Raw genomic sequence first — 142,075 nt, 5'->3', positions numbered from 1 at the left:
CGTCTGTCTGCGCTCAGAGGCCCCTCCCAACACAGACTTACAATTAGCATATAACAAATAATCAGATGAGGAAAACTACTCAGTGGAACAATGTCGCACTGGGAGGGGCAGCTGCTGTCATGTGGGTTCTGCGGACTCCAATAGATGAAAACTGGGACGTGATTTACCCAGATATGTGACCGTAGTGCAGTGGTTCCCAAACCCTGTCCTCAGGACATCCTAACAGGCCAGGTAGTAAGGATATCCATGCAACACACAGATTGTTTCATAAAAATTAATGTCATTAAGTCACCTGTGCACATACATGGATAGCCTTAAAACCTGGACTGTTATCCTCTTCACTGAATAATATAAAAAATAAAAATGAAAAAAATTGGGACTTTTTTTAAAATGATTATGTAAGTAATAACTATTTAAACCTGATTTAATAAAAGTTAACCAAAAATACAAAATAAAAAAGGTTAAATAGATATTATTTACATAATGTAATAATTATAATAAAAATTAAAAATTTTAGGGAATTTGTAAAAAAAAAGTTTTGTAGTTTAAACAAACAAAAAAAAAAAGTATTATATTAACTTTAATATTTATACATCTCTCTCTCTCTCATATATATTATATATTTTACACACAGTATGGTACCAGGTTTGTTTGCCACTTTAAAATTCCAGCTATTCTTGGCTGAAATCCCAGAACCTCCAGCAACCCCCGAACCCTTTTACATTTATCCCCCTAGAGCATGGGTCTTCAACCTGCGACCCTCCAGCTGCTGTGGAACTACATATCCCAGCATGCCCTGCCTCAGTTTTAGCATACCTTAATAGCAAAACTGTGGCAGGGCATGCTGGGATGTGTAGTTTCACAGCAGCTGGAGGGCCACAGGATGAAGACCCATGCCCTAGAGTCTCTGCAATCTGGCTGGACTGATCCTTCTGTGTCACGTTCCTATATCACAGGGATGGGGAACCTTTGGCCCTCCAGCTGTTAAACTACACATCCCAGCATGCTCTGCACAAATGTTGCTATTAGGACATGCTAAAACTGTGCCAAGATGCACACACCTCAGCGTGTCATGTGACATAGAGCTCAGAGGGGTACCCAAATCCTCTCTGCTCACTACAAGTGCCATGGTACTTTGGATGACTAGGGTAGTCACATGACTTAGAAAATAGGATTTTAATTACCTACTGGTAAATCCTTTTCTCGTAGTCCGTAGAGGATGCTGGGGTCCACATTAGTACCATGGGGTATAGATGGGTCCACTAGGAGCCACTGGCACTTTAAGAGTTTGAGTGTGTTGGCTGGCTCCTCCCTCTATGCCCCTCCTACCAGACTCAGTCTAGAAACTGTGCCCGAGGAGACTGACAACTTTGACAAGGATTTTACACAGATAGTGGCGAGATTCACACCAGCTCACACACAAGGCAAACCAAGCTAACTAGCTTGAAACATCAGCAACGGCTGAACAATATTACTTACCAAGTAACAAAACAGTACTTAGTTCAGTACTGCTTAGTTCTTGGTTAAGTAACCACTGCAGGATCACGAAGCGCTGGGCAGGTGCCCAGCATCCTCTACAGACTACGCGAAAAGGATTTACCGGTAGGTACTTAAAATTCTATTTTCTCTTACGTCCTAGAGGATGCTGGGGTCCACATTAGTACCATGGGGATGTACCATAGCTCCCAGAACAGGAGGGAGAGCGCAGAGGCTCCTGCAGAACTGATTGACCAAACTTCAGGTCCTCAGCGGCCAAAGTATCGAACTTGTAAAATTTTGCAAACGTGTTCGGCCCAGACAAAGTAGCTTCTTGGCAAAGCTGTAAAGCCGAGACAGCCCCGGGGAGCCGCCTAGGAAGAACCCACCTTACAAGTAGAGTAGGCCTTAACAGACGTAGGACACGGTAATTCTGCCGTAGAATACGCATGCTGTATAGTGAACCTGATCCAGTGAGATTAGAAGCAGGACACCCAAGTTTCTTGGGATCATACAGGACAAACAGAGAGTCCGATTTTCTGTGACGAGCCGTCCTCTTCACATAAATTTTCAGAGCCCTTACAACATCCAAGGACTTTGATGAAATTGAGGAGTCAGTAGCAACTGGCACCACAATAGGTTGGTTGATATGAAATACCGAAACAACCTTCGGAAGGAACTGCTGACGTGTCCGGAGCTCAGCTCTATCTTCATGGAAGATCAAGTAGGGGCTCTTACAAGACAAAGCCCCCAACTCTGACACATGTCTAGCAGAAGCTAAGGCCAACAAAGTGACAACCTTCCACGTGAGAAATTTGACCTCAACCTCCGGTAGAGGCTCGAACTAATCCGATTGGAGGAACTGTAACACCATGTTAAGATCCCAGGGCAACATAGGTGGCACAAAGGGAGGCTGGATGTGCAGAACCCCTTTCAGAAAAGTCTGAACCTCAGGGAGGGAAGCGAACCGTTTCTGGAAGAAAATGGATAGGGCCAAAATCTGGACCTTTACGGATCCCAACCTCAGGCCCATATCCACACATGGTTGCAGGAAGAGGAGAAACCGTCCCAGTTGAAACTCCACCGTAGGAAACTTCTTGGACTCACACCAAGATACATATTTTTCCCAAATACGACGGTAATGTTTAGACGTTACTCCTTTCCTAGCCTGTATCAGGGTAGGCATAACCTTGTTCGGAATACACTTCCGAACTAATATATGGCATTCAACCTCCATGCCGTCAAACGTAGCCGAGGTAAGTCTTGATAAGCGAACGGCCCCTGCTGCAGCAGGTCCTCCCGAAGAGGAAGAGGCCACGGCTCTTCTAGCAGTAGATCCGCATACCAAGCCCTTCTTGGCCAGTCCGGAGCAATGAGGATTGCTTGAACTCTTGTTCTCCGTATGAGTTTGAGAACTCTTGGAATGAGTGGAAGTGGAGGAAACGTGTACACCGACTGGAACACCCACGGAGTCACTAGGGCGTCCACCGCCACAGCTCGAGGGTCCCACGCCTGGAACAATACCGCCGAAGCTTCTTGTTGAGAAAAGAGGCCATCATGTCTATTTGAAGTACACCCCAAAGATCTGTTACCTCCGCGAACACCTCCGGATGGAGTCCCCACTCTCCGGGATGGAGATCGTGACTGCTAAGGAAGTCCGCTTCCCAGTTGTCTACTCCCGGAATGAAGATTGCTGACAGCGCCAACGCGTGTTTTTCTGCCCAGAGGATGATTCTTGTTACCTCTGACATTGCAGCTCTGCTCTTCGTTCCGCCCTGTCGGTTTATGTAAGCCACTGTCGTTACATTGTCCGACTGCACTTGAATGGCTCGATTTAGCAGAAGATAGGCCGTTTGGAGAAGACCGTTGTAGACGGCTCTTAGTTCCAGAATGTTTATTGGAAGGCTAGACTCCAGGTTTGACCACCGTCCTTGGAAGGTTTCCCCCTGAGTGACTGCACCCCAGCCCCGGAGACTTGCATCCATGGTTAGAAGGATCCAGTCAATGAATCCCGAACCTGCGGCCCTCCAGAAGGTGAGGTAGTTGCAGCCACCAGAGGAGTGAAATCCTGGCTTTCGGCGACAGACGTGTTCTCTGGTGCATGTGTAGATGAGATCCTGACCACTTGTCCAGGAGATCCAGTTGGAAGGGCCAAGCATGAAACCTTCCGTACTGTAGAGCCTCGTAAGAGGCCACCATCTTCCCCAGAAGGCGAATGCACTGATGAACCAACCCGGGCTAGCTTCAGGATATCCTGGACCATTGTTTGTATAACCAATGCTTTCTCCTCCGGGAGAAACACCCTCTGCACTTCCGTATCGAGGATCATTCCCAGAAAAGACAACCTCCTGGTCGGCTTCAAATGTGATTTTGGAAGATTCAGGATCCAACCGTGTTCCCTGAGCAGATGAGGCGTGAGAACAATGGACTGCAACAACTTCTCCCTGGACGATGCCTTTAGCAGCAGATCGTCCAGATATGGGATTATGCTCACCCCGTCTGCGGAGGAGAACCATCATCTCTGCTATCACCTTGGTGAACGCCCTCGGTGCTGTGGAGAGGCCGAATGGCAGTGCCTGGAATTGATAGTGACTGTCTAACAGTGCAAATCTGAGATAAGCCTGGTGAGGCGGCCAAATCGGAATGTGGAGGGCATACCTTGATATCCAGGGATACCAGAAACTCTCCCTCCTCCAGACCTGAAATCACTGCTCTGAGAGACTCCATTTTGAATTTGAACACCCTCAGGTAAGGGTTCAACGATTTCAAGTTCAAAATTGGTCTGACCGAACCATCCGGTTTCAGTACCACGAAAAGGTTTGAATAATAACCCTTGTTTTGCATATGAGGTGGAACTGGGACAATGACCTGTGACTTTTCCAAATTTAGGATTGCTTCCTGTAGAATAGCCCTGTCTGTCAGCAAAGCTGGCAAGCCTGATTTGAAGAATCGGTGAGGCGGGAGTTCTTGAAACTCCTGTCTGTACCCCTGGGACACAATATCCTGTACCCAGGGATCCAGGCCAGACGATACCCAGACATGTCTGAAACGTCTGAGTCTTGCACCCACCAGCTCGTCCTCCACGCTTTGATGTCCACCGTCATGCTGAAGATTTTGAGGAACCAGAAGCAGGTCTCTGGTCCTGGGCGCCTGCGGGGTGCAGGCTTTTTGGATTTTGCACGACCACCTCTAAAGAAAGTGGTAGGAGGCTTGGACTTTTTTGCCTTAGGGGTCTGAAAGGACTGCGGCACAGCTGAAGATATTCCACTGTGCTACGGAGAGTATGAACAATATCTGTAGGGTTTGCATCTACTTATCTTCGATCCCAGACTACACATACAACAGTCAACTGGATGGTGATGATAGTCAACGTTTATTGGTGGTCATTCCAAGTTGTTCGCTCGCAAGCTGCTTTTAGCAGCATTGCACACGCTAAGCCGCCGCCTACTGGGAGTGAATCTTAGCTTAGCAAAATTGCAAACGAAAGATTCTCAAAATTGCGAATAGAAATTTCTTAGCAGTTTCTGAGTAGCTCGGGACTTACTCTGCCACTGCGATCAGTTCAGTCAGTTTCGTTCCTGGTTTGACGTCACAAACACACCCAGCGTTCGCCCAGACACTCCCCCTTTTCTCCAGCCACTCCCGCGCTTTTCCCATTCTGTTTGTTGATATATACATTGCTTGCATAAAAACATGTTTTTTTTAAAAAAAGAAAAGAAAATGGTTTCTTCGTAGAAGGTGTAGCAGAGGGAAGGAAAGGTGACTTACCTGCGGTTGCCATGGAAATTCACGCATCCAACGCTTCCCCCAAAAAGAGCCAGACCTGTGTAGGGTAGGTTCTCCACACTTCTCCTGGATTCCGCGTCTGCAGACCATTGGCGTAGCCAGAGTCCCCTGTGGGCTGAGACCGACATGGAAGATATCCGTGCAGTCAGCGTACCCAGGTCCTTCATGGATTCCACCATGAACCCCGCAGAATCCTGTATGTTACGTAAAAATGGGATTTTGGTACTTACCAGATAAATCCTTTTCTTTGAATCCACAGGGGACACTGGAGTACTCTTGGGATATGGATGGGGCGTTAGCAGGATAGGCATATTTAAATTAGTAACTCTCCACCCCCTCCATACTCCCAAGGTACCTCAGTGTTTTTTACGTAACCGAACAGGAGCGATAGAGAAGATGAACAATAGAGAAATACATATAACATTATAACCTAATGGACAACAATCAAGTTGACACATAACCTAACTGACAACTAAACAGTTGGCACAATAATCGATATCACCTGAACATTTGAACAAGTCGGTGAGAATGTGTTACCATAAGATCCACTGAACTTACCACAAGCCAGGTAAAACTGCTCTGGGTGTGCGTCCAGTGCCCCTGTGGATTCAAAGAAAAGGATTTATCTGGTAAGTACCAAAATCCTATTTTCTTTTTCATCCACTAGGGGTCACTGGAGTACTCTTGGGACGTACCAAAGTTTCCCTCTTGGGCTGGAAGCTGGAAGCTGTTTGGCACCTGTAACACTAGACGGCCAAAGCTAGATGCTGATGCCGCAAACGTATCAAACTTGTAAAAGCGCACAAATGTGTGCACTGATGACCATGTAGCCGCACGGCAAAGCTGCATCGTAGAGGCCCCACGACCTGCTGCCCATGAAGTTCCCACAGAACGTGTGGAATGAGCTGAAACTGATGTAGGCGGCTGTAGCCCAGCATGAAGGTAAGCCTGACGTATGGTCAGCTTAATCCATCTGGACAAGGTCTGCTTGGAAGCTGGCCAACCCATCTTGACTGCATCATAGAGAACAAACAATGTATCCATCTTACGTACTGTAGACGTTCGGGCTACATAAACGCGTAGTGCGCGTACCACATCCAAAGTAGCTGATAGATCCTGCACTTTCTGATAATACAGGAACTACGATTGGTTGATTGATGTGAAAGGATGATACTACCTTTGGTAGGAAAGTGGGATTCGTCCGAAGTTCCGCTCTGTCATCATGAAACACCAAATACGGTGGCTTGCATGACAAGGCACCTAATTCTGAAACACGCCTTACTGAAGCTAAGGCTAGCAAAAAAATAGTTTTCCAAGTGAGAAACTTAATCTAAATTGCAGTGTAAAAATAAAGCAGCCAGTATTTACCCTGCACAGAAATAAAGTAACCCACCCAAATCTAACTCTTTCTGCACATGTTATATCTGCCTCCCCTGCAGTGCACATGGTTTTGCCCAATTGCTATCAAAAATCCTGCTGCGATCAACTTGGAATTACCCCCAGTGTCAGAGCATTTGTTACAGGAACTGGAGCGGGGCCTGAGGCGGACTGCACAAGCAATAAATGCATTAAACCCTTATAATACAATAGTTTTGGGTACAGGATCCTGACTGTCAAAATCCAGACAGATCACGGTAAGTATTTTAACCCTACCCTTAATCCTAACCCAGCCCTCCCGCAGCCTAACCCTAACTTCCTCCACCCCCACAGCCTGACCCCTACCCCGGTACTTACCTACGGGGTCTGTTAGGATTCCACTGTTGCATCCCTTTGATACAGTTATATTACATTAGTGCACTCTGATGGATGGTTATTGGGGATTAATGTGCTGGTTTGTACTGGTTATTTTAGGTTGACTATCCCTGGGAAAATTACTTGATAGATTTTTTTGGAGAGTACAGGTACAACAATAGGATGCATCACAATAATGAGATTTACGGTAAGAACTTACCTTTGTTAAATCTCTTTCTGCGAGGTACACTGGGCTCCACAAGGATAGACATTGGGGTGTAGAGTAGGATCTTGATCCGAGGCACCAACAGGCTCAAAGCTTTGACTGTTTCCAGAATGCACAGCGCCGCCTCCTCTATAACCCCGCCTCCCTGCACAGGAGCTCAGTTTTTAGTTAACCAGCCCAATGCAGTAGCAGGAAAAGAGACGACAACGGTTAATAGCCACATAGACCACACTCTCACGACATGAGAAGTGTCAGCGGCTAACGCCATACCAACCCAAAGAAGCTAAGTGCGTCAGGGTGGGCGCCTGGTGGAGCCCAGTGTACCTCGCAGAAAGAGGTTTAACAAAGGTAAGTTCCTACCATAAATCTCATTTTCTGCTGCGGGGTACACTGGGCTCCACAAGGAGGGGACGCACTGTAGCGGGCACAAGAACCCGGCGTCCAAAGGAAGCATCCTGGGAAGCGGCAGTATCAAAGGCATAGAATCTTATGAACGTGTTCACAGAGGACCACGTAGCCGCCTTGCACAATTGTTCAAGGGTCGCACCACGGCGGGCCGCCCAAGAAAGTCCAACAGACCGAGTAGAATGGGCCGTAATGTGAGCAGGAGCCGACAGACCAGCCCTCACATAAGCATGTCCAATCACCATTCTAATCCATCTGGCCAACGTTTGCTTGTGAGCAGGCCAGCCCCGTTTGTGAAATCCAAACAGCACAAAGAGAGAATCAGATTTCCTAATAGAAGCAGTTCTCTTCACATAGATACGGAGAGCCCGTACCACATCCAAAGACCTCTCTTTGGGAGACAGATCAGGAGAAACAAGTGCCGGAACCACAATCTCCTGATTAAGGTGGAACGAGGAAACCACCTTAGGTAAATATCCGGGACAAGTCCTAAGAACCGCCCGGTCACGGTGAAATATCAGATATGGGGTACTACAGGACAAGGCACCCAAATCCGACACTCTTCTAGCTGAAGCAATAGCCAGCAGAAACACCACCTTAAGGGAAATCCACCTAAGATCAGCTGAACCAAGAGGTTCAAAAGGAGACTCTTGTAGCGCCTCCAAAACCACCAAGTCCCAAGGAGCCACAGGCAGGACATAGGGAGGTTGGACACGCAACACACCCTGAGTAAAGGTATGCACATCAGGTTAGGTCGCAATCTTTCTCTGAAACCACACCGACAAGGCAGATATTTGAACCTTGAGGGAGGCCAGATGCAGGCCTAAGTCCAGGCCCTGCTGAAGAAAAGCCAACAACTTGGCTATACTAAACTTGGAAGCGTCATAATCGTTACATGCGCACCAAACAAAGTAAGAATGCCAGACCCTATAGTAAATCCGAGCCGAAGCCGGTTTCCGGCCCACAACATAGTTTGAATGACCGCCTCAGAAAACCCTTTAGCCCTTAAGACGGAAGCTTCAAGAGCCACGCCGTCAAAGACAGCTGGGCCAGGTCCTGGTAGACACAGGGGCCCTGAAAGAGGAGGTCTGGGCGTTGTGGAAGTAGAATTGGACACTCTGACGATAAGCCCTGCAGGTCTGAGAACCAGTGCCGTCTTGGCTACACTGGAGCTATGAGAAGCAGATTTCCTTTTTCTTGCTTGAACTTCCGAATTACCCTGGGCAGGAGTGACACCGGAGGGAACACGTACGGCAGCCGAAACCTCCACGGCACCACCAACGCATCCACGAATGCTGCTTGAGGATCCCTTGTCCTTGCTCCGAAGACCGGAACCTTGTGATTGTGTCGCGACGCCATCAGATCCACGTCTGGAAGGCCCCACTTTTCCACTAGTAGTTGAAACACTTCTGGATGGAAGCCCCACTCGCCGGCATGTACGTCCTGACGATTGAGAAAGTCTGCTTCCCAATTCAGGACTCCCGGAATGAATATTGCCGATATGGCCGGTAGATGGCGTTCTACCCAATGTAGAATCCGTGAGTCTTCCTTCATTGCCAGACAGCTTTGAGTGCCGCCTTGATGATTTATGTAAGCCACTGTGGTGGCGTTGTCCGACTGCACTTGAACAGGACGGTTCTGAATTAAATGCTGGGCTAGGTTCAATGCATTGAAGACCGCCCGCAATTCCAGAATGTTGATTGAGAGGAGGGACTCCTCCTTGGTCCACAGACCCTGAAGGGAGTGTTGCTCCAGCACCGCGCCCCAACCTCTTAGACTGGCATCTGTCGTCAAAAGGACCCAGTTGGATATCCAGAAGGGACGGCCCCCGCACAATTGTTGGTCCTGGAGCCACCAGAGCAGCGACAGACGGACTTCTGGAGTCAATGAGATCATTTGAGACCTGATCCGGTGAGACAGGCCGTCCCACTTGGCTAGAATCAGCCTCTGGAGGGGGCGAGAATGGAATGGAGCATACTCCACCATGTCGAATACTGACACCATGAGGCCCAGCACCTGCATCGCCGAATGTATCGACACTTGCGGACGAGAAAGGAAGCAACGAATCCTGTACTGGAGCTTCAGAACTTTCTCCTGACACAAGAACAACCTCTGGTTGTGAGTGTCCAACAGCGCTCCCAGATGCACCATGCTCTGAGCAGGAACCAGGGAGGATTTCTTCGAGTTGATGAGCCACCCGTGGGCTTGTAGAAACCGGACCGTCATATCCATATGACGTAGGAGAAGTTCTAAGGAATTTGCCAGTATTAACAAGTCGTCCAGATACGGCAATATCCTGACCCCTTGATGTACCACTGTCATCACCGCCATGACCTTGGTGAAGACTTGCAGAGCAGTTGTTAAACCAAAAGGTAACGCCCAAAACTGGTAATGGAGGTTGCCAATCGCAAACCTCAGGAATTGCTGATGTGTCGCTGCTATAGGAATATGCAGGTAAGCATCCTGTATATCCAGGGAGACCATGTAGTCCCCAGGTTCCAAGGCCAGAACTATAGAGCGAAGGGTTTCCATACGGAACTTGGAAACCTTCACAAACCTGTTCAATGCCTTGAGGTTGAGAATGGGCCGGGAGGACCCATTCGGTGTCGGGACTAGAAACAGCGGAGAATATTACCCCCAGCCCCTCTGCGCAAGAGGCACCTGTACTACGACTCCTGTATCCAGGAGGGTCTGTACCACCGAAAGTAGAGTGTTTGCCTTTGTCTGGTCCAACGGGACGTCTGTCTGGCAAAATCGATGAGGGGGTCGGTTTTTGAAGGCTATGGCGTAACCTCGAGTGACGACTTCCCGTACCCAGGCATCTGAAGTGGTCTTCAACCATTCCTGGGTATACCCTAGAAGCAGGCCCCCCACCCTGGGATCCCCCAGGGGGAGGCCCGCCCCGTCATGCGGCAGGCTTATCGGCCTTGGAAGCTGGCTGACGGGCCGCCCAAGCTCTTTTGGGCTTTGGCTTACCAGGTTTGGAAGTACGGGCCTGCTTGTTGTACGCCTGACCTTTTGCTTTACCTGAAGGACGAAAGGGGCGAAAAGGAAGTACCTTTAGCCTTCGACACAGAAGGAGCGGTACTTGGCAGACAGGCAGTTTTGGCAGTAGCCAAGTCAGCCACTATCTTATTTAAGTCCTCCCCAAACAGAATATCTCCCTTGAAAGGGAGTACCTCCAGGGTTTTTCTAGAGTCCAGATCCACAGACCAAGATCTCAGCCACAATATCCGGCGAGCCAGGACTGATGTAGTAGAGGCCTTGGCTGCTAGGATACCGGCATCAGAAGCCGCCGCTTTAATATAGCGAGAAGCTGTGACAATATATGACAAGCATTGTCTAGCATGGTCAGAAGAGATTTCAGCTTCTAACTCCAAGGCCCATGCTTCAATAGCCTCTGCAGCCCATGTAGCTGCAATAGTGGGCCTTTGTGCAGCACCCGTGAGGGTGTAAATCGCTTTCAGACAACCCTCCACACGTTTATCCGTAGGCTCTTTTAGAGACGTGACAGGTAGAGCTGAGGAAACCACCATCCTAGCCCCATGCGAGTCTACTGGAGGAGGCGTTTCCCAATTCTTAGACAGCTCTGGTGCGAGGGGATAGCGAGCCAGCATCTTCTTTTGAGGTACAAACTTCGTACCCGGGTTTTCCCAGGGTTCCTGACGTATATCCACTAGGTGGTCAGAGTGAGGTAAAACTTGTTTAATCACCTTCTGACGCTTGAACCTATCTGGTTTCTTAGGAGGGACGGATGGCTCGGGATCATCTGTAATCTGCAGAATCAACTTAATAGCCTCCAAAAGATCAGGAACATCCACATGTGAACTACCCTCCCCATCAGCCGTATCGGAGTCAGAACCTGTGGGGTCAGTGTAAGTGCCGTCTTCATCAGACGAGGTGTCAGCGACAGCAGTGGATTGTGAGGAGACAAGAGCTCGCTTAGAGGACCCCTTGGGCTTAGGCGAGCGATGGTCAGACTTTTTAGTAGTATGGGACTGGTTCAACTTCCTCAATTGAGCAGATAAATTGTCCGCCTATGGCGGGTTAGCTGCAGGGACCACATACGGCTGTACCGGCATAGGGGGTCCCATAGGGGGTGTTAGTTTATTAACTAGCGTATGTAGAAGCGTGGAAAAAGCGGCCCATGGTGGGTCATTATGTACCCCCCATTGCCACAGTCCCACTGGAGGGCAAGGAGCCCCCAGAACTAGAGCCCCCAGCTGCTATAATTTTCCTCATAGGGGTCTGTGGCTTCAGCAACACCTGTAGTGTGTTCAGCCCCAGAACCGTTACCCTCAGAAGCAGACATGATATAACTTGCAGTATCAGGTAACACCGTACAATTATCAGCAGCACAATACCTCTTACCCAAATCCCTGCCCTGGTTTAGAGAGAAAACCTGACCTGCACCCATGCCCTGGTGATCTAGTGGGATCGCCTGTACTGCCACAGTGTCCACCGCCTCCCACTGACCGCGCCGGACCTCCCGAAGCGCGGCCACGCGATCCCGGAGAGCCCCCGTCGTGTGTGCCTGACTGTGAAGAAAACCGGAGCCTCCTGCTGTAGTTACCCGGCAACCAGGGCTCGGGAGTGTACAGCGCCGCTGGGGAGAGCTGGAGCTGCAGCAGTGAATGTCTTCTGACATTTATCACCGCTGCTGCCCTTGTAGTCTTCACTTTTTTCTTCAAAAAAAGCTCTTCTTAGGGCTGCCTGGAGCAGCTCCTCTGTTATGTGCCTGCTTACTGCAGCACCAACTACAAAACCGAGCTCCTGTGCAGGGAGGCGGGGTTATAGAGGAGGCGGCGCTGTGCATTCTGGGAACAGTCAAAGCTTTGAGCCTGTTGGTGCCTCGGATCAAGATCCTACTCTACACCCCAATGTCTATCCTTGCGGAGCCCAGTGTAACCCGCAGCAGAAAATAGGATTTTAATACCTACCGGTAAATCCTTTTATCCTAGTCCGTAGAGGATGCTGGGGACTCCAAAAGGACCATGGGGAATAGACGGGATCCGCAGGAGACATGGGCACACTAAAAAGACTGACTGGGTGTGAACTGGCCCATCCCTCTATGCCCCTCCTCCAGACCTCAGTTATAGGAACTGTGCCCAGGGGAGACGGACATTTCGAGGAAAGGATGTTTGTTAAACTAAGGGCGAGAGACCTACCAGCCCACACCACAAACACACCGTACAACTGGATCAGCAGGACACCAGATAACAGTATGAACTAACAACAGCAACAAGCTGAATATAACTGATACACAAACCTTGTGTAACCGAAAAATAACCAGTATCAATACAACTGCAAGGTACAGTCCGCACTGGGATGGGCGCCCAGCATCCTCTACGGACTAGGAGAAAAGGATTTACTGGTAGGTATTAAAATCCTATTTTCTCTTACGTCCTAGAGGATGCTGGGGACTCCAAAAGGACCATGGGGTCTATACCAAAGCTCCAGACCGGGCGGGAGAGTGTGGACGACTCTGCAGCACCGAGCAAACATGAGGTCCTCCTCAGCCAGGGTATCAAATTTATAGAACTTAGCAAAAGTGTTTGAACCCGACCACGTAGCTGCTCTGCAAAGTTGAAGTGCCAAGACCCCTCGGGCAGCCGCCCAAGAAGAGGCAGCCCAGCCGAAGAATGAGCGTGCTGAATCGTATTACAAATCCAGCGTGCAATAGTCTGCTTGGAAGCAGGATTTCCAATCTTGTTGGAAGCATACAGGACAAACAGAGCCTCCGTTTTCCTAACAAGAGCCGTTCTGGCGACATAAATTTTCAAAGCTCTTACTACATCAAGAGATTTTGGGACTGCCACAGCATCCGTAGCCACAGGTACCACAATAGGTTGATTTATGTGAAATGAAGAAACCACCTTCAGCAGAAATTGTTGACGAATCCTCAATTCCGCTCTATCCACATGAAAAATCAAATATGGGCTCTTGTGAGACAAATCCGAAAATTCGGACACTCGTCTGGCAGACGCCAAAGCCGAAAGCATGACCACTTTCCAAGTGAGAAACTTTACCTCAACCTTACGCAAAGGTTCAAACCAGTGAGACATAAGAAACTGCAAGACCACTTCAAGATCCCACGGTGCCACGGGTGGCACAAATGGAGGATGGATATGCAGCACTCCCTTCACGAAAGTCTGAACCTCAGGAAGGACGGACAATTCTTTTTGAAAGAAAATAGATAAAAGCTGAAATCTGCACTTTGATGGAACCCAATTTCAGGCCTGCACCCACGCCTGCCTGCAAAAAGTGGAGGAAACGACCCAAGTGAAACTCCTCTGCAGGAGCGGCTTTGGTTTCACACCATGACACATACAGTCTCCAAATACGGTGATAATATTTTGCCGTGACCTCCTTCCTAGCCTTAAGGAGAGTGGGGATGACCTCCCTGGGAATACCTTTTCGAGCTAGGATTTGGCGTTCAACCTCCACGCCGTCAAATGCAGCCGCGGCAAGTCCGGAAACACGCAGGGCCCCTGCAGTAACAGGTCCTCTCTTAGAGGAAGCGGCCAAGGATCTTCTACTAGTAATTCCTGAAGATCCGGATATCAGGCCCTCCGTGGCCAATCTGGAACGACGAGTATTGCCTGAACCCTTGTTCGTCTTATGATCCTCAACACCTTTGGAATGAGAGGAAGCGGAGGGAACACATACCAGGGCGTCCACTGCACTGGCTTGGGGGTCCCTCGACCTGGAACAATACTTTGGAAGCTTCTTGTTGAGGCGAGACGCCATCATGTCTATCTGAGGAATTCCTCAACGCTTTGTCACTTCTGCAAATACCTCTTGATGAAGAGCCTACTCTCCTGGATGGAGATCGTGTCTGCTGAGGAAATCTGCTTCCCAGTTGTCCACCCCCGGGAGGAAGACTGCTGACAGAGCGCTCACGTGCTGTACCGCCCAGCGGAGAATTCTTGTGGCCTCCGCCATTGCCGCCCTGCTCCTTGTTCCGCCTTGGCGGTTTACGTACACCACCGCTGTTATGTTGTCCGACTGGATCAGGACAGGGAGACCCTGAAGAAGGTTCTTCGCTTGCAGGAGGCCGTTGTAAATGGCTCTTAACTCGAGAACATTTATGTGGAGACAGGATTCCTGGCTTGACCATTTTCCCTGGAAACTTTTTCCTTGTGTGACTGCGTCCCAGCCTCGGAGACTTGCCTCTGTGGTCAGCAGGACCCAGTCCTGGATTCCGAATCGGCGTCCCTCTAGAAGGTGAGAACCTTGCAGCCACCACAGGAGAGAAAATCTGGTCCTGGAAGATAGACTTATTTTCCGGTGCATGTGCGGGCGAGACCTGGACCATTTGTTCAGCAGATCCCACTGAAACACCCGGGCATGAAACCTGCCAAACGGAATGGCTTCGTAAGCCGCAACCATCTTCCCTAGCACCCGAGTGCATTGATGAATCGACACTCTTGTCGGTCTCAGAAGCTCCTTGACCATGGTCTGTATTTCTAGAGCTTTATCCTCCGGAAGAAACACTCTCTGTAGCTCCGTGTCTAGGATCATGCCCAGGAAGGGTAGCCGAGTTGTCGGGATCAACTGAGACTTTGGCAAATTTAGAATCCAACCATTATGTCGCAGAACCGACAGGGAGAGTCCCACATTTCTTAGCAACTGTTCCTTTGATCTTGCCTTTATCAGGAGATCGTCCAAGTACGGGATAATTGTGACCCCTTGCTTGCGAAGGAGAACCATAATTTCCGCCATCACCTTGGTGAAAACCCTCGGGGCCGTGGAAAGCCCAAACGGCAACGTCTGAAATTGGTAATGACAATCCTGCACCGCAAGTCTTAGGAAGGCCCGATGAGGAGGATATATCGGGACGTGTAAGTAGGCATACTTTATGTCGACTGACGCTATAAAATCCCCCCCTTCTAGGCAGGAGATCACAGTTCGAAGAGATTCCATCTTGAAATTTTTAAAGTATGTATTGAGGGATTTTAGGTTCAGAATCGGTCTGACCGAGCGGTCCAGCTTCGGCACGACAAAGAGGTTCGAATAGAACCCTTCCCCCCGTTGGGACGGGGGAACCGGGACAATGACCCTCTGTTGACAAAGCTTTTGTATCGCAGCCTCTACTACTACCCTTTCTGGAAGAGAAACCGGCAAGGCCGACTTGAAAAAGCGGCAGGGGGGCATCTCCTGAAACTCCAGTTTGTACCCTTGGGACACTATGTCTAAGACCCAAGGATCCAGGGCCGAGTGAAACCAGACCTGACTGAAGAATTGGAGACGGCCTCCCCACCAGCACGGACTCCCGCAGGGGAGCCCCAGCGTCATGCGGTGGACTTGGTAGAGGTGGGGGAGGACTTTTGGTCCTGGGTGCCAGACACGGCAGGTGACCTCTTTTCCCCTTCCTCTACCCCTTTGAAGCGAGGAAGGATGAGCCCTTTCCTTTCTTGTATTTATTAGGCCGAAAGGACTGCGTCTGATAATGGGGCGCCTTTTTCTGTTGAGTGGGAACATAAGGAAGAAAAGACGACTTACCCGCAGTAGCGGTAGACACCAGGTCAGCAAGCCCGTCACCAAACAAGACAATACCTTTAAAAGGAAGAGCTTCCATAGCTTTCTTGGAGTCGGCATCAGCATTCCATTGATGAATCCACAGCGCCCTCCTGGCCGAGACCGCCATGGCATTGGCTCTTGATCCCAAGAGGCCAATATCCCTCGCCGCATCCTTTAGGTAATCTGCAGCGTCCTTGATATAACCAAGAGTCAAAAGAATGTTATCCTTATCAAGGGTATCTATATCAGAAGCTAAATTATCAGCCCACTTAGCAATAGCACTACTCACCCATACAGACGCCACAGCAGGTCCGAGTAATGCACCAGTAGTAACTAAAATGGCCTTCAATGTCGTCTCCTGCTTGCGATCCGCCGGATCTTTGAGGGCAGCCGTGTCAGGAGACGGAAGCGCCACCTTCTTGGACAATCGGGATAGAGCCTTGTTCACAGTGGGAGATGACTCCCATTTCTCCCCGTCGTCAGAGGGGAAAGGATACGCCATAAAAATTCTCTTGGGAATCTGCCACCTTTTGTCCGGCGACTCCCAAGCCTTTTCACAAAGAGCGTTCAGTTCATGAGAGGGGGGAAACTTTACCTCAGGTTTTTTTCCCTTTAAATAAACAAACCCATGTCTCTGGAACAGGGGGCTCTTCAGAAATATGCAGAACATCTTTAATAGCCACAATCATGTACTGAATACTCTTAACTACCTTTGGATGTAAAGTAGCCTCAGTGAAATCGACACTGGAATTAGAGTGTGTCGGTATCTGTCATCTGGGTAAATGAACGTTTTTGTGACCCTGAGGGGGTCTGTACCTGAGACAAAGCGTCCTCTATGGGTTTCCTCCATGTCTGTGTTTGACAATCAGATGTATCCAGCCTCTTAGACAATAAAGCCACATTTGTATTCAGTGTACTCAACATATTCACCCAATCAGCAGTCGGCTGTGCCGACAGAGTCATTCCTAAATCTTTTTCTGCACCCCTTGTAACTTCCTCAGACATGTCGACACACAGTACCGACATACCCACACACACACACCGGCCGAAGAAAAGGGGGACAAACCACAGGGAAGCCTGTAGAGAGAACACAGAGGGAGTATGCCAGCTCACACCCCAGCGCCCATATACTACTAAATAAATAATAAGAATTTACTTACCGATAATTCTATTTCTCGGAGTCCGTAGTGGATGCTGGGGACTCCGTCAGGACCATGGGGAATAGCGGGCTCCGCAGGAGACAGGGCACATCTAAAAAGCTTTTTAGGTCACATGGTGTGTACTGGCTCCTCCCCCTATGACCCTCCTCCAAGCCTCAGTTAGGATACTGTGCCCGGACGAGCGTACACAATAAGGAAGGATCTTGAATCCCGGGTAAGACTCATACCAGCCACACCAATCACACTGTACAACCTGTGATCTGAACCCAGTTAACAGTATGATAACAGCGGAGCCTCTGAAAAGATGGCTCACAACAATAAACAACCCGATTTTTTTGTAACAATAACTATATACAAGTATTGCAGATAATCCGCACTTGGGATGGGCGCCCAGCATCCACTACGGACTACGAGAAATAGATTTATCGGTAAGTAAATTCTTATTTTCTCTGACGTCCTAGTGGATGCTGGGGACTCCGTAAGGACCATGGGGATTATACCAAAGCTCCCAAACGGGCGGGAGAGTGCGGATGACTCTGCAGCACCGAATGAGAGAACTCCAGGTCCTCCTCAGCCAGGGTATCAAATTTGTAGAATTTTACAAACGTGTTTGCCCCTGACCACGTAGCTGCTCGGCAAAGTTATAATACCGAGACCCCTCGGGCAGCCGCCCAGGATGAGGCCACCTTCCTTGTGGAATGGGCATCTACATATTTCGGCTGTGGCAGGCCTGCCACAGAATGTGCAAGCTGAATTGTACTACAAATCTAGCGTGCAATAGACTGCTTAGAAGCAGGAGCACCCAGCTTGTTGGGTGCATACAATATAAACAGCAAGTCAGACTTTCTGACTCCAGCCGTCCTAACTATATATATATATATATATATATATATATATATATATATATATATATATATATATATATATATATATATATATATATTTTTAGGGCCCTGACAACGTCTAGTAACTTGGAGTCCTCCAAGTCCCCAGTAGCCGCAGGCACCACAATAGGTTGTTTCAGGTGACAACGCTGACACCCCTTTAGGAAGAAACTGGAGACGAGTCCCAGTTCTGCCCTGTTCAAATGGAAAATTCTAATATGGGCTTTTGTAAAACAAAACCGCCCATTCTTTTTGACAATCGCCTGGCCGAGGCCAGGACTAACAACATGGTCACTTTCCATGTGAGATATTGGTCAACAGCATGGTCACTTTCCATGTGAGATATTTCAAATCCACAGATTTGAGCGGTTCAAACCAATATGATTTTAAGGAATCCCAACACTATGTTGAGATCTCACGGTGCCCCTAGAGGCACAAAAGAACTGTATATGCAATACACCCTTTACAATCTGGACTTCAGGAACTGAAGTCAATTTTTTCTGGAAGAAAATCTACAGGGCCGAAATTTAAATCTTAATGAACCCCAATTTGAGACTCAAAACACTCCTGTTTTCAGGAAGTGCAGAATCGACCTAGTTGAATTTCCTTCGTGGAGCCTTCCTGGCCTTACCCACGCAACATATTTTCACCACATGTGGTGATGACGTTGTGCGGTCACCTCCTTCCTGGCTTTGACCAAGGTAGGTATGACCTCTTATGGAATGCCTTTTTCCCTTCAGAATCCGGTATTCAACCGCCATGCCGTCAAACGCAGCCGCGGTAATTCTTGGAAAAGACATGGTACTTGCTGAAGCAAGTCCCTTCTTAGCTCCCCAGGCCCTTAGTCCTCTGTGAGCATCTCTTGAAGCTCCGGGTACCAAGTCCCTCTTGGCCCATCCGGAGCCACTAGTATAGTTCATACTCCTCTATGTCTTATAATTCTCAATACCTTGGTTATGAGAAACAGAGGAGGGAACCCGTACACTGACTGGTACACCCACGGTGTTACCAGAACATCCACAGCTATCGCCTGAAGGTCTCATGACCTGGCGGAATACCTGTCCCGTTTTTCGGGCGGGACGCTATCATGTCCACCTTTGGTCTTTGCCAACGGTCCACAATCATGCTGAAAAACTTCCCTATGAAGTTTCCACTCTCCCGGGTGGAGGTCATGCCTGCTGAGGAAGTCTGCTTCCCAGTCGTCCACTCCCGGAAAGAACACTGCTGACAGTGCTATCACATGATTTTCCGCCTAGCGAAAAATCCTTGCAGTTTTGTCACTGCCCTCCTGCTTCTTGTGCCGCCCTTTCTGTTTACGTGGGCGACTGCCGTGATGTTATCCCACTGGATCAATACCGGCTGACCTTGAAGCAGAGGTCTTGCTAAGTTTAGAGCCTTATAAATTTGCTCTAAGCTTATTTATGCAGAGAGAATTCTCCAGACTTAATCACACTTCCCTGGAAATTTTTTCCCTGTGTGACTGTTCTCCAGCCTCTCAGGCTGGCCTCCGTGGTCACCGGCATCCAATCCTGAATGCCAAATCTGCGGCCCTCTAGAAGATGAGCACTCTGTAATCACCACAGGAGAGACACCCTTGTCCTTGGATATAGGGTTATCCGCTGATGCATCTGAGGATGCGATCCGGACCATTTGTCCAGCAGATCCCACCGAAGAGTTCTTGCGGGAAATCTGCCGAATGGAATTGCTTCGTAATAAGCCACCATTTTTACCAGGACTCTTGTGCAATGATGCACTGACACTTTTCCTGGTTTTAGGAGGATCCCGATTAGCTCGGATAACTCCCTGGCTTTCTCCACTGGGAGAAACACGTTTTTCTGGACTGTGTCCAGAATCATCCCTATGAACAGTAGACGTGTCATCGGAAAAAGCTGCGATTTTGGAATATTTAGAATCCACTCGTGCTGACGTAGAACTACTTAAGATAGTGCTACTCCGACCTCCAACTGTTCTCTGGACCTTGCCCTTATCAGGAAAGCGTCCATGTTTCCTTTTAAGAAAAATCATCATTCCGGCCATTACCTTGGTAAAGACCCGGGGCGCCGTGGACAACCCAAACGGCAGCGTCTGAACTGATAGTGACAGTTCTGTACCAGGAACCTGAAGTACCCTTGGTGAGAAGGGCAAATTTGGACCTGTAGGTAAGCGTCCCTGATATCCAGTGACACCATATCGTCCCCTTCTTCCTGGTTCGCTATCACTGCCCTGAGTGACTCCATCTTGATTTGAACGCTTGTATGTAAGTGTTCAAATATTTCAGATCTCACCGAGCCGGTTGGCTTCAGTACCACAATATAGTGTGGAATACTACCCCCTTCCATGTTGTAAGAGGGGTACTTTGATTATCACCTGCTGGGAATACAGCCTGTGAATTGTGTGAGGGGGAGATGTCTCGAATTTCCAATGTACACCTGGGATACTACATGTAGGATCCCGGAGTTCCCTTGCGAGTGAGCCCCCTGCGTACTGAAACTCTTGAGATGACCCCCTACCGCACCTGAGTCCGCTTGTACGGCCCCAGCGTTATGCTGCGGACTTGGCAGAAGCTGTGAGGGGCTTCTGTTCCTGGGAATGGGCTGCTTGCTGCAGTCTTCTTCCCTTTCCTCTACCCCTGGGCAGATATGACTGGCCTTTGCCCGCCTGCCCCTATGGGGACGAAAGGACTGAGACTGAAAAGACTGTGTCCTTTTTTGCCGATATGTGATTCGGGGTAACAAAAAGTGGATTTTTCAGCTGTTGCCATGGCCACCAGGTCCGATGGACCGCCCCTTTATACGGCAATACTTCCACATGCCGTCTGGAATCTGCCTCACCTGACCACTGTCGTGTCTTCGTCTGGCAGATATGTAAATCACATTTACTCTTGATGCCAGAATGCAAATATCCCTCTGCGCATCACGCATATATAGAAATGCATCCTTAAAATGCTCTATAGTCAATAAAATCTTGTCCCTGTCAAGGGTATCAAAATTTTCAGTCAGGAAATCCGACCAAGCCCCCTCAGCGCTGCACATCCAGGCTGAGGCGATTGCTGGTCGTAGTATAACACCAGTATGTGTGTATATACTGTCATGATATTTTTCAGCTTCCTATCAGCTGGCTTCTTGAGGGCGGCCGTATCTAGAGACGGTAACGCCATGTTTTTATAAGCGTGTGAGCGCCTTATCCACCCTAAGGTGTGTTTCCCAACTCGCCCTTACTTCTGGCGGGAAAGGGTATACCGCCCATAACTTTCTATCGGAGGAACCCCACGTATCATCACACACTTCATTTAATTTATCTGATTCAGGCAAAACTACAAGTAGTTTATTCACACCCTACAAAATACCCTTATTTGTGGTACTTGTAGTATCAGAAATATGTAACAGCTCCTTCATTGCCCTTAACATGTAACTCGTGGCCCTAAAGGAAAATTACGTATGTTTCTTCACCGTCGACACTGGGGTCAGTGTCCATGTCTGTGTCTGTCGACCGACTGAGGTAAATGGGCGTTTTTACAAGCCCCTGACGGTGTCTGAGACGCCTGGACCGGTACTAATTTGTCCGCCGGCCATCTCATGTCGTCAACCGTCTTGCAGCGTGTTGACATTATCACGTAATTCCATAAGTAGACCATCCATTCCGGTGTCGACTCCCTAGAGAGTGACATCAACATTACAGGCAATTTGCTCCGCCTCCTCACCAACATTTTCCTCATACATGTCGACACACACGTACCGACATACAGCACACACACAGGGAATGCTCTGATAGAGGACAGGACCCACTAGCCCTTTGGGGAGACAGAGGGAGAGTTTGCCAGCACACACCAAAAGCGCTATAATGTATATAACAACCCTAGAAGGTGTTGTTTCTATATATGCGCTCTTAATATATCATATCGCCAATTTATGCCCCCCTTCTCTTTTAACCCTGTTTCTGTAGTGCAGTGCAGGGGAGAGTGGGAGCCTTCCTCACCAGCGGAGCTGATCAGGAAAATGGCGCTGAGTGCTGAGGAGAATAAGCTCCGCCCCCTTTTCGGCAGGCTTTTCCTCCCGGTTTTTTAATAACTGGCCTGGGTTAAAATACATACATATAGCCTTAATGGCTATATGTGATGTATTTATTTGCCAAATAGGTATTTATATTGCTGCCCAGGGCGCCCCCAGCAGCGCCCTGCACCCTCCGTGACCGTGTCAGTGAGCCGTGTGACAACAATGGCGCACAGCTGCAGTGCTGTGCGCTACCTCTCTGAAGACTGTGAAGTCTTCTGCCGCCTGTTTCCGGACCTCCGTTCCGCCGTCTTTCTTCAGCGTCTGTAAGGGGGATCGGCGGCGCGGCTCCGGGACGAACCCCAGGCTGACCTGTGTTCCGACTCCCTCTGGAGCTCAGTGTCCAGTAGCCTAAGACTTCAATCCTCCTGCACGCAGGTGAGTTGCCAGTCTCTCCCCTAAGTCCCTCGTTGCAGTGATCCTGTCGCCAGCAGGAATCACTGATTAGAAACCTAAAAAAAACCTTTACTAAATAGCTCCTTAAGAGAGCCATCCAGTTTGCACCCTTCTCGGACGGGCACAAAAACCTAACTGAGGCTTGGAGGAGGGTCATAGGGGGAGGAGCCAGTACACACCATGTGACCTAAAAAGCTTTTTAGATGTGCCCTGTCTCCTGCGGAGCCCGCTATTCCCCATGGTCCTGACGGAGTCCCCAGCATCCACTAGGACGTTAGAGAAAATATATGTTGCTGGCGCTGTAAACTATAACATATAAAGCACCAAAATGCCTGTGCCCCCCCCCCTTTTTTTTCTCCCTTGTTACTTGTAAGGAGCTTGGAGGTCCGGGCCAGCGTCTTTGCAGCGGCTGTGGGAGATAAAATGGTGCTGGTGAGCTGTGCGGCTAAGCCCCGCCCCTTACCGGCGCGCTGTAGTCCCGCTCAAATTTGAAATGATTTATACTGGCGGGGGTATCGTATGCGGTACCCGGGCACCGAATATGCCTCTTGCCAGTGAAAAAGACCCTCAGTAACTGCTGCCCGGGGCGCTCCCCCCCAGCGCCATGCACCCTGTGAGTGCCGTTGGTGTGTGGGAGCATGGAGCGCAGCGCGACCGCCGCGCTGTACCTCTGTTACTGAAGTCTTTTGCCGTCACTGAAGTCTTCTGTTCTTCTAATACTCACCCGGCTTCTTTCTTCTGGCTTCTGTGAGGGGGGTGACGGCGCGGCTCCGGGAACAAGCAGCTAGGCGCACCAAGTGATCGAACCCTCTGGAGCTAATGGTTTCCAGTAGCCTAAGAAGCAGAGCCCTTGAACTAAGAAGAAATAGGTCTGACTTCTCTCACCTCAGTCCCACGATGCAGAGAGCCTGTAGCCAGCAGGTCTTCCTGAAAATAAAAAACCTAACAAAATTCTTTCCAGAGAAACTCAGGAGAGCTCCCCTAGTGTGTGTCCAGTCTCTCCTGGGCACAGAATCTAACTGAGGTCTGGGGGAGGGGCCTAGAGGGAGGAGCCAGTTCACACCCAGTCAAAGTCTTTTTAGTGTGCCCATGTCTCCTGCGGATCCAGTCTATACCCCATGGTCCTTTTGGAGTCCCCAGCATCCTCTAGGACGTAAGAGAAAAGTGTATTATACAATGGCGCTGGGCACTCTAATCGTAGGTCTCTAATGCGCAGTGGTACCTCCCTGGGTTCACAAAGAGCCATTACGTCATCTTACAATCATTTCCTGAACGTTATCTTAACAAATAAACAAAACAAAGACTCGTAATACACAAGTACTATTCTTTACTCTGCGTCACATTTCCAAATACCTCATTCAGCTTCACGATCCCTCAATAAAAACAACAGGAATACACATTGTACATTGCAGAGCGAAAAAGCGATTTGCAATAAAACTCGCAGGCAAACTTTGGTTGGTTTAGAGTTTTAGGCAACGGCTTTCCAAAAAAAAAAAAAAAAAAAAAACCGCATCATTAATTTTTTGTTTTTTAAAGAAGAAATTGATCCAATTGCGGTTTTATCCAAACTGGAAAATAAACTTAAACTAAGAGTTATCTGGGGTGAAACAAAGATGCATTTGGAGAAAAAAGGGGGGGGAGGGGGGGGGGGAAGTTACAGTTAAAAATAATGCAGAACGGTTTTTGTATTACAGGTTAAATCTTTGCAAATTAAAGACCACACTAGAACATCTGGAGGGTAACGTGGGAATCCGTCCAGCTCACAACCCAGATACTGTAATGGTAAATTAGCTGAGAATTCATTCCTGCAGGTTCTAGTTTAGTTTTCTTGCCACATTGGGCTTTTAGTAAAATTAGCCCTTTAACATGCTACAGCCGCTACAGAGGCCAATTCACATTAGGACGGTCATTCAAAGAGTGCCCCCTAGTGGAACTTGAAGACATGTACAGCATGTGTTTTGGCCCCTTTAAATCAATGGAAAAAAAAAACAAAAAACAGAAAACCCCTGAGCACTATGGGAGACTGCAAATGTCTTACAAGCCAAGACAGGACACAGAGAGGGATATTAGGCGTTCAGCGTCCGTGGGGTAAGCAGCATTGTGTGTCTAGTAGTTCCACACCGACGTACACATTCGCATTCCTGACAGACATAAATAGAGGTGCACTGCATAGATCTGGCCCGTCACTGCTCCACCTCCTTCCTGATTTCCGCTATGTACGGGTGATCAGCGCCGTGCGCTATTTCCATTATAGTGATGGCCTGGTAGGGACAGATAGACAGACACGGTAAGTTATAGACAGGTCACGTTTCTATGGCTGCAGAACAATCGCAATAAAAAAAACAAAACCTTTACCAGCTGCCAGATCTGTGGCCGCAAAGGGCCCTTTTTGTCACCCTAGCCCTTTTTACGGTTTATCCCACCCCCCGCAATTTTAGATCCTCGGAAGGGTCTCTGTAACGTTAATCTGGGCCTGCGAACAAGTGTGCGCAGCGGGAAGAGTTAAACATCGCTTCATCGTCCATCATGCTGTCCTATTAGGACCACCCCCTTATTACAGCTCACCCTGGCTTTTCTATTAAACTACGGTCTCTGAAAAGGAGAAGGTGCGGGAGCATAGAGTCATTTTGTAAAGAGACTGAGCACCCCCCATCCACCCTCCAACACAGGAGCGGATCCTGCAACCGTGTCCTGTCCGAAACCCTTATCCCATCTACATAATTTAATCATATTTCACAAGAGGGTTTAGGGTGTAATCTACATGGAGCCACCTCCTTCATAGTGAGATCCTACAGGAGCTGGTAATTACCCCCTGTACAGGATCACCCCCGTATACGCCGTATGTGGACGCTGTCACTAAGGATATTGTGCGTTACTTTGAAATGAGCAGTAAATGGGTCACGTACCTTTTTCAGGGCCTTTATCCCAGACGTATTCTTTTCCAGGCCCATGTAAAGCCGCCCAAGCTTCAGCCACATGGAGGCCACATTCAGAGAGTACAGCGGGTAGTGCTTACTGGGAGACAGGACAGAGAAATCAGCACAAGACGTGTGGGTGTCGCCCATAGTAACCAATCAGATCTTAGCTCTCACTAATCTAGTACATGCTACTAAATGACAATTAGAATACTAGAATCTGATTGGCCGCTCCGGCCACATTTTGTAAATAGATTTTATTGGTTTTCCAACAGAAATGAGGATATTCAATCACAGTACCAAACAAAATAGAATAAGAACAAGTATGCAACAAGATTGCATAGAGGATCGAGACCCAAATATACATCGTTGTACAATATATCTGAAGCAAGGGGGATAATTATTGATATATCCCGCAAACCTATCAGAAAACAAACGATAGAATAATACAAGAGCATAATAACAATCAAAGTGGTACAGTGTAGCAATAATTGAAAACAAATAAGAGGGGGGAAAGACAAACAAGAAAAATATAACATATAAGGGAAGAGGGGTAGGGGAGGGGGAAGGGGACAAGAAAATGTCATCGGAAATCAGGGGTTCGTAACCGATTTAGATAGAACATCTATAATAGGTATACAGGAGAACCATAGTCAAGTATCGGCAGAAAGTCTCCTAAGCAAATTCCAGAAAGTATTTTTAAATAATTTGAGAATATGATTTTGTGACTATGTCGAGAGTGTTAATAAAAAATTCCCATTTATGGTAAAATTTCTCCGCACCATCATTAATGTCAGGAATAGTAGCCCTTCTCTCATAATACAATATATGTAACAATTTTTGTTTGACTTCCGATAGTGAGGGAGTAGAAGGACGAATCCAATGAATGAGAATACTTTTTTTGGCAATCGTAATAATTAATGTTAGTAATTGGAGTTTAAATTTCTTATTGGATCCTAAGTCCCAGGCCTTGAAATTGCGGGCCACATTTTGATAAAAATCCCCCTTATGAGTTGCACTGGGCGTCCTGGCAGCAGCTCACGGAGGGGACTTGAGCAGTAATCCACCATAAAGTCCTCAGGAGGACGCGTATCAAGCCTGGGAGAGAGATAAAGTACCAGCCAATCAGCTCCTAGCTGCCATGTTACAGGCTGCGTTTGAAAATTGACAAGAGCTGGTTGGTTGGTACTTTAATTATGTCACGCCAAGGTTTGATACATCTCCCCCTTAGAGAGGGGACATTGGGGGTCATTCCGAGTTGATTGCACAGCTGCTAAAAACAGCTAGCGTGCAAGCACATAGTCGCCGCCTATGGGGGAGTGTATTTTCGCTTTGCAAGTGTGCGAACGCCTGTGCAGCCGAGCGCTGCAAAATCATTTTGTGCAGTTTCTGAGTAGATCTGTACTTACTCAGCCCTTGCAATTACTTCAGTATTTTTTGGTGCCGGAATTGACGTCACACACCCGCCATCCAAACGCCCGGACACGCCTGCGTTTTCCCTACCATTCCCAGAAAACGGTCAGTTGACACCCATAAACACCTTCTTCCTGTCAATCTCCTTGCGATCGGCTGTGCGAATGGATTCTTCGTTAAATCCATCGCTCTGCAATGATCCGCATTGTACCCGTACGACGCGCGTGCACATTGCAGTGCATGCGCAGTAGAGACCTGATCGCAGCGCAGCGAAAATCGGCATCGTGCGATCAACTCGGAATGACCCCCATTATTCTATATTCCTCATGGGGCAATAATGGAGCAAACTCTACTGTAGGTGCCGTCATCTCTGCCCCCAAATATTACTAACATAAAAACAGAAAATGTAATGGTAGTATAGTCAAATAATGAGGCGATCCCTCCCGCTCATCTTTAGTTGTGGTTTTCCCCCCGTAATAGGAATGTTCCACTCCGGCCGTTCCCAGGTCCCACTGTAGCAGCAGTCTGACGCCACAGGGGCGAGAGTCACATCCCCGCCATGCAGTTTCGCTAACCGTTACGGTACAGTAATATCGCGGCTCTACGGCTGCAAAAGAAAATCTGCGCCACCTGCGGAGGAGAGTTTCCGGGCTGAAGGCCAATGGTTGCCCATCACAGACCTCACCCCACTCACCTCAAGTCTCACGGTTCCCCGTCCGTTACCCATTCCACTGACCCACCCAAATCCTGGGATTTACACTTTCTAAATTAAATTCCTCTTTGGATACGGTTATCCAAAGTCTTGCTAAATTATGAATGACATGTATCAGTATTATATTATAATCTCACTAATCGTTACACACAAGATGGCAGCAGCCACAGAATCGGAACACTTACCTGTATGGTTTGATGATTTTCTCCCCGTACTTTAAGGCTCCGTCCCAGTCCTGCATGTAGAGGCAGACCCCCATGGCCTGGTACATCATGTGTAACATATAAACGTTGCTCTCGGTGAACACCGTCCCCATCTTATCCATACTGAGCTCGCATATTTCCAGGAGCTCGCTAGGCGGTGGCACAGTTAAGGCGAAATACACATTGCCCGACAGAGGCTGAAACATGATGGGTGTCAATAGAACGAAACACACGCCCTGAGGGGACTAAAATGGATCAGATCTTTTTGGAGGACCCGCACCTGACCATTGGGTGCGGTGACTGGACCAGGAAATAGTCAGTTTGGTTCTTGGCCCACCAGGTGCAAAAAAACGTCAAAACGAAATGCAAAAGCAGCAGTGTGTTTCTGAGTCGCTGCAGCAAATTCCAGGGACATCAGTAGAGATTTGTTCCCGGTGGCCAGGCTTCGTGTCTTACATGGTATAGCATTGCCTTGGGGGTAGATTTACTGACCAAACATCGGCTGCGTTGACCGATAGTATTGGTTCCTGTAGCCGTTTTAATACTAGGTCAGGCTGGTTCAGCATTGATTACTGTTGTCATTTAAAACTACTGGTCAATAGTTTAAATGACTCACGAAGATTGTTGTTTGTATGTGGTACGGAAATTAGATTGTAAGCTTCACTGGGGCAGGGACTAACGTCATTTCATAAACATGCACTGTACAGCGCTGCAGAATAGGTTAGTATCAACATAACCAATATATAAGGTCCTGCTTAAAACCCTTAATATCTTAAAGGGTAATTCCATTAATTGCAGTTTTACCCCAATTAAATGAATTGTGCAATGTAACACACATCCTGGAAAAATGGGGTATGTGAAATGGGTCTTCTGCCTGTAATCTCTCGTTGAAAACTCAAATACCCTCTGATATCACTTGACAGATAGGTTGTGAATAAATGACCGTCCTTAGATACTAAAGCATGGTGTTAGATACTAACAGTTTGTTTCCATCATTACGCATGATACCATTAGATAGTTGGTAAATAAAAAAAATAAAAAATTCTGAGCAATGAGTTTTCAGCAGACAATTTCAGGGAGAATTACCACGTCCAGCAACAGGTGCTTTTCCAGGATGTTCTCATACACAGCACAGTGGTTCGAATTATAAAATGCCGGATCTCAAAGGCGTGATTCAGAGGTAGACTCGATGCTGATGTTTGCAGAGTTGAGACATTCTTTTCGTACTGTGCACACGAGAAAGTCACATTGCGCACGTTAGACTAATAATTAGAGACTGAGGTCGCAATGAGGAAAGTGATTGACAGTTAGTGTGTGTTTATAGGAGGTACCGGGGAGGAGGGGGTGGTCAAACGCAAGCATGTCACGATCTTTGGCCCTGATGTATATTCCCATCACCGTCATTCAGCCGGCTCTGCAGATCACCAAGCTATTATCAGTGCAACATAGAGAAAGGATATTTTTGAAGTGTTTTGCTCTCCGGAACTCCTCTACCACGTTCCGGGCGTACCTGACCATGTCTCGTATGGCCTGCGGACTGGGCGGATCCCCGACTTTCCTGATCTCCAATTTGGCTCCGTCCTGCAGGGCAACGGGAGGAGAAAGTCAGTAATTATCCAACTCATTTCTGTAGTTATTCTCAGGCTCAGAACGGAGAGTCTGGTTATATCACCGCTCGCTGTTCATTCACGCACAAGTCACAGACATGGAACCAACGTTTCAGATAAACGTTACATCATCAATCATTGTAATTCTTCCTACATAATAGGAACATCTTGAAAACGTATCTGAAACCATTCTCTAGAATAGATTCTTTTTCCAGGACTGGGTCACAGGTCCATTTGTCTGTGATACAAACGGCCACTCACGCCTCACCATCACCCCCGTATAAGCGGTCACTTTCCGCACAGTAACAGGGAGCCGCTCCAGTGCATAGTCCGCACCAACAGCAGGGAACGTTCCCCTCTATGGTTGGCACCGGGCTGCCAATTTCATAAATAGGGCAAGTGTAACAAAGCTGCTGTCTGCCACAAACCCCTCTTACGGCTTCTACTCTTGTACAGGAGAAGCAGAGAGTAGGTCTGATGGAGTCCTGCAGGTTGGGAAAGCCGCAGGCGCTCATGGACCGGAGGTGGGGGCTTAGTCCCTCTGTCCGTAGACAGCAGATAGTCCTTTTCTACACCTGCTGCACTATGGCGGACCCCCAGGTTTCATTTAAAAAGAAGATGTGTCTCTCTGGGAATGCGGAAGTGCGTTATGCAGATGCAGTGTGCGCTGCACGAATACGAGACAATACCATGGAATAACAGATGTGACATATAACACAGTCTGTATCGCCTGTATCTCCTGCTGTATCCGACCGGCAAATCCCTCTGCGTCAGACGAGTGAAACCATGGACAGCGCAAGTACAATGCAAGGAGAAAAAAATAAGAATTTACTTACCGATAATTCTATTTCTCGTAGTCCGTAGTGGATGCTGGGGACTCCGTCAGGACCATGGGGATAGCGGCTCCGCAGGAGACAGGGCACAAAAGTAAAAGCTTTAGGATCAGGTGGTGTGCACTGGCTCCTCCCCCTATGACCCTCCTCCAAGCCTCAGTTAGGATACTGTGCCCGGACGAGCGTACACAATAAGGAAGGATTTTGAATCCCGGGTAAGACTCATACCAGCCACACCAATCACACCGTACAACTTGTGATCTGAACCCAGTTAACAGCATGATAACAGCGGAGCCTCTGAAAAGATGGCTCACAACAATAATAACCCGATTTTTGTAACAATAACTATGTACAAGTATTGCAGACAATCCGCACTTGGGATGGGCGCCCAGCATCCACTACGGACTACGAGAAATAGAATTATCGGTAAGTAAATTCTTATTTTCTCTGACTTCCTAAGTGGATGCTGGGGACTCCGTCAGGACCATGGGGATTATACCAAAGCTCCCAAACGGGCGGGAGAGTGCGGATGACTCTGCAGCACCGAATGAGAGAACTCCAGGTCCTCCTCAGCCAGGGTGTGCCCCTGACCAAGTAGCTGCTCGGCAAAGTTGTAAAGCCGAGACCCCTCGGGCAGCCGCCCAAGATGAGCCCACCTTCCTTGTGGAATGGGCATTTACATATTTTGGCTGTGGCAGGCCTGCCACAGAATGTGCAAGCTGAATTGTACTACACATCCAACTAGCAATCGTCTGCTTAGAAGCAAGAGCACCCAGTTTTTTGGGTGCCTACAGGATAACAGCAAGTCAGTTTTCCTGACTCCAGCCATCCTGGAACCTATATTTTCAGGGCCCTGACAACATCCAGCAACTTGGAGTCCTCCAAGTCCCTAGTAGCCGCAGGTACCACAATAAGCTGGTTCAGGTGAAACGCTGACACCACCTTAGGGAGAAACTGGGGACGAGTCCGCAGCTCTGCCCTGTCCGAATGGACAATCAGATATGGGCTTTGTGAGACAAAGCCGCCAATTCTGACACTCGCCTGGCCGAGGCCAGGGCCAACAGCATGGTCACTTTCCATGTGAGATATTTCAAATCCACAGATTTGAGCGGTTTAAACCAATGTGATTTGAGGAATCCCAGAACTACGTTGAGATCCCACAGTGCCACTGGAGGCACAAAAGGGGGTTGTATATGCAGTACTCCCTTGACAAACTTCTGGACTTCAGGAACTGAAGCCAATCTTTTCTGGAAGAAAATTGACAGGGCCGAAATTTGAACCCTAATGGACCCCAATTTGAGGCCCATAGACACTCCTGTTTGCAGGAAATGCAGGAATCGACCGAGTTGAAATTTCTTCGTGGGGCCTTCCTGGCCTCACACCACGCAACATATTTTCGCCACATGTGGTGATAATGTTGTGCGGTCACCTCCTTCCTGGCTTTGACCAGGGTAGGAATGACCTCTTCCGGAATGCCTTTTTCCCTTAGGATCCGGCGTTCCACCGCCATGCCGTCAAACGCAGCCGCGGTAAGTCTTGGAACAGACATGGTACTTGCTGAAGCAAGTCCCTTCTTAGCGGCAGAGGCCATGAGTCCTCTGTGAGCATTTCTTGAAGTTCCGGGTACCAAGTCCTTCTTGGCCAATCCGGAGCCACGAGTATAGTTCTTACTCCTCTACGTCTTATAATTCTCAGTACCTTGGGTATGAGAAGCAGAGGAGGGAACACATACACCGACTGGTACACCCACGGTGTTACCAGAACGTCCACAGCTATTGCCTGAGGGTCTCTTGACCTGGCGCAATACCTGTCCAGTTTTTTGTTCAGGCGGGACGCCATCATGTCCACCTTTGGTCTTTCCCAACGGTTCACAATCATGTGGAAGACTTCCCGATGAAGTCCCCACTCTCCCGGGTGGAGGTCGTGCCTGCTGAGGAAGTCTGCTTCCCAGTTGTCCACTCCCGGAATGAACACTGCTGACAGTGTTATCACATGATTTTCCGCCCAGCGAAGAATCCTTGCAGTTTCTGCCATTGCCCTCCTGCTTCTTGTGCCGCCCTGTCTGTTTACGTGGGCGACTGCCGTGATGTTGTCCCACTGGATCAATACCGGCTGACCTTGAAGCAGAGGTCTTGCTAAGCTTAGAGCATTGTAAATTGCCCTTAGCTCCAGTATATTTATGTGGAGAGAAGTCTCCAGACTATATCACACTCCCTGGAAATTTTTTCCCTGTGTGACTGCTCCCCAGCCTCTCAGGCTGGCATCCGTGGTCACCAGGACCCAGTCCTGAATGCCGAATCTGCGGCCCTTTAATAGATGAGCACTCTGCAGCCACCGCAGAAGAAACACCCTTGTCCTTGGAGACAGGGTTATCCGCTGATGCATCTGAAGATGCGATCCGGACCATTTTTCCAGCAGATCCCACTGAAAAGTTCTTGCGTGAAATCTACCGAATGGAATCGCTTCGTAAGAAGCCACCATTTTTCCCAGGACCCTTGTGCAATGATGCACTGACACTTTTCCTGGTTTTAGGAGGTTCCTGACTAGCTCGGATAACTCCCTGGCTTTCTTCTCCGGGAGAAACACCCTTTTCTGGACTGTGTCCAGAATCATCCCTAGGAACAGCAGACGTGTCGTCGGAAACAGCTGCGATTTTGGAATATTTAGAATCCACCCGTGCTGTCGTAGAACTACTTGAGATAGTGCTACTCCGACCTCCAACTGTTCTCTGGACCTTGCCCTTATCAGGAGATCGTCCATTTTCTTTGAAGAAGAATCATCATTTCGGTCATTACCTTGGTAAAGACCCGGGGTGCCGTGGACAATCCAAACGGCAGCGTCTGAAACTGATAGTGACAGTTCTGTACCACGAACCTGAGGTACCCTTGGTGAGAAGGGCAAATTGGGACATGGAGGTAAGCATCCCTGATGTCCAGGGACACCATATAGTCCCCTTCTTCCTGGTTCGCTATCACTGCTCTGAGTGACTCCATCTTGATTTGAACCTTTGTATGTAAGTGTTCAAATATTTCAGATTTAGAATAGGTCTCACTGAGCCGTCTGGCTTCAGTACCACAATATAGTGTGGAATAATACCCCTTTCCTTGTTGTAGGAGGGGTACTTTGATTATCACCTGCTGGGAATACAGCTTGTGAATTGTTTCCAATACTGCCTCCCTGTCGGAGGGAGACGTTGGTAAAGCAGACTTCAGGAACCTGCGAGGGGGAGACGTCTCGAATTTCCAATCTGTACCCCTGGGATACTACTTGTAGGCTCCAGGGGTCCACTTGCGAGTGAGCCCACTGCGTGCTGAAACTCTTGAGACGACCCCCCACCGCACCTGAGTCCGCTTGTACGGCCCCAGCGTCATGCTGAGGACTTGATAGAAGCGGTGGAGGGCTTCTGTTCCTGGGAATGGGCTGCCTGCTGCAGTCTTCTTCCCTTTCCTCTATCCCTAGGCAGATATGACTGGCCTTTTGCCCGCTTGCCCTTATGGGGACGAAAGGACTGAGGCTGAAAAGACGGTGTCTTTTTCTGCTGAGATGTGACTTGGGGTAAAAAAGGTGGATTTTCCAGCTGTTGCCGTGGCCACCAGGTCCGATGGACCGACCCCAAATAACTCCTCCCCTTTATACGGCAATACTTCCATGTGCCGTTTGGAATCTGCATCACCTGACCACTGTCGTGTCCATAAACATCTTCTGGCAGATATGGACATCGCACTTACTCTTGATGCCAGAGTGCAAATATCCCTCTGTGCATCTCGCATATATAGAAATGCATCCTTTAAATGCTCTATAGTCAATAAAATACTGTCCCTGTCAAGGGTATCAATATTTTCAGTCAGGGAATCCGACCAAGCCACCCCAGCGCTGCACATCCAGGCTGAGGCGATCGCTGGTCGCAGTATAACACCAGTATGTGTGTATATACTTTTTAGGATATTTTCCAGCCTCCTATCAGCTGGCTCCTTGAGGGCGGCCGTATCTGGAGACGGTAACGCCACTTGTGATAAGCGTGTGAGCGCCTTCATTTAATTTATCTGATTCAGGAAAAACTACAGGTAGTTTTTTCACACCCCACATAATACCCTTTTTTGTGGTACTTGTAGTATCAGAAATATGTAACACCTCCTTCATTGCCCTTAACATGTAACGTGTGGCCCTAAAGGAAAATACGTTTGTTTCTTCACCGTCGACACTGGAGTCAGTGTCCGTGTCTGTGTCGACCGACTGAGGTAAATGGGCGTTTTAAAGCCCCTGACGGTGTTTGAGACGCCTGGACAGGTACTAATTTGTTTGCCGGCCGTCTCATGTCGTCAACCGACCTTGCAGCGTGTTGACATTATCACGTAATTCCCTAAATAAGCCATCCATTCCGGTGTCGACTCCCTAGAGAGTGACATCACCATTACAGGCAATTGCTCCGCCTCCTCACCAACATCGTCCTCATACATGTCGACACACACGTACCGACACACAGCACACACACAGGGAATGCTCTGATAGAGGACAGGACCCCACTAGCCCTTTGGGGAGACAGAGGGAGAGTTTGCCAGCACACACCAAAACGCTATAATTATACAGGGACAACCTTATATAAGTGTTTTCCCTTATAGCATCTTAATATATAATAATATCGCCACATAAAATGCCCCCCCTCTCTGTTTTAACCCTGTTTCTGTAGTGCAGTGCAGGGGAGAGCCTGGGAGCCTTCCTAGCAGCGGAGCTGTGTAGGAAAATGGCGCTGTGTGCTGAGGAGAATAGGCCCCGCCCCCTTTTCGGCGGGCTTCTTCTCCCGTTTTTCTGACAACCTGGCAGGGGTTAAATACATCCATATAGCCCCAGAGGCTATATGTGATGTATTTTTAGCCAGCATAGGTACTTTCATTGCTGCCCAGGGCGCCCCCCCCAGCGCCCTGCACCCTCAGTGACCGTTGGTGTGAAGTGTGCTGAGAGCAATGGCGCACAGCTGCAGTGCTGTGCGCTACCTCATGAAGACTGAGAAGTCTTCAGCCGCCGATTTCTGGACCTCTTCTCTCTTCAGCATCTGCAAGGGGGTCGGCGGCGCGGCTCCGGTGACCCATCCAGGCTGTACCTGTGATCGTCCCTCTGGAGCTAGTGTCCAGTAGCCTAAGAAGCCAATCCATCCTGCACGCAGGTGAGTTCACTTCTTCTCCCCTAAGTCCCTCGATGCAGTGAGCCTGTTGCCAGCAGGACTCACTGAAAATAAAAAACCTAATAAAACTTTTACTCTAAGCAGCTCTTTAGGAGAGCCACCTAGATTGCACCCTTCTCGGCCGGGCACAAAAACCTAACTGAGGCTTGGAGGAGGGTCATAGGGGGAGGAGCCAGTGCACACCACCTGATCCTAAAGCTTTTACTTTTGTGCCCTGTCTCCTGCGGAGCCGCTATCCCCATGGTCCTGACGGAGTCCCCAGCATCCACTTAGGACGTCAGAGAAACAATTGTGTAATATATGGGGAGAGATAAAGTTAGGGAAAGTCTAAAAATCACCCGACGCTTAAAGAGAGATAAGGTTCCATGTACTAAGAGTTAGTACTGATTGTGCGATCACCACCCACCAATGATCGGAGGCCCCTAGAATTGTGAGGCCCTGGGCAGCTGCCTCATCTTCCTCTATATCTGCCTTACCACATAGGCCAGAATCTCCCAAACTCCGTCGGAATAGTCAGGTTTTAAGGATATCATGTTTGAGCACAGGTGACTTAATTAGTACTTCATTCACTTTGATTTAACCATCTGGACTCTGGCATGAATATCCTTAAAACCTGGCCTATAATGGCGGCGTCTGAAAACCACTGATAGACTTTAGTTATAATTTACCCCATAATACGGACAATACACTCTCAGCATCACGCACACGGCAGGGAGACAGTGCATCCCTATCAGCATCACGCACACGGGAGAGACAGAGTCCATCACTCTCAGCATCACGCACACGGGAGAGACACAGTCCATCACTCTCAGCATCACGCACACGGGAGAGACACAGTCCATCACTCTCAGCATCACGCACACGGCAGGGAGACAGTGCATCCCTATCAGCATCACGCACACGGGAGAGACACAGTCCATCACTCTCGGCATCACGCACACGGAAGAGACACAGTCCATCACTCTCAGCATCATGCACACGGGAGAGACACAGTCCATCACTCTCAGCATCACGCACACAGAAGAGACACAGTCCATCACTCTCAGCATCACGCACACGGGAGAGACACAGTCCATCACTCTCAGCATCACGCACACGGAAGAGACACAGTCCATCACTCTCAGCATCACGCACACGGGAGAGACACAGTCCATCACTCTCGGCATCACGCACACGGAAGAGACACAGTCCATCACTCTCAGCATCACGCACACGGGAGAGACACAGTCCATCACTCTCAGCATCACGCACACAGAAGAGACACAGTCCATCACTCTCAGCATCACGCACACAGAAGAGACACAGTCCATCACTCTCGGCATCACGCACACAGAGGAGACACAGTCCATCACTCTCTGCATCACGCACACAGAAGAGACACAGTCCATCACTCTCGGTATCTCGCACACAGAAGAGACACAGTCCATCACTCTCAGCATCACGCACACAGAAGAGACACAGTCCATCACTCTCGGCATCACGCACACAGAAGAGACACAGTCCATCACTGTCGGCATCACGCACACAGAGGAGACACAGTCCATCACTCTCAGCATCACGCACATAGAAGAGACACAGTCCATCACTCTCGGCATGACGCACACGGGAGAGACACAGTCCATCACTCTCAGCATCACGCACACGGAAGAGACACAGTCCATCACTCTCAGCATCACGCACACAGAGGAGACACAGTCTATCACTCTCAGCATCACGCACACAGAAGAGACACAGTCCATCACTCTCAGCATCACGCACACGGGAGAGACACAGTCCATCACTCTCAGCATCACGCACACGGAAGAGACACAGTCCATCACTCTCAGCATCACGCACACAGCAGGGAGACAGTGCATCCCTATCAGCATCACGCACACGGGAGAGACACAGTCCATCACTCTCAGCATCACGCACACAGAAGAGACACAGTCCATCACTCTCGGCATCACGCACACAGAGGAGACACAGTCCATCACTCTCGGCATCACGCACACAGAAGAGAGACAGTCCATCACTGTCGGCATCACGCACACAGAGGAGACACAGTCCATCACTCTCAGCATCACGCACATAGAAGAGACACAGTCCATCACTCTCGGCATGACGCACACAGGAGAGACACAGTCCATCACTGTCGGCATCACGCACACAGAAGAGACACAGTCCATCACTCTCGGCATCACGCACACAGAAGAGAGACAGTCCATCACTCTCGGCATCACGCACACAGAAGAGACACAGTCCATCACTCTCGGCATCACGCACACAGAAGAGACACAGTCCATCACTCTCGGCATCACGCACACAGAAGAGACGCAGTCCATCACTCTCAGCATCACGCACACAGAAGAGACACAGTCCATCACTCTCGGCATCACGCACACAGAAGAGACACAGTCCATCACTCTCGGCATCACGCACACAGGAGAGACACAGTCCATCACTCTCGGCATCACGCACACAGAGGAGACACAGTCCATCACTCTCAGCATCACGCACACAGGAGAGACACAGTCCATCACTCTCAGCATCACGCACATAGAAGAGACACAGTCCATCACTGTCGGCATGACGCACACAGAAGAGACACAGTCCATCACTCTCAGCATCACGCACACAGGAGAGACACAGTCCATCACTCTCGGCATCACGCACACAGGAGAGACACAGTCCATCACTCTCGGCATCACGCACACAGAAGAGAGACAGTCCATCACTCTCTGCATCACGCACACAGAGGAGACACAGTCCATCACTCTCAGCATCACGCACACAGCAGAGACACAGTCCATCACTGTCTGCATCACGCACACAGAAGAGACACAGTCCATCACTCTCAGCATCACGCACACAGAAGAGACACAGTCCATCACTCTCGGCATCACGCACACAGGAGAGAGACAGTCCATCACTCTCGGCATCACGCACACAGAAGAGAGACAGTCCATCACTCTCGGCATCACGCACACAGAAGAGAGACAGTCCATCACTCTCGGCATCACGCACACAGCAGAGACACAGTCCATCACTCTCTGCATCACGCACACAGAAGAGACACAGTCCATCACTGTCTGCATCACGCACACAGAAGAGACACAGGCCCTCATTCCGAGTTGTTCGCTCGTTATTTGTCTTCGCATCGCAGCGATTTTCCGCAAACTGCGCATGCGCAATGTTCGCACCGCGGCTGCGCCAAGTAAATTTGCTAAAAAGTTTGGTATTTTACTCACGGCTTTACGAAGATATTTCTTCGTTCTGGTGATCGGAGTGTGATTGACAGGAAGTGGGTGTTTCTGGGCGGAAACTGGCCGTTTTATGGGAGTGTGTGAAAAAAACGCTGGCGTTTTCGGAAGAAAAAAACGCGGGAGTGGCTGGAGAAACGGGGGAGTGTCTGGGCGTACGCTGGGTGTGTTTGTGACGTCAAACCAGGAACGAAACTGACTGAACTGATCGCAGTGGCAGAGTAAGTCTCGAGCTACTCGGAAACTGCAAAGAAATTTCTGATCGCTATTCTATTCGCAATTTTGCGAATCTTTCGTTCGCTATTCTGCAAAGCTAAGATTCACTCCCAGTAGGCGGCGGCTTAGCGTGTGCAATGCTGCTAAAAGCAGCTAGCGAGCGAACAACTCGGAATGAGGGCCACAGTCCATCACTCTCGGCATCACGCACACAGAAGAGACAGTCCATCACTCTCGGCATCAGACACACAGAAGAGACACAGTCCATCACTCTCGGCATCACGCACACAGGAGAGACACAGTCCATCCCTCTCAGCATCACGCACACAGAAGAGACACAGTCCATCCCTCTCGGTATCTCGCACACAGAGGAGACACAGTCCATCACTCTCGGCATGACGCACACAGAAGAGACACAGTCCATCACTCTCGGCATCACACACACAGGAGAGACACAGTCCATCACTCTCAGCATCACGCACACGGAAGAGACACAGTCCATCACTCTCAGCATCACGCACACAGAAGAGACACAGTCCATCCCTCTAGGTATCTCGCACACAGAGGAGACACAGTCCATCACTCTCGGCATGACGCACACAGAAGAGACACAGTCCATCACTCTCGGCATGACGCACACAGAAGAGACACAGTCCATCACTCTCGGTATCTCGCACACAGAAGAGACACAGTCCATCACTCTCGGCATCACGCACACAGAAGAGACACAGTCCATCCCTCTCGGTATCTCGCACACAGAAGAGACACAGTCCATCACTCTCGGCATCACGCACACAGAAGAGACAGTCCATCACTCTCGGCATCACGCACACAGAAGAGACACAGTCCATCACTCTCGGCATGACGCACACAGAAGAGACACAGTCCATCACTCTCGGTATCTCGCACACAGAAGAGACACAGTCCATCACTCTCGGCATCACGCACACAGAAGAGACACAGTCCATCCCTCTCGGTATCTCGCACACAGAAGAGACACAGTCCATCACTCTCGGCATCACGCACACAGAAGAGACAGTCCATCACTCTCGGCATCAGACACACAGAAGAGACACAGTCCATCACTCTCGCCATCACACACACAGGAGAGACACAGTCCATCACTCTCGGCATCACGCACACAGGAGAGACACAGTCCATCACTCTCGGCATCACGCACACAGAAGAGACACAGTCCATCACTCTCGGCATCACACACACAGGAGAGACACAGTCCATCACTCTCAGCATCACGCACACGGAAGAGACACAGTCCATCACTCTCAGCATCACGCACACAGAAGAGACACAGTCCATCCCTCTCGGTATCTCGCACACAGAGGAGACACAGTCCATCACTCTCGGCATGACGCACACAGAAGAGACACAGTCCATCACTCTCAGCATCACGCACACAGAAGAGACAGTCCATCACTCTCTGCATCATGCACACGGAAGAGACACAGTCCATCACTCTCAGCATCACGCACACAGGAGAGACACAGTCCATCACTCTCGGCATCACGCACACAGAAGAGAGACAATCCATCACTCTCGGCATGACGCACACAAAAGAGACACAGTCCATCACTCTCAGCATCACGCACACAGAAGAGACAGTCCATCACTCTCGGCATGACGCACACAGAAGAGACAGTCCATCACTCTCGGCATGACGCACACAGAAGAGACACAGTCCATCACTCTCAGCATCACGCACACAGAAGAGACACAGTCCATCCCTCTCGGTATCTCGCACACAGAGGAGACACAGTCCATCACTCTCAGCATCACGCACACAGAAGAGACACAGTCCATCACTCTCGGCATCACGCACACAGAAGAGACACAGTCCATCACTCTCAGCATCACGCACACAGGAGAGACACAGTCCATCACTCTCTGCATCACGCACACGGAAAAGACACAGTCCATCACTCTCAGCATCACGCACGCGGAAGAGACACAGTCCATCACTCTCAGCATCACGCACACAGAAGAGACACAGTCCATCACTCTCGGTATCTCGCACACAGAGGAGACACAGTCCATCACTCTCAGCATCACGCACACGGAAGAGACACAGTCCATCACTCTCAGCATCACGCACACAGAAGAGACACAGTCCATCACGCAGACACCATATATAAAACACAAGCTGGGGGGGTAGAATTAATTTAATAAAATCACACAATATTCCACTCACCTGTTTTTCCATGCTTCCTTCATTGGCCGAACATTCATTTCTGATTGGTCGAGCAATCAGAGGAGGAAAAAATAATAATAATAAAACCCGGGATTGACTATTTTTGTTGTTGTAAAGTAGCTCTTCAGAGAAAACTAAAAAGCCCTTCACTACAGCCTGGCCACTGCGCTCCATAAATTGGCCGACGTGTGTCAATTTCCCTCATGGTGTACAGCTGTTCCAGAATGTCTCACAATTATCGCTGCACACAATGTCCCCAATCTAAAATGTGTGAATCGGGGATTCCAGACATAGGATGGTTCAAGTTCGTAAAGTGGCCGCAGAGTACCCGAAATTAATTGTATCATTCCTTACATCTAATTTCTGCCCACGCTTGATATGGAACATCTATCTGATTTGGGTTGATCTACGGGTGTACACAATGGCCCTTCCGAGTTGTTCGCTCGCTAGCTGCTTTTAGCAGCATTGCACACGCTAAGCCGCCGCCCTCTGGGAGTGTATCTTTGCTTAGCAGAATTGCGAACGAAAGATTAGCAGAATTGCGAATATAAAATTCTTAGCAGTTTCTGAGTAGCTCGAGACTTACTCCTACACTGCGATCAGCTCAGTCAGTTTCGTTCCTGGTTTGACGTCACAAACACGCCCTGCGTTCGGACAGCCACTCCCCCGTTTCTCCAGACACTCCCGCGTTTTATCCTGGCACGCCTACGTTTTTCCGCACACTCCTAGAAAACGGTCAGTTTCCGCCCAGAAACACCCACTTCCTGTCAATCACACTACGATCACTTCAACGATGAAAATTCTTCGTTCGGACGTGAGTAAATCTACTAAATTTTGTGCTAAATCACTTAGCGCATGCGCACTGCGTACCATGCGCATTTTCGTCTTAATCTCTCAGTTGCGAAAATCGGCATCGAGCGAACAACTCGGAATGACCACCTATATGCACCTCTGGAAATTGGGGTTCAGACAGGTGCGGCGGCATTGTGTGTACAAGGTACATGACGTACCGACATGGCGGTTCTACCTTTTGCTTTGTGGCGCACTCCTTGCAGTCACAGCTGAAAAAATACGCATCTTTGAGTCGGTCATTCCGATCTTCTGCAGGATACAGTAAGTCAATGTAGCTGGTAAATACCTAAAGAGAAAGAATAAACATAACCCATTAGCAGGATTCAAAGTTCACCGTCTGCTACGGAGGCCGCCATGTTGTGGGAGGAGCCAGTATTGATGAGAATGCAGCCTAGCCTTGCGGCCAATCACGGAGGTCGCTGGTACCTGGGGAATTAAAGGCCTCATCCTCACAAATATTGGCATTCCATTGTGCCCTATAATGCTTATTCTGCATTGTTGTATAAGCCTTAGCGATATATCAATAACGTTATACAACCCGGCTGTAATTAATTAATTAGTTTCCCTATTCTGAGTGTTTTGTAACTCTAATAGGACGTAGCGCCATGACATTTAGCGTGTATACTATCAATGGCACAGGGAGAATAATTTGTTTAAAAATCTGCCAGCAGGGGAAAATATAGCGCCGTACACCGTGAAATGCAGAGAAACGTGAAACTAAAAACTTAAGGTTTATTTTTCCTTTTTGTAAAAACTGAAAAAGAAACTGAACTAAACTCAGGCCCCAAAGGACAGAGGACTCGCTCCGACAGCCCCAAATCCACTCGCAGTGGCGGAGGAGATTGTGGATGACCAATTTATGCTAATTTTCTGCCCACTTAAGTGCCGTGCGCAATTTCTTGTTTTCGGAATTAAAATCTCAGGTCAGTTTCTTTTTCAGTTATTTACAAAAGAGGAAAATTTAAAATTTAAAATGTATATTTCAGATATCTTAGTTATTGGTACCCGTTCATGCATTTTACCCTGTTTCACCCTACTGGCCAATTTTAGAGCTAAATATTCCTTCTCACATGATCTTTCTCCCCGTGCCTAGAATCGTATACTTACTAAATGTTGTGGCGTTCGCCTGTTCGTTAGCACAGAAGACCGTTCAGAATATGAAAACTTTAATTAATGCTACACATTATTTATTTTTTTAATTACACCTTAGGGTGTACACAGCAATGCAGAACAAGTATTGCAAGCGCAACAGAATACACTGGCAATATACAAGTAACATTATATAGTATAGCAGATGATAGTTGGACACTGTAGATGAAGCTTTGAGCCACTAGGGGGCCCCCCAGGATAAGGTAACGTTACACTGCGGCAGCTGCTGGGCCCCATCACTCAGTGTAATGAATTCCTGGAACCCCGGGCGTGCATACATTTATATAAGAGGTCTATTTGATTAAACGTTTATAGCCCTTTCGGGGATCTTATCAAGATTCCGAGCAGTAACCAGACTTCCACAAAGACGGGAGATGAGGGGATCGGTGCCAAAATACATCTTGGTATCAACGCAGTCATGTGTCTCCTGATAATCTGACGACTGGTTGCGGCTTTGTGCGATACCATGCCCCCCCCCTAGCCGGGGCTCACGGCTCCCATGTAACACGCCAGCTTACTTCCTCCGGGCTATACTGCGCCCTATAGGTCATGTCTTTATATAGCCAGAACTCCTGAAGGCGCTTTCTCAGACTCCGGAATACCACAAGGATGAGCTCAGCACTGGATGGCACATTGCACATATTTCTGGGCACAGGCGCCGATGTTTCTACACGTGCCGGAGCCCGCAGCGCCACTGATACCCCATGAGCCAGGGTATTTGGGATGGGGTCTAATGCCAGTAACATATTGCTAGAGTAATTGTTATTTACTGTCTTGCCTCACAGTACCGGCTGTCACTCCTGCGTCACAGCGCAATTAAGCACACCGGGACAGTTACTCCCTCGTTTCTGGCAGGAGCTGGTGGGTAACACACAGGGGATACGGCCCTTAGGTCAACCTTACGTAGGTCGACACTCAATAGGTTGACAACTATTGGCCAACATGCATTAGGTCGACACCTGGGAAAGGTCGCACATGAAAAGATCGACACGAGTTTTTCAAAAAAAATTTTTCTCATTTTTTAAAACTTTTTCTTACTTTATGATCCAGGTGGACTACAACTGGGAATAGTATCCTGAAACATGGCGAGCGAAGCGAGGGTACACTAAAAAACAACAACTCACGTCGACCTTTTCAGGGTGTCGACCTACTGCCTGTTGACCAATAGTGGTCCACCTAACGAGTGTCGACCTTAATAGGGTCGATCCAACAAACCCATTCCACAGACAGTATCAGCCCTGCAGAAGGTGCTCCGGGGCTGCCCAGTGCTGATGCAGCCAACAAAATAACGGCCTTGTGCGCCAAAGAGGGCAAAATAACATAAAAGAAGATTGTGGGGCAAATGTACCAAGCCCTGGAGAGAGATAAAGTAGCAGCCAATCAGCTCCCAACTGCCACGCCACAGGCTGTGTTTGAAAAATGACGGTTAGGAGCTGATTGTTTGGTACTTTCTCTCTCTCCAAGCCTTAGTACATAGACCCCACCTGTGTAACACAACAGGCAGAGGCACATTGCGCAGAACGCTCTTATAAAAGGAAACATTACGTCTAGGAGGCAAAGTCATAACTAACATGATCACACAGACAAATACAGACAGCGGCAACCTGCGCAGCCACAGGTCTACACGGCTACATTGTCACCTCGTCTCCAGCGTTTATCTCCTGCACGGCCCGCACTTCGGCGACGGTGCCCTTGTACGTCACAATCACGTTAGGACAGCAGCTGTGGTTCATTAGTGCAACGCTGCAACAGACAAGGATCCGGGTTAGTCCGTCAGTCACCAACCGGCTGGTGAGACCGAAACGGTGAAATGCAACAAGTCTCCCAATTAACCCTTCATTTACCTGGTCTACAAATACAGGAGATCGGCACATGTCGCCTAAGCCGTATGCATTATAACGTGGAACGTAATGATACAACAAAGGCACAGATGCTTCTATGGATAAGATCCTGTAACCCCCCCCCTCCACATTGCCATTGTCTAAATGCCATATACAGCAGAGGTCACCAAGGAATAATGTGGGGAATATAATACGCACAGTAATGCTCAGACATCTGAAAGTAAAAGCATCTGAGAGAGGCAGGAAAGAATTATGCTGCTTGTCCGCAGATTACATCTAATCCTCCCATCTCCGCCCGTAACCTAGCACAGCGCCATATGTCCTACTAAACAACGCCACAGTAAGGCATGGTGCACAGTGCAACGGTCTGCTATAACCCGTAGCAACCACAAACTTTTGCATAGGTGTGCAAACATGTTTCCAAACAGCTGTAAGTGAGCTGCCCTGGACCAGACTTCATTCCCCTAAATACGTATAACATTAATAAGGGGACACTTTCCATAAGGTGTTCTAACAGTGGTGGGGAGAAAACTCAGGAATATAGGGGAATATATACAATAGGGTATATGTAATAAGACGCGAGATTTAGCTGTGCAATTCCACCACCGCCAGTAAGATTTACAGCAGCTTCTGCGTGAACTAAGACGTTTCTGAAAACTGCCAACAATGGCAAAAATATGCTGTAACCCACAGCAACCAAAGGGGAGACTTAGCAACCTTCCAAAGTGGGACAAGTGGAATTGTTGCCCATAGCAACCACAGTGTATAACATTATGAGCTACAATCTCCTCCTTAGTTTCCTAGTGTTCTAGTAGAACAGCATTGCGGCAATCAGACATCAGTTTAATTCCTAACACAAAGGTGCACGTGGCTGGACGGAGCGTCTCTTGCAGAGGATTCTGGGGGAACACAATTGCACCCTGACACTTGTATGCATGTAAAATAATTTTAATTGAACTTTTTAGGGTCTAACTTTCTCGACCGGAAAATGCCTGAAAACAGGTTTGAATGAAAACGCAGCACAGCCACCAATTACACGGGGTACAGGGGCAAAGTAACCTACTCCGGGAAGATGGCTGATCCTATGTGCGACAGCTCCTCGTCTTCAATGGTAAAGCCGTTACAGTTCACCTAGGGGGATAGAAAGAGAGATTAGCAGCGATCAATGTATTCCATAATCCTCCTGTTACTCTAATATTGCAGATTACAGGAATACTTTTCTCTTTTCTATAAAATGTGCAGTTTTAATGAAAAAAAAATGCATCAGATGTTAGATATTTACTTTTTAACAAAAAAAAATCATTATTTTACTTATACGGAACACACAGTAGCTGTAAGGTGGCAGTGAAGTGTCCGGCTGCGGTACATGTCGTTCACAGACGTATCGCTGGTACACCCTGGCAGGCGGACCAGTAACAGTCGTTCAATAGATCAGATCAGCCAGTGTGTACGCACCTTAAGCATATGCGAATATATATATATGACCCTTTGAAGAAGTCAGTTGTGACGAAACGCGTTGGACTCCCTGTAGTGACTCCCTTGCCTATTTTTAAAAGCTAAGTCAGAATTCCTTACCTTTTACAAAGACCTTTTATGTTTATATGCTTTTATCAATATTTTGAAGTACGTTTTATGTTGTGATCCGCTTTTATGTGATATTAAAGCTCGTTTGTATTATTATATATTTTTTGGCTTTTAAATCTATTTTTAACTATTGCATTTTAAACAACACTAGTCGCCGGTACCCTTATCCCCCCATTTTTATCCTTTCCCAGCAGTACTGTACCAGGATTGCATTCTTAAGGGTCGGCAGACACCTTTTAACAAGGTTATGTGTGTTTTTTAGCAATTTTATTTTTCATGTTTTACTGAGAACCTACCTCACAAGTGGCGCTGTGTCATTCCTTTCTACACACACATATATATATATATATATATATATATATATATATATATATATATATATATATATACACACATATATACACACACACATATATATATATATATATATATATATATATATATATCTATCTCTCTCTGAGGATATTCACTCCCCCATACCTAGAGCTGCCTGACGCTAACACTGATCTGGATGGCTGTAGTGTGGTATACCCTTACACTCTATTAACACTTTTCACACACTAATTTCTTTAACACTATTTCTTATTTTAATTACATCTGATTTTTGTATCACTTTATAGCTTCGGCTTCCTTACACTAATTTATTAACACTATAGTTTTTTCACTGGTATGCTGCCTTGGGCTTTCTGGCTTATGCTGATTTTTGGGGTGGCACACCCTGCACCTAGATATAGTGCTAGGGACCCCCAATATATACAGCGAGACCTTGACGCGGCTTGGGGGTTTATACATACATTTGCGCAGATATATGTAACAGAGATCTCTGAATTCTAAGATATTGTGTGGGATTTAAATCTGGTTACTGTTATCATTCAGGGTGCTGGGGGAAACAAAATGCCTTTTTTTCTTGCTTAGAAATACCCCTCCCTTTCAAGCACCTGAATGACATCACTAAGATAATTGAGCATCTGCCACTATATATGTCTGTGTCTGCATTGTATAAGCACCTGAATGATATCACTAAGATAATTGAGCATCTGCCACTATATGTGACTACTGCCGGGGACCCTGCTTGGACATCGCAAGGAGATAACACTTGCTTGATAAGCTTCTGGTTGCGTTTAGTCTTTTCCCTGGGTTCAGTATGAAATACCGGCGGCCGGGATGCAGCTTGCTGCCGTCGCCATGCTGCGGGCATGGCAGCTCAATTCGCTCGCCACAGGATATATTCTCCCTCCATGGGTGTCGTGGAGACCCACAGAGGGAGAATAGCCTGTGGTGCCGGTATTCCGGCGGCGGCATTTCACCGCTAGTCGGGATTCCGGCGTCTGTATGGTTACCTCCGGGATCCCGACTAGCGGTACTGTAACCGCTTCTTTTTCCCCATACGGCTCCCGTACTCCATCCTGGTCACTCTCTCCAGCTTGGCCAGGAGTGTTTGCCTGACACTCTTCCTGCTGCTGCTGTAGGCCCAGGGTTTGTTTCCTACGGTATCTAGATTATAGGTTGACAGTAAAAAGGTAGGGTCAGTAGGTCGACACCAAATGATCGACATGAGATTTTTGTTTTTTTCACATGTTCATTTTTTCCAGCTTTTTCATACTTTTCCATCCACATGGACCAAGATCGGGAATAGTAGCCTGTGCCGAGCAGAGAGAGGCACCGTGAGGCTAATTCAGGCCTGATCGATGCTGTGCATGTTCGGCATGGCAGACAGCCGACGGCTGTCGTAGCCCAGCGGCGATCGCCTCTGCCTGATTGACGGGCAGAGGCAGTCGCTGGGCGGACCGGAGGCATTAAGTCGCCATTTAGGGGGCACACCTGCGTTGCCAGGACTGTTGGGAGGTCACACAGCCACCGCGAACCGGGCAGCAACAGGGCAGCAACAGGAGCTGCGCTGGCTGGGAGCTACTCCTACAGTACAAAAGCATCGCCGCTGTGCAATGCTTTTGTACATGTACGATGGGGTAGGGACTGACACGCGGGGCGGACTAGGCCTGTGCTGTGCGTCCCCCCGCATGTCAGGGAAGCGGATTGTAAATGTGCTAAATTTAGCACATCTATGACCAGGTCTGAATCACCCCCCTTGCCCAAAGTATGGCGAGCAAAGAGAGCCATGCAAGGGGACGCAGTGCGCTAATTGGGGTTTCACGTGCTGAAAGGTAAAATATAACACCAAAAAAAACCATCAAAAACTCCTGTCAACTTTTTAATGTGTCGACTATTTCCTTGTCTACCTTTTGACCATGTTGGCCATTTGGTGTCGACCCACTGAACCATAACCGTTTTTTGTACCCTGCTGGCCACGGAGTGACTAAACCACCCTCTCTGCTCCACTATTACCAGGAGCTGGGGCACATACCCAAAATCCGGTACAATCCCGATAAATCTGGCACATGGAGCATCCCTACCGTTAGCCTCACCCTGTCACTGGCAGAAAACATGCTCTGCAAGGTTCCACATACACCCAATACTGATGTGAGCGGCAGTAAACGGGTGCTTTGGAGTGGAGTACGGTAAGTGGCCATGATCCCTTTTGCTTACTGGATTTGTGGTTTTGCGTATCTTTCACAGTTACCAAGTTATTCAACCTACCCCCCAAATCTGCCACCAACAATCATTCCAAGGTCAAAGTCACTTAGATTACATTTCTTCCCCCATTCTGGTGTTTGTTCTGAACAACAACAACTGAACCCCTTGACCATGCCTGTAAGCTTTCATGCATTTGAGTTGCTACCACGTGACTGGCTGTGCATTACAGAGTGACCTGTGAGGGCACAGGTGGTAAAATTAATGGCATTTTTAAACAATAATCAGATTATTCGTTTTTTTATAAAAAAAAAAACCTTCCCAATGAGTGTAAATTTGAACCTTGTACAGGGGCCGTTACCTGTGCAAAGAGAACTTCCAGAGCTGCGTTGTCACAATAGTGCATACTCTTGGAGTAGAAGTGATGCAAGGCAGCGATATCGTTCTGGATCAGCTCTTTCTTTTCATTGTCAAGCTTGTCAAGGTCTGTGGAGATAGAAGCGGATACATTATGTGTCACGTGTGGCAATGACCAGACAACATGTACACGGAATAAAAGGACGCCTTCTCGGGACCTGCGGTGGAGTCATAGGAGCAGATTTCAGGACAGGAGACACGACGGACAAGGGGGAACCTATCTGTACTGAACACGTTTACCTAAGGACGTAGACTATGCACCAGCAGCATCGTGAACGGATACACTGGTGAGACGCGAGTGCAGAACACTGGCTACTGCGTCACCGGAGACGGACAGACAAGGCAATACTGGGGTAATATTAGTAAATACACCCTAATATGTCTCTCAACATCGCTGAGCAGCTTCCTCAGCTGTTAATAAGTCTCCGAAATCCTTACTCTAACAATACCACAGATCAGGCCAGGCCTCCAGGCCTCACATACTCCAAACAGGTCATGTTCTGTTGATGTCTTTGGTCACCCAGACTGAAATCCTGAAAACATGACCTGTTGAGGGTAACTGAGGGATGAGGTTGAGAACCACTGCTATAGGTTACGGGAGAGGTCAGTGATGTGGTAAACGCTGACCTATGAACAGCCTGCGGTTAGCCAGGTATATCCGGCCTGGTGGATAATAAAACGGTTAATTATGTAGAAGTCATTATGGAGAATATTGTCCCTTTAAAGACTACGACTAATAAATCAAATCAAATTACTACTAACTAGGATGAAGACCTAGAGGTAAATTTACTAAGATGGGACTTCTATTTAAGATGGGATGTTGCCCATAGCAACCAATCAGATTCTAATTCTCATTTATCTATCACCTTCTAGAAGATAATACCTGGAATCTGGTTGGTTGCTATGGACAAATCCCATCTTAAATAGAACTCCCATCTTAGTAAATTTACCCCAAAGAGTCCAGCTGGTGCTAAATGCGCACGGTATAAGATTTTTACTTTGAGTACCCAACAAGTGTCCCGGCATTGACATATAGGGGTCAAATCAATTTGTGCAACACAGTCGTGCCCGCGAGTAAGTGTGACGTACGGTACCGCCAGACTCGTGAATTTTTGTTTACAGTCCCATAGTGCTGCAATACACAAATCCAGGGCAAGGCTAGGCAGCGAGGGGTGTGAACTGCGGTGCTGCTGGCGGCCTTTCTATGCCGTTACACCAGCAAATCGCCTCCCCGCACTCCTAATTGAATTAACCCCTCAAAGTCTATAACGTACTTCTCAGAAGTGTAAAATACCTTAATTATAACTTCTATATCTCTATAATGATCCATGGTACTCAGCCACAGCGCAGGAGTGGGAGAAGGCGCCTAGTTCCGCAACTGCACAGACCGGAACGCTGTCCGTACTACCGGGGGCTGTGCGAGAGAACTATGGCTGAATTTCATCAATTGAGTCATGAATCAGACGTCACACACACACATAGTCCCTCGCAAAAAAAGATATTATATTATATAATCTTACGAGATTCAAACTCCTTCACCGTCAGCATTCTCTCCGACGGGGTTCTTTCCGTCTGCGTTTTCTAGGATGTAAAGAGACCCTCATTAATTGACACCGTAAGTACGAGGCGGAGCGCGCAGGCAGAGACTACCGGTTCTAATTACAATGCAGTGTGGTGGTCGCTTGCAAAAAAAAAAAAGTTACTGGGATTTTTTTTATTTCTTCTTCTTTTAAAACCATATTGCCATGAGGTTGTATTCCGAACGTGGCCCATCTGTATGATCAGAAAAATAGCAGGGTTTATTTAAATATGTCATTTACATTCGTTTCTCGTGCATCCAAATAAGGCAGGCTTGCAAGTGGCACTTTGAGGTAAGTGAATCCGCTCGCTGTTGACGGAGTAGAAACGTGCGGCTCAGCTGTTGGCCTGGGGCCACTACTTTGTAATCTTGGCCATTAAATATGGGTTTGCAGGTGGCCCAGCAGCTGAGGTTAAGAGGACTGGATTTTGCATATTAAGCTTTCAAAAAGTATATAGTGTTTATCTATTCCTGCAAGCTCGCCATTGCCGACGCATGCCAGCCAGTTCTGGGCTATGAAAGATCATTTGTTTGTGCAGCAATAGACGTTCCCTTTATGATCTCACAGAACGCTCAGGGCGGGCCGGCTACACCGGCCGTATCCCTTTACTGTCGTCAAAAGATTTGAAAATAAAAAAATAAAAAATCATCAGACTTCGACACTATCCTGCAGAGCCTCAGAAACCCGTTCTAACTCTTCAGGGGTTAATCTGCATGTAAAAGATGACCTTGAAAGCAATATGCCCGGACTTCTACCACATGTCTCCCAACAGCGGTGATTTAGGTGGGACAGTACAGATTTCAGGGCTTTCCTGACGCCATGTCGGCACACTTGTAACGGTCGGCACCCGAGTGTGGCCACACCTTCGTTATGATGTTGCCGCTCCCCGTTGTGAGGTATGTAGAAAATCTAAACGATAAATGTATGACAATTTGGCGAGGTTATCTGCAGGCCCCTTACGTCTGTAATACCCCTCAGACCAGGGACAATGAGCACGGGTTGAAGCCAGGGTTTTCTGTACTTGCCTCCAGGAGACACCCGGGCGTTACCCTTCACACCGCGGACCCGGCTCTTCTGGCTTACAGTGGACACTTGGAGAGGATCTCCAAGCGCTACTGTTCCCGCCGATTAATTTCTTTTAGGCATGACCCGGGTCATCAAGACGTACACAAGCCGGGACACTGAGCCGGGTTGCAAGTCCCAGGAATAACCCTGGTCGGTTGCAGAGTTGCGGACCCGGGACCGTCATCACAGGTCAGACCCTTTCAGACTTAAGCAGGACCTGGGTCCATACAAGTGCGCCAGAAACCCCCCCCCCCGGCTTCTTGGATTATGGGCCTAATTCACACCTGATCGGTGCTGTGTGATCGGCTGTGCACTGCACGTGCGCCGTATAGGGGGTGCGGTCTGGGCAACGCAGTCGTGCCAGGACTGCACGGGGGGCGGGCTGCGGCAGCTGCGTGACGTCACACGCAGCCGCTGCAACCAGCACAGCGACGGGTAGCTCCCTGCCAGCGCGCAATGCTTTTGTACTTGTGCAGGGGGGGGGGGGGGGGGGGGGTCAGGCTTGACATGCGGGGCGGGCTAGCCCTGTGCTGGGCGTCCCCCCGCATGTCTGTGTGACTGATCGTAGATGTGCTCGACAACTCAGCAATCATCCCTACCCCACAAGCTCGCTGCCTAGGTGTCATTCCTGGCTCTGAACTGTCCTTTGTTCCCCACATTCAATCTGTCTCTAAATCATGTCACATTCATCTAAGAAACATATCCAAAGTACAACCTTATCTTACACAAGACACTGCAAACACTCTAATCCACGCTCTCATCATCTCCCGCATTGATTATTGCAATAGTCTCCTAACCGGTCTTCCCAAACATAGGCTCTCACCACTACAATCCATTCTGAATACAGCTGCGAGGCTAATCTTCCTCGCTAGACGTTCATCGTCTGCAGATCCGCTCTGTCAGTCCCTCCATTGGTTACCTGTATTCTACCGTATTCAATATAAAATACTTTTACTGACACACAAGGCCATTACCCTAATTCCACCAACGTACATCACTTCTCTCATCTCATAATATCTCCCAACCCGACCTCTCCGCTCTGCACAAGATCTACGTCTCTCATCCACACTCATTACTCGCTCCCACTCACGATTGCAGGACTTTCATCGGGCTGCACCCACTTTGTGGAATCCCCTCCCACGCACAATAAGACTTTCCTCTAGTCTCCAAACCTTCAAGCGTTCCCTGAAAACTCACCTCTTCAGGCAGCTTATCACATTCCAGAACCGCTCACTCATCCTTCATAAGCTTTCCTATCCAATTATATCCCTACTGTACAGTCCACACATATCCTCACATAGGGTTCATCATTGCTGTAATGTGATATTATGCAGCCCACCTAGAACCTCTGCAATCCAATGGACAGATATGCAATAGATAGTGCTTTTCCTTGTGTATCAATGCCTATTTCCCTATAGATTGTAAGCTTACGAGCAGGGCCTTCCTACCTCTATGACTGTCTGTTATTACCCAGTTTAGTTTTATCATTGTGTCCAATTGTAAAGAGCAACGGAATTTGCTGCGCTATATAAGAAACTGTTAATAAATAAATAAATGTGATAAATTTAGCACATCTACGATCAGGTCTGAATTAGGCCCTATGTCTGGAAGAGGTATAGGAGAGCCTTGTGCAGTAGTCAGGTCTCACTTGGCGATCACCCTTGCACCAGTCACTAGAGAAGCGTATAACCATTTATAAACATGATAGACTTTTAAAAGCCAAGAGGGTTTGGTATTAAATATTATCACCCCTTAAATCCGGCACCTAAAGCCGCTAATTATATTAGTTAATGAGAAGCAATTTAGCAGCACACTGGGAAAGAAGAAGCTACAGACGGAGGAGAGAACGCCGCTTCCCGCTACAGCAACACAACTGCAGCTATACTATACATTTGGGCAAATGTGTGTGTACTTGTGCAACAGGTATGGCTGTTACCGGGCGTTACTTCCTCTGCAATCTGCAGCACACTGCAGAGCAATCTCATGCCACAGTGCCAAGACATCTACAAGGCGGAACATCATGCTAACGTAATGGCCAGCACAGGACGTGGGCGCACGGCCACCCACGTGTTCCATCCGTATACAGCTAAACAGAATCCGGCACCATGCCATAAAAAGATAAATCATTGTCTCGCATCACAGCAAACACCGGCTTCCTCCCCGGCCTCACCTGTTTGGCCAGTATCCGCGCCGTGAGTCTTACAGTCTCCGAGGGGTTCCAGTTCTGTCCAGAAGAGCACATTGCGGAGCATTCCAGCTTGTGCATCGGCCAGTCTCCTTTCTGCATGGTCAGAAAAACACGGCACAGCCATTAAAACAAGGATGCAGTTATCTTCTCTGCAGACAAAGGTCAAGTGAAATACGTTTCCTTTACAAATAAGGTCTGACACAAAAGGATGAGCTCCTACAACCCGCTGTAAGGGAGAACGTTTACCCTAAGATCCGAATCTAACTGCTGATTGGCTGAACGTTTACCCTAAGATCCGAATCTAACTGCTGATTGGCTGAACGTTTACCCTAAGATCCGAATCCAACTGCTGATTGGCTGAACGTTTACCCTAAGATCCAAATCCAACTGCTGTTTGGCTGCTAGTTCATTTTAAAACGACGCAACAACCCAACCCTTCACGGTGACGCTTTCATGTTACTTTACATGTAATCTGCTCATTTAAGGCTGTGAGACATGGGGGGGGTCATTCCAAGTTGATCGCTAGCTGCCGTTGTTCGCAGCGATCAGGCTACAAAACAGCATTTCTGCGCATGCACCGCAATGCGCACGCACGACGTACGGATACAAAAGGCCTTTGTGGTTTTGCACAGGTTCTAGCGACGTTTTCATTCGCACTAGCGGCCGCTAGAAGATTGACAGGAAGGGGGCGTTACTGGGTGTCAACTGACCGTTTTCAGGGAGTGTTTGGAAAAACGCAGGCGCGCCAGGGAAAATGCAGGCGTGGCTGGGCGTTCACTGGGCGGGTGTGTGACGTCAAAATCAGTCCCTTCAACATTAGAATAATCACACACGAAGAGCAAGTTCAGGCCTGGTCTTGTTTTGCACAAAATGTTTTTGCAAGCGCTCTGCTGCACGGGCGTTCGCACTTCTGCCAAGTGAAAATACACTCCCAAATGGGCGGTGACTATGCATTTGCACGGCTGCTAAAAGTAGCTAGCGAGCGATCAACTCGGAATGACCCCCCATGGACCACAGCAAAAACTTCAACTTTATCTAGTAATGTGTTCTTGCACAAAGAATCCCTCGTACATCTTCCATTTTTAATTTTAAATCTACAAGTTTAGAAGAACTTTGGAGAAGGTTTTAGCCAGGGAGGGAAAAAAAATTAAATACCCAATTTATGGCTGAATTAGATTTCCCCCTGTAGGCATTGCTAATTAAAACTTATCCTCAGGCAGGATCACGCAGAGTTGAAGACAAAGTGACCAGCTTCTGAAATTTCATATATGATTCATCGCTTCACTTTTACTCTAAACTAAAACAAAAAATTAATAAAAATACTATATCAGGCTAGATGTGAACGCTTCAATTAGCGTGGCTTATATTAGTGCATTAGAATGTCACTTGTGTCACCTCAGGGTGTAATGCATTCCAAAGAACAAGGCTTATGTCATGGGGTACCCTTACAGGCACTGCAGAAGCGAGCAATGGTGACTTACAGGAGTAAGAAACAAAACAGCACTCAATGAGTCTGCACTCACAAGTGGGAGGCAGACTGGGTCTGAGTCGCTGGCAGGGAAGAGGGAGACGGGGAACAAGGCATACTGGTAACAGTGCTAGTAAGAGACGGTGAGGGAGAATACAGTCCAAGAGGGAGGGCGGGGGTAAAGAGGAAGGTGAACGGGGGGAGAGAGGGTAGGTGAGTGATCATGGGAGCAGAGTAGTGAGTGATAATCAGGGCAGATAGACTTTAGTGAAGAGGTGAGTGTTTAAGGATCATTGGAAGATGTGGAGGCCTGCAGAAAGTCTGATAAGTAGAGGGGCAGCACGGGAGTAATCCTGGATGCAGGTGACCAGGGCTCAGGTGGGGTGACAGTCAGTGGAGGAGCAGAGGGGACAGGAGGTAGCATAGCCAGGAATGAGGACAGGGATGGAGGGGAGAATGGAGCCCCCCCAGGCTTTATAAGTGGGGGTGTGGAGTTTATACTGTACTCTGTGGTGGAAGGAGAACCAGTAAGGCAGTCTGCAGAGGGGGCAGGATGACACACAATAGTTGGGTTACAATGAATTCAGTTTTAGACATACAGAACTTGAGAAAGCAATGGGACAGCCAGGAGGACATGACGGAGAGACATGAGTGAGAATGGAAGAAGAGATGTCTGGGGAGGAGAGGTAAGTGTGGGTGCCATCAGTGCGTATGTGGTTATTGGTGGACAAATTAACCAATGCGATCTCCAAGGTGGTAAGTGCACATGGAAAATGCCCAAAAGAATATACTCTTGGTAACACTGACAAGGAGAGGTGTGGTCAGAGGAAGAGACAGAAGGAACTTTTGAGAGGTAGGAGGTCAATCAAGAAAGAGCATCGTCACAGAGACGGGAGGGACTAGAGGGTTTTAAGGAGGAGAACATGGTCCACAGTAACAAAGGCCACAGAGAGGTCCAGGAGGACGAACAGAGAGAAATTACCCTTAGATTTGGCTGTAAGTAGATAATTAGTCACCCTGGTAAGAGTAGTTTCTGTGGATGGAGGCAGAGGAAACCAGATTCAAGTGGACCAATAAGGGAATAGGGTGAGAGTAAATTGGGGAGGTGCTCTAAGATTTGAGACAGAGTCAAGGAGAGTGATAGGTAGTTGGAGAGAGAACATGGGTCTATTGAAAGTGTTTTTGATGATGCATGCTTGGAGGAGGGGATGGTACAGAATGAGTGGGATAGGTTGAACTAGAGGACACGGTGTGAGCAGGCATTGGAAGAGAGGGAGTGGAGGTGGTGGATCAAGAGAGCATGTATGTGGGGGGAGGTGAGAGAGGGTCTCCAACTTCATCCCTTGTGGCAAAGGAGAAGGAGGACAGGCAGTTAGAGATGGGTGAAGGTGGGCAGGAGGGGACTGATGGGGTAGGGTCATTTGATGTATAGCATAGTGAAATTGGTGGCACAGTCAATAACACAGGGGAGAAGTGTGTTGAAGGTAGCAAAGAGGCTGGGAGGAAATTAAAGACTGGATGGAAATGAGAGACGTGAAGTAAGCGATACGGCAGATGGAGGATATGATAAATCTGAAATGGAAGAGAGCAGTGTGAGTCCAATTCCTCACCATGCAAATGCATTTTTACAGGTAGGGTGTGACTTTGGGTTAGGGTTAAGCTGGGTGGGGATCCGGTCTCTACAGGTAGGTTGACAGTAACTAGGTCGACCACTATTGGTCGACAGTAACTAGGTCGACAGGGTCTCTAGGTCAGAAAAAAAATAGGATTTTGGTTACCTACCGGTAAATTCTTTTCTCGTAGTCCGTAGAGGATGCTCGGGTCCATATTAGTACCATGGGTTATAGACGGGTCCACCAGGAGCCATTGGCACTTTAAGAGTTTAATAGTGTGGGCTGGCTCCTCCCTCTATGCCCCTCCTACCAGACTCAGTCTAGAAACTGTGCCCGAGGAGACAACATACTTCGAGAGAAGGAATTACACAGATAGTGGCGAGATTCATACCAGCTCACACAAACATGAAAATCCGGCCAACATGCCGGAACAACTCAGCAACAGCTGAAAAAGTAAATAATGCAGAACTTACCTAGGAACCAGGTAACACTGAACCATAAGCCAATGCAGGAAAACGAAGCGCTGGGCGGGCGCCCAGCATCCTCTACGGACTACGAGAAAAGGATTTACCGGTAGGTAACAAAAATCCTATTTTCTCTTACGTCCTGGAGGATGCTGGGGTCCATATTAGTACCATGGGGATGTACCAAAGCTCCCAGCACGGGAGGGAGAGCGCAGAGGCTCCTGCAACACTGCCTGACCAAACTTGAGGTCATCAGAGGCCAAAGTATCGAACTTGTAAAACTTGGCAAACGTGTTCGACCCAGACCAAGTAGCTGCTCGGCAGAGTTGTATCGCCGAGATACCCCGGGCAGCCGCCCAGGAAGAGCCCACTTTACGAGTAGAGTGGGCCTTGAGCGATTTCGGACACGGCAGTACTGCCGTGGAATAAGCATGCTGGATAGTGAACCTGATCAAGCGTGAAATCGACTGCTTAGAAGCAGGACATCCAAGTTTCTTGGGATCATAGAGGACAAACAGAGAGTCACTTTTCCTATGACGAGCCGTCCTCTTCACGTAGATCTTCAAAGTCCTCACAACATCCAAAGCCTTTGAAGTAATTGAGGAGTCAGTAGCCACTAGCACCACAATAGGCTGGTTGATATGGAAAGCTGATACAACCTTAGGCAGGAACTGTGGACGAGTCTTAAGTTCCATCCTATCTTCACGGAAGATCAGATAGGGGTTTTTCCAAGATAAAGCCCCCAATTCCGACACACGTCGGGCAGAAGCCAAGGCCAACAAGGTGACCGCCTTCTACGTGAGAAACTTGAGATCAGCCTCCTGTAGAGGCTCAAACCAAGCAGATTGTAGGAACTGCAACACCACATCCAGATCCCAAGGCGCCGTAGGTGCCACAAAGGGAGGCTGGAAGTGCAGAACCCCTTTCAAAAACGTCTGAACTTCAGGAAGAACAGCCAAAGATGGACAAAGCAGAGATCTGAACCTTGATAGAGCCCGGTCTCAGTCCCATATCCACCCCTGCTTGCAGGAAAAGGAGAAAACGTCCAAGTTGAAACTCCACCGCCGGAAACTTCTTGGCCTCACACCAAGAAACATATTTCTTCCAAATGCTATGGTAATGCTTAGAAGTTACCCCCTTCCTGGCCTGTATCAGGGTAGGAATGACCTCACTCGGGATACCCTTCCGAGCTAAGATTTGGCGTTCAACCGATATGCCGTCAAACGTAGCCGCGGTAAGTCTTGATAAGCGAACGGCCCCTGCAGAAGCAGATCCTCTCAAAGAGGTAAAGGCCGTGGATCTTCCAGCAGAAGATCCAGCAGATCCGCGTACCAAGCCCTCCTTGGCCAGTCCAGAGCAATGAGGATTGCCAGAACCTTTGTTCTTCTGACGAGCTGAAGAACCTTTGGTATCAGAGGAAGAGGAGGGAACACATACACCGACCTGAACACCCACGGTGTCACCAGTGCGTCCACCGCCCCTGCCTGTGGGTCTCTTGACTTGGAACAGTACCTCCGTAGCTTCTTGTTGAGGCGAGAGGCCATCATGTCTATGTGAGGAACCCCCAACCAACCGGTTACCTCCTCGAACACCTCCGGGTGGAGGCCCCACTCCCCTGGATGGAGATCGTGTCTGCTGAGGAAGTCTGCTTCCCAGTTGTCTACGCCCGGAATGAAGATTGCCGACATCACCACCGCGTGCCTTTCTGCCCAGGTGAGGATCTTTGACACCACTGCCATGGCAGCCCTGCTCTTCGTTCCGCCTTGTCGATTTATGTAGGCCACTGTGGTTACATTGTCCGACTGCACCTGAACAGCCCGATGTTGTAGAAGGTGTGCTGCCTGCAGAAGGGCGTTGTACACTGCCCTGAGCTCCAGGATGTTTAATCGGGAGGAGAGACTCTTGGTCCGACCAACTTCCCTGAAAGGTTTTCCCCAGAGCGACTGCTCCCCAACCTCTTAGACTTGCATCTGTGGTTACAAGGATCCAGTCTTGAATTTCGAACCTTCGCCCTTCCAGAAGGTGTGAAAGTTGCAGCCACCAGAGGAGTGAAATCCTGACTTTCGGAGACAGGCATATCCTCTTGTGCATGTGTAGGCGAGAGCCTGACCACTGGTCCAAGAGATCCAGTTGAAAAGGTCGAGCATGAAACCTGCCGTACTGCAGAGCCTCGTAGGCGGCAACCATCTTCCCCAGAAGACGTATGCATTGATGAACCGATACCCGGGTAGGTCGTAGGACATCCCGGGCCATAGTTCGAATCACCAACGCTTTCTCCACCGGGAGAAACACCCGCTGCACTTCCGTGTCGAGGATCATTCCCAGGAAAGACAGCCGCCTCGTCGGCTCCAGGTGAGACTTTGGAAGATTTAGGATCCAACCGTGTTTCCTGAGCAGCTGTGTCGTGAGCACGATGGATCGCAACAGCCTCTCCCTGGACGACACCTTGATCAGGAGATCGTCCAGATATGGAACTATGTTCACCCCCTGTTTGCAGAGGAGAACCATCATCTCCGCCATCACCTTGGTGAAGATCCTTGGTGCTGTGGAGAGGCCCTCCACACACTTCCTGCATTCCTCGTCCGCAAACCAGTTGCGCAGCCAGAGACCCCTGCGAGCCGAAACAGACATGGAGGAGATCCCCGCAGCCATGGAACCCAGGTCCTTCATGGAATCCACCAGGAACCCTGCAGAATCCCGAATATTACGTAAAAACAAATCAACGTCACCTTTGTCCAGCGTAGTCGATTCCTCCTGCAGAGTGATCGACCACCTGGCAATAGCTTTAGCAATCCAAGTACAGGCTATAGTAGGCTGCAACATAGCCCCCGAAGCCGTGTAAATGGATTTCAGTGTAGCATGTACCTTGCGATCTGCCGGGTCCTTCAACGCAGTAGACCCCGGGACCGGTAATACCACCTGTTTGGACAGACTGGAGACAGAGGCGTCTACGATCGGTGGAGACTCCCATCTCTTCCTATCTTCCTCTGGAAAGGGAAAAACCACCAAGACCCTCTTGGGAATCTGGAATTTATTTTCCGGAGTTTCCCATGCCTTTGCAAAGATGGCATTCAGTTCTTTGGATGCCGGGAAAATGAGGGGGATCTTCTTATGATCTGTGAAGAAGGCCTCCTCCACCTGTTCCGGAGTTGTGCCCGAAATGTGTAAAACATCCCTAACAGCCTCATTCATCAACTGCACCCCCTTGGCAAGTGATGCTGTCCCCCTTGACACATCCCCATCACTGTCTCCATCAGTTGGTGTCCGTGTTATCCTGCATAATTGCAAATGCACGTTTGTGAGAAAGTACCGCAGGGTACCCCGAGGAGGCAGTATCAGACCATACAACCATAGAAGACAGGAGGACCTGAGTGGTATGCTCAGTCCTAGAAACTCTATCAGAAATCTGAGAAATAGTCCCCCTCAGAGAGACTAACCATTCTGGCTCTCTAGCTGGGATCTGTGCTAAAACAGTGCAGTCCTGATTACATGGAATGGAGTCTTCCTGGGAAGACATATCCTCTGCAGCATATGAAAGTGACCCTGGACATGATGCACACACACTTAAAACACCCCACAGACACACAGGGTATTATGAAGACAGAGTTCCCCCCCCCAAGAATGGCAGAGAGACACAGAGATTGGAGCCATCCCACACACCGCGCTATCAAAGGTATAGGGAGACCCTAACCAGCGCTGGCTGCGTCCCTTAATAGGTGACACAGCCTGTATACAGCCTCCCCCCCCCCCTTCTACAACCCCCTTGGTACCGTACAGACAGCTGGAGATTGCTCTGGGAGGGACCTGGTTCCACTTGTAGTGAGTGCAGGCAGGAGGAAAATGGCGCTGAACGCTGCTTGGTCCGCTCTGAGAAGCTCCGCCCCCTCAATGGCGCTGTCTTCCCGCTCACCAACAGATTGTACCGGCCGGAGGAGTTGCGCTGGCCTGGATCCGCGGGTGAAACCACGCTCCTTCACCCTAAGGCCGCCTTCTTCACACTGTCCCCCCCTCCCCCCCCAAGGGGGGACAGTGACTCACTCGCCCCCTCTTCAGCTCCCAAGGGAGTGGCGGCCGGCTGCCGTGGTGAGCGTTCCCCTGTGGCGGGGCGCAACAGACCCCTCTGAAGCCAGTGTTCAGTCAGCGGGAGCAGTGGCTCAAGACCCCGCAGGGCGGACACTGCTCCCCCCCCCCTCAGTCCCTCGCTGCAGGGAGGCTATCGCCAGCAGCCTCCCTGTGAAAACAAAAAAACTCTGAAAATAAAAATATAACTTTTTTCTAAAGAAGCTCGGTAGAGCTCCCCTAGCTGTGACCGGCTCCTCCGGGCACATTTTCTAAACTGAGTCTGGTAGGAGGGGCATAGAGGGAGGAGCCAGCCCACACTATTAAACTCTTAAAGTGCCAATGGCTCCTGGTGGACCAGTCTATACCCCATGGTACTAATATGGACCCCAGCATGCTCTAGGACGTAAGAGAAATAGTGTTAAAGAAATTAGTGTGTGAAAAAAGTGTTAATAGAATGTAAAGGTATGCCACACTTAGACATATTGTAGTAAGGAGACATTATCATGTGGCTCCTTGCTGGTTAATCATAGACCCAGATTGGGGTAATGGAGGTGTGAGGTGTGGTGCCTCTGGACTGGCTGAGCTGGATGGCTTTAGTGTGGTATACCTTTACATTCTATTAACACTTTTCACACACTAATTTCTTTAATACTGTTTCTCCATTTTAATTACATCTAATTTTTGTATCACCTTCTTTATAGATTCGGCTTCCTAACACTAATTTATTAACACTATAGTTTTTTCACCGGTATGCTGCCCTGGGCTTTGTGGCTTATGCCGGTGTTTTTGGGTGCCCCACCCTGCACCTAGATATAGCGCTAGGGACCCCAAATATACAGAGATGCCTTGATGCGGCTTTGGGGCTTATTCATACATTTGCGCAAATATATGTAACCAAGATCTCTGAATTCTAATATTGTGTGGGATTTACATCTGGTTACGGTTATCATTCAGGGTGTTGGGGGTTACCAAATGCCTTTTTCTCTTACGTCCTAGAGGATGCTGGGGACTCCGTAAGGACCATGGGGTATAGACGGCTCCGCAGGAGACATGGGCACTGTAAAGCTTTAGAATGGGTGTGCACTGGCTCCTCCCTCTATGCCCCTCCTCCAGACCTCAGTTAGATCTTGTGCCCAGTGGAGACAGGATGCACTGCAGGGGAGCTCTCCTGAGTTTCTCTGAAAAGCTTTTGTTAGGTTTATTATTTTCAGGGAGCACTGCTGGCAACAGGCTCCCTGCATCGTGGGACTGAGGAGAGAGAATCAGACCTACTTAAATGATAGGCTCTGCTTCTTAGGTTACTGGACACCATTAGCTCCAGAGGGAGTCGGAACACAGGTCTCACCCTGGGGTTCGTCCCAGAGCCGCGCCGCCGTCCTCCTCACAGAGCCGGAAGATAGAAGCCGGGCGAGTATAAGAAGAAAGAAGACTTCAAAGGCGGCAGAAGACTTCAGATCTTCATGAGGTAACGCGCAGTGGTAACGCTGCGCGCCATTGCTCCTAGCTCACACAGACAGGCACCACAGTAAGGGTGCAGGGCGCAGGGGGGGGCGCCCTGGGCAGCATTAATTTACCTCACATAACACTGGCAAAGTACTTATATACACTATAAAGGCTATATATTTCCGAATCCCCCGCCAGTATAAAGATTTAGAGCGGGAACGAAGCCCGCCGTCGGGGGGCGGAGCTTGTTTCCTCCAGCACTAACCAGCGCCATTTTTTCTCCTCAGCATACAGAGAAGCGGCCCCGGACTCTCCCCTGCTGTTAGTTAACAGAGAGGGTCAAAATGAGGGGGGGGGGGGCACATTTATTTGGCGCAAATATGTGGTGTTTTACACTTGTAATAAAAAGCGCTGAAAGACTGGGATTTTTGTCTCAGTATACAGTGGCGCTGGGTGTGTGCTGGCATACTCTCTGTCTCTCCTAAGGGCCTTATGGTGGGTCAGTCCCCATTATATTAGGTATCCCTGTGTGTGTGTGTGTGTGTGTGTGTGTGTGTGTGTGTGTGGGGATGTCAATACGTCTGTGTCGACATGTCTGAGGTGGAAGGCTCATCTAGGGAGGAGGCTGAGCAGATGATTGTGGTGTCTCCGTCGGCACCGCCGACACCTGAATGGATGAATATGTGGAATGTTTTAAATGCTAATGTGACTTTATTACAAAGTTTGGACAAAGCTGAGTCCAAGGATTAAAGCAGGGAGTCAATCCATAGCTTTTACTGTGTCACAGGGCCCTACGGGGTCGCAGAAACGTCCCTTTTCACAGGTAGTAGACACCAATACCGACACGGAGTCTGATTCCAGTGTCGACGGTGATGATGCGAAGTTGCACCCAAGGGTGGCCAAGTGTATTCAATATAGGATTGTAGCAATTAAAGATGTTTTGCATATCACTGAGGACCTCTCTGTCTCTGACACAAAGGTCGGTAGGTTTAAGGAAAAGAATCCTGAGGTAACTTTTCCCCCATCTCGCGAGCTGATCGCCCTGTTTGGAAAAGCTTGGGAGACTCCAGATAAGAAACTGCAGATTCCCAAGAAAATATTAGGGCGTAACCTTTCCACTCCCAGGACAGGTTACGGTGGGATTACTCAACCACGGTGGACAAGGCATTTACGCGCTTGTCGAAAAAGGGGGGCGCTACCATCCCCTGATACGGCAGCCCTTAAGAGTCCTGCTGGTTGCAGACAGGAAACTACCTTAAAATCAATTTATACATACCGGTGCCCTACTAAGGCCGGCAGTAGCGTTGGCATGGGTGGGTAGCGCAGTTGCAGCGTGGGCAGATAACTTGTCATCTGACATTGACACCCTAGATAAAGATACCACTTTGGTGACGTTGGGTCACATTAAAGACGCAGCATAATATATGAGAGAAGCTGCGAGTGATATTGGGCTGTTGGGTTCAAGAGCCAATGCCATGGAGATTTCTGTTAGAGGGTCCCTGTGGACCTGCCAAGGGACCGATATGCGGTTTCAAAAAAGACTTTGCCTTACAAAGGTGAAGTTTTATTTGGGGAGGGCCTCGCGGATCTGATAACCACAGCGACCACGGGTAAATCTACTCTTTTGCCTTATGTTCCCCCACAGGAAAAGAAAACACGGCAATATCATATGCAGTCCCTTCGGTCGCATAAGTTCAGAAAGGGTCGGGGCTCTTCCTTCCTCACCAGAGGTGGAAGTAGAGGGAAAAGAACACCAGCTACGGCTATTTCCCAGGGACAAAAGTCCACCCCGTCCTCTACTAAATCCACTACATGACGTGGGGGCTCCGTTGAGGGAGTCCGCGCCGGTGGGGGCACGTCTTCGACTCTTCAGACAAGTCTGGGTTCAGTCGGACTTGGATCCTTGGGCGGTAGAAATTGTATCCCAGGGATGCAAATTAGAATTCGAAGATGTGCCTCCTCGCCGATTTTTCAAATCAGTCTTGCCAGTTTACTCCTCATAGAGGGAAACAGTGGCAGCTGCCATACAGAAACTGTATCATCAGTATGTGATTATCAAGGTTCCCCTTCTACAGGGGAAGGGGTTTTATTCAAGCTTTTTTTGTGGTCCCGAAACCGGATGGCTCGGTCAGGCCCATTCTGAATCTAAAATCCCTGAACCTATATCTGAAAAGGTTCAAATTCGAGATGGAATCTCTCCGGGCAGTGATCTTCAGCCTGGAAGGGGAGGTTTTATGGTGTCACTTGACATAAAGGATGCATACCTTCATGTCCCCATTTATCCTCCTCATCAGGCGTACCTGAGATTCGCTGTACAGGATTGTTATTCCCACGTCCGACAAGTTAATGGCGGACATGATGGTGCTCCTGCGTAAGCAAGGCGTCACATTTATCCCATACTTACGATCTCCTGGTAAAGGCGAGTTCAAGGGGAAAATTGTTACAAAGCGTATCTCTCTCCCTGAGAATACTACAACAACACGGCGGGATCCTAAATCTACCAACGTCACAGTTGGTTCCAACACGACTGCCGTTTTTGGACATGATTCTGGACACATAAAAAAACAAAAAAAACAAAACAAAAACAAAAGGGTTTTCTCCCAGAGGAAAAAGCCCAAGTACTCTGGAACATGGTCAGAGACAACAGGAGTGTCAATTCATCAATGCACTCATTTATTAGGAAGGATGGTGGCGGCCTACGAGGCCATTCCACACGGACCTTTCGGTGGGACCTTCTGGACAAGTGGTCAGGGTCCCACCGGCACATACATCGGAGCCCGGTTCCCCCGGGCCAGGGTCTCTCTCTCTCTCTCCCCTATGGTGGCTCCAGAGTGCTCACCTTCTAGAGGGTCGCAGGTTCAGCATTCAAGATTGGGTTCTTGCGACCACGGACGCGAGCCTCCAAGGATGGGGAGCAGTCACACAGGGAAACAATGTTCAGAAAATATGGTCAGGCCAAGAGGCTTACCTACACATCAGTGTGCTGAAATTGAGGGCCATTTCCAACAGCCTCAAACAAGCGAAGAATTTTCTTCGCAATCCTGCCTGTTCTGATCCAGTCAGACAACGTCGTGGCAGTGACGCAGGTGAACCGCCAGGGCGGGACAAAAAGCAGAGCAGAAATGGCAGAAGCCACCAGGATTCTTCGCTGGGCGAAAAATCATGTAAGCGCTCTGTCAGAGGCCTTCATTACAGAGGACACAATCTCCATCTAGGAGAGTGGGGACTTCATCAGGAAGTCTTTACAGTGGTGATAAATCGTTGAGAACTTCCTCATATAGACATGAGGGCATCACGCCTCAACAGGAAGATGCGGACGTATTGTTCCAGGTCGAGGGACCCTCAGGCAGCGGCGGTGGACGCCCTGGTGACACCGTGGGTGTTCAGTCGGTCTATGTGCTCCCTCCACTTCCTCTCATCTCAAAAATATTGAGAATCATATGACAAACAAGAGTGCAGACGATACTCATTGTTCCAGATTGGCCTCGAAGGGTCTGGTATGCAGATCTTCAGGGACTGCTCTCAGAAGATCTGTGGCCCCTTCCTCACAGGGAGAACCTGCTGCTACAGGGGCCGTATGTGTTCCAAAACTTACAGCGGTTACGTTTGACGGCATGGCGGTTGAACACCAAATCCTAGCTGAAAAGGGTATTTCAGAGGAGGTCGTTCCTACTCTTATTAAAAGCTAGAAAAGATGTTACGGCGAAGCACTATCACCGTCTCTGGAGAAAATGTGTGTCTTGGTGTGAAGCCAAGGATGTTCCCACTGAGGATTTCCAACTAGGACGTTTTCTCCATTTTCTACAGACAGGAGTGGATATGGGCCTAAAGTTAGGCTCAATTAAGGTGCAGATTTCTACCTTATCCATATTCTTTCAGAAGGAATTGGCTTCTCTCACAGAAGTCCAGACTTTGGTAAAAAGAGCGTTACACATCCAACCTCTTTTTGTGCCCCCAGTGGCACCATGGGACCTTAACGTGGTGTTAAGTTTCCTTAAGTCACAATGGTTTGAACCGCTTCAAACAGTTAAATTCTCACTTGGAAAGTGGTCATGTTATTGGCCTTGGCATCTGCGAGGTGGGTGTCCGAGTTGGCGGCCTTGTCTCTTTTCCATGCGGATCGAGCAGAGTTGAGGACTCGTCCTCAAGGTCTGCCTAAAGTGGTTTCGTTATTGCATGTAAACCAACCTATTGTGGTGCCTGTGGCTACGGGTGACTAGGAGAATTCCAGGCCCCTTATTGTAGTCAGGGCCTTAAAGTTTTATTTAGCCAGAACAGCTACGGTTAGGAAAACAGGTGCACTGTTTGTCCTGTAGGCAGCCAACAAGGTTGGCGCTCCTGCTTCTAAGCAGACTATTGCTAGCTGGTTCGGTAACACGATTCAGGAGGTTCATTTTACGGCGGATTTGCCGGTACCAAATTCAGTAAAGGCCCATTCCACTAGGAAGGTGGGCTCTTCTTGGGCGGATGCCCGAGGCATCTCGGCATTACAATTTTGCGGAGCAGCTACTTGGTCGGGTTCAAACACTTTTGAAAAATTCTATAAGTTTGATACCCTGGCTGATGAGGACCTCGTGTTTGCTCAGTCGGTGCTGCAGAGTCATCCGCACTCTCCCGCCCATTTGGGAGCTTTGGTATAAACCCCATGGTCCTTACGGAGTCCCCAGCATCCTCTAGGACGTAAGAGAAAATAAGATTTTAACCCTACCGGTAAATCTTTTTCTCCTAGTCCGTAGAGGATGCTGGGCGCCCGTCCCAGTGCGGAAACTCTGCAAGACTTGTATATAATTATTGCATACTTAAGGGTTAAGTTACAGTTGAGATCGGCCTCTGGCTGATGCTGTTCTATTCATACTGTTAACTGGTTATTGTATACCACGTTGTACGGTGTGTATGGTGTGGGCTGGTATGTATCTCGCCCTTAGATAACAAAATCCTTTTCCTCGTATTGTCAGTCTCTTCTGGGCACAGTCCTAACTGAGGTCTGGAGGAGGGGCATAGAGGGAGGAGCCAGTGCACACCCATTCTAAAGCTTTACAGTGCCCATGTCTCCTGCGGTGTCGTCTATACCCCATGGTCCTTACGGAGTCCCCAGCATCCTCTACAAACTAGGAGAAAAAGATTTACCGGTAGGTTTAAAGTCTTTTTTTTTCTTGCTTAGAAATACCCCTCCCTTTCAAGCACCTGAATGATATCACTCAGCTAATTGAGCATCTGCCACACTATATAAGGGTCTCTAGGTAGAAAGGTCAAAAGGTCATCCTAAGTTTTTCACTTTTTATTTTTTTTGAACTTTTTCATACTTAACGATCCACGCGGACTACGATTGGGAATAGTAACCTGTGCCGAGCGCAGCGAGGCACCTTGCCCGAAACATGGCGAGCGAAGCGAGCCATGCGAGGGGACACGGCGCACTAATTGGGGTTCCCCATCACTGTACGGAGAAAACGACACCAAAAACAAAACAAAACAAAACAGGATTTTAATACCTGCCGGTAAATCCTTTTCTCCTAGTCCATAGAGGATGCTGGGGTCCACTTCATGACCATGGGGTATAGACGGTTCCGCAGTAGCCATGGGCACTCTTAAGACTTTTCAATGGGTGTGAACTGGCTCCTCCCTCTATGCCCCTCCTCCAGACCTCAGTTAAAAGGGACTGTGCCCAGGGAGACGGACATTTCGAGGAAAGGATTTACATTAAACTAGTGGTGAGATACATACCAGCTCACACCTCAACCATGCCGCACAACATGGCATTCAACATAAGACACACGCCAACAGGCATGAACCAATTACAACATGCTGAAACTAATATAACACAACTTGTGTAACTCGAATAACAAAAACTGCAGGTAAAGTACGCACTGGGTCGGGTGCCCAGCATCCTCTACGGACTAGGAGAAAAGGATTTACCGGTAGGTATTAAAATCCTGTTTTCTCATACATCCTAGAGGATGCTGGGGTCCACTTCATGACCATGGGGTTTATACCAAAGCTCAAGTACGGGCGGGAGAGTGCGGATGACCCTGCAGCACCGATTGATAGAACTTGAGGTCTTCCTCGGCCAAGGTGTCAAACTTGTAGAATTTTGCAAATGTGTTTGACCCCGACCAAGTAGCTGCTCGGCAAAGTTGCAATGCCAAGACCCCCCGGGGCAGCCGCCCAGGATGAGCCCACCTTCCTAGTGGAATGGGCCTTCACTGACGTCGGTAACGGCAATCCAGCCGTAGTATGAGCATGCTGAATCGCACTTCTGATCCAACACGCAATACTCTGCTTGGAAGCAGGACACCCAATCTCGTTGGGAGCATACAGGACAAACAAAGACTCTGTTTTCCGTATTCGAGCTGTTCTAGTGACATAAATTTTCAAAGCCCTAACCACATCTAGGGACTTTGACTCAGTGAACGTGTCAGTAACTACTGGCACCACAATAGGTTGGTTTATGTGGAAAGATGAAACCACCTTCGGAAGAAAATGTTGACGAGTCCTCAACTCTGCCCTGTCTTCATGGAAGACAAGGCCCCCAATTCAGACACCAGCCGCGCGGATGCCAATGCCAAAAGCATCACCACTTTCCAAGTGAGAAACTTCAACTCTATCTCTTGTAGAGGCTCAAACCAATCTGATTGAAGGAACTGCAACACCACGTTAAGGACCCACGGTGCCACTGGAGGCACAAATGGAGGCTGGATGTGCAGAACCCCTTTCACGAAGGTCTGAACCTCTGGAAGAGAGGCCTATTGTTTTTGGAAGAACACTGACAAGGCCAAAATCTGGACCTTGATTGACCCCAATCGGAGGCCCGCCCCCACACCAGCCTGCAGAAAATGGAGAAAACGTCCCAACTCAAACTCTTCCGTAGGAGCCTTCTTGGATTCACACCAAGACATATATTTTCTCCAAATACGGTGGTAATGTTTCGACGTTACACCTTTCCTTGCCTGAATAAGGGTGGGGAGGACTTCCTTGGGAATACCCTTACGGGCTAGGATCCGGTGCTCAACAGCCATGCCGTCAAACGTAGCCGCGGTAAGTCTTGATACACGCACGGCCTCTGCTGCAGCAGGTCCTCGCGAAGAGGAAGAGGCCGAGGATCTTCTATGAGCAACTCCTGAAGATCTGGGTACCAAGCCCTCCTTGGCCAGTCTGGGGCAATGAAGATTGCTCGAACTCTTGTTCTTCTTATGATTCTGAGCACTTTTGTGATCAGCGTAAGTGGAGGGAAGACATACACCGACCGGAACATCCACTGGGCCACCAGCGCATCCACTGCTATTGCTTGAGGGTCTCTCCACCTGGAACAATATTTCTGAAGCTTCTTGTTGAGACAAGATGCCATCATGTCTACTTGAGGAACTCCCCAAAGACTTGTCACCTCTGTGAAGACTTCTTGGTGTAGGCCCCACTCTCCTGGATGGAGATCGTGTCTGCTGAGGAAGTCTGCTTCCCAGTTGTCTACTCCCAGAATGAAAATTGCCGACAGAGCCTTTACATGTCTTTCTGCCCAGAGGAGGATCTTTGTCACCTCTGCCATTGCCCCTCTGCTTTTTGTTCCGCCCTGCCTGTTTATGTACGCGACTGCTGTTACATTGTCCGACTGGATCTGCACGGGATGATGTTGAAGAAGATGTACCGCTTGTTGAAGGCCGTTGTAAATGGCTCTCAATTCCAGCAAGTTTATGTGAAGGCAGGCTTCCTGACTTGACCATTTTCCCTGGAAGCTTTCTCCCTGAGTGACAGCTCCCCAGCCTCGGAGACTTGCATCCGTGATTACCAGGAGCCAGTCCTGAATCCCGAACCTGCGTCCCTCTAGTAGGCGAGAACTGTGTAGCCACCACAGGAGCGAAATCCTGGCTTTTGACGACAGGATTATCTTCCGGTGCATGTGAAGGTGGGATCCCGACCACTTGTCCAACACGTCCCACTGGAATACTCTGGCATGGAACCTGCCAAACTGTATGGCCTCGTAGGCCGCCACCATCTTCCCCAACAACTGAATGCACTGATGGATCGACACACTTGATGGTTTCAATATTTGTTTTACCATTTTCTGGATTTCCAGAGCCTTTTCCACCGGAAGAAAAACTCTCTGAACTTCTGTGTCCAGAATCATCCCGAGAAAAGACAATCTTGTCGTCGGTTCCAACTGTGACTTTGGATAATTTATGATCCGTGTTGTTGAAGTATCGATAGGGAGAGTGTGATGTTTTGTAACAACTGCTCCCTGGATCTCGCCTTTATCAGGAGATCGTCTAGATAAGGAATTACATTGACTCCTTTTTGACGCAGGAGAACCATCATCTCCGCCATCACCTTGGTGAATACCCTCGGCGCCGTGGAGAGACCAAAAGGTAACGTTTGGAATTGGTAATAGCAATACTGAACCGCAAATCTTCGATAAGCCTGTGAGGAGGATAAATGGGAACATGCAGGTAAGCATCCTTTATGTCTACAGACACCATGTAGTCCCCCATCCTCCAGACTGGAAATCACTGCCCTCAGTGATTCCATTTTGAACTTGAATCATTTCAGGTAGAGATTCAGATTTTTTAGGTTTAGGATCGGTCTGACCGAGCCGTCCGGCTTCGGAACTACAAAAAGGCTTGAATAAATCCCCTCCCCTTGTTGTGACAAAGGTACCAGGACTATGACCTGATCCTGACATAATTTTGGATTGCCGCTGTTACTGCTTCCCTTTCCAGAAGAGAAGCTGACAAAGTCGATTTGAAAAATCGGCATGGGGGAAAGTCTTGAAACTCCAGCTTGTACCCCTGGGATACTATTTGCAACACCCAGGGATCCAGGCCAGACAGAATTCAACCTCGGCTGAACAGTTTGAGACGTGCCCCCACCCAAGCGGCCTCCCGCAAGGGAGCCCCAGCGTCATGCTGAAGATTTGGCAGAAGTAGGGGTAGACTTCTGCTCCTGGGAACCTGAAGCTGCTGTGGACTTTTCCCTTTCCCCTTCCTGCAAAGAAGGGGGAATCTCTTGCTTTTTTGTATTTATTGGGCCGAAAGGACTGCATATGTGGGTGATAGGTCTTTTTTGCCGGTGCAGGTGCAGAGGGCAAAAATGACGAGTTACCTGCGGTAGCTGCCGAGACTAACGCATCCAGTCCATCACCAAATAAGGGCTCACCTTTATATGGGAGAGCCTCCATATTTCTTTTGGAATCTGCATCCGTGTTCCATTGGCGAATCCACAACGCCCGCCGAGCCGATACTGCCATGGTAGCGGCTTGTGAACTCAAGAGTCCAATATCTTTAATCGCTTCTAGCATGTATGCGGCAGCGTCTTTGATATTCCCTAACTTAAGGAGTATCTCTTTATCAACTGTGTCCATTTCTGATGATACGCTTTCTGACTATTTTTCAGTAGCGCGACTCACCCACGCGCAAGCATTAGTGGGCCTGAGCAACATAAATGGATTTCAATGTAGTTTCTATCTTTCGGTCTGCCGGCTCTTTTAGTGAAGCCGTGCCAGGTGCAGGGAGAATTACCTTCTTTGTCAACCTGGACAGTGCACTGTCTAACACAGGGGGTGATTCCCATTTTTTCCTGTCCTCCACCGGGAAAGGATAAGCTATCTGAATTCTCTTGGGAATACGAAATTTATTTTCGGGATTCACCCACATCCCTTCAAAGAGAGTATTTAGCTCGTGGGAAGGAGGGAAAGTGACCTTGGATTTCTTTTCTTTATAGAAATAAGCGTTCTCTTGAGGTACAGGAGTGGCTTCTGTGGCTTCCAGAACTTCCCTTATAGCCACAATCATATATTGTATATTTTTTGCCAATTTATGATCTATTTCTCTGGAGTCACTACTGTCGACACAAGAATCTGTGTCCGTGTCAGTATCAGTATTCACAATATTCGCAAACAGTCTCTTATGTGACCCAGAGGGGTCGCCTGCGGATGGAAGAACAGGGCCCTGAAAAATCACATCCTACACAGATTTTCTCCAGCACTCAGCATGAGATTCAGACTTATCTAATCTCCTATTGATATGATGCATACTATCACGTATTTCTTTCACCCATGCAGGCTCTTGGTGTGCCGGCAGCACCACCACATTACAACTCTGTGTCCCTAAAATGCCTTCCTCCGGGGAGGAACTCCCTGCCTCAGACATGTCACACATGTGTACAACACACTCTCACAGACACACTGGGACTTATAGGGGACAGACCCACAGTAAAATCTGTCAGAGGGACACAGTTTAGGAGCAGCCAGTTCACAGCCCAGCGCCAAAGAAAAAATCCCCGTGCCGCATACTTTGTACAGAGACAAAATCCCTGTGTCGCGTACTCCGTACACAGAAACCTTTAAGCGCTATTATATTATGAACAATATGATTAAGCACCCAGGCCCCCCCTTTGTCACCCTGATACTTGTTCAGAAGTGGAGGAGGACCAGCGTTTTCGCTGCAGTCTGTGAATGAGAGAAAATGGCGTTGAACAGTGTGCTGGCTGCCTGAGGAGGAAGCTCCGCCCCTGCAATGGCGCGTTTCTTCTCAGAGATTTTTCACATAATATTTATACTGGCGGGGGTAGGGCTGTGCCTTGGCATCTTATGCCCCCTTTTATCCAGTTTACAAGGTTATTTGCTGCCCAGGGCGCCCCCCCTACCCCCAGCGCCCTGCACCCTGCAGTGCCTGTGTATGTGTGGGCAGCAATGGCGCGCTGCACTCCCGCCAGCCACGCGGTACTTTATTTGATTGAAGATCTGTCTTCTTACACTCACCTGTCTTCTGACTTCTGGCTCTGTGAGGGGGGTGACGGCGTGCTGTGGGAGTGAGCATCTAGACACGGCTAGCGTTCAGTACCCTTCAGGAGCTAATGGTGTCCTGTCAGCCAGAAGCAGAGCCACGAAACTCTTCAGGAAGTTGGTTCCTACTTCTGCCCCCTCAGTCCCACGAAGCAGGGAGTCTGATGCCAGCAGATCTCCCTGAAAATAAAAAACCTAACATAAGTCTTTTCAGAGAAACTCAGTAGAGCTCCTCAGTGTGCATCCAGTCTGCCTGGGCACATTTCTAAAACTGAGGTCTGGAGGAGGGGCATAGAGGGAGGAGCCAGTTCACACCCATTGAAAAGTCTTAAGAGTGCCCATGGCTCCTGCGGAACCATCTATACCCCATGGTCATGAAGTGGAGCCCAGCATCCTCTAGGACGTATGAGAAATTAAAACCTCATGTTGACCTTTTGACCTGTCAACCAATAGTGGTCGACCTAGACACTGTCGACCCTATGAACCACACCCATGGAGTGGGGAAGGAAAGGGGTCGATTATGTGAGACCACAAGAGAAAGATGTCACTAGACACATGGGATGAGGGGAGGGAGGTCAGCGAAGCAAAAGTGGGGTTGCCATGTGGCATCGTTATCTAGGGACGCGAGTCCAAGGGGAAGGTGGAGGACAGACAACCATAGGTGGACAGGGTGGAAGAGTGAAATAGAATGGACCTAAAAGGAAGAGAGAGATGGTTCAGAGGGTAGTATCCAGAAGAAGATGCAAGAAAGATAAGGACCCCAGTCCACCATCTTGGAGTCGCCTGGACATCCGATGTGGGATGCGGTAACCAGGTTCCAGTGAGAGGAAGGCAGTTGAAGGAGTTGGAGATAAAGTGATCATGTATGGGGCTAGAAAAGGGAGGCAGGTAAGGGCTCGGAGTACCAAGTCTATGACCCGGGTGGAGGACCACAATATGAGGATTAATGGTATGTACTATAGGAGGAAGAAAGGGAATGAGGGGGAAATGTATGTATGTGGAGAGAACGGCGGATGAACCAGCGGCGCAGTGATGGTGGAGGAGTGAGAGGTAAGTGACATCACAAGAACAACCACATAAAATCACAGTAGACACATAAGAGAATGTCAATGTGCCAAAACAACTAATTAACAAATGTAACAACATATTTTTGCATAGCGACATTATTGTACTCTACAACTGTGATCGCTGGTACAACTTCTGTTAGTAGTGCTTATGCTTTCCGTAAGTTATCTGCATCATTCCACCATACCTTCCCTCTCACTCACTACTTCTTCTCTCCAGTCGCCTTCTTCCCGGTCTCTCTCCATTCCCTCTGTGCTCTGTTCTCAACTGCATCAGTCTATCATACGTATCTCACTCATGCCTCTACGCCATCTCACTACCTCTGTGCCTCTCACTACTGCTGCTACGCCATCTTACTACCTCTGTACATCACACTACTGCCTCTACGCCATCTTACTACCTCTGTGCCTCTCACTACTGCTGCTACGCCATCTTACTACCTCTGTGCATCATACTACTGCCTCTATGCCATCTCACTCATGCCTCTACTCCATCTCACTACCTCTGTGCCTCTCACTACTGCTGCTACGCCATCTTACTACCTCTGTGCATCACACTACTGCCTCTACGCCATCTCACTACCTCTGTGCATCTCACTCATGCCTCTACGCCATCTCACTACCTCTGTGCATCACACTCATGCTGCTACGCCATCTTACTACCTCTGTGCATCACACTCATGCTGCTACGCCATCTTACTACCTCTGTGCATCACACTCATGCTGCTACGCCATCTTACTACCTCTGTGCATCACACTACTACCTCTATGCCATCTCACTACCTCTGTGCATCACACTACTGCAGCTACGCCATCTTACTACCTCTGTGCCTCTCACTACTGCTGCTACGCCATCTTACTACCTCCGTGCATCACACTACTGCCTCTACTCCATCTCACTACCTCTGTGCATCTCACTCATGCCTCTACTCCATCTCACTACCTCTGTGCCTCTCACTACTGCTGCTACGCCATCTTACTACCTCTGTGCATCACACTACTGCCGCTACGCCATCTCACTACCTCTGTGCCTCTCACTACTGCTGCTACGCCATCTTACTACCTCCGTGCATCACACTACTGCCTCTACTCCATCTCACTACCTCTGTGCATCTCACTCATGCCTCTACTCCATCTCACTACCTCTGTGCCTCTCACTACTGCTGCTACGCCATCTTACTACCTCTGTGCATCACACTACTGCCTCTACGCCATCTCACTACCTCTGTGCATCTCACTCATGCCTCTATGCCATCTCACTACCTCTGTGCCTCTCACTACTGCTGCTACGCCATCTTACTACCTCTGTGCATCACACTACTGCCTCTATGCCATCTCACTACCTCTGTGCATCACACGACTGCCTCTACACCATCTCACTACATATGTGCATCACACTACTGCTGCTACGCCATCTTACTACCTCTGTGCCTCTCACTACTGCTGCTACGCCATCTTACTACCTCTGTGCATCACACTACTGCCTCTATGCCATCTCACTACCTCCGTGCCTCTCAATACTGCCGCTACGCCATCTCACTACCTCTGTGCATCACACTACTGCCGCTACGTCATCTCACTACCTCTGTGCATCACACTACTGACTCTACGTCATCTCACTACCTCTGTGCATCACACTACTGCCTCTACACCATCTCACTACATCCATGCATCACACTACTGCCGCTACACCATCTCACTACATGTGCATCACACTACTGCTGCTATGCCACCTTACTACCTCTGTGCATCACACTACTGCCGCTACGCCATCTTACTACCTCTGTGCATCAAACTACTGCCTCTACACCATCTCACTACATATGTGCATCACACTACTGCCGCTATGCCATCTCACTACCTCTGTGCATCAAACTACTGCCTCTATAGTGTTCACTTTAGGCTGTTTTAGAAGGGCGCCGCGCCCTGCCCGTTTTTTAGCAGGCAAAACCCGCCCTGCCCCTTTTGCGGCGCCCTGCTAGAACAGCCGCCCGCTTCCTGCCCTCATGGCGTGTATAGATACCGTGCACATGCGCGCGGCATCCATTCACGCATTGGGAGAGAGCTGGGGCAAGCCCAGCACCGGCGGAGGTGCTGGGCACGCCCTCAACAGTGACGTCGCCGGCCACAGACGCTCTCTATAGTAACGTCTGTGGGCCGCACCCCCCCCTAAAATGACGTCGGCGTAGCCGCGCCCCGTTTCGGGCACGCGCACGGCTTCGCCACGCGCGCGCAAATGTGCCCCGGAGTCCGGCGCCCTGCCCCTTTTCACTCCTAGAGTGAACACTAGCCTCTACACCATCTTACTACCTCTGTGCATCACACTACTGCCGCTATGCCATCTTACTACATATGTGCATCACACTACTGCCTCTACACCATCTTACTACCTCTGTGCATCACACTACTGCCGCTATGCCATCTTACTACCTCTGTGCATCACACTACTGCCGCTATGCCATCTTACTACCTCTGTGCATCACACTACTGCCGCTATGCCATCTTACTACCTCTGTGCATCACACTACTGCCGCTACACCATCTCACTACCTCCGTGCATCACACTACTGACTCTATTACATCCGTGCATCACTTTACTGCCAGTACGCCATCTCACTACATCTGTGCATCACACTACTGCCGCTATGCCATCTTACTACCTCTGTGCATCACACTACTGCCGCTATGCCATCTTACTACCTCTGTGCATCACACTACTGCCGCTATGCCATCTTACTACCTCTGTGCATCACACTACTGCCGCTACACCATCTCACTACCTCCGTGCATCACACTACTGACTCTATTACATCCGTGCATCACTTTACTGCCAGTACGCCATCTCACTACATCTGTGCATCACACTACTGCCGCTACGCCATCTCACTACATATGTGCATCACACTACTGCCGCTACACCATCTCACTACCTCTGTGCATCACACTACTGCCTCTACACCATCTCACTACATATGTGCATCACACTACTACCTCTACACCATCTTACTACATCTGTGCATCACACTACTGCCGCTATGCCATCTCACTACATATGTGCATCACACTACTGCCGCTACACCATCTCGCTACCTCTGTGCATCACACTACTGCCTCTACACCATCTCACTACATATGTGCATCACACTACTACCTCTACACCATCTTACTACATCTGTGCATCACACTACTGCCGCTACACCATCTCACTACCTCCGTGCATCACACTACTGCCGCTACACCATCTCACTACCTCCGTGCATCACACTACTGCCGCTACACCATCTCACTACCTCCGTGCATCACACTACTGACTCTATTACATCCGTGCATCACACTACTGCCAGTACGCCATCTCACTACATCTGTGCATCACACTACTGCCGCTACGCCATCTCACTACTGCCGCTACACCATCTCACTACCTCTGTGCATCACACTACTGCCGCTACGCCATTTTACTACCTCTGTGCATCACACTACTGCCTCTACACCATCTCACTACATATGTGCATCACACTACTGCCGCTACGCCATCTTATTACCTCTGTGCATCACACTACTGACGTTACGCCATCTTACTATCTCTGTGCATCACACTACTGCCTCTACACCATCTCACTACATCCGTGCATCACACTATTGACTCTACTACATCCGCCCATCACACTACTGCCGCTACGCCCTCTTACTACCTCTGTGCATCACACTACTGCTGCTACGCCATCTTACTACCTCTGTGCATCTCACTACATCCATGCATCACACTACTGCCGCTATACCATCTCACTACATATGTGCATCACACTACTGCCGCTACGCCCTCTTACTACCTCTGTGCATCACACTACTGCTGCTACTCAATCTTACTACCTCTGTGCATCACACTACTGCCGCTACGCTATTTTATTACCTCTGTGCATCACACTACTGCCGCTACACCATCTCACTACATCCGTGCATCACACTACTGCCGCTATGCCATCTTATTACCTCTGTGCATCACACTACTGCCACTACACCATCTCACTACATCCGTGCATCACACTACTGCCGCTACGCCATCTTATTACCTCTGTGCATCTCACTACTGCCTCTACGTCATCTTACTACCTCTGTGCATCACACTACTGCCTCTACACCATCTCACTACCTCTGTGCATCACACTACTGCCTCCACACCATCTCACTACCTCTGTGCATCACACTACTGCCGCTACGTCATCTTACTACCTCTGTGCATCACACTACTGCCGCTACATACACCATCTTACTACCTCTGTACATCACACTACTGCCTCTACACCATCTCACTACACATGTGCATCACACTACTGCCGCTACGTCATCTTACTACCTCTGTGCATCACACTACTGCCTCTACACCATCTCACTACATCCATGCATCACACTATTGACTCTACACCATCTCACTACATATGTGCATCACACTACTGACTCTACGCCATCCATGCATCACACTACTGCCGCTACGCCATCTTACTACCTGTGCATCACACTACTGCCGCTACGCCATCTTATTACCTCTGTGCATCACACTACTGCCTCTACACCATCTCACTACATATGTGCATCACACTACTGCCTCTACACCATCTCACAACATATGTGCATCACACTACTGCCGCTACACCATCTTACTACCTCTGTGCATCACACTACTGCCGCCACATACACCATCTTACTACCTCTGTGCATCACACTACTGCCTCTACACCATCTCACTACACATGTGCATCACACTACTGCCGCTACGTCATCTATCTGTGCATCACACTACTGCCGCTACGCCATCTTTTAACCTCTGTGCATCACACTACTGCCTCTACACCATCTCACTACATATGTGCATCACACTACTGCCGCTACACCATCTTACTACATATGTGCATCACACTACTGCCGCTACGCCATCTTACTACCTCTGTGCATCACACTACTGCCGCTACATACACCATCTTACTACCTCTGTGCATCACACTACTGCCTCTACACCATCTCACTACACATGTGCATCACACTACTGCCGCTACGTCATCTTACTACCTCTGTGCATCACACTACTGCCTCTACACCATCTCACTAGATCCATGCATCACACTATTGACTCTACACCATCTCACTACATATGTGCATCACACTACTGACTCTACGCCATCCATGCATCACACTACTGCCGCTACGCCATCTTACTACCTGTGCATCACACTACTGCCGCTACGCCATCTTATTACCTCTGTGCATCACACTACTGCCTCTACACCATCTCACTACATATGTGCATCACACTACTGCCTCTACACCATCTCACAACATATGTGCATCACACTACTGCCGCTACACCATCTTACTACCTCTGTGCATCACACTACTGCCGCCACATACACCATCTTACTACCTCTGTGCATCACACTACTGCCTCTACACCATCTCACTACACATGTGCATCACACTACTGCCGCTACGTCATCTTACCATCTGTGCATCACACTACTGCCGCTACGCCATCTTTTAACCTCTGTGCATCACACTACTGCCTCTACACCATCTCACTACATATGTGCATCACACTACTGCCGCTACACCATCTTACTACATATGTGCATCACACTACTGCCGCTACGCCATCTTACTACCTCTGTGCATCACACTACTGCCGCTACATACACCATCTTACTACCTCTGTGCATCACACTACTGCCTCTACACCATCTCACAACATATGTGCATCACACTACTGCCGCTACACCATCTTACTACCTCTGTGCATCACACTACTGCCGCTACATACACCATCTTACTACCTCTGTGCATCACACTACTGCCGCTACATACACCATCTCACTACATATGTGCATCACACTACTGCCTCTACACCATCTCACAACATATGTGCATCACACTACTGCCGCTACACCATCTTACTACCTCTGTGCATCACACTACTGCCGCTACATACACCATCTTACTACCTCTGTGCATCACACTACTGCCTCTACACCATCTCACTACACATGTGCATCACACTACTGCCGCTACGCCATCTTTTAACCTCTGTGCATCACACTACTGCCTCTACACCATCTCACTACCTCCGTGCATCACACTACTGCCGCTACGCCATATTACTACCTCTGTGCATCACACTACAGCCGCTACGTCATCTTACTACCTCTGTGCATCACACTATTGCCTCTACACCATCTCACTACATCCATGCATCACACTACTGACTCTACACCATCTCACTACATATGTGCATCACACTACTGCCTCTACACCATCTCACTACCTCTGTGCATCACACTACTGCCTCTACACCATCTCACTACATATGTGCGTCACACTACTGCCTCTACACCATCTCACTACATATGTGCGTCACACTACTGCCTCTACACCATCTCACTACATATGTGCGTCACACTACTGCCTGTACACCATCTCACTAGATCCATGCATCACACTATTGACTCTACACCATCTCACTACATATGTGCATCACACTACTGACTCTACGCCATCCATGCATCACACTACTGCCGCTACGCCATCTTACTACCTGTGCATCACTCTACTGCCGCTTCGCCATCTTATTACCTCTGTGCATCACACTACTGCCTCTACACCATCTCACAACATATGTGCATCACACTACTGCCGCTACACCATCTTACTACCTCTGTGCATCACACTACTGCCGCTACATACACCATCTTACTACCTCTGTGCATCACACTACTGCCTCTACACCATCTCACTACACATGTGCATCACACTACTGCCGCTACGCCATCTTTTAACCTCTGTGCATCACACTACTGCCTCTACACTATCTCACTACATATGTGCGTCACACTACTGCCTCTACACCATCTCACTACATATGTGCGTCACACTACTGCCTCTACACCATCTCACTACATATGTGCGTCACACTACTGCCTCTACACCATCTCACTACATATGTGCGTCACACTACTGCCTCTACACCATCTCACTAGATCCATGCATCACACTACTGCCTCTACACATCTCACTACATATGTGCATCACACTACTGCCTCTACACCATCCATGCATCACACTACTGCCGCTACGCCATCTTACTACCTCTGTGCATCACACTACTGCCTCTACACCATCTCACTACCTCTGTGCATCACACTACTGCCGCTACATACACCATCTTACTACCTCTGTGCATCACACTACTGCCTCTACACCATCTCACTGCATCCGTGCATCACACTACTGCCGCTACGCCATCTTACTACCTCTGTGCATCACACTACTGCCGCTACGCCATCTTATTACCTCTGTGCATCTCACCACTGTCTCTACGTCATCTTACTACCTCCGTGCATCTCACTACTGACTCTATGCCATGAAGTCTCACCTGACAGTCCACGTTGCAGTAGAAGGCCAGTTTGCATTTGCCACATTTCGAGAGACCTTCTTTCCTTAAGAGAAGAAAATAAGGACAACTAATGATGGGATATAAGCATATGGATAAATTAAGCTGTCCGGCATGTGTGGGCTACATGTAAAAGCAGCCAGTACGTACCCTGCACGGAAACATAATAAATATATTTGCCCCCCTGCAGTCCAACATGGTTTGCTCAGTGTCTATAATATCTACAGTTTTACCTTTTAATGCACATGTATTTCTGTATACAAGTTCTCATAGCACGAGCTTGTTATGTGCAAGATCTCAGTATTATCAGTAGCTGTACTATGGCCAAAGGACGCACACGATAACGCTGCACGGTCTGGTTTATGTCTGACATCTCTGTGTAGCACGTACAAACCATCTCACGTCAGTATAAAGATTACAGGTTCCCAGGACAGGAAATTCCGCTGGTTTCAGTTGCAGAACAGATCAAGTGCATTACGCTGAAGCCCTAAAGGGCCTGCATTATAATAGGGGTCCACACCCGTCGATCAGGGGTACCAGTGAACTCCATGGTAGCAAATATAGATTTACAGACCATTACAACAAAAAACATAACACCCATGAGTACAAGGAGAAAGTACAAAAAGGGGTTCAGCTGCCAGAATAAGGAGCGGATACGGAGGCCTATACCGCTACACACTGCCATATCCTTGGAAGAGATTAGGTCTCACTTATTAAGCTGCCGCGGAAATCACAGAGTAATCACAGAATGAGGAAACCCGCAAGGCTCCTTGGTAGCACGGCCTCAGCAGACAATGGATTCCATCTTCAGACACGTTTTTATAATTTTATTAACGGTCGGATAAGTTATGCAATATATATGTACTCGGAATATATATCAGAGTAAATGCACGCCGCCTCTAATGCAGGCTCCGGGACTGGCGCAGTGTCGTCTGCAAATTGCATTCACTAAGAAAGTTTGAGCTGTCTGTATATGCAAAGCTGCAACTAACGCGCGATGCGCTCAGATCAGCAGCACGCAGAGCCGGCTTATGGCAGCTGCACGTCGCATGCACTTACCCCCATATTTTATACACAATCCCGCATAAACAAAACTTAAAGAAACTGCAATATTGTGGACATCCCGACCCGCACTGCCAGATTCACAGGAGGCAACAGAAATGTATCCTCCGATACCAGACCCGGGCGGCTCTCCGCCATAACGCCATCTACAGAAGCGCGACTTTACAGTTATACATCAGAGTGAAACCGCTCTTCGGAGAGTGAGGAGGGTAAAATCGCTCTCTGAACAAAATTGCAAATTAAAACTTATTTTCAGGATATGGGATGTGATGAAACCAGACAGTCCCTGGAGATCCGTCAGCTAAGGCTTAAAGGGAGACATTCGTTATCCAGCTGTCGGGATCCCGGCGCTCTGCATACTGACGCCGGGATACCGACACCTATTTTCCCTCTTGGGGTGTCCATGGCACCCCTGGAGGGAGAATAAACAGCGTGGCACGCGTAGCGCTACCATGCCCACAGCGAGCCCGCAAGGGGCTCTTTTGCGTTTGCCCCACTGCCGGCATGCGGGCGGTCAGGATCCCGGCGCCGGTATACCACCCCTTGTTTCATATTCTGCAGCGAGTCCCTTTGCGGTGGAGAATATGGAGAATATACCACCATTCGCTGTGAGAAACTCGCCCTGCCCCTGATCCCTTCCCTATATCCTCAGCCGCCCTCGTGCCCGCCCTCGCTGACTGCTAATACTCCCACGATTCGCCGTGTCAGCACAGACAAGTGCAAATTAATTGAATGTTGTAGAATAGGAGCTTAAGTATCATGTCGCTAATTGTTCCCTGGCTTATCACTCACAGGCCGGTTTATAAAAATAAAGCATGGTATGCGAGGCAGCTAAGTGACAACAGGTGTCAGTCCTAAATAGGAGATCAGCCACATGGGTGCAAACAGCTGAAACATCCCCCATAACACAGGGACTATCCCAGTCCTCCTGCAACTGCTCCCAAGCAGACAATGCTACAGCGTACTGCGAGCGTCGACGCAACACCGATCGCCTACAGAGGCGGCAATCCGGCCGGACCTACCTGCACGCGCTAGGTGACACCTAACCGCACGCTACGGCGTACAACGTCATAGGCAGCCTCGTGTTACTGTCCCTGCAGTTATCCCAGCTTTTACTTACAGTACAATACTCTTACATAACATAGTTACAGTACTGTGGGAATATTGCTTCATTGCATGGATAGCACTAACCCCAGGACTGTAAGTGTGCCTTGGGCACCGAGGTCGGGAATGCCTGGTGTAGGGTTGCCCTTATTTGGGCAAGAGTTAACCCCCTTCCCCATTTGTCAAACACCAGAGTACAGTAAAAGCCGTTGCGGCGGGATGGAGTTAATGTAAGCAGCTGTCTCCACCCGTGAAGCCGCTCTCCTATTTAGGACTGAGGCACCAGTTGTCACTTGTCTGCAGAACTGACTTCACATAACAGGTCTTCTTTTAATAAACCGGCCGGGGAGAGATAAACCAGGGAACCATCAGCAGCGCGACCCTCGGCCCCTTACCGTGCGCTAATGTTCACGTGTCTGTCCTTACATGGCCCGTTATTGTCCAACCAACTGCGGTGTTCTACAGTAAAACAGACTAAGGGGGACATTTACTAAGCAGTGATAAGAGCGGAGAATTGAGCCAGTGGAAAAGTTGCCCATGGCAACCAATCTATAATTTGCAAACTATAAAATTATACAGAACTGCTGATTGGTTAACTTCTCCGCTCTTATCACCGCTTAGTAAATGTCCCCCAAAGTCTTATCTGTCCGTGTATCTGCAATAACATATAAGTGAAAGGGCCGTAGGGGGTCATTCCGAGTTGATCGGCCGCTGCCGTTTTTTTGCAGCGTAGCAATCCGGTCACTGCATGCGGCGTATGCACCGCAATGCGCAGGCGCGTCGTACGGGTACAAAGCGGATCGTTGCTGGGCGATGGATTTAATGAATAAACCATTCGCACAGCCGATCGCAAGGATATTGACAGGAAGAAGGCGTTTGTGGGTGGCAACTGACCGTTTTCTGGGAGTGATTGGAAAAACGCAGGCGTGACCGAGCGTTTGCAGGGCGGGTGTTGGACGTCAATTCTGGGACCAAAAAGGCTGAAGTGATCGCAGCGGCTGAGTAAGTTCAGAGCTACTCAGAAACTGCACAAAATGTTTTTACAGAGCTCGGCTGCACAGGCGTTCGCACACTTGCAAAGCGAAAATACACTCCCCCGTGGGCGGCGACTATGCGTTTGCACGGCTGCAAAAAGTAGCTAGCGAGCGATCAATTTGGAATTACACCCATAAAACGGTTCTTGCAAATGAATGTTTCCATAGTCACCACAGGCACATCACCACCTACCAGCACACGCTTTGTACGCAGTAAAATAGCACATGGCTTTGTCATGTTATATTTAGTGGTTTGCAGTGCTGCATTTAATTCCACTCGGAGGGCCCATGCCCACGTGGATTTCCCCCCCCCCACAGTAAGAGAACAGGCCTGGAGATGAATCCTCTTATCACTTGAATTTCCGCTGGTTTGTGAGACAACGGTGGGAAAATTAGAGCTTACAATGCGCTAAATGCCTGTGTACGGTCTTGTCTGGACCCAATGTACAGTAAAGGCAGAACTATCACCTTTAGCCGATGTTCTGCCCCCGGCCGGGGTTCTTCTTATAGACTGCCCCAAAGTGTCAGCTCTTCTCTCCGCGAGTAACAATAAGAGATGACAAAATAGGATTTTAATTACCTACCGGTAAATCCTTTTCTCGTAGTCCGTAGAGAAAGCTGGGGTCCATATTAGTACCATGGGGTATAGACGAGTCCACCAGGAGCCATTGGCATTTTAAGAGTTTAACAGTGTGGGCTGGCTCCTACCTCTATGCCCCTCCTACCAGACTCAGTCTAGAAACTGTGCCCGAGGAGACAGTATACTTCGAGAGAACGAATTACACAGATAGTGGCGAGTTTCGTACCAGCTCACACACAAGGCAAATCCGGCCAAGAGGCCGGAGGACTCAGCAACAGCTGAAACAGTACTGAAACAGGAACGAGCACAGAACTTACCTAGGAACCAGGTAGTACTGAACCAATACAACCACTGAAGGATAAAGAAGCACTGGGCGGGCGCCCAGCATCATCTACGGACTACGAGAAAAGGATTTACCGGTAGGTAATTAAAATCCTATTTTCTCTTACGTCCTAGAGGATGCTGGGGTCCATATTAGTACCATGGGGATGTACCAAAGCTCGCAGAACGGGAGGGAGAGCGCGGAGGCTCCTGCAGAACTGTTTGACCAAACTTGAGGTCATCAGAGGCCAAAGTATCGAACTTGTAGAACTTATCAAACATGTTCGAACCAGACCAAGTAGCTGCTCGGCAAAGCTGTAAGGCCAAGACACCCCAGGCAGCCTCCCAGGAAGAACCCACTTTACGAGTAGAGTGGGCCTTAACCGATTTTGGACACGGCAATCCTGCCGTAGAATAGGCATGCTGGATGGTGAATCTGATCCAGCAAGAAATCGATTGCTTAGAAGCAGGACACCAAATTTTCTTGGGATCATAGAGGACAAACAGAGAGTCAGATTTCCTGAGACGAGCAGTCCTCTTCACATAAATCTTGAAAGTCCTCACAACATCCAAGGCCTTTGAAGCAATTGATGAGTCAGTAGCCACTGGCACCACAATAGGTTAGTTGATATGAAAAGCCAACACAATCTTAGGAAGGAACTATGGACGAGTCCTGAGTTCTGCCCTATCTTCATGGAAGACCAGATAGGGACTTTACAGGACAAAGCCCCCAACTCCGACACACGTCGAGCAGAAGCCAAGGCCAACAAAGTTACCGCCTTCCATGTGAGAAACTTGATTTCAGCCTCCTGTAGAGGCTCAAACCAATCCGATTGCAGGAACTGCAACACCACATCCAGATCCCATGGTGCCGTTGGCGCCACAAAAGGGGTCTGGATGTGCAGAACCCCTTTCAAAAAGGTCTGAACCTCAGGGAGGACAGCCAATTGTTTCTGGAAGAAAATGGATAAGGCTGAAATCTGGACCTTGATGGAGCCCAATCTCAGGCCCAAATCCACACCTGCTTGCAGGAAAAGGAGAAACTGTCCAAGTTGAAACTCCACCACAGGAAACTTCTTGGATTCACACCAAGACACATACTTTTCCAAATTCGATGGTAATGTTTAGACATTACCCCCTTCCTAGCCTGTACCAGGGTAGGAATAACCTCGCTCCGAATACCCTTCCGAGCTAAGATCTGGCGCTCAACCACCATGCCATCAAACGTAGCCGTGGTATGTCTTGATAAGCGAACGGCCCCTGTAGTAGAAAATCCTCCCGAAGAGGCAGAGGCCTAGGATGTTCCAGCAGGAGATCCAGTAGATCCGCGTACTAAGCCCTCCTTGGCCAGTCCAGAGCAAGAAGGATTGCCAGAACCTTCGATCTTTTTACAAGCTGTAGAACTCTTGGAATGAGAGGAAGTGGAGGGAACACATACACTGACGGGAACACCCATGGTGTTACCAGTGCGTCCACTGCTTGTGGGTCTCTTGACCTAGAACAGTACCTCCGCAGCTTCTAGTTGAGGCGGGAGGCCATCATGTCTATGTGCGGAACCCCCCACCAACCGGTTACCTCCTCGAACACCTCCGGGTGGAGGCCCCACTCTCCTGGATGGAGATCGTGTCTGCTGAGGAAGATAGATAGATAGATAGATAGATAGATAGATAGATAGATAGATAGATAGCTAGCCGACATCGCTACAGTGTGCCTTTCTGCCCAGAGGAGGATTCTTGTCACCTCTGACATTGCTCTTCGTTCCGCCTTGTCGGTTTATGTAGGCCACTGTGGTCACGTTGTCCGACTGCACCTGAACAGCCCGATCCTGTAGAAGGTGTGCCGCTTGAAGAAGGCCGTTGTATACGGCTCTTAGCTCCAGGATGTTTATCGGAAGAAGGGATTCCTGACTTGACCACCTTCCTTGGAAGGTTTCCCCTTGAGCGACTGCTCCCCAACCTCTTAGACTTGCATCTGTGGTTAGAAGGATCCAGTCCTGAACTCCGAATCTTTGGCCCTCCAGAAGGTGAGGTAGTTGCAGCCACCAGAGGAGCAAAATCCTTACACTCGGCGACAGACGTATCGTCTGGTGCATATGTAGGAGAGATCCCGACCACTGGTCCAAGAAATCCAGTTGAAAGGACCGAGCATGAAACCTTCCGTACTGCAGAGCCTCGTAGGAGGCAACCATCTTCCCCAGAAGGTGGATGCACTGATGAACCCATACCCGGGTCGGTTTCAAGACATCCTGGACCATTGTTTGAATCACCAACGCTTTCTCCACCGGTAGAAACACCCTCTGCACCTCCGTGTTGAGGATCATCCCCAGGAAAGACAGCCTCCTTGTCGGCTCCAGATGAGACTTTGGAAGGTTCAGGATCCAACCGTGCTCCTTGAGCAGATGCGTCGTAAGAGCAATGGATCTTAACAACTTCTCCCTGGACGATGACTTGATCAGCAGGTCGTTCAGATATGGAATTATGTTCACCCCCTGCTTGCGGAAGAGAACCATCATCTCTGCCATCACCTTGGTGAAAATCCTCGGTGCTGTGAGAGACCGAACGGCAGTGCCTGAAACTGTCGTGATCGTCTAACAGTGCAAACCTGAGGTAAGCCTGATGCGGCGACCAAATGGGAATGTGGAGGTATGAATCCTTGATGTCCAGGGACACCAGGAACTCCCACTCTGTCAGTCCTGAGATAACCGCTCGCAGAGACTACATTTTGAATTTGAAGTCCCCGATATAAGGGTTCAATGATTTCAAGTTCAGAATTGGCCTGACCGAACCATCCGGCTTCGGTACCACAAAACGGTTCGAATAGTAACCTTTGTTCAACTGATGAGGTGGAACTGGAACAATGACCTCCGACAATACCAATTTTCAGATCGCATCCAGTAAAATAGCTCTGTCTGCCGGCAAGCTTGATTTGAAGAATCGGTGAGGTGGGAGAGTGTGAAACTCCAGCCTGTACCCCCGGGACACGATATCCTGTATCCAGGCCGGACGACACCCAGACGTGGCTGAAATGCCGGAGTCTCGCTCCCACCTGACCTACTTCCAGGCTGTGCGGTCCACTGTCATGCTGAGGACTTTGAGGCACCAGAAGCAGGCTTTTGGTCCTGGGAACCTGCGGGAGCAGGCTTTTTGGATTTGGCACGACCACCTCTAAAGAAGGTGTGAGAGGCCTTGTTCTTTCTAGTCCTAGTGGGCCGAAAGGACTGTGACGTGTTGGGAGAAAAAATAAGAATTTACTTACCGATAATTCTATTTCTCGGAGTCCGTAGTGGATGCTGGGGTTCCTGAAAGGACCATGGGGAATAGCGGCTCCGCAGGAGACAGGGCACAAAAAGTAAAGCTTTCCGATCAGGTGGTGTGCACTGGCTCCTCCCCCTATGACCCTCCTCCAAGCCTCAGTTAGGTACTGTGCCCGGACGAGCGTACACAATAAGGGAGGAATTTTGAATCCCGGGTAAGACTCATACCAGCCACACCAATCACACCGTACAACTTGTGATCAAACCCAGTTAACAGTATGATAACAGAGGAGCCTCTGAAAGATGGCTTCCTAAACAATAACCCGAATTAGTTAACAATAACTATGTACAATTATTGCAGATAATCCGCACTTGGGATGGGCGCCCAGCATCCACTACGGACTCCGAGAAATAGAATTATCGGTAAGTAAATTCTTATTTTCTCTATCGTCCTAGTGGATGCTGGGGTTCCTGAAAGGACCATGGGGATTATACCAAAGCTCCCAAACGGGCGGGAGAGTGCGGATGACTCTGCAGCACCGAATGAGAGAACTCCAGGTCCTCCTTAGCCAGAGTATCAAATTTGTAAAATTTTACAAACGTGTTCTCCCCTGACCACGTAGCTGCTCGGCAAAGTTGTAATGCCGAGACCCCTCGGGCAGCCGCCCAAGATGAGCCCACCTTCCTTGTGGAGTGGGCCTTTACAGATTTAGGCTGTGGCAGGCCTGCCACAGAATGTGCAAGTTGGATTGTGCTACAGATCCAACGAGCAATCGTCTGCTTAGACGCAGGAGCACCCATCTTGTTGGGTGCATACAATATAAACAACGAGTCAGATTTTCTGACTCCAGCTGTCCTTGCAATATATATTTTTAATGCTCTGACAACGTCCAGTAACTTGGAGTCCTCCAAGTCACTTGTAGCCGCAGGCACTACAATAGGCTGGTTCAGATGAAATGCTGACACCACCTTAGGGAGAAAATGCGGACGAGTCCGCAGTTCTGCCCTGTCCGAATGGAAAATCAGATATGGGCTTTTGTAAGATAAAGCTGCCAGTTCTGACACTCTCCTGGCCGAAGCCAGGGCTAGTAACATGGTCACTTTCCATGTGAGATATTTTAAATCCACCTTTTTTAGTGGTTCAAACCAATGAGATTTTAGAAATTCCAAAACCACATTGAGATCCCACGGTGCCACTGGAGGCACCACAGGAGGCTGTATATGCAGCACTCCCTTAACAAAAGTCTGGACTTCAGGAACTGAAGCCAATTCTTTTTGAAAGAAAATCGACAGGGCCGAAATTTGAACCTTAATAGATCCCAATTTGAGACCCATAGACAATCCTGATTGCAGGAAATGTAGGAATCGACCCAGTTGAAATTCCTCCGTCGGAGCACTCCGATCCTCGCACCACGCAACATATCTTCGCCAAATGCGGTGATAGTGTTGCACGGTTACTTCCTTCCTTGCTTTAATCAAAGTAGGAATGACTTCTTCCGGCATGCCTTTTTCCTTTAGGATCCGGCGTTCAACCGCCATGCCGTCAAACGCAGCCGCGGTAAGTCTTGAAACAGACAGGGACCCTGCTGAAGCAAGTCCCTCCTTAGAGGTAGAGGCCACGGATCTTCCGTGATCATCTCTTGAAGTTCCGGGTACCAAGTCCTTCTTGGCCAATCCGGAACCACTAGTATCGTTCTTACGCCTCTTTGCCGTATAATTCTCAATACTTTTGGTATGAGAGGCAGAGGAGGAAACACATACACCGACTGGTACACCCAAGGCGTTACCAGCGCGTCCACAGCTATTGCCTGCGGATCTCTTGACCTGGCGCAATACCTGTCCAGTTTTTTGTTGAGGCGAGACGCCATCATGTCCACCATTGGTCTTTCCCAACGGGTTACCAGCATGTGGAAGACTTCCGGATGAAGTCCCCACTCTCCCGGGTGAAGGTCGTGTCTGCTGAGGAAGTCTGCTTCCCAGTTGTCCACTCCCGGGATGAACACTGCTGACAGTGCTATCACATGATTCTCTGCCCAGCGAAGAATCCTTGCAGCTTCTGCCATTGCACTCCTGCTTCTTGTGCCGCCCTGTCTGTTCACATGGGCGACTGCCGTGATGTTGTCCGACTGGATCAACACCGGTTTTCCTTGAAGCAGAGGTTCTGCCTGGCTTAGAGCATTGTAGATTGCTCTTAGTTCCAGAATGTTTATGTGAAGAGACGTTTCCAGGCTCGTCCACACTCCCTGGAAGTTTCTTCCTTGTGTGACTGCTCCCCAGCCTCTCAGGCTGGCGTCCGTGGTCACCAGGATCCAATCCTGTATGCCGAATCTGCGGCCCTCCAATAGATGAGCACTCTGCTACCACCACAGAAGAGATACCCTTGTCCTTGGAGACAGGGTTATCCGCTGGTGCATCTGAAGATGCGACCATGACCATTTGTCCAACAGATCCCTCTGGAAAATTCGTGCATGGAATCTGCCGAATGGAATTGCTTCGTAAGAAGCCACCATTTTTCCCAGGACTCTTGTGCATTGATGTACAGACACCTTTCCTGGTTTTAGGAGGTTCCTGACAAGCTCGGATAACTCCTTGGCTTTTTCCTCCGGGAGAAAAACCTTTTTCTGAACCGTGTCCAGAATCATCCCTAGGAACAGCAGACGAGTTGTCGGCATTAACTGGGATTTTGGAATATTCAGAATCCAGCCGTGCTGTTTTAGCACTTCTTGAGACAGTGCTAATCCCCTCTCTAGCGGTTCTCTGGACCTTGCCCTTATTAGGAGATCGTCCAAGTATGGGATAATTAATACGCCTTTTCTTCGAAGAAGAATCATCATCTCGGCCATTACCTTTGTAAAGACCCGAGGTGCCGTGGACAATCCGAACGGCAGCGTCTGAAACTGATAGTGACAGTTTTGTACAACGAACCTGAGGTACCCCTGGTGTGAGGGGTAAATTGGAACGTGGAGGTACGCATCCTTGATGTCCAAGGACACCATAAAGTCCCCTTCTTCCAGGTTCGCTATCACTGCTCTGAGTGACTCCATTTTGAACTTGAACTTCTTTATGTACAGGTTCAAGGACTTCAGATTTAGAATAGGTCTTACCGAGCCGTCCGGCTTCGGTACCACAAATAGAGTGGAATAATACCCCTTTCCCTGTTGTAGAAGAGGTACCTTGACTATCACCTGCTGAGAGTACAGCTTGTGAATGGCTTCCAAAACCGTCTCCCTTTCGGAGGGGGACGTTGGTAAAGCAGACTTCAGGAAACGGCGAGGCGGATCTGTCTCTAGTTCCAACCTGTACCCCTGAGATATTATCTGCAGGATCCAGGGATCTACCTGCGAGTGAGCCCACTGCGCGCTGAAATTCTTGAGACGACCGCCCACCGCCCCCGAGTCCGCTTGAGAAGCCCCAGCGTCATGCTGAGGCTTTTGTAGAAGCGGGGGAGGGCTTCTGTTCCTGGGAAGGAGCTGCCTGTTGGTGTCTCTTCCCCCTTCCTCTGCCTCGTGGCAGATATGAATATCCCTTTGCTCTCTTGTTTTTAAAGGAACGAAAGGGCTGCGGTTGAAAAGTCGGTGTCTTTTTCTGTTGGGGAGTAGCTTGAGGTAAAAAGGTGGATTTCCCGGCTGTAGCCGTGGCCACCAAATCTGATAGACCGACTCCAAATAACTCCTCCCCTTTATACGGCAAAACTTCCATATGCCGTTTTGAGTCCGCATCGCCTGACCACTGTCGCGTCCATAAACTTCTTCTGGCCGAAATGGACATAGCACTTACCCGTGATGCCAGAGTGCAGATATCCCTCTGTGCATCACGCATATAAAGAAATGCATCCTTTATTTGCTCTAAAGACAGTAAAACATTGTCCCTATCCAGGGTATCAATATTTTCAATCAGGGACTCTGACCAAGCTACTCCAGCACTGCACATCCAGGCTGTCGCTATAGCTGGTCGTAGTATAACACCTGTATGTGTGTATATACTTTTTTGGATATTTTCCATCCTCCTATCTGCTGGATCTTTAAGTGCGGCCGTCTCAGGAGAGGGTAACGCCACTTGTTTAGATAAGCGTGTGAGCGCCTTGTCCACCCTAGGAGGTGTTTCCCAGCGCGCCCTAACCTCTGACGGGAAAGGGTATAAAGCTAATAACTTCTTTGAAATTAGCATCTTTTTATCGGGGGCAACCCACGCTTCCTCACATACATCATTTAGTTCTTCTGATTCAGGAAAAACTATAGGTAGTTTTTTCACACCCCACATAATACCCTGTTTAGTGGTACCTGTAGTATCAGCTAAATGTAACGCCTCCTTCATTGCCAAAATCATATAACGTGTGGCCCTACTGGAAAATACGGTTGATTCGTCACCCTCGCCACTGGAATCAGTGCCTGTGTCTGGGTCGACCGACTGAGGCAAAGGGCGTTTTACAGCCCCTGACGGTGTTTGAGGCGCCTGGACAGGCACTAACTGATTGTCCGGCCGTCTCATGTCGTCAAACGACTGCTTTAGCGTGTTGACACTATCCCGTAATTCCATAAATAAAGGCATCCATTCTGGTGTCGACCCCCTAGGAGGTGACATCCCCATATTTGGCAATTGCTCCGCCTCCACACCAATATCGTCCTCATACATGTCGACACACACGTACCGACACACAGCAGACACACAGGGAATGCTCTTAACGAAGACAGGACCCCACTAGCCCTTTGGGGAGACAGAGGGAGAGTTTGCCAGCACACACCAAAAGCGCTATATATGACAGGGATAGCCTTATAATAAGTGCTCCCTGTATAGCTGCTTTTATAATATAATTTTTGCCACTATTTTGACCCCCTCTCTTGTTTTACCCTGTTTCTGTAGTGCAGTGCAGGGGAGAGACCTGGGAGCCGTCCTGACCAGCGGAGTTGTGTAAGGAAAATGGCGCTGTGTGCTGAGGAGATAGGCCCCGCCCCTTTTCCGGCGGGCTCGTCTCCCGCTCTTTAGTGTATTCTGGCAGGGGTTAAATATCTCCATATAGCCCCCGGAGGCTATATGTGAGGTATTTTTTAGCCAAATAGGTTTTCATTTGCCTCCCAGGGCGCTCCCCTCCCAGCGCCCTGCACCCTCAGTGACTGCCGTGTGAAGTGTGCTGAGAGGAAAATGGCGCACAGCTGCAGTGCTGTGCGCTACCTTTAGAAGACTGAGGAGTCTTCTGCCGCCGATTCTGGACCTCTTCATGTTTCAGCATCTGCAAGGGGGCCGGCGGCGAGGCTCCGGTGACCATCCAGGCTGTACCTGTGATCGTCCCTCTGGAGCTGATGTCCAGTAGCCAAGAAGCCAATCCATCCTGCACGCAGGTGAGTTCACTTCTTCTCCCCTAAGTCCCTCGTTGCAGTGATCCTGTTGCCAGCAGGACTCACTGTAAAATAAAAAACCTAAGCTAAACTTTCTCTAAGCAGCTCTTTAGGAGAGCCACCTAGATTGCACCCTTCTCGGCTGGGCACAAAAATCTAACTGAGGCTTGGAGGAGGGTCATAGGGGGAGGAGCCAGTGCACACCACCTGATCGGAAAGCTTTACTTTTTGTGCCCTGTCTCCTGCGGAGCCGCTATTCCCCATGGTCCTTTCAGGAACCCCAGCATCCACTAGGACGATAGAGAAAGGCTTCTTCATAGCCGGTGCAGCTGAGAGAAAAGGAGACTTACCCGCGGTAGCTGTGGCAATCCACGCATCCAGCGCCTCCCCAAACAGTGCCTGACCTGTATAGGGTAGGCTCTCCACACTCTTCCTGGATTCCCGCGTCCGCAGACCATTGGCGCAGCCAAAGAGCCCTGCAAGCCGAGACGGACATGGAGGAGATCTCCGCAGCCATGGAACCCAGATCCTTCATGGATTCCACCAGAAACCCTGCAGAATCCTGTACGTTACGTAAAAACAAATCAACGTCACCTTTATCCATCGTAGTCAAGTCCTCCTGCAGAATGATTGACCACTTTTCTATAGCTTTTGAAATCCATGCACAGGCAATAGTAGGCCGCAGTATCGCCCCTGAAGCCGTGTATATGGATTTGAGCGTAGCATCCACCTTGCGATCCGCCGGGTCTTTCAACGCGGTAGATCCCGGGATAGGCAAAACCACTTGTTTTGACAGCCTGGAAACAGAGGCGTCAGCTATAGGCGGGGACTCCCTTTTTTTTCTATCGTCCTCCGGGAAGGGAAAAGCAACCACAACCCTTTTAGGGATCTGGAATTTTTTCTCCGGGTTTTCCCAGGCCTTTTCAAAAATGGCATTTAATTCCTTAGAAGCGGGGAAGGTGAGAGGGGCTTTTACTGTCTGTGAAAAAAGCCTCCTCAACCTGCTCAGGACCTGTGTCAGTAATGTGTAACACATCCCGCATGGCCTCAATCATCAACTGCACCCCCTTAGCAAGTGATGCCGTCCCCCTTGACACATCCCCATAACCGTCTGCTGTGTCAGAATCGGTATCCGTGTCATCCTGCGTAATTTGGGCAAGAGCACGTTTGTGAGAATGTACCGCAGTGGGCCCCAAGGGAGCAGTATCAGACCATACTGCCATAGAGGATCGCAATACCCGAGCTGCATGCTCAGTCCTTGCAACCCTTTCAGAAATCGCCCCCCTAAGAGAGGCTAACCACTCCGGTTCCATAGCTGGGATCTGCGCTACAACAGTGCAATCCTGATTACATGGGATGGGATCTTCCTGAGAAGATAAATCCTCTGCAGCAAATGAGTCTCTAGACATGGTTGCTTGCACACCCCACATACACACAGGGGAGGGCAGACAGAGTTCCCCCCTAAGAATGGCAGAGAGACACAGAGATTGGAGCCAACCCACACACAGCGCTATTACAGGTATAGGGAGACCCTTAACCAGCGCTGACTGTGTCCCTTAATAGATGACACAGTCTATACACAGCCTCCCCTCCCTTCTACTACCCCCTGGTACCGTATAGATAGCTGGAGTTGCTCTGGAGGAACTTGCTCTTCCACTGGCAGCGTGTCTGCAGGCAGGAAAATGGCGCTGAACGCTGCTGAGTCCGCTCTGAGGAGAAGCTCCGCCCCCTTAATGGCGCTGTCTTCCCGCTCTTCCAAGATTATACTGGCCTAAAAATTTTGTGCTGGCTGAGATCAGAGGACCCCGACAGACTTTCTGGTCAGTGTAGGGTTAAGGCGCCGGCTCAGGGCGCCCCTCACAGCGCCGCACCATGTACCACTGAGCCCCCAGAGCGCAGTCAGTACTGCGCTCCCTACCCTGTAGCCACCATCTTCACATCGGCTCCCGCTTGCCAGGGAGCCGATGACTCACTCGCCACACTTCAGCTCTGCAAGGGAGTGGCGGCATGCTGCCGGGGTGAGCGTTCCTCTGTGGCGGAGAGCGATCTATCCCCTCTGGAGCTCTGTGTCCAGTCAGCGGAGACAGTGGCTCAAGACCCCGCAGGGCGGACACTGCTCCCCCCTCAGTCCCACGATGCAGGGAGGCTGTTGCCAGCAGCCTCCCTGTAAAATAATAAACTCTAAAAAAAAAAAACTTTTACTAGAGAATCTCTGTAGAGCTCCCCTAGCTGTGACCGGCTCCTCCGGGCACATTTTCTAAACTGAGTCTGGTAGGAGAAGCATAGAGGGAGGAGCCAGCCCACACTGTTAAACTCTTAAAGTGCCAATGGCTCCTGGTGGACCCGTCTATACCCCATGGTACTAATATGGACCCCAGCATCCTCTAGGACGTAAGAGAAACAGAGATTACACAAGAGGCGGCCCACCGGGACTGCACCTGTGGCCTCTAGCTCGGACTGATTCTGTGACAGCTGCGGCCGCAGGTGAAGCTTAGACGCTATAAGAGCAGCGGTCGTCCACATCATATGACCTCCCACGCACAAGGCACGGAGATCACGTCTACAATCAGAGTAGACAGTGGAAGCGCAAAGCCGCTCCATGGGGTCTCCCTCCTACCTGTGCGGGAAAGAGACGTTACCGGGGTTCCCGACTACACCAAAGGAAGGAATTATTAGTCAGGGTGGTATAAGCTAGTGGTTTCCAAACTCAGCCGAAACAGTTCATGTTTTCCAGGTCACCTGTGGATATTTATAATGTGACACTTGGTAAAACACGTGGCCCTGCTGGGCGGTCAGGAAAACATGGGCTGTCAGGGGTCCCAAGAAACACTAGTACTCTATAAGCTATTATATGGTCCCTGGTGCACCAGTGGGTTGGCTGAGTGACATGTGAGGGGGGTGGGGGGGAGTTTTGGACTATTTGTTGGTCTGAGGGAAAGTGGGACATTTTGGATTAATTGGGAGCATTTTAATGCCAAATGGCACGTGGTCAAAGTCTGGCCCAAATGAGGGCCTGAGAAACATGGGAGTACAGAGTGAGATCTTGGGAAAATGTGGGGAGAATGAGAGTGGCGGAGGGGTCTGTGTGGGTAAATAGTCATTTTCCAGCATCCCCAACTGACAGGCAGCACCTCAGCAGGTGGCGCTGGGACCCGGCATCCCCCACTGACAGGCAGCACCTCAGCAGGTGGCGCTGGGACCCGGCATCCCCCACTGACAGGCAGCACCTCAGCAGGTGGCGCTGGGACCCGGCATCCCCCACTGACAGGCAGCACCTCAGCAGGTGGCGCTGGGACCCAGCATCCCCCACTGACAGGCAGCACCTCAGCAGGTGGCGCTGGGACCCGGCATCCCCCACTGACAGGCAGCACCTCAGCAGGTGGCGCTGGGACCCGGCATCCCCCACTGACAGGCAGCACCTCAGCAGGTGGCGCTGGGACCCGGCATCCCCCACTGACAGGCAGCACCTCAGCAGGTGGCGCTGGGACCCGGCATCCCCCACTGACAGGCAGCACCTCAGCAGGTGGCGCTGGGACCCGGCATCCCCCACTGACAGGCAGCACCTCAGCAGGTGGCACCAGGACCCAGCATCCCCCACTGATAGGCAGCACCTTAGCAGGACAGGTGGCAGCGGGACCCAGCATCCCCCACTGATAGGCAGCACCTCAGCAGGACAGGTGGCACCGGGACCCAGCATCCCCCACTGACAGCCAGCACCTCAGCAGGTGGCACCGGGACCCAACATCCCCCACTGATGGGCAGCACCTTAGCAGGTGGCACCAGGACTCAGCATCCCCCACTGACAGGCAGCACCTCAGCAGGACAGGTGGCACTGGGACCCAGCATCCCCCACTAATAGGCAGCACCTCAGCACGACAGGTGGCACCGGGACCCAGCATCCCCCACTGACAGGCAGCACCTCAGCAGGTGGCGCTGGGACCCAGCATCCACACCTGATAGGCAGAACATCTGCAGGTGGCACCAGGACCCAGCATCCCCCACTGATAGGCAGCACCTCAGCAGGACAGGTGGCACCAGGACCCAGCATCTCCCACTGACAGGCAGCACCTTAGCAGGTGGCACTGGGACCCAGCATCCCCCACTGACAGGCAGCACCTTCGCAGGTTGCACCAGGACCCAGCATCCCCCACTGATAGGCAGCACCTCAGCAGGACAGGTGGCACCGGGACCCAGCATCCCCAACTGACAGGGAGCACCGGGACCTGGCGTCCACCACCGTCTGACAGGCAGCACCAGAGCGGGCGGCGCTGGGACCCGGCGTCTCCACAGTGGCAGGCAGCACCTCAGCGGGCGCACGTGTCGGAGCTGGGCAGCCGCCGTAAGTGCTGTAGTACGCGGGCACTCGGCCTGCGGGACACTGGTGGCGGCGGCGCTCGGAGCAGGCCCCGGCTTGGGCCGGGCTGGGACTCGGTACCTGGAGAAGCAGTGGTCGCAGTGGTTGCCGCGCTCGTTGACCGTCAGGACGCAGGTGTAGGCCGGGCAGGAGAAGAGCAGCTCCCCCAGCTGAAAGGGGCGCACAGCCCGCATGCCTCGTCCCTTCCCCAGGCTGACGAAGCGCTCGATGCCCTCGGGCGGTCCCATGGTGCCGGAGCGGGGAGCTGGGTGCGGGTGCTGGAGAGGCCGCTGCCTGTGAGCTGCTATTACTGTCTCCCCGGGATAGAAGGGGGAGGGGGGGGGAAGACAGCAGCTGGGCGCCCACGGGAGCCGCACGGTCCTAGCGCCGGGACCAGCCCCAGTCACCTGCTCACTCACTGTCACCGGCCACTCACACTCACTGCCGGGACCAGCCCCAGTCACCTGCTCACTCACTGTCACTGGCCACTCACACTCACTGCCGGGACCAGTCCCAGTCACCTGCTCACTCACTGTCACCGGCCACTCACACTCACTGCCGGGACCAGCCCCAGTCACCTGCTCACTCACTGTCACCGGCCACTCACACTGACTGCCAGGACCAGCCCGTCACCTGCTCACTCACTGTCACCTGCTCACCCTCACTCACTGTCACCGGCCACTCACACTCACTGCCGTCCACCACTCACACAGACTCACTGTCACCTGCTCACCCTCACTCACTATCACCGTACCAGCGGCCACTCACACTCACTGTCACCGTGCCAGCGGCTTCTCACACTCACTGACACCTGCTTACCCACACTCTCTGTCACCGTGCCAGTGGCCACTCACACTCACTGCGGGGGCAGAACTCAATCACCTGCTCATCCTCACTCACTGTCACCGTGTCAGTGGCCACTCACTCTTACTGCAGAGGCAGCACTTAGTGACCACTCACTCTCACTGCGGGGGCAGCGCTCACTGTGGAGGCAGCACTTATTGACCACTCACTGCGGAAGCAGCACTTAGTGACCACTCACTCTCACTGCGAAGGCATCACTTAGTGTTAACTCACTCTCACTGCAGAGGCAGCACTTATTGACCACTCACTGCGGAAGCAGTACTTAGTGACCACTCACTCTCACTGCGGAGGCAGCACTCAGTGACCGCTCACTCACTCTCACTGCGGGGGCTGCACTCAGCGGCTGCTCACTCACTCTCACTGTGGGGTCTGCACTCAGCGGCTGCTCACTCACTGTCGCTGCGGAGCTGCACTCACTGGCCGCTCACACTCACTGCAGCGCCAGCACTCAGTGGCCACTAAGTCTCTCACTGCAGGGGAGGTACTCAGTGGCCACTCACTCACTGTGAGGTCAGTACTCGGTGGCCACTTATTTACTATGCAGGCAGTGCTGAGTGGGTGCTCACTGTGAGGTCTGTACTCAGTGAGCACTCACTGTGAGGCCGGCCAGCATGTGAAGATGCTCTAATAGGCATTCAATGACAAAATGAAAATGTACAGTATAACACATGGGGGTCAATGTAATGAGCCACGAGGTGCAACAGTGAAAAGGCCACAACGCCAGCGGGACTCCCCCCTTACAGTCCTGACTGACAGTTGTGCCCAGCCATACGGGGCTCCAAATAAGAAGCCCCAAGTTCAGCGCTACCAAAAGTCTAGCATACAGCCACACGTACTCGCAGGGCAAGCCACCTCACCGCTCATCTAGTAGCGGGAGAAAGGAGTGTGGTTATCGCTGAGTCCCCGGCGTGCCCGCGCTCTCTTCCGGTCATCATTACCCTGTTATAGATGAGTATCGCGCACCTGGGCGCTATATAAGTTTGGTGTGCCATCTTTTTCCTATAGAAAGATATTTGTAGCCCCATTGAGTAGCTGGTATAAGAGGGGCACTGGCAGACCGCTCACCTCCCTGCGATGCCCCCCCCTGCCCTGGCCAGCATATGGGTACACTGCACCTGATGCAGAAGAGGTTGGGGGTGCTATCGCTACATGGAGGCAGCAGCGAGACAGTAGCTGTAATATGGTAATGCGGCAGGAGGCAGCGCCGGATCACCAGCTGCACCATTGGCCGGCTGAGTTTCCTATGGGGTCGCGCAGCCCCTAAACACTAATACTAAGTGCCCAGTACACTGTGGCCCAAATGTATACAGCCTTAACAAGAGATAAAGTGGAGACTGATAGAGAGATAAAGTACCAGCCAATCAGCTCCTAACTGTCATGTTACAGGCTGTGTTTGAAAAATGGCAGGAAGCTGATTGGCTGGTACTTTATCTCTCTTTATCCGTCTCCGCTTTATCTCCTGTTAAGGCTTAATACATTTGGGCCTATAAGCGATCTAAGATGCAAACGTGGGAAAAGTACACGATCTAGGACACGACGATTAATAATAAAAAATATTTGATTATTCCGAATATCAGGCTCGCCCTAATTTTCAAGCATATTCTTACACCCACATTCCTCACAACATTGAAGGCATGGGAAGCGGGACCCGGCACAAGCTTGAAGAGGGGGTGGGGCTTTGAGGAAAGGGGGCGGGGCATCAAGGCGGTTACGGTATGTATGGTCGACCATGTTATGGTCGACAGTCATTAGGTCGACATTGACATGGTCGACACATGAATGGTCGACACATGAAAAGGTCGACATGAGTTTTTTTACTTTTTTTGGTGTCGTTTTTTGCGTAAAGTGACTGGAAACCCCAATTAATGCACCGCGTCCCCTCGCATGGCTCGCTTCGCTCGCCATGCTTCGGGCATGGGGCCTTCGCTCCACTACCGCTTCGCTCGGCACAGATTACCGTTCCAATCGTAGTCCACGTGGATCGTAAAGTATGGAAAAGTTCCCCAAAAGAAAAAAAAGTAAAAAAAGTCAAGTCGACCTTTTCATGTATCGACCTTTCATGTGTCGACCATTTGCATGTGTCGACCATGTGTCCATGTCAATGTCGACCAATAGTGGTCGACCTAATGACTGTCGACCATGTGAACGGATACCCATCAAGGCACCCCAGTCACGTCATTTAGGGGCTTGCCCAGCCCTATTCTCCCCTTGCAGTGTGAATTACCCTCTGCTATGCAGAGCAGTAGTGTGTGCTCCCATACTTACTATACATCGGCTGGATTACAGTCAGTAATAGTTATTAATGCTATGTATGCCGTGCTTAGTATTGATTGCTGGTGCCATTTGCAATCCATTGAACGAAGTTGCAGAACCTCCCCCACCTCTAGTTTAGCCACGCTGCCTCTGCAGTGACCCCTCCTGTTGCTGGGGCTTCTCTATGTGGGGTCTCTCCCCCTCCTTAGCCATAATATGGGGCTCTTGCTTCTCCATAGCTGGCATAATGCCCCCTTCTTGGGTAATTCTACCCACTTTGTGCCTTATTTGTGTGATATTTCCCTGCGCACAACATATTTCATGGTGACCTCCCCTCTCTTCAACAATTTAGAGAACCAGAGATGTATTACCCTGGAGAAGGCATAAGGAAGTGATAAACCAGTGATATGTGCAAGGTGATAAATGCACCAGCCAATCAGCTCCAATATGTAAATTGTGTCTTTTAATCAGTTTGTTATTGGTTTTATGTTAATAAATTGTGTTTTTATCAACATCACTGGTACCGTGCGCCTACTTGGTGATTTTGTTTTAGTTGTTCCAATATGTAAATTAACAGTTAGGAGCTCATTGGCTGGTGCGTTTATCACCTTGCACTTATCACTGGTTTATCACTTCCTTATGCTGTCACCAGGCTTAATACATCTGGTTCCCGGGGCCCCAGCTAAGATATCTCTCATGGTGTCAATGTATTTCTCTAACGTCCTAAGTGGATGCTGGGAACTCCGTAAGGACCATGGGGAATAGCGGCTCCGCAGGAGACTGGGCACAACTAAAGAAAGCTTTAGGACTACCTGGTGTGCACTGGCTCCTCCCTCTATGACCCTCCTCCAGACCTCAGTTAGAATTTTGTGCCCGGCCGAGCTGGATGCACACTAGGGGCTCTCCTGAGCTCTTAGAAAGAAAGTAATATTTAGTTTTTTTATTTTCAGTGAGATCTGCTGGCAACAGACTCACTGCTATGAGGGACCTAGGGGAGAGAAGCGAACCTACCTGCTTGCAGCTAGCTTGGGCTTCTAGGCTACTGGACACCATTAGCTCCAGAGGGATCGAACACAGGCCCAGCCTCGGTCGTCCGGTCCCGGATCCGCGCCGCCGTCCCCCTAGCAGAGCCAGAAGCAAGAAGACGTTCCTGGAAATCGGCGGCAGAAGACTTCGGTCTTCATTAAGGTAGCGCACAGCACTGCAGCTGTGCGCCATTGCTCCCCAGGCACACCACATACTCCGTTCACTGGTGGGTGCAGGGCGCTGGGGGGCGCCCTGGGCTGCAATATAAGTACCTTACTTGGCAAATTAACACATAATATAGCCTTTAAGACTATATATGTGTAAAATCCCCTGCCATAACTGTATAAAAAAAAGCGGGAGAAGCCCGCCGGAAAAGGGGCGGGGCTATCTCCCTCAGCACACTGGCGCCATTTTCCCTCACAGCTCCGCTGGAAGGATCGCTCCCCAGGCTCTCCCCTGCAGTTCCAGACTACATAGGGTAAAAAAGAGAGGGGGGGCACTAAATTTAGGCGCAATCTGTGATATATAAGCAGCTATAAGGGGTAAAATCACTGTGTAGTGTGTATCCCTGTTTTATATAGCGCTCTGGTGTGTGCTGGCATACTCTCTCTCTGTCTCCCCAAAGGGCTTTGTGGGGTCCTGTCCTCAGTCAGAGCATTCCTTGTGTGTGTGCGGTGTGTCGGTACGGCTGTGTCGACATGTTTGATGAGGAGGCTTATGTGGAGGCGGAGCAGGTGCCGATAAATGTGATGTCACCCCCTGCGGGGTCGACACCTGAGTGGATGGATATGTGGAAGGAATTACGCAACAGTGTCAACTCCTTACATAAAAGGTTTGACGACATATCAGATGTGGGACAGCCGGCTTCTCAGCCCGTGCCTGCCCAGACGTCTCAAAAGCCATCAGGGGCTCTAAAACGCCCGCTACCTCAGATGGCAGACACAGATGTCGACACAGATACTGACTCCAGTGTCGACGATGATGAGACTAGTGTACATTCCAATAGAGCCACACGTTACATGATTACGGCAATGAAAAATGTGTTGCACATTTCTGATATTACCCCAGGTACCACAAAAAAAAGGGTATTATGTTTGGGGAGAAAAAACTACCAGTGGTTTTTCCCCCTTCTGATGAATTAAATGAAGTGTGTGAAGAAGCGTGGGCTTCCCCCGATAAGAAACTAGTAGTTTCAAAAAAGTTACTAATGGCGTACCCTTTCCCGCCAGAGGATAGGTCACGTTGGGAGACATCCCCTAGGATAGATAAAGCGCTCACACGCCTGTCAAAGAAGGTGGCACTACCGTCTCCGGACACGGCCGCCCTAAAGGAGCCTGCTGATAGGAAGCAGGAGGCTATCCTGAAGTCTGTTTATACACACTCAGGTATTATACTGAGACCAGCTATTGCTTCAGCATGGATGTGCAGTGCTGCAGCTGCGTGGTCAGATTCCCTGTCAGAAAATATTGATACCTTAGATAGGGACACTATATTGCTAACCATAGAGCATATTAAAGACGCAGTCTTATACATAAGAGATGCACAGAGGGATATTTGCCGGCTGGCATCTAAAATAAGTGCAATGTCCATTTCTGCCAGGAGGGGTTTATGGACTCGGCAGTGGACAGGGGATGCAGATTCTAAAAGGCACATGGAAGTTTTGCCTTACAAGGGTGAGGAGTTGTTTGGGGATGGTCTCTCGGACCTCGTTTCCACAGCGACAGCTGGGAAGTCAGCATTTTTACCCCATGTTCCCTCATAGCAAAAGAAAGCACCGTATTATCAGGTACAGTCCTTTCGGCCCCAGAAAGGCAAGCAGGTTAGAGGCGCGTCCTTTCTGCCCAGAGGCAGAGGTAGAGGGAAAAAGCTGCAACATACAGCCAGTTCCCAGGAACAAAAGTCCTCCCCCGCTTCCTCTAAGTCCACCGCATGACGCTGGGGCTCCACAGGCGGAGCCAGGTACGGTGGGGGCCCGTCTCAAGAACTTCAGCAACCAGTGGGCTCGCTCACGGGTGGATCCCTGGATTCTACAGGTAGTATCTCAGGGGTACAAGCTGGAATTCGAGACGTCTCCCCCTCGCCGTTTCCTCAAATCTGCCTTGCCAACAGCTCCCCCGGACAGGGAGGCAGTGCTGGAGGCAATTCACAAGCTGTATTCGCAGCAGGTGATAGTCAAGGTACCCCTCCTTCAACAAAGAAGGGGTTACTATTCCACAATGTTTGTGGTACCGAAACCGGACGGTTCGGTGAGACCCATTTTAAATTTGAAATCCTTGAACACCTATATAAAAAGGTTCAAGTTCAAGATGGAATCGCTCAGGGCGGTTATTTCAAGCCTTGAGGAAGGGGATTACATGGTATCACTGGACATCAAGGATGCTTAATTACATGTCCCCATTTACCTTCCTCACCAGGAGTACCTCAGATTTGTGGTACAGGACTGTCATTACCAATTCCAGACGTTGCCGTTTGGTCTGTCCACGGCACCGAGGGTATTTACCAAGGTAATGGCCGAAATGATGATACTCCTTCGAAAAAAGGGAGTTTTAATTATCCCATACTTGGACGATCTCCTTATAAAGGCGAGGTCCAGAGAGCAGTTGTTGGTCGGGGTAGCACTATCTCGGGAGGTGCTACAACAGCACGGTTGGATTCTGAATATTCCAAAGTCACAGCTGGTTCCTACGACACGTCTACTGTTTCTGGGGATGGTTCTGGACACAGACCAGAAAAAAGTGTTTCTCCCGGAGGAGAAAGCCAAGGAGCTGTCATCTCTAGTCAGAGATCTCCTGAAACCAAAACAGGTCTCGGTGCATCACTGCACGCGAGTCCTGGGAAAAATGGTAGCTTCCTACGAAGCAATTCCATTCGGCAGGTTCCATGCAAGAATTTTTCAGTGGGATCTGTTGGACAAGTGGTCCGGAACCCATCTTCAGATGCATCGGCTGATAACCCTGTCTCCAAGGACCAGGGTGTCTCTGCTGTGGTGGCTGCAGAGTGCTCATCTTCTAGAGGGCCGCAGATTCGGCATACAGGACTGGGTCCTGGTGACCACGGATGCCAGCCTTCGAGGCTGGGGGACAGTCACACAGGGAAGAAACTTCCAAGGGCTATGGTCAAGCCAGGAGATTTCCCTACACATAAATATTCTGGAACTAAGGGCCATCTACAATGCCCTAAGTCAGGCAAGACCCCTGCTTCAAAACCAGCCGGTACTGATCCAGTCAGACAACATCGCGGCGGTCGCCCATGTAAACCGACAGGGCGGCACGAGAAGCAGGACGGCGATGGCAGAAGCCACAAGGATTCTCCGATGGGCGGAAAATCACGTGTTAGCACTGTCAGCAGTGTTCATTCCGGGAGTGGACAACTGGGAAGCAGACTTCCTCAGCAGGCACGACCTCCACCCGGGAGAGTGGGGACTTCATCCAGAAGTCTTTCAGCTGATTGTAAATCGCTGGGAACGGCCACAGGTGGACATGATGGCGTCCCGCCTCAACAAAAAGCTAGAAAGATATTGCGCCAGGTTAAGAGACCCTCAGGCAATAGCTGTGGACGCTCTAGTGACACCGTGGGTGTACCAGTCGGTTTATGTGTTCCCTCCTCTTCCTCTCATACCCAAGGTACCGAGGATAATAAGACGAAGAGGAGTAAGAACTATACTCATTGTTCCGGATTGGCCAAGAAGAGCTTGGTACCCAGAACTTCAAGAAATGATCTCAGAGGACCCATGGCCTCTGCCGCTCAGACAGGACCTGCTGCAGCAGGGGCCCTGTCTGTTCCAAGACTTACCGCGGCTGCGTTTGACGGCATGGCGGTTGAACGCCGGATCCTGAAGGAAAAGGGCATTCCGGAGGAAGTCATCCCTACGCTGATTAAAGCTAGGAAAGAAGTGACCGCAAACCATTTGTCACCGCATATGGCGAAAATATGTTGCGTGGTGTGAGGCCAGGAAGGCCCCAACGGAGGAATTTTAGCTGGGCCGTTTTCTGCACTTCCTACAGTCAGGGGTGACTATGGGCCTAAAATTGGGTTCCATTAAGGTCCAGATTTCGGCTCTATCGATTTTCTTCCAGAAAGAACTGGCTTCACTACCTGAAGTTCAGACATTTGTTAAGGGAGTGCTGCATATTCAGCCACCTTTTGTGCCCCCAGTGGCACCTTGGGATCTCAACGTGGTGTTGAATTTCCTAAAGTCACATTGGTTTGAACCACTTAAAACCGTGGATTTAAAATATCTCACGTGGAAAGTGGTCATGCTGTTGGCCTTGGCTTCGGCCAGGCGTGTGTCAGAATTGGCGGCTTTATCATGTAAAAGCCCTTATCTGATTTTCCATATGGATAGGGCGGAATTGAGGACTCGTCCCCAATTTCTCCCAAAGGTGGTTTCAGCTTTTCATTTGAACCAGCCTATTGTGGTGCCTGCGGCTACTCGTGACTTGGAGGATTCCAAGTTGCTGGATGTAGTCCGGGCCCTAAAAATCTATGTTTCCAGGACAGCTGGAGTCAGAAAGACTGACTCGCTATTTATCCTGCATGCACCCAACAAGTTGGGTGCGCCTGCTTCAAAGCAGACTATTGCTCGCTGGATCTGTAGCACGATTCAACTTACACATTCTGCGGCTGGACTGCCGCATCCTAAATCTGTAAAAGCCCATTCCACGAGGAAGGTGGGCTCTTCTTGGGCGGCTGCCCGAGGGGTCTCGGCTTTACAACTTTGCCGAGCAGCTACTTGGTCGGGGTCAAACACATTTGCTAAATTCTACAAGTTTGATACCCTGGCTGAGGAGGACCTAGAGTTCGCTCATTCGGTGCTGCAGAGTCATCCGCACTCTCCCGCCCGTTTGGGAGCTTTGGTATAATCCCCATGGTCCTTACGGAGTTCCCAGCATCCACTTAGGACGTTAGAGAAAATAAGATTTTACTCACCGGTAAATCTATTTCTCGTAGTCCGTAGTGGATGCTGGGCGCCCGTCCCAAGTGCGGATTGTCTGCAATACTTGTATATAGTTATTGGTTAACTAAAGGGTTATTGTTGAGCCATCTGTTGAGAGGCTCAGTTATATTTCATACTGTTAACTGGGTATAGTATCACGAGTTATACGGTGTGATTGGTGTGGCTGGTATGAGTCTTACCCGGGATTCCAAATCCTTTCCTTATTGTGTCAGCTCTTCCGGGCACAGTATCCTAACTGAGGTCTGGAGGAGGGTCATAGAGGGAGGAGCCAGTGCACACCAGGTAGTCCTAAAGCTTTCTTTCGTTGTGCCCAGTCTCCTGCAGAGCCGCTATTCCCCATGGTCCTTACGGAGTTCCCAGCATCCACTACGGACTACGAGAAATAGCTTTACCGGTGAGTAAAATCTTATTTTTTTTCTCCCCCTGACACCAGGTGGTACAGAGCTTAATTTTGCCCCAGACGTGATACACATTGGGAGTAATTCAGACCTGATCGCTAGGCTGCGTTTTCGTACAGCCTGCGATCAAGTCTAAACTGCGCAGGTGCGTCGCACAGGTACAAAGCGGATCGCCGCTCAGTGATAGCTTTGTGCAAAGAATCCATTCGCACGGGCGATAGCAAAGGAGATTGACAGGAAGAAGGCGTTTGTGGGTGGCAACTGACCGTTTTCAGGGAGTGGTTGTAAAAACGCAGGCGTGTCCATTTACATGGAGGGTCCCGGACAGGCTGAAGTGATCGCAGCGGCTGAGTAATTCCTGGGCTGCGCAGAGACTGCACAAGATCTGTTTGTACGGCTGCTACACATGCGATCACACACTTGTACAGCTAAAATACACTCCCCCTGTAGGCGGCGACTATCTGATCGCAGGGCTGCAAAAATCGCCTGCTAGCGATCAGGTCTAAATTAGGCCCATAGTTCCATGCTCCCTGATAGGACAGACAACTCGTGTGTCCCTCCTCACAGAAGCTGACAGCACTTTGAAGGAGATGGTTATCAAAGGTTCACTATGGGTGGGTTCTTGCCAATGATGTAATACGATAGTACCATTGATGGCGGACCTTTCCCTTCTCACTGATGGGAATTACCACAGCTCTGTAGCCCCACCCTCTTTCTTTGACAGGACAAATCAGACAGCTGTATCCCTACACCACTCAAACACAGACCTGTATCACTCCGCCGCACTGTCTGTGACAGGTCAAATCACACAGACCTGTATCACTCCATCCACCATTCTCTGACAGGATAAATCACACAGACCTGTATCACTCCATCCACCATTCTCTGACAGGATAAATCACACAGACCTGTATCACTCCATCCACCATTCTCTGACAGGATAAATCACACAGACCTGTATCACTCCATCCACCATTCCCTGATAGGATAAATCACACAGACCTGTATCACTCCATCCACCATTCCCTGATAGGATAAATCACACAGACCTGTATCACTCCATCCACCATTCTCTGACAGCATAAATCACTCAGACCTGTATCACTCCATCCACCATTCTCTGACAGGATAAATCACACAGACCTGTATCACTCCATCCACCATTCTCTGACAGGATAAATCACACAGACCTGTATCACTCCATCCACCATTCTCTGACAGGATAAATCACACAGCAGTGGGCCTGAAACTTATTTGTATGTAAACCTCATAGTATCAGTACAAATACCTCCCAACTGTCCCAATTTTCGCGGGACAGTCCTGTTTTTTTGGGGCTGTCCCACCCAGGGGTCGCAGTGTCCTGTGGTGGGGGGCAGTTAGGAGGCATGTGCACAGCGTCTATTCACAGGATAGAGGGACGGGGCATGCCGGCAGCTGGCCATCCCCCCACTGTGGGGTAAATGGAAGGCGTGGCAGGTGGTCACGGCATTCCTGTGAAGCCATGCCCCCTTTTTACAGAAGCCACGCCCCTCTTTCGGGCGGGCGAGGCTTAGCCGTGCAGAAGAGTCCAGCTTCTCCCCAGCTATAAGTTGGGAGGTATGCAAATACAATGTTTGGGGGTCTGTGCACGTACAGAACGCGTACTGCGATTTCTCTTATGTCCTACAGGATGCTGGGGTCCATTTTAGTACCATGGGGTATAAACGGTTCCGCAGGAGCCTTCGGCACTTTAAGACTTTTCAACAGTGTGAACTGGCTCCTCCCTCTATGGCCCTCCTCCAGACCTCAGTTTAGAAAATGTGCCCGGGAGACTGGATGCACACCAGTGGAGCTCTACAGAGTTCTGCTGGAAAATACTTTGTTAGGTTTTTTATTTTACAGCGAGAACTGCTGGCAACAGCTTCCCTGCTTCATGGGACTTAGGGGGAGAAGTAGGAACTAACTTCTCAGTTAGTTTAATGGCTCTGCTTCCACTGACAGGACACCATTAGCTCCTGAAGGGTACTGACCACAGCTCAAGCCTGGCTGCTGCTCACTCCCACAGCACTGCCGCCACCCCCTAAAAGAGCCAGAAGTCAGAGGGCTGGTGAGTATTTACCAGAGACCTGCAGAGAGGGGCCCTCCGGTCATCACGGCGGCATAAAGGTACCAAGCACGCGACGCTGCGCAGCAACATGTCTCTCAGCACAATTTGCCAGTGAGAGTAAGGATATATCATGTCCCTCAGAGCGCGCCCCCCCGCCGCGCTCTGAGGGACATGATAAATCCTTACTCTCACTGGCAAATTGTACATACATGTGAGCCGATGATGTACACTACCCCCGCCAGTATAAATATTACTGTGGCTGAACCGCGCCATTATAGGGGGCGGAGCTTCACCTCAGAATTGCTAGTAACACTCATTTGGCACCATTTTCTCCTCACAGAGACGCCGAAGCGCTGATCCTGCAGGCTGCTTCTCCTAACACATCGCTGATACAAGTACCATGGTGTTGTAGAAGGGGAGGGGAGCACATAATTCTTGAAGTCTGAGGGCTTCACATTGGATAAAAAGCTCTGTTTTGGTATATATGTATATTCATTGTATGTAATACATATAGGGCGCGTGGTGTGGACTGGCAATTCCCTCTGGGTCCCTCTGACAGACCTTGGTGTAGGTCTGTCCCCATTAGCTCCTGTGTGTGTGAGTGGTGTGACTGAACACGCGTGTAACATGTCTAGAGAAAGCTCTTCCCCAGAGGAACCCATTTTGGAGGCACAAGAGTGTTCTGAGCCTGTGTGGGTAAGAAAGCTGCAGAGTAATATGGCTAAACTAGCAAGAAAATTCTCTGAGTCTGAGGAACAGACAAAGCATTGGAGGCAGCCTGTGGAAGATGCTCTATTTGCTGATTGTTCCACATCATCCACTCGGGACCCCTCCAGTTCCCAGAAAAGGTCCCTGGCCCAAGTTATGCAAAGGGACACTGACACAGATTCTGACACTGATGTCGACACTGGGGATTTACGGGGGGGGGGGGGGGGGGGGGGGTAGATCCCAAACTGGCTAAGAGCATTCGATGTATGATAGTCGCTATAAAAGAGGTGTTAGAATTTCCTGACACAACACCTCCACCTGAGGAAAAAGATTATTTTAAATTAAATAAAAAACAGGTGGCGACTTTTCCTCCGTCTAAGGACTTACATACATTTCTCTGACGTCCTAGTGGATGCTGGGTACTCCGTAAGGACCATGGGGAATAGACGGGCTCCGTAGGAGATTGGGCACTCTTTAAAGAAAGATTAGGTACTACATCTGGTGTGCACTGGCTCCTCCCTCTATGCCCCTCCTCCAGACCTCAGTTAGAATCTGTGCCCGGCCTGAGCTGGATGCACTTAGTGGGCTCTCCTGAGTTCACTAAAAAGAAAGTATTTGTTAGGTTTTTTATTTTCAGTGAGATCTGCTGGCAACAGACTCACTGCTACGTGGGACTGAGGGGAGAGAAGCGAACCTACCTGCTTGCAGCTAGCTTGTGCTTCTAAGGCTACTGGACACCATTAGCTCCAGAGGGATCGAACACAGGGCCCGACCTCGATCGTCCGTTCCCGGAGCTGCGCCGCCGTCCTCCTTGCAGAGCCAGAAGACGGAAGATACAGGAGAAAATCGGCGGCTGAAGACTCCGGTCTTCAATAAGGTAGCGCACAGCACTGCAGCTGTGCGCCATTGCTCCCACAGCACACCACACGCTCCGGTCACTGGTGAGTGCAGGGCGCTGGGGGGGGGGGGCGCCCTGGGCTGCAATTAGTATACCTTAAGTGGCAAAATGCACATAATACAGTTCTAAACTGTATATGTGCCTAATCCCCCGCCATAATTATTATTAAAAAAGCTATCTTCCTCAGCACAGCCAGCGCCATTTTCTCTTCACAGCTCCGCTGGAAGGACACTCCCCAGGCTCTCCCCTGCAGTATACACTACTGAAAGGGTAAAAAAGAGAGGGGGGGCACATAAATTTAGGCGCAAATTGTGATAATAAGCAGCTATTGGGGGAAAATTCACTTTGTACTAGTGTAAATCCCTCTGTTATATAGCGCTCTGGTGTGTGCTGGCATACTCTCTCTCTGTCTCCCCAAAGGACTTTGTGGGGTCCTGTCCTCAGTCAGAGCATTCCCTGTGTGTGTGTGCGGTGTGTCGGTACGGCTGTGTCAACATGTTTGATGAGGACGCTTACGTGGAGGCGGAGCAGGAGCCGATAAGTGTGATGTCGCCCCCTGCGGGGCCGACACCAGAGTGGATGGATATGTGGAAGGTATTAACCGACAGTGTCAACTCCTTGCATAAAAGGTTCGATGACGTAACAGCTTTGGGACAGCCGGCATCTCAGCCCGCGCCTGCCCAAGCGTCTCAGAGGCCATCAGGGGCTCAAAAACGCCCGCTACCTCAGATGGCAGACACAGATGTCGACACGGAGTCTGACTCCAGTGTCGACGAGGATGAGACAAATGTACAATCCACAAGGGCCATCCGATGCATGTTTACGGCAATGAAAAATGTGTTGCACATTTCTGACATTAACCCGGTTACCACAAAAAAGGGTATTATGTTTGGGGAGAAAAAGCAGCCAGTGACTTTTCCCCCATCTGATGAGTTAAATGAATTGTGTGAAGAAGCGTGGTGTTCCCCAGATAAGAAATTAGTGATTTCTAAGCGGTTACTAATGGCGTACCCTTTCCCGCCAATGGATAGGTTACGCTGGGAGACATCCCCTAGGGTGGACAAGGCGCTCACACGCTTATCAAAAAAGGTGGCACTGCCGTCTCAGGATACGGCCGCCTTAAAGGAGCCTGTAGATAGAAAGCAGGAGGCTATCCTGAAGTCTGTGTATACACACTCAGGTACTATACTGCGACCTGCTATTGCTTCAGCATGGATGTGTAGTGCTGCAGCAGCATGGTCTGATTCCCTGTCAGATAACATTGATTCCCTTGACAGGGATACTATTTTGCTAACCATAGAGCATATTAAAGACGTAGTCTTATATATGAGGGATGCACAGAGGGACATTTGCCGGCTGGCATCTAGAATTAATGCAATGTCCATTTCTGCCAGGAGGGTATTATGGACTCGGCAGTGGACAGGTGATGCTGATTCTAAAAGGCACATGGAAGTTTTGCCTTATAAGGGTGAGGAATTGTTTGGGGACGGTCTCTCGGACCTCGTGTCCACAGCAACAGCTGGGAAGTCGACCTTTTTACCTCAGGTTCCCTCACAGCCTAAGAAAGCACCGTATTATCAAGTACAGTCCTTTCGGCCCCAGAAAGGCAAGCGGGTCAGAGGCGCGTCCTTTCTGCCCAGAGGCAGGGGTAGAGGGAAAAAGCTGCACCAGTCAGCCAGTTCCCAGGAACAAAAATCCTCCCCTGCTTCCACTAAGTCCACCGCATGACGCTGGGGCTCCACAGGTGGAGCCAGGTGCGGTGGGGGCCCGTCTCCGGAACTTCAGCGACCAGTTGGTTCGCTCACAGGTGGATCTCTGGGTTCTACAAGTGGTATCTCAGGGATACAAGCTGGAATTCGAGACGTCTCCTCCTCGCCGTTACCTCAAATCAGCCTTGCCAGCTACTCCCAAGGAAAGGGAGGTACTACTGGCGGCAATTCACAAGCTGTACCTCCAGCAGGTGATAATCAAAGTTCCCCTCCTTCAACAGGGACGGGGTTACTATTCCACAATGTTTGTGGTACCGAAACCAGACGGTTCGGTGAGATCCATTCTAAATTTAAAATCCTTGAACACTTATATAAGGAAGTTCAAGTTCAAAATGGAATTGCTAAGGGCGGTTATTGCAAGCCTGGAAGAGGGGGATTTTATGGTATCACTGGACATCAAGGATGCTTACCTACATGTCCCCATTTACCCACCTCACCAGGAGTATCTCCGATTTGTGGTACAGGACTGCCATTACCAATTCTAGACGTTGCCGTTTGGTCTGTCCACGGCACCGAGGGTATTTACCAAGGTAATGGCCGAAATGATGATACTCCTTCGAAAGAAGGGAGTTATAATTATCCCGTACTTGGACGATCTCCTTATAAAGGCGAGGTCCATGGAGCAGTTGTTGGTCGGAGTAGCACTATCTCAGGAAGTGCTACAACAGCACGGCTGGATTCTGAATATCCCAAAGTCGCAGCTGGTTCCTGCGACGCGTCTGCTGTTCTTGGGTATGATTCTGGACACAGAACAGAAGAAGGTGTTTCTCCCGGTTGAGAAGGCGAAGGAGTTGTCATCTCTGGTCAGAGACCTCCTGAAACCAAAACAGGTGTCGGTGCATCACTGCACGCGAGTCCTGGGGAAGATGGTAGCTTTTTACGAAGCAATTCCCTTCGGCAGGTTCCATGCAAGGATCTTTCAGTGGGATCTGTTAGACAAGTGGTCCGGATCGCATCTTCAGATGCATCGGTTGATCACCCTGTTCCCGAGGGCAGGGTGTCTCTGCTGTGGTGGCTGCAGAGTGCTCATCTTCTCGAGGGCCGCAGATTCGGCATTCGGGACTGGGTCCTGGTGACCACGGATGCAAGCCTCCGAGGTTGGGGGGCAGTCACTCAGGGAAGAAACTTCCAAGGACAATGGTCGAGTCAGGAGACTTCCCTACACATAAATATTCTGGAACTAAGGGCCATTTACAATGCCCTAAGTCAAGCAAAACCCCTGCTTCAAAACCAGCCGGTGCTGATCCAGTCAGACAACATCACGGCGGTCGCCCATGTAAACAGACAGGGCGGCACAAGAAGCAGGATGGCAATGGCAGAAGCCACAAAGATTCTCCGATGGGCGGAGAATCACGTGATAGCACTGTCAGCAGTGTTTATTCCGGGAGTGGACAACTGGGAAGCAGACTTCCTCAGCAGGCACGACCTCCACCCGGGAGAGTGGGGACTTCATCCAGAAGTCTTCCAGGTGGACATGATGGCGTCCCGCCTCAACAAAAAGCTAAAAAGATATTGCGCCAGGTCAAGGGACCCTCAGGCGATAGCTGTGGACGCTCTAGTGACACCGTGGGTGTACCAGTCGGTTTATGTGTTCCCTCCTCTTCCTCTCATACCAAAGGTACTGAGGATAATAAGAAAGAGAGGAGTAAGAACTATACTCATCGTTCCGATTGGCCAAGAAGAACTTGGTACCCGGAACTACAAGAAATGATCTCAGAGGACCCTTGGCCTCTGCCGCTCCGACAGGACCTGCTACAGCAGGGGCCCTGTCTGTTCCAAGACTTACCGCGGCTGCGTTTGACGGCATGGCGGTTGAACGCCGGATCCTGATGGAAAAGGGCATTCCGGTGGAAGTCATTCCTACGCTGATAAAAGCTAGGAAGGATGTGACAGCAAAACATTATCACCGCATATGGCGAAAATATGTTGCTTGGTGTGAGGCTATGAAGGCCCCAGCTGGGTCGATTTCTGCACTTCCTACAGTCAGGAGTGACTATGGGCCTAAAATTGGGATCCATTAAAGTCCAGATTTCGTCCCTGTCTATTTTCTTTCAAAAAGAACTGGCTTCACTGCCTGAAGTTCAGACGTTTGTTAAGGGAGTGCTGCATTTTCAGCCCCCTTTTGTGCCTCCAGTGGCACCTTGGGATCTCAACGTAGTGTTGGATTTCCTAAAATCACATTGGTTTGAGCCACTTCAGACAGTGGAGTTGAAGTATCTCACGTGGAAAGTGGTCATGCTTTTGGCCTTGGCTTCGGCTAGGCGTGTGTCAGAATTGGCGGCTTTGTCATGTAAAAGCCCTTGGGGGTCATTCCGAGTTGTTCGCTCGGTAAAATTCTTCGCATCGCAGCGATTTTCCGCTTAATGCGCATGCGCAATGTCCGCACTGCGACTGCACCAAGTAAATTTGCTATGCACTTAGGAATTTTACTCACGGCTTTTTCTTCGTTCTGGCGATCGTAATGTGATTGACAGGAAATGGGTGTTACTGGGCGGAAACAGGCCGTTTTATGGGCGTGTGGGAAAAAACGCTACCGTTTCCGGAAAAAACGCAGGAGTGGCCGGAGAAACGGGGGAGTGTCTGGGCGAACGCTGGGTGTGTTGGTGACGTCAAACCAGGAACGACAAGCACTGAACTGATCGCAGAAGCCGAGTAAGTCTGGAGCTACTCAGAAACTGCTACGAGGTGTGTAATCGCAATATTGCGAATACATCGTTCGCAATTTTAAGATGCTAAGATTCACTCCCAGTAGGCGGCGGCTTAGCATGAGCAAATCTGCTAAAATCCGCTTGCGAGCGAACAACTCGGAATGACCCCCCTTATCTGATCTTCCATATGGACAGGGCAGAATTTAGGACTCGTCCCCAATTTCTACCTAAGGTGGTATCAGCGTTTCATTTGAACCAACCTATTGTGGTGCCTGCGGCTACTCGGGACTTGGAGGATTCCAAGTTGCTGGACGTAGTCCGGGCCCTGAAAATCTATGTTTCCAGGACGGCTAGAGTCAGAAAAACTGACTCGCTGTTTATCCTGCATGCACCCAACAAGCTGGGTGCTCCTGCTTCTAAGCAGACTATTGCTCGCTGGATCTGTAGCACGATTCAACTTACACATTCTGCGGCTGGACTGCCGCATCCTAAATCAGTAAAAGCCCATTCCACGAGGAAGGTGGGCTCTTCTTGGGTGGCTGCCCGAGGGGTTTCGGCTTTACAACTTTGCCGAGCTGCTACCTGGTCGGGATCAAACACGTTTGCAAAAGTCTACAAGTTTGATACCCTGGCTGAGGAGGACCTTGAGTTTGCTCATTCGGTGCTGCAGAGTCATCCGCACTCTCCCGCCCGTTTGGGAGCTTTGGCATAATCCCCATGGTCCTTACGGAGTACCCAGCATCCACTAGGACGTCAGAGAAAATAAGAATTTACTCACCGGTAATTCTATTTCTCGTAGTCCGCAGTGGATGCTGGGAGCCCGTCCCAAGTGCGGACTTCTGCAATACTTGTATATAGTTATTGCTTAACTATAGGGTTATTGTTCTGAGCCATCTGTTGAATGAGGCTCAGCTATTGTTCATACTGTTAACTGGCTAAGGTTATCACGAGTTATACGGTGTGATTGGTGTGGCTGGTATGAGTCTTACCCTGGATTCCAAATCCTTTCCTAGTAATGTCAGCTCTTCCGGGCACAGTTTCCCTAACTGAGGTCTGGAGGAGGGGCATAGAGGGAGGAGCCAGTGCACACCAGATGTAGTACCTAATCTTTCTTTAAAGAGTGCCCAGTCTCCTGCGGAGCCTGTCTATTCCCCATGGTCCTTACGGAGTACCCAGCATCCACTACGGACTACGAGAAATAGAATTACCGGTGAGTAAATTCTTATTTTCTCTTACGTCCTAGAGGATGCTGGGGACTTCGTAAGGACCATGGGGGTATAGACGGCTCCGCAGGAGAGATGGGCACTGTAAAGCTTTAGAATGGGTGTGTACTGGCTCCTCCCTCTATGCCCCTCCTCCAGGCCTCAGTTAGATCCTGTGCCCAGTTGAGACTGGATGCACTGCAGGGGAGCTCTCCTGAGTTTCTCTGAAAAAGCTTTTGTTAGGTTTATTATTTTCAGGGAGCACTGCTGGCAACAGGCTCCCTGCTTCGTGGGACTGAGGGGAGAGAAGCAGACCTACTTAAATGATAGGCTCTGCTTCTTAGGCTACTGGACACCATTAGCTCCAGAGGGAGTCGGAACGCAGGTCTCACCCTCGCAGTTCGTCCCGGAGCCGCGCCGCCGTCCTCCTCACAGAGCCGGAAGATAGAAGCTGGGTGAGTATAAGAAGAAAGAAGACTTCAAAGGCGGCAGAAGACTTCAGATCTTCATGAGGTAACGCGCAGTGGTAACGCTGCGCGCCATTGCTCCCAGCTCACACACAGGCGCCACAGTAAGGGTGCAGGGCGCAGGGGGGGCGCCCTGGGCACCATAAATAAACCTCAGATAAGACTGGCAGAGTACTTATATATACTGTAGTAGGCTATATAATTCCAAATCCCCCTCCAGTATAAAGATTTAGAGCGGGACCGAAGCCCGTCGTCGGGGGGCGGAGCTTGATCCTCCAGCACTAACCAGCGCCATTTTCTCCTCAGCATGCTGCAGAGAAGCGGCCCTGGACTCTCCCCTGCTGTTAGCTAGTACAGAAGGCCAAAACGAGGGGGGGCACATTATTTTGCGCAAAAATGTGTTTTTACACATATATATAAAATGCGCTGACAGGCTGGGATTTTTGTCTCCGTGTACTGTGGCGCTGGGTGTGTGCTGGCATACTCTCTCTCTGTCTCTCCAAAGGGCCTTAGTGTGGGTCAGTCCCCATAATATTAGGTATCCCAGTGTGTGTGGGGGTGTCAGTACGTGTGTGTCGACATGTCTGAGGTGGAAGGCTCATCTAGGGAGGAGACAGAGCAGATGATTGTAGTGTCTCCATCGGCGCCGCCGACACCTGATTGGATGAATATGTGGAATGTTTTAAATGCTAATGTGATTTTATTACACAAAAGATTGGACAAAGCTGAGTCCAAGGAAAAAGCAGGGAGTCAATCCATAGCTTTGACTGTGTCACAGGGCCCTTCGGGGTCTCAGAAACGTCCCCTTTCACAGGTAGTAGACACTGATACCGACACGGATTCCGACTCCAGTGTCGACGATGATGATAAGTGGCACCCAAGGGTGGCCAAGAGTAGTCAATATATGATTGTTTCAATAAAAGATGTTTTGCATATCACTGAGGACCTCTCTGTCCCTGACACAAGGGTCTGCATGTTTAAGGGAAAAGAAACCTGAGGTAACTTTTCCTTATCTCACGAGCTGATTGCCCTGTTTGAAAAAGCTTGGGAGACTCCAGATAAGAAACTGAAGATTCCCAAGAGAATTATTATGGCGTAACCTTTCCACTCCCAGGACAGGTTACGGTGTGTATCCTCACCCACGGTGGACAAGGCTTTAATGCGCTTGTCAAAAAAGGTGGCGCTACCGTCCCCTGATACGGCAGCCCTCAAGGATCCTGCTGGTTGCAGACAGGAAACTGCCTTAAAATCAATTTATACACATACGGGTGCCCTACTAAGGCCGGCAGTAGCGCCGGCATGGGTGGGTAGCGCAATTGCAGCGTGGGCAGATACCTTGTCATCTGACATTGACACCCTAGATAAAGATACCATTTTGTTGACCTTGGGTCACATTTAAGACGCAGCGTTATATATGAGAGAAGCTGCGAGAGATATTGGGCTGTTGGGTTCAAGAGCCAATGCCATGGCAATTTCTGCTAGACGGTCCCTGTGGACCTGCCAAGGGACAGGTGATGCCGATTCAAAATACATATTGAGACTTTGCCTTATAAAGGTGAAGTTTTATTTGGGGAGGGCCTCGCGGATCTGGTTACCACAGCTACCGCGGGTAAATCTTCTTTTTTGCCTTATGTTCCCCCACAGCAAAAGAAAACACCTTAATATCAGATGCAGTCCTTTCGGTCGCATAAGTTCAGAAGGGGTCGGGGCTCTTCCTTCCTCGCCAGAGGTAAGGGTAGAGGGAAAAGAGCGCCTGCTACGGCTAGTTCCCAGGGACAAAAGTCCTCCACGTCCTCTACAAAATCCACTGCATGACGCTGGGGTGTCACAATCCTGACTGTAGGTTTTATATTTGGTGACTTACCCCTGCCATCTGTCCTGGATCCTGTGTCTTTTCACTCACGGAGTTAAACAGCTTGTCAGTTTTCCTGAGTTCTCCGCCTGAGAGGTAATAGTTAATTAGCTCCACCTGTGGTGATCTCCTGTGTGAGGCTGAATTCAGTAATCTGAAGTTCAGGCTTCAGTGTTCTCTCGGCCTGCTAGGCCTCGCTGCACTTCACAGCCTCCTCTAGAGTAGTCACATGACAGTGACTTCACCTGACCCAGAGTTGTCCAATCCTCTGCCAGCCTGAGACTCTCTACATCACCTAATCCTGCCCACCAATCATCAGGGACCAGGAAGTATAAATCAGGAGGCTGAGTTGGAATCTGGGCCAGTTCCTCATGTCACATACAGCCTTGTGTGAGTCTTATGCTGGGCTCCCTTAAGGTAACCTTTGTACCTAAGTTCCTGTGGGAACTCTGTTCCCTTGTTACCGTTTGGTTTACTTGTGTGTTGCCATTTGATTTCATCATTTTCCCTGAGTCTCAATGTAAAGGCACAGCTGCAATGTTTCGTCTTAAAGGCACAGTACTGAATTCCGTGTTCTCCACTGAAAACCACAGAAGTCGTGTTTCAGTTTTACTACTGTTGTAGTTGGGACCTCCGTGACTCAGTACCTCAGTGCCTCATCATCTCCGTGCCTCAGTACCTCTGTGCCTCAGTACCTCCATGCTTCCAGCACCTCCGTGCCTCAGTACCTCCGTGCTTCCAGCACCTCCGTGACTCAGTACCTCCGTGCCTCAGTACCTCCATGCTTCCAGCACCTCCATGCCTCAGTACCTCCGTGCTTCCAGCACCTCCGTGCTTCCAGCACCTCCGTGACTCAGTACCTCAGTGCCTCATCATCTCCGTGCCTCAGTACCTCCGTGCCTCAGTACCTCGTGCCTCAGCATCTCCGTGCTTCCAGCACCTCGTGCCTCAGTACCTCCATGCTTCCAGCACCTCCGTGCCTCAGTACCTCCGTGCCTCAGCATCTCCGTGCCTCAGTACCTCCGTGCCTCAGTACCTCCGTGCTTCCAGCACCTCCGTGCCTCAGTACCTCCGTGCTTCCAGCACCTCCGTGCCTCAGTACCTCCGTGCTTCCAGCACCTCCGTGATTCCAGCACCTCCGTGCCTCAGTACCTCCGTGCCTCAGCACCTCCGTGCCTTAGTACCTCCGTGCCTCCACGCATCCCAGTGCCTCTACGCACCTCAGTGTCCCCAAGCACCTCAGTGTCCCCAAGCACCTCAGTGTCCCCAAGCACCTCAGTGTCCTCAAGCACCTCAGTGTCCTCAAGCACCTCAGTGTCTCCAAGCACCTCAGTGTCTCCAAGCATCCCGTGCCCTTTAGCACAGTTGAACCTGGTATTCTTCACTGATTCATCAGCGCCTTTCCAGTTCTGTCTTTCAGGAGACCTTCAGCGCCCCCACGTGCTTCCTGTCTGCCGACCTAATCCTGTATGAGGAGAGCCTAGATTCGGCCATCTCTGCCGCGGTTCCTCTTCCCAGTCATCGGAAGAATACTCGAGTCCACAACATTTCCAAACCAGGTCAGTGGTAGTATTCACATAATCCTCCAGTCGCCCGCACAGACTTCACTACACCGGGTTCACAAAAACCTTAGTCATGACAGTAGGAACTGGCCACATGGACCCGGCCGAAAGTGTTTGTCTGACGCATGACCTCCTAAGCAATATTGCAGGACGCTTGGGAGGTCTGGAGTCGACTCAGCATCGATTGGCACAGTGTCTGCAGCGGAATTCGTCCTCCAGAGATTCTATGACCTTCTGCTCCAAGACTCCTGACCAACTGCAGATTTTCTACCAGATGTTACTACAGTTACAAGAACTTTTGCCTAGTATTCTCTCTGTGATGCCTGATCTCCTCAGGAATACTACCAACGTTGTTGATCCTATTTTGTCCCATTCAGTTAATAGAGTCTCTTCCTCTGCGCAAGGGAAAGTTTTTCATCAGAGCTATCCACGGCCCAAGCTCTCTGAAGCTGAACGTCAGCGGCGTAAGGAGCTACATCTCTGTCTTTACTGTGGAAATTCTGGTCATTTTGTTAAAGACTGTATTCTTCGCAAGCCAGGTAATAGTGACAAATCTCAGTATCATAGTGCTCATGTCTACAAGTCATCCACAGTATCCGATCCATCTGCTGCTGACGGGGGTATCAAGAAGGCTACTCTTCTGAGAGAGACTCAAATTTATGACTGGGGTCCGGTGGTTAAAAGACCTTATCCCAAGTTGGGTGTCCAGAGAAGAATGTTCAAGCCATTTACAGTCACAGAGGAGTCCGTGTCCACAGCCCCAGGAGGGGCGTCTTCAGAGCGTCCAGCCCCAGGAGGGGCGTCTTCAGAGCGTCCAGCCCCAGGAGGGGCGTCTTCAGAGCGTCCAGCCCCAGTGAGGGGTTCAGAGCGCCCAACCCCAGAGAGTCTACAGGGTGCTGCCCAGCCAGAGATTCTACAGAGTGCTGCCCAACCAGAGATTCTACAGAGTGCTGCCCAGCCAGAGATTCTACAGAGTGCTGCCCAGCCAGAGATTCTACAGAGTGCTGCCCAGCCAGAGATTCTACAGAGTGCTGCCCAGCCAGAGATTCTACAGAGTGCTGCCCAGCCAGAGATTCTACAGAGTGCTGCCCAGCCAGAGATTCTACAGAGTGCTGCCCAGCCAGAGATTCTACAGAGTGCTGCCCAGCCAGAGATTCTACAGAGTGCTGCCCAGCCAGAGATTCTACAGAGTGCTGCCCAGCCAGAGATTCTACAGAGTGCTGCCCAGCCAGAGATTCTACAGAGTGCTGCCCAGCCAGAGAGTCTACAGAGTGCTGCCCAGCCAGAGAGTCTACAGAGTGCTGCCCAGCCAGAGAGTCTACAGAGTGCTGCCCAGCCCCGTGAAGGGGGGGCTTTTGCCTCAGCCAAACCCCGTGAAGAGGGGGCTCTTGCCTCAGCCCAGCCCCGTGAAGAGGGGGCTCTTGCCTCAGCCCAGCCCCGTGAAGAGGGGGCTCTTGCCTCAGCCCAGCCCCGTGGAGTGGGGGCTCTTGCCTCAGCCCAGCCCCGTGAAGTGGGGGCTCTTGCCTCAGCCCAGCCCTGTGAAGAAAGGGCTCAGCCCGTCCCGGTTCCAGCCGGTCCAGCAATACTCCAGGCCCTGCCTGGTCAGTCCGTCCCGGTTCCAGCCGGTCCAGCAATACTCCAGGCCCAGCCTGGTCAGTCCGTCCCGGTTCCAGCCGGTCCAGCAATACTCCGGGCCCAGCCTGGTCAGTCCGTCCCGGTTCCAGCCGGTCCAGCAATACTCCGGGCTCCGCCTGGTCAGTCCGTCCCGGTTCCAGCCGGTCCATCAATACTCCAGGCTCCGCCTGGTCAGTCCGTCCCGGTTCCAGCCGGTCCAGCAATACTCCAGGCCCAGCTTGGCCAGTCCGTTCCGGTTCCAGCCGGTCCATCAATACTCCAGGCTCCGCCTGGTCAGTCCGTCCTGGTTCCAGCCGGTCCAGCAATACTCCAGGACCAGCCTGGTCCGTCTCCTTTGGCTCCAGCCAATTCAAGTATCCTCGGATCCAATCCAGTCCTACTCGTCCAGCCAAAGCTTTCTTCAGTTTCATCCTCTAAGCTTTCGTCTGATGGTTTTCCACCTATTTACTTTGATGGAGATTTATTGCAATATGCCGCTCTGGTTGAACAATTTCTCTCTCGGATGGAGTCTGATCCTTCAGGTGCAGTAACTCTTTCCAACGTTACTCGATATCTGTTCCTGGCATTCAGAGGAAGAGCTTTGGAGTGGGCCAACATGCTCTTTGAGAGTAATGATCCTGTGTTCCATGACTTACAGACTTTCAGTAACGCTGTAGTTAAAGAATTTAGTCCTAAACCTTTGGAATCTGCATCAACGAAGGTCCTAAATTCTTCTGTATGAATTTCTCATGTTCCTCTAAGATTCAAGATGGGTGTCCGGAGTCCACCCTTGAAGAGGGGGATACTGTCACAATCCTGACTGTAGGTTTTATATTTGGTGACTTACCCCTGCCATCTGTCCTGGATCCTGTGTCTTTTCACTCACGGAGTTAAACAGCTTGTCAGTTTTCCTGAGTTCTCCGCCTGAGAGGTAATAGTTAATTAGCTCCACCTGTGGTGATCTCCTGTGTGAGGCTGAATTCAGTAATCTGAAGTTCAGGCTTCAGTGTTCTCTCGGCCTGCTAGGCCTCGCTGCACTTCACAGCCTCCTCTAGAGTAGTCACATGACAGTGACTTCACCTGACCCAGAGTTGTCCAATCCTCTGCCAGCCTGAGACTCTCTACATCACCTAATCCTGCCCACCAATCATCAGGGACCAGGAAGTATAAATCAGGAGGCTGAGTTGGAATCTGGGCCAGTTCCTCATGTCACATACAGCCTTGTGTGAGTCTTATGCTGGGCTCCCTTAAGGTAACCTTTGTACCTAAGTTCCTGTGGGAACTCTGTTCCCTTGTTACCGTTTGGTTTACTTGTGTGTTGCCATTTGATTTCATCATTTTCCCTGAGTCTCAATGTAAAGGCACAGCTGCAATGTTTCGTCTTAAAGGCACAGTACTGAATTCCGTGTTCTCCACTGAAAACCACAGAAGTCGTGTTTCAGTTTTACTACTGTTGTAGTTGGGACCTCCGTGACTCAGTACCTCAGTGCCTCATCATCTCCGTGCCTCAGTACCTCCGTGCCTCAGTACCTCCATGCTTCCAGCACCTCCGTGCCTCAGTACCTCCGTGCTTCCAGCACCTCCGTGCTTCCAGCACCTCCGTGACTCAGTACCTCCGTGCCTCAGTACCTCCATGCTTCCAGCACCTCCATGCCTCAGTACCTCCGTGCTTCCAGCACCTCCGTGCTTCCAGCACCTCCGTGACTCAGTACCTCAGTGCCTCATCATCTCCGTGCCTCAGTACCTCCGTGCCTCAGTACCTCGTGCCTCAGCATCTCTGTGCTTCCAGCACCTCGTGCCTCAGTACCTCCATGCTTCCAGCACCTCCGTGCCTCAGTACCTCCGTGCCTCAGCATCTCCGTGCCTCAGTACCTCCGTGCCTCAGTACCTCCGTGCTTCCAGCACCTCCGTGCCTCAGTACCTCCGTGCTTCCAGCACCTCCGTGCCTCAGTACCTCCGTGCTTCCAGCACCTCCGTGCCTCAGTACCTCCGTGATTCCAGCACCTCCGTGCCTCAGTACCTCCGTGCCTCAGCACCTCCGTGCCTTAGTACCTCCGTGCCTCCACGCATCCCAGTGCCTCTACGCACCTCAGTGTCCCCAAGCACCTCAGTGTCCCCAAGCACCTCAGTGTCCCCAAGCACCTCAGTGTCCTCAAGCACCTCAGTGTCTCCAAGCACCTCAGTGTCTCCAAGCATCCCGTGCCCTTTAGCACAGTTGAACCTGGTATTCTTCACTGATTCATCAGCGCCTTTCCAGTTCTGTCTTTCAGGAGACCTTCAGCGCCCCCACGTGCTTCCTGTCTGCCGACCTAATCCTGTATGAGGAGAGCCTAGATTCGGCCATCTCTGCCGCGGTTCCTCTTCCCAGTCATCGGAAGAATACTCGAGTCCACAACATTTCCAAACCAGGTCAGTGGTAGTATTCACATAATCCTCCAGTCGCCCGCACAGACTTCACTACACCGGGTTCACAAAAACCTTAGTCATGACATGGGGCTCCGCTGAGGGAGTCCGCGCCGGTGGGGGCACGTCTTCGATTCTTCAGCCAAGTCTGGGTTCAGTCGGACTTGGATCCTTGGGCGGTAGAAATTGTATCCCAGGACTACAAACTGGAGTTCGAAGATGTGCCTCCTCGCCGATTTTTCAAATCGGCCTTGCCAGCTTCTTCCCCAGAGAGGGAAATAGTGGCAGGTGCCATACAAAAGCTGTGTCAACAGCAGGTGATTATCAAGGTTCCCCTACTACAACAGGGGAAGGGATTTTATTCAAGCCTATTTGTGGTCCCGAAGCCGGATGGCTCGGTCAGGCACATTCTGAATCTAAAATCCCTGAACCTATATCTGAAAAGGTTCAAATTCAAGATGGAATCTCTCCGGGCAGTGATCTCCAGCCTGGAATGGGGGGGGGGGGGGGGGGGGGGGTTATGGTGTCACTAGACATAAAGGATACATACCTTCATGTCCCCATTTATCCTCCTCATCAGGCGTACGTGAGATTCGCTGTACAGGATTGTTATTACCAATTTCAGACGTTGCCGTTTGGGTTTTCCATGGCCCCGACAAGGTAATGGCGGAAATGATGGTGCTCCTGCGCAAGCAAGGCGTCACAATTATCCCGTACTTGGACGATCTCCTGATAAAGGCGAGTTCAAGGGAAAAATTGTTACAAAGCGTATCTCTCTCCCTGAGAATACTACAACAACACGGCTGGATCCTAAATCTACCAAAGTCGCAGTTGATTCCAACAACAAAACGAAAGGTCTTTCTCCCAGAGGAAAAAGCCAGAGTACTCCAGAACATGGTCAGTGACCTGTTAAAGCCAAAAAGAGTGTCAGTTCATCAATGCACTCATGTATTAGGAAAGATGGTGGCGGCCTAAGAGGGCATTCCACACTGACTTTTCAGTGGGACCTTCTGTACAAGTGGGCAGGGTTCCACCTGCACATGCATCGGAAGATTGCCCTGTCCCCCCGGGCCAGGGTCTCTCTATCCTGTGGTGGCTGCAGAGTACTCACCTTCCAGAGGGTCGCAGGTTCTGATTTCAAGATTGGGTTCTTGTGACCACAGACGCGAGCCTCCGAGGATGGGGAGCAGTCACACAAGGAAACAATTTTTAGGGAATATGGTCATGCCAAGAGGCTTGCCTACACATCATTGTGCTGAAATTGAGGGCCATTTACAACGGACTCAAACAAGCGGAGAATTTTCTTCGCAACCTACCTGTTCTGATCCAGTCAGACAACGTCACGGCCGTGGCGCATGTGAACAAAAAGCAGAGCAGAAATGGCAGAAGCCACCAGGATTCTTCGCTGGGTGGAAAATCATGTAAGCGCTCTCTCAGCGGTCTTCATTCCGGGAGTGGAAAACTGGGAAGCAGACTTCCTCAGCAGACACGATCTCCATCCAGGAGAGTGGGGACTTCATCAGGAAGTCTTTACAGAGGTGACAAGTCGTTGGGGACTTCCTCAAATAGACATGATGGCATCACGCCTCAACAGGAAGATTCGGACGTATTGTTCCAGGTCGAGTGACCCTCAGGCAGTGACGGTGGACGCCCGGGTGACACCGTCGGTGTTTCAGTCGGTCTGTGTGTTCCCTCTACTTCCTCTCATCTCAAAAATATTGAGAATCATAAGACGAACAAGAGTGCAGACGATACTCATTGTTCCAGATTGGCCTCGAAGGGCCTGGTATGCAGATCTTCAGGGACTACTCTCAGAAGATCCGTGGCCCCTTCCTCTCAGGGAGGACCTGCTACTACAGGGGCCGTGCGTGTTCCAAGAGCATGGCGGTTGAACACCAAATCCTAGCTAAAAAGAGTATTCCAGAGGAGGTCATTCCTACTCTTATTAAAGCTAGAAAAGATGTTACGGCAAAACACTATCACCGTATCTGGAGAAAATATGGGTCTTGGTGTAAAGCCAAGGATGCTCCTACTGAGGATTTCCAACTGGGACGTTTTCTCCATTTTCTACAGAGAGGAGTGGATATGGGCCTAAAGTTAGGCTCAATTAAGGTGCAGATTTCTGCCTTATCCATATCCATATTCTTGCAGAAGGAATTGGCTTCGTTCACAGAAGTCCAGACTTTGGTAAAAGGAGTGTTGCACATCCAACCTCTTTTTGTGCCCCCAGTGGCACCATGGGACCTTAACGTGGTGTTAAGTTTCCTTGAGTCATACTGGTTTGAACCGCTTCAAACAGTTGAATTGAAGTTTTCTCACTTGGAAAGTGGTCATGTTATTGGCCTTGGCATCTGCGAGGCGGGTGTCCGAGTTGGCGGCCTTGTCTTTCAAGAGCCCCTATCTGATTTTCCATGCAGATAGAGTAGAGTTGAGGACTCTGCCTCAATTTCTGCCTAAAGTGGTTTCGTCATTTCATATGAATCAACCTATTGTGGTGCCTGTGGCTACGGGATCCTTGGAGAATTCCAAGTCCCTTGATGTAGTCAGAGCCTTAAAGATTTATTAAGCCAGAACGGCTACGAATAGGAAAACAGATGCACTGTTTGTCCTGTATGCAGCCAACAAGGTTGGCACTCATGCATCTAAGCAGACTATTGCTCGCTGGATCTGTAACGCGATTCAGCAGGCTCATTCTACGGCTGTATTGCTGGTACCAAATTTAGTAAAGGCCCATTCCACTAGGAAGGTGGATTCTTCTTGGGCGGATGCCCGAGGCGTCTCGGCATTACAGCTTTGCCGAGCAGCTACTTGGTCAGGGTCAAACACTTTTGCTAAGTGCTACAAGTTGATACCCTGGCTGATGAGGACCTCGTGTTTGCTCAGTCGGTGCTGTAGAGTCATCCGCACTCTCCCACCCGTTCTGGAGCTTTGGTATAAACCTCATGGTCCTTACGGAGTCCCCAGCATCCTCTAGGACGTAAGAGAAAATAAGATTTTAAACCTACCGGTAAATCTTTTTCTCCTAGTCCGTAGAGGATGCTGGGCGCCCGTCCCAGTGCGGAAACATTCTGCAAGACTTGTATATAGTTATTGCATACTTAAGGATTAAGTTATCGGCCTCTGGCTGATGCTGTTTTGTTCATACTGTTAACTGGTTATTGTATACCATGTTGTACGGTGTGTATGGTGTGGGCTGGTGTGTATCTCGCCTTAGATAACAAAATCCTTTTCCTCGTACTGTCAGTCTCCTCTGGGCACAGTCCTAACTGAGGTCTGGAGGAGAGGCATAGAGGTAGGAGCCAGTGCACACCCATTCTAAAGCTTTACAGTGCCCATGTCTCCTGCAGAGCCGTCTATACCCCCATGGTCCTTACGGAGTCCCCAGCATCCTCTACGGGCTAGGAGAAAAAGATTTACCGGTAGGTTTAAAATCTTATTTTTTTGATGAATCCTGGGCTAACCCAGAAAAGAAATTTGCTATCCCCAAAAGGTTGCGGTTAGCGTACCCTTTCCCTGAAGAGGATAGGCGTAAGTGGGAGTCACCCCCAATGATAGACACCTCAGTTTCTAGGTTGTCAAAGAAAATAATTTTACCTGCCCCAGGGTCAGCTTCATTAAAAGAACCTGCTGACCGCAAATTAGAGACGACTTTAAAGTCCATCTATTTTGCTACGGGTACGTTACTCAGGCCCACAATTGCTTCTGCGTGGGTAGGTAACACAGTTGAAAAGTGGGCAGATAATTTGATTCTTAATATTGACACAGTCGATAAAGATGACATGCTGCAAATTCTAGGTCATATAAAAGATTCTGCAGGTTATTTGGTTGAGGCTATGAAGGACGTAAGCTTACTGGGGTCACATGCCTCTGCTATGGCGGTTTCAGCCGCAGGGCACTCTGGATACGCCAATGGAATGCTGACGCAGAATCCAAAAGAAATATTGAGGCACTCCCATACAATGGTGAGGCTCTCTTTGGAGAAAAATTAGATGCCATGATATCAACTACTACATCTGGCAAGTCAGCTTTTCTGACGTTGGCAGCTACACCGGCTAAAAAAGTATATTATTCTCATAGTATGCAGTCCTTTCGGCCCAACAAGTACAAAAAGGCTAAAAGTACCCCTTTTTTCACAGGAAAAGGGAGAGGAAAAGGTAGAAAACCTACAACACCCTCAGGCTCCGAAGAGCAGAAGTCAGCAGCTACTTCTGCAAAAACCACAGCATGACGCTGGGGCTCCTCTGCGGGAGTGCGTTCGGGTGGGGGCACGTCTACTATTTTTCAGCCAGGTCTGGCATCGCTTGGATCCTTGGATTTTACAGATAGTATTTTAAACCTAAAATCTCTGAATCTCTATTTGAAAAGATTCAAATTCAAGATGGAATCCTTGAGAGCAGTGATTTCCAGCTTGGAAGAAAAGGAATTTTTGGTGTCAGTGGACATCAAGGATGCGTACTTGCATGTCCCCATTTACCTGCCACATCAAGCATACCTGAGGTTTGCGGTCCAGGATTGCCACTACCATTTCCAGGCATTACCGTTCGGGCTCTCCAATATTCACCAAGGTGATGGCGGAGATGATGGTCCTCCTTCACAAACAAGGAGTCAACATAATTCCATACTTAGACGATCTCCTCATAAATGCGAGATCCAGGGACAAGCTACTCCAAAACATAGCATTATCCCAGAAGGTGCTTCAACAGCACGGTTGGATCATCAATTTTTCAACATCCCAGTTGGAACCGACAATGAGATTATTATTTTTGGGAATGATACTGGACACCGAGATACAGAGAATATTTCTACCAGTGGAAAAGGCTCAGAAGATCCAGAGCTTGGTCAAGCAACTTTTGAGACCAAGAACAGTATCAATTCATCAGTACATTCGCCTGTTGGGGAAAATGGTAGCGGCTTACGAGGCGCTACAATATGGGCGTTTCCATGCCAAGGTCTTCCAGTGGGACCTACTGGACAAGTGGTCAGGGCCGCATCTCCACATGCATCAAAGGATAATCTTGTCAGCAAAAGCCAGAATTTCGCTCTGTGGTGTCTACAAATTTCTCACCTCCTGGAGGGACGCAGGTTCGGGATTCAGGCCTGGATCCTGGTGACCACGGATGCAAGTCTCCGAGGATGGGGAGCAGTCACGCAAGGAGAAAACTTCCAAGGAAGATGGTCAAGTCAAAAAACTCGCCTTCACATAAACATTCTGGAATTGAGAGATGTGTACAATAGCCTTCATCAAGCGGCACACCTTTTTCAAGGTCGTCCCATACAGATCCAGTCAGACAATGTAACGGCAGTAGCTTACATAAACCGTCAAGGCGGAACAAAAAGCAGGGCGGCAATGGCAGAGGTGACAAAGATACTCCTCTGGGCAGAAAGACATGCAAAAGATCTATCGGCAACTTTCATTCCGGGAGTGGACAACTGGGAAACAGACTTCCTCAGCAGACACGATCTCCATCCAGGAGAATGGGGTCTCCACCCAGAAGTCTTTGCGGAGGTAACAAGTCGTTGGGGCGTTCCTCAAGTGGACATGATGGCATCTCGTCTCAACAAGAAGCTTCCGACATATTGTTCCAGGTCAAGAGACCCAAAAGCAATAGCAGTGGATGCACTGGTGACCCAGCGGGTGTTTCCGTCGGTGTATCTATTCCCTTCACTTCCACTTGTTCCAAAGGTTTTCAAGATCATCAGAAGAACAAGAGTTCGAGCAATTCTCATTGCCCCAGACTGGCCAAGAAGGGCCAGGTATCCAGATCTTCAGGAGTTATTGCTGGGAGATCCTTGGCTGTCGTCAGAGCGTTGAGGAATGATGTTGCAAGAACGGCTCGGATAAGGAAAACAGAATCTTTGTTTGTCCTCCTATGACCCCAACAAGATTGGGGGTCCTGCTTCTAAGCAAACTATTGCGCGCTGGATCAGAGGTACCATTCAGCAAGCTTATTCCGCGGCAGGATTGCCGTTACCGATTTCGGTAAAAGCCCACTCTGCAAGGAAAGTGGGTTCGTCCTGGGCGGCTGCCCGGGGTGTCTCGGCACTGCAGATTTGCCGAGCAGCTACTTGGTCAGGTGCAAACACGTTTGCTAAGTTTTATAAGTTTGACACCTTGGCTGCTGACGACCTTCAGTTTGGTCAGTCAGTTCTGCAGGAACATTATCACTTTCCCGCCCATACTGGGAGCTTTGGTACATCCCCATGGTACTAAAATGGACCCCAGCATCCTCTAGGACGTAAGAGAAAATAGGATTTTAATTACCTGCCGGTAAATCCTTTTCTCGTAGTCCGTAGAGGTTGCTGGGCGCCTGCCCAGTGCTCATTTTGTTCCTGCTAATTACATTTATCTTTTTGCACATTTTTTCATGTGTTCAGTTGTTAACAGCTGTTGCTGTTGCGTTATGCATGCTGGTTGGCATGACTTATGTTAAAGGCCATGTTAGCCGACATGTTGTTTATGGATGGTGTGAGCTGGTGTGAATCTCGCCACAAGTTTATTAGTAAATCCTCTCTCGAATATGTACGTCTCCTCGGGCACAGTTCCTATACTGAGGTCTGGAGGAGGGGCATAGAGGGAGGAGCCAGTTCACACTGTTGAAAAGTCTTAAAGTTCCTGCGGAACCGTCTATACCCCATGATACTAAAATGGACCCCAGCATCCTCTACGGACTACGAGAAAAGGATTTACCGGCAGGTAATTAAAATCCTATTTTCTCTTACGTCCTAGAGGATGCTGGGGACTCCGTAAGGACCATGGGGTATAGATGGGCTCCGCAGGAGACATAGGCACCTATAAAGAACCTTTAGTATGGGTGTGCACTGGCTCCTCCCTCTATGCCCCCGAAGGCTCCTGCGGAACCGTCTATACCCCATGGTACTAAAATAGACCCCAGCATCCTCTACGGACTACGAGAAAAGGATTTACCGGCAGGTAATTAAAATCCTATTTTCTCTTACGTCCTAGAGGCTGCTGGGGACTCCGTAAGAACCATGGGGTATAGACGGGCTCCGCAGGAGACATAGGCACCTATAAAGAACCTTTAGTATGGGTGTGCACTGGCTCCTCCCTCTATGCCCCTTCTCCAGACCTCAGTTAGATCTTGTGCCCAGAGGAGATAGGGTGCATTACAGGGAGCCCTCCTGAGTTTTCTGTGTAAAAGAATTTTGTTAGGTTTTTTTATTTTCAGGGAGCTCTGCTGGCAACAGACTCCCTGCATCGTGGGACTGAGGAGAGGGAATCAGACCTACTTAAATGATAGGCTCTGCTTCTTAGGCTACTGGACACCATTAGCTCCAGAGGGAGTCGGAACACAGGTCTCACCCTGGAGTTCGTCCCGGAGCCGCGCCGCCGTGCTCCTTGCAGAGCCGGAAGATAGAAGCCGGGTGAGTATGAGAAGCAAGAAGACTTCAAAGGTGGCAGAAGACTTCAGATCTTCATGAGGTAATTGCTCCCACACACACAACACACACAGAGCACTGATGGGTGCAGGGCGCAGGGGGGCGCCCTGGGCAGCAATAAACCTCGTTTTTGGCACAAATAAGCATATTAGGCTGCGAAGGCAGCAAATAGAAAACCCCTGCCATTTTTTATGAAAATTGAAGCGGGACCGAAGCCCGCAGCTGGAGGGGGCGGAGCTTGATCCCCCAGCACTAACCAGCGCTATTTTCTCCACAGAAGCTGCAGAGAACGCTGGCTCCCCGGACTCTCCCCTGCTGAACGCATCAGAGGGCTCAAAAAGAGAAGGGGGGCACATTACAGGCGCAGTGAGTGGGAATATCATTGGCATATATAATATAAAAGCGCTATCTGGGTTTTCCAGTGTCAGTTTGGCGCTGGGTGTGTGCTGGCATACTCTCTCTCTGTCTCTCCAAAGGGCCTGGTTGGGGAATTGTCCCCTTATAGTTATATCCCTGTGTGTGTGAGGTGTCGGTACGTGCGTGTCGGCATGTCTGAAGCGGAAGGCGTATCAAAGGAGGAGGTGGAGGAAATGAGTGGTGTGACCCGTCGGTAGTGCCGACTCAGGATTGGATGTATATGTGGCATATGTTAAATGCAAGTGTAGCATCATTGCATAAGAGGCTAGACAAAGCAGAATCCAGGGAGGCATCAGGGGGTCAATCCACGGATTGTACCGACTCACAGGGGCCGTCAGGGTCTCAAAAGCGTCCCTTGTCACAGATTGTGGACACAGATACCGACACGGACTCTGATTCCAGTGTCGACTATGATGATGCTAGATTGCACCCTAGGGTGTGTTAGGGTATGTTAACCTATTCAGGTCTGATTATAAACTCTCTGCAGTCATCAGTCAGAATTCTTGTTTCCCTTAGCAACCGGTTGGAGATCAGTGAATGAAAAGGTGACACAGGATCATTGTGTAACCTAAGCAGTTCATAGTTGATCTGTCTTAGGGGCCATATAAGCTTTATTTTATAGTAAAGGAACAAAGGATTCATGTGTGCCAATACATTTAGCCAATCAGAATACACCATGTATGTCTTGAAAACTGAAACACGTCATTTGTCAAACAAGATTATAATTTGCAATTAAAATATATTTATTGCTTTGCGATTATCAGTTTTCCCGGAACATCCTTTCTGGAGGTCAGGACAGGTCAAAATCCTCCTCGATGTTCAGAACTTTTGGCGATATGCTTGACTGGCCTTGGATACATCTGGCGTTATAACAATTAACAATTCATGCTTTGAATACAATGTTGCTTATAATATATCTGTGAAGCTTTTAAGGAAACACGAACCTATATTAGTGAGGAGCAGTAAATATCTTAGTTAATGTGAAAAAGCTTGAATCAATATATATTTGCCATTCAAAGGAAGCTCCTACACCATCATTTCCCCTCTTTTTGATTCCACTTTTTCTCCCTATTCTACCTACACTATCTAGGCCTGAACTATTTTCTTTCAGTAAACCACTCCCCTGGACTTATAGTCCAAACCTTGGGGATTACCCCTAGCAACAATCAAAGGATAAGCAACTTCATTCTTCTGGCTGGAGAGTCACTGTCAACTTCTTCAAGTGGGATGCATGTAATCAAGTATCACGACCTTTCACCTTAATTTAAGGTAGACATGGTTAGCAGCACTTGATATGGACCATCATATCTTGGTTCAAAGGTCTTTCTCACATGTCTCTTTAAATAGACCCAATCTCCTGGATTTAGCTTATGCGTAGCTGATCCTTCTGGGTCTGGAATGGAAGAAAACACTCGGCAATGGAGGTTAGTCAATGTTTTACAGACCTCCTGTACATAACCTGTTAAATCACCATGATTATGTTGTAACTGTTGTGGATAATAACAACCTGTTCTTGGAGCTGACCCAAACAATATTTCATATGGAGTCAGTTTACTAGGTTTCATGGGTGTGGTCCTAATATTAAACAAGACTATAGGTAGGCATTCTGGCCAAGTTCTTTTGGTTTCTGTCATTTTCTGTAGTTTTAGCTTAAGGTCAAAGTTCAGATGTCCCCCCTCCCACTCGCCTGGGGCCGGTAAGGCACATGGAAGGCCTGCTGTACCCCCAAATCTTTCATTATATGCTGCATGACTTCTCCCGTGAAATGTGTACCTCTATCTGATTCTATAACCTCAGGTACCCCAAATCTACATACTACTTCTGCTATCAGTTTCTTTGCAGTGGTTGTTGCTGTGGCTTTGCTCACTGGCCAGGCTTCGGCCCAGTGACTAAACATGTCCGTTGCTACTAGTACATATTCATATGGACTGCTTCGTGGCCACTGTATATAGTCAATTTGTAGTCTTTCAAATGGGTAAGAGGCTTTGGGTATAGTTCCTAGAGGTGTCTTGGTTCTTTGTCCTGGATTGCTGATTCCACAGATCCAGCATCCTGCTACAAAGTTTGTTGCAGCTTTATTGAAGCCTGGAGCTATCCAATGCTCTTGTACTCTATTCACCATGGCTTCCTTTGAATGGTGTACTTGTCCATGAGCTACTTGTAACATAGGTGGAAATAGAGCTGCTGGTAGACAGTACTTCAATTCTCTTGACTTCCAAAGTCCATGTTCATCTTCTTCTGCCCCCAGTCGTGTCCATTTTTTCTTTTTCTACTTGTGATGCTTGTTGTTGAATTTTGATCAGCTCCTGTTCACTAGGCATTTGCTTCACATCTTGAGCTACGAAGACTTGCTCAGGTTCTTTTGATTGTAAGGCAATTCTCTTGGCTTCTGCATCTGCAAATGCATTTCCTTTAGCTTCCATGGTTTGGCTCTTAGTATGTGCTTGTACCTTGATTATTCCAATTCTTTTAGGTAGTTTCAATGCTCTGAAGAGTTCCATAATCAAACTGGCATGTTTGATAGGTTTTCCATTTGCACCTTTGAAGTCCCTACTTTTCCATATAACAGCGTAATCCTGGGACTAGATGTTAGCTGTCATGTTTTCAGCATGTATGCAGGCTCTGGTCATTGCTATGAGTTCTGCTTCTTGTGCTGTCATTCTTGGTAGCAATGGTCCGAAGTCTATGACTTAAGTTTCAGTTGTTACTGCATATCCTGTCCTTGGGGATCCATTATCATAATATCTTGATCCATCGACGAACAGGTTCATGTCTGGATTGTCCAGTGGTGTATCTTGGACATTAGGAAGAGGTAAAGTCTCTAATTCCATGAGGGCTAGGCAATCACTTCATATTTGGTAAGTCTGGCTGCAGAAAGATGCTTGCTATTTTCTTGACTTAGTATTTCTGTTACAGCGTGCGGTACTTGTATACACAGTGGATGATCAAGCACAATGATGTCTGTCACCTTTTCCTTCATTATTGCTGCTGCTGCCACTGCTCGGACACAGGATGGTGCTCCTCTGATAATCGGATCCACTGGTCTTTGTTTTGGTCCGTATTTCTGGGTGAGCACCCCTAAAGAATGCCCTCTGTTTTCATGGCAGAATAGGTTAAAAGGCTTTTTGTAATCAGGCAATCCCAATGCTGGGGCTGTTATTATGGCTTGCTTTAGTTTTCTTACTGCTTCTTCAATGGTGTCCCTGTTTTCTGCTGACGCCTCCTTTTTTATTAATTCATATAGGGTTTGCATCAGTAATGAGGCTGAGGGTATCCATTCTCTGCAATAACCAATAAGGCCCAGGAAAGCTCTGATTTCTTTTAATGTTCTTGGGGTTTTTGCTTGAGTTATTGCCTTTGTTCTTTTATCAGTAAGATGCCTTGTTCCTTGAGATATGCAGTGTCCTAAGAAGACAACTTTTTTCTGTACTAGCTGAAGCTTGTCCTTTGACACTCTGCAATCTTCTTCTGCCAAAAAGATGAGTAGTGATACTGTTTCCTTTTTGCACTTCTCTTCTGTCTGTGCAGCAATAAGCAGATCATCGACATATTGAACTAACTGGGTGTCTGTAAAGTGTGGTCTCCATTTCTGCAGGATTAATGCCATTGCCTCTGAGAAATCTGATGGACTGGTGGCTCCCCCTTGGGGTAATCGTGTCCAACCATATTGTTTACCTTCGTGAGTGAATATTAGAAACTTCTGGCTTTCCCATTCATCAGTAGATAATCTGTTTTTTTTCCCTCCTTTTGAATCTTGAGATTCAACACCTTTATTGATTAATGTTGGAAAAGGGTTGCTGCGTTGAGGGTAATACATCTTCTGATGGTTACTTGTCGCACTTTGGCAGTGCTACTTCATACATGGTCAGCCTTGCCACTGACAGGTGTTTGGTTCTTGCTTGTTGAAGCTTCTCTGTACCTGCATGTGGACCCTGGATGATAAGTTCATGATTCAGCACTATGCCTGTGCTCTTGTCCTCTTCTAGGACTTCTGATTCATCACTGTCTCTGTGCTCTTATACTCTTCTAGGACTGTTGCTGCTATTACTGCTCTGATGCCGGTAGGTGCTCTTTGATTACCGCTGTCAAGCTTGCTTGAGTTGTAGGCCACTGGTCTTCACCTCAGTCCATGATTTTGCATAAGGACTTCTATATATGGCCTCCTTCTTTAATAGTCAGGTAATTCTAGGGCTTGAGATGAGGCAACTGCTGTTTCCAACTGTTCAATAGCCTAATTCATCTGTGTCTGTATGTAGGATGCGGACCCTCCTCCCTTTCAGTGTTGTCATACAATGCTTGCATGTAGACTGGTGCTAGAGGTATCCGTGTTCTGTAGTGTCCTACTAGGCCCAGGAATGATCATCTGACTTGCTTGACACTAGTTGGCATCTTAGCTTGCAGTCTGAATCTTTTCCTTTTCACTTTTGTTAGCTGTCTGGTACCTTGAGTGTCCTAGGAAGATTAACTCTTGCTTGACTAGCTGCAATTTCTCCTTCTGAGGCTCTGCAGTCTTGTTCTTCCAGAAACTTCACTAAGGACACTGCCCCTTCTTGGTACTTCTTTTAGTGGTGGTAGCAATCAACAGTTCATTCACATCCTGTATTTAGCTGTGTGTTTTGTGGATAAATCACTTGGTGATATAGCCCCTCCACAAAGCTATCCTGGTCCAGTAGTATTGCTTCCTTTCTTCTACAACTAGTACTGCGGGAATGAGCCAATACTGAACTTCTGTTTTAACTTGCTTCTAAATGGCTTTTTGTTCTTTCCTTTGATAAGTTGCTGGAAAGTTAAACTTCTGCTGGTGTGTACTGTATTCTCCTTGGATAAGCTTTAGTACATTGTGCTTCAGCAAAGTCACTGGACATGTACTCCAAGGTCAAGAATTGGGCTGGTATTGGTGACTGCATTTCTCTCATCTCCTGTCCCTTTAAGAATTTCTGATATCACCAGTTCTTGTGGTATCTCCCTCTGCTGTCTTCTGCGTGTGCCGGCTCCAGCATTCATTAGGCACAAACGTATTTCTACAGTGGGCAAGGTGACTGTAATCATACCTTCTGCTGTTTCCTCTGGAGACATTATGTTCACTGGGGCGTACCTGAAGAAGCTTGTACTTCATATTGGCAGAAGGAGCATCATTCATTTGTCTTCTGGGACTTTTTCTGTCTTGTTCCTTATTATTTGCTTTAAATCCCAGAGCTGTTGGTGCTTTAAATCATGGCATTATCTCTGTAATCTTGCCATGTAGTACTGACCACTTGTCAGATGTCTTTCTTTGTCCTTCTTAAAGCAGACTTCCTTTAGTCTCCAAACTTTCATGCAACCTTCATATTGTTTCTCAACTTTTCTTTTTCCAATCACCTCTCTTTATGATTCATTCATTATTCTTCATACTTTGTCCTTTCTTCACTTGCATATTCTTTCTCACTGCTGCTGGCATGTCATTTTCTTAGTCCAAGTCCACCCAGGCTGGTGTTTAACATAATGATGTTTATGCTGGGAGTTGTTGTTCCTCTTTGTCTTACTTTTCCTGTGAGAGATAGTCTTGTATAGCAGCTTGTATTTCAGGTTACATCTTTGCTTTCTTGCAAGGGTAGGGCTTAACCTCCCAATCCAGTCGTTGCAATGGCTTGATCTGTAAGTAAACGTAGAGGAATCTGGTTGTGCATAAAAACAGCTCTTGAAACCCTTGGGTCTCCTGTGGGTAAAGTCACTTTTATCGAACTGCCAGTGGTGACTGAGTACACTGTTGTCGACACAGGAGTTGCACACCTTCATATTCTATCATCTTGTGTGTCGTATAGTGACTTTATCATAGTAAGTTCTGATGGACTCAGTCTTTTCCTGTTTCAAATCTGGGGCTGCTGGTGCCCTGAGTGTCTGTACATGACACCATCTCTTAAGTCTTGTCATGTACATCTTTCCACTTTCAAACGTTGTTCTATTTTCCTGTTCTTCTCTTATCAATTTTACTGTTAGTGAGCTTGCAGATGATTCAATTCTGTTCATACTAGGGGTACCTGGGTGTGCATGCATGTCTGGGTATAGGGGTGGGGTATAGTGTGGAGGTGCTGTTGCTGGACTAGGTCTCAGTTATGCTTTAGGTTTTTCTTGCTGGTTTTCACACCATTTCTTGTATTTTCTGCAATTCTTCTTGAAATGTCCTTTTTTCTTGCAGAAATAACACTTTCTTTCATCTTGCTTGGTTCCTTCTTTTGAGTTCCTTCCTGTGGCCCCTTGCGTTGGGTTTCTGATTTTCCACTTGCTTTGTTCCTGGACAACGTGAACTGTTACCTTCGGTATGGCATTCTTTTCTTTGGCTTTTCTTATTGTTTCATTTTCTCTTTCTTGTGCTTCAGTGATCCAGATGGATGCTTGATCTCTACTATTATGCTTTATTATCCAACTCTTGTTACTGGAGGCAAATTTTTCCCATTTCTCTAGGTCAAGTGTCCCTTCTGACGGGAAGCCTGCTCTTCTGAAAATTTTACTTATTCCTTTCAGAGATTTACTGCCCTCCCTGTCATTAACAATATCCACGGGTTTGTCGGGCCCTGACATCTTTACAGACCGCGCTCCCATGCCTGGGTGAACGTGCGCGGAACCCCTCCTGATGTGGTATTTTAGTAACTCCTTTTGAGGGACTTAAAATCTCCTTTTAAAGCTTTTCTTCCCTCCTTGTTATTAACAATATCCACGGGTTTGAACCCATCCTGATGTGGTATTTTAGTAACTTCTTATGAGGGACTTAAAATCTCCTTGTGAGACGCTGACTCTGAAGAATCTCTTCTATCCTTGTACCTAAAGAGCTTCTTAAATCCGTCTGTGGACAAATGACTGGGGTTGTAGTGTTGCCCCTTCCTCCCTGTGTTGGTGGAGAATCTGTTAGTACTGCTCCCCAAGTGAGACCTGCATAATAGATTATTTCTTCTGGATCACTGAGATGCGTCCCTAATATTATTGTTAAGTTACTCCAAGGGTCTATCCCCCTGCCTATATAGACTCCTGCTTGTATCAGTATCCCTGTTGTTCTCGGTAAACTTCTTGCTATCGGGTCTACCATTTAGTTTAATGCTTGTTTCTTTTCAGAAAGTAACAGCTAACACCGGGGACTGCTTGGATGTGAGAAATACCTATCAGTGTGTGTAGGAGAATCTAGTTACACTGGTTTCATTATTCAGCAGACAACCCGACTCCCCCCCACCTTTTCAAAAGCATATTGACAGAGTACATATAACAGTGCAAGGATACAAAAACAAGGATGACAGTAAATGCTATATCTGTTATCTGTGTGCACGGCAGCTGTTTGAGGCTGCACGGGCACATGGGTCTTAGACCTGGGATTATGTGGTTCCTAGGCCAATAGGTTATGATGTTAGACCAATCATTCTCAATGTAATGTTCCAACAATTCTCTTTTTAAAATGACAACCTTTTGTACAATAAAATTCATCATCATTTTCCACATAACCAAATGAGACTTCAGTGCTTGTAATTGCCACCAATCTCGGTGCTACAGACCCTTTGTATTTTCTTAACACAACAACACAGGTACAAGACTTGCATACACCTCTTTGGTTGTGAACAAAATAGAGTAAGTGCAATAGGGTGCGCTAAATGCGAAGACTGGTGAACAGATCTGCTCGACCTGTTGTATGTGATATTAAAAGTTGATACTTCCCTTGATATCACCTATATGCATATACTTCTTAGGTCCGTTCCACATATAAAAGAAAATAAATAGATGCATATAGTGTAGTATGTTTAAAATGAAACAGGATTTAATCCAATTATTTCTCAAATTTATACATAAAAGATGCACAAAACAAATA

The 142,075-nt window shown here is 49.2% G+C and overlaps 1 protein-coding gene across 1 annotated transcript; it reads right to left on the bottom strand.

Annotated features, from left to right (window-relative positions):
• Window positions 1-23,943: 23,943 nt before the first annotated feature.
• Window positions 23,944-100,068, bottom strand: SMYD2 (SET and MYND domain containing 2). The gene is made up of 12 exons (XM_063919080.1): window positions 99,807-100,068; window positions 82,667-82,730; window positions 54,350-54,460; window positions 51,055-51,115; window positions 49,479-49,603; window positions 46,068-46,135; window positions 44,804-44,906; window positions 42,190-42,300; window positions 29,340-29,460; window positions 27,862-28,036; window positions 25,543-25,651; window positions 23,944-24,897 (listed from the first exon to the last, which is right to left on the bottom strand). The coding sequence occupies exons 1-12, from the start codon at window positions 99,971-99,973 to the stop codon at window positions 24,820-24,822; spliced, it is 1,293 nt and encodes a 430-aa protein (XP_063775150.1). The 5' UTR covers window positions 99,974-100,068; the 3' UTR covers window positions 23,944-24,819.
• Window positions 100,069-142,075: the final 42,007 nt, after the last annotated feature.

This window comes from Pseudophryne corroboree, chromosome 4 (genome assembly GCF_028390025.1).
Source record: "Pseudophryne corroboree isolate aPseCor3 chromosome 4, aPseCor3.hap2, whole genome shotgun sequence".
NCBI lineage: Eukaryota > Metazoa > Chordata > Amphibia > Anura > Myobatrachidae > Pseudophryne > Pseudophryne corroboree.
The sequence above is the reverse complement of the archived record's forward strand: the minus strand, read 5'-3'. Positions and strand labels throughout refer to the sequence as shown.

Excerpts from the sequence above, each read along its gene's own strand:
- SMYD2 (XM_063919080.1), bottom strand. The coding sequence starts at position 99,973 with ATGGGACCGCCCGAGGGCATCGAGCGCTTCGTCAGCCTGGGGAAGGGA. Across the intron at positions 29,461-42,189 it reads AGTGCGCCACAAAGCAAAAG|GACGGAGCCAAATTGGAGAT; the intron begins GTAGAACCGCCA and ends GTTGCCCTGCAG. Across the intron at positions 25,652-27,861 it reads AAAATCATCAAACCATACAG|TAAGCACTACCCGCTGTACT; the intron begins GTAAGTGTTCCG and ends CCTGTCTCCCAG.